Source organism: Mobula hypostoma, chromosome 2, assembly GCF_963921235.1.
Source record: "Mobula hypostoma chromosome 2, sMobHyp1.1, whole genome shotgun sequence".
In the NCBI taxonomy this organism is placed as follows: Eukaryota; Metazoa; Chordata; class Chondrichthyes; order Myliobatiformes; family Myliobatidae; genus Mobula; species Mobula hypostoma.
The window spans coordinates 29,309,025-29,446,117 of record NC_086098.1 but is presented as its reverse complement, the minus strand read 5'-3'; the positions used below and the strand labels follow the sequence as shown (position 1 = coordinate 29,446,117).

General features: G+C 42.1%; 1 protein-coding gene across 2 annotated transcripts; it reads right to left on the bottom strand.

The window, feature by feature from the left end:
• Positions 1-20,941: 20,941 nt before the first annotated feature.
• Positions 20,942-127,014, bottom strand: moxd1 (monooxygenase, DBH-like 1). Of its 2 annotated transcripts, none has more exons than XM_063070721.1 (12): positions 126,251-127,014; positions 112,601-112,750; positions 78,354-78,521; positions 78,136-78,219; positions 59,867-60,046; positions 52,806-52,908; positions 38,006-38,172; positions 35,589-35,780; positions 34,183-34,242; positions 28,507-28,649; positions 27,124-27,292; positions 20,942-21,211 (listed from the first exon to the last, which is right to left on the bottom strand). In XM_063070721.1, exons 1-12 carry the CDS (start codon positions 126,545-126,547, stop codon positions 21,059-21,061), a joined length of 1,866 nt encoding a protein of 621 aa, XP_062926791.1. In that variant the 5' UTR covers positions 126,548-127,014; the 3' UTR covers positions 20,942-21,058. The 2 variants fall into 2 exon arrangements, with proteins under 2 accessions (XP_062926791.1, XP_062926800.1); XM_063070730.1 differs by having other exon boundaries at positions 38,087-38,172.
• Between the last annotated feature and the right edge of the window lie 10,079 nt (positions 127,015-137,093).

Sequence of the window (137,093 nt, the reverse complement as noted above, 5' to 3'; positions counted from 1 at the left end):
GCTCTGTCCGGTTTCAGCACATCATGGATTCTAGCATCCAGGAGGCAACACACCATCCTGGTGTCTCTTTTGTGGCCACAGAATCTCCTTTCTGTCTCCCTAACTATTGAGTTCTCTATAACTAATGCACTGCCTGACTCTATCTTTCCCTCTTGAGGCCCAGAGCCAGTCACAGTGCCACCAACCTGGCAGCTGCTGCCATGATCTGATGGGTCATTCCCCCCCACCCCAGCAGTATCCAAAGAGGTATACTTGTTGCTGAGGGGGATGGCCACAGGGAATCCTGCTCTAACTTCTAAATCCCCTTACCTCTCCTGGTAATCACCCATCTACTGTCCAAAGCCTGTACTCTGAGTGTGAGCACCTTTTCAAAAGTCTCGGTTCTAATATCTTCAGCCTCCCTAATCATCCCTAGTACATCCAACACCAGCTCCAATTCCTTGACCGGGTCAGTTGGGTTCACTTCCTGCAGATGTAGTCATCAAGGAAACCGTCAGGTATCCAGAATTCGCACATCTGACGGGAGGAGCATTCCATCCTGACTACACCAAAAAAGAAAAAGGCTTGCCTCTTCTTAACTGTCCCTCTGCCTGTTCACGCCAAAGACTGTTAAGCCAAAGCCTTCACACACTATCACTGGCACACTTAAACAATGGCCGTTCCACTTGAACCTACCATCCTTTTATTTGCAGCTGAGGTTTGGCCTCTGACACTGACACTTTCTGTGCCTCTGCAGTCCAAAAAGACTGGCCTTGCCCAAGTGTGCTCCTTTTATTTTTTCTCCTGACGTCTTCTGACCTGGTACGAACTCCTCCTGCCTGTTTCCTGAGTTTCTGCCTCTCTCCCTTCTTGAAGAGTGGAATGACATTTGCAATTTTCCAGTCCTCCAGAGCCATGCCAGAATCCATTGATTCTTGAAAAATCATTACAAATGCCTTCATAATCTCTTCAGCCTGGGGTTGTATACCATCTGGTCCAGGTGACCATCTGGGATTCCCCCTCCACCTTTCTTTCTCTCTAGCCCTCCCATCCCATGATCCTCTCATATCCCTTTTGCCAATCAACTTCCCAGCTCTTAGCTCCATCCCTTCCCCTCCTGTCTTCTCCTATCATTTTGGATCTCCCCCTCCCCCTCCCACTTTCAAATCTCTTACTAGCTCTTCTTTCAGTTAGTCCTGACGAAGGGTCTCGGCCCGAAACGTCGACTGTGCCTCTTCCTATAGATGCTGCCTGGCCTGCTGCGTTCACCAGCAATTTTTATGTGTGACTCTTTTGAGCTATTGCTGGGGTCTTCCACAGTAAAAACTGATGCAAAATACTTATTCAGTTCATCTGCCATTTCCTTGTCCTTCATTACTACCTCTGTAGCATCATTTTCCAGCAGTTTGATGTCTACTCCCTCCTCTCTTTTACAGTTTATATATCTGAAGAAACTTTTGGTATCCTGTTTAATATTGTTGGTTAGCTCACCTTTATATACTATCTTTTCCTTTTTTTTAATGACTTTTTTTAGTTGCCTTCTGTTGGTATTTAAAACCTCCCAATCCCCTAACTTCTCACCAATTTTTGTTCTATTATGTGTTTATGTTTACTTTGACATCTCTTGTCAGCCATGGTAATGTCACCCTGCCTTTAGAATACTTCTTTGGGATATATCGATACTGTGCCTTACGAATTGCTCCCAGAAATTCCAGCCATTGCTGCTTTGCTATCATCTCTGCTGGTGTTCCTTTTCAATCAATTTTGGCCATCTCCTCTGTAATTCCCCTTACTCCACTGTAATACTGATATATCTGACTTTAGCTTCTCATTCTCAAATGCAGGGTGAATTCCATCATTTTATGACCACTGATCCCTAATCATCTAATCAACTCTGGTTCATTACATAACACCCAATTCAGAATAGCTGATCCCTTCCTGGGCTCAACCACAAACTGCTCTAAAAGGCCATCTCATTGGCATTCTATAAATTACCCTCTTGGGATCCAGCACCAACCTAATTTTCCCAATCTACTTGCATATTGAAATCCCCCCCCCCCCCATTACTATCATAACATTGTCCTTTTGACATGTGTTTTCTATCTCCCACTAATTTGTAGTCCACATCTTGGCTACTGTTTGAAGGACTGTATATAATTCCCAGCAGGGTCTTTTTGTCCTTGCAGTATCTTAACTCTACCCACAACGATTCTAAACCTTTTGATTGTATGTCACCTCTTCCTAATGATTTGATTTCATTTTTTACCCAAAGAGCCATTCCACCCCCTCGACCTACCTGCCTGTGCTTCTAATACAATGTGCATCCTTGGATGTTAAGCTCCCAGCTTAACTCTTTTTTCAGATACAATTCAGTGATGCCCACAGTGTCATACACACCAATCTATAATTGTGCTACAAGTTCATTTACCTTATTCCGTATTAGATTTGACCTCGCCCAGGCATTAGGAAAGGGTTGGGGTGCAGAGTAGCGACAACTGAGGGAAGTCTAACAAGCAGGAGAGCAGGTAAAGTAAATTGGCAATGTCACTTATCAAGTAAATCCACATTTGATATGTGGGAATTGATTATCAATTCCAGCTCATCAAAATGCATACACATGAAGAAGAAAGGTAGGAGAGGTCCAAGAATTAGAATGATAAGTGATGTTCAAATTTAGTCAAAAGAAAAAGTGGATGTAAGGTTTAAGAAGCCAAAATTGGATAAGGAATATAAAACAAACAGTAAAAGATTTGTCTACATCAAGAGGGCTAACAGAGGCCATGAAAGATATTTGAGTAGGATTAAGGAAAACTGTAAGCTGTTTTATGTATACATTAAAAGCATGAGGATAACCAGGGAAAGTGTTGGTCCACTTGAGGACAAAGGTACAAATTTATGCCTTTAGTCAAAGGTGGATGAAGTTCTAAATGAGTACTTTGCATCAGCATTCACCAGGGACAAAGACATGGAGGAGAGCAAGATTAGGGAAGGATATACTGATATTCTAGTGAATATTGATATCAAGGAAGAAGTGATATTGTGTTTCTTGAAGAACGTTAAGATGGCTTAGTCCCTAGAGTCTAAGAGAGGAGATTGCTGGAGCCTTAATAGGCCAGGTTCTAGGTGTAACCCTCAGGTTTGGTTAGTGGCATCAATCTATGGGAAGACAGTCTCTGGCCTCGCCAAACTTGTGAAATCTCGTTTGTGTGGATGCTGCCTGATATGTTACCCTGTACAAATCAGTACCATGAAATATCAGACAGTACATCATAGGCAATTAAACAGCTGAGGTTTATAATACTTAATTTGACTATAGGGTTAGTAAAGAAAACAAAAAAAAGGTCCCATTTTAATGAAACAGTCTAATGTGCACATTGGAGCTCACAGTTTTCCTGTCCAAAAGTTCTCCATTGATTTCCTCCAAGCGTCATTGACTCCCGGCCCCATTCCAAGTCTGCTCTGTCCTGCAGTCTATGACCTCTGTGTTCTGGCAGCTTCTCTCTCCATCTACTGCCGAACAAAAGACCTCGAATAACTCGCTCTGAGGCACACAACAAGAAAAAAAACACTCCCTTCTTTGGACGGCGGAACGTTCCAAAGCCCCAATTATCTCTAGTCATAACCCAAACATTGCTACTGTAACAACTATTGCATTAGCAGTGAAACCTTTCCCAGGGCGTTACATAGGAAACTGGTTCATTTGTTTCAGAGGAATAGGGCCAAAGCAGAAAATTATGGGCCAGTGACCCTTAGATCAGTACCAAAGAAATTAATGGAGGAGAATATTTGGTATAGAATCTACTTGCTTCTGGAAAAGAATAGACTTCTTAGGGAGAGTTAATGTGGCTTTGTGTAAAGGAGATCAATTTGATTGAGTGTTTTTGAGATTACAAATGACTGATGAGGATTGCTTGCTTGCTTGTGCCCTTAACTCCTAGTGGAGTCGTTGGGGCACCGTTATGACAAGCTTTACATCGCTCTGTTCCATCTATCGCGGTTGTGTGCCAGAGCCTGGGTCACCGCAAATGTTTTCCCTGTATATTCTTTAATGTTGTCCGTCCATCTTTTCCTCTGTCTACCTCTCCTTTTCCCCTCCACAGTTCCTTGTAGAACAGTCTTTGCAAGGCCACTGGATCTTGATATGTGGCCATACCATCCCAGCTTTCTTCTCTTCACTGTTGTGAGAAGGTCTTCATGGGGGACAATGTGGTGCTGGATGGTCTTGCAGACCTGCTCATTTGTGATGTGGTCCAAGTATGAGATGCCCAAGATGTTGTGATAGCACCTCATTTCCAATGCCTGTATCTTCCTCTGTAGCTCTGCTGTGAGGGTCAATGTCTCACATGCGTACAGGAAGATGGAGAATACCAATGCATGTAGGAGTCTGATCTTGTACTCAATGGTAATGTTGCTGTCCCTCCATATTGTCTTGAGTTTGGATAGTGCAGTCATTGTCTGTGCAGTTCTTGCCAGGACTTCTGCTCTTGATCCTTCACCACTGATGATTGCCCCCAGGTATTTGAACTACTGCACTGTCTCAAGTTTTTGACCATGGACTGAGATGTCTGTTGTGATGGCACTGTTGGCATTCACCCTGAGCTTGGTTTTCTTGGCACTTATTTCCATTCCGAACTTTGTGGAGGCTCTGTCAAGATGGCTGACCAGGTTGGCCAGTCCGTCCTCTTTTCCTGCAAGTCCATCAATGTTCTCAGTAAATCTTAGGTTTGTGATGTTCCTCCCTCCGATGCTGACTGTGCCCACATGATCTTCAAGGGCAACACTCATGATTCGTTCCAGGAAGACGTTGAAGAGAGTGGGGGAGAGGAGGCAGCCCTGACGGACTCCTACAGAGGTATGGAACCACTCCCCGATGGGGCCTTGAGCGAGTACTGCACAGGTTCCCTGGCATAAAGCTGATGGATTGTATGAATCAGCTTCTGCCCCATGTTGAATTTCTTCATGGTGGCCCATAAGTTATCATGCCAGACCCTGTCAAACGCTTTCTTGAAGTCTATGAAGATGTGGCCGAACTCTCTCTGGTGCTGAAGGTGTTTCTCACAGAGGTTGAAAATCTGCTCAGTGGTGCTTCTGTCTTTATGGAAGCCTGCTTGTTCCTCGGCAATGATGTCTTCTGCCTGAGGCCTCAGTCTGTTCAAGATGATTCTGAGCATTACCTTGCTTACATGGCTGATCAAACTGATGGTACAATAATTCTGGAAAAGTTGGAGATTGCCTTTCTTGGGAAGCACAATGATCAGCAACTGAGTCCAAAATGTCGGCCATTCACCTGTCTGCCAGATCTTATTGCAGATGGTGGTAAGCATGTCTATTGTGGCCTCTCCTCCATGCTTCAGCAGCTCAGCAAGGATGTTGTCAACTCCTGCTGACTTCCCGCACTTCAGTGATCGTATTGCAGCTTCAACTTCTTCACACATGATTGGGTAGTCATCCTCATTGGAAGATTCCTGCACATTCAGTGCGCTTGGATCCCCTTTGCTCTGGTAGTTGTACAGTTCTGAACAGTACTCTGTCCACCTTTCCATTATTTCCTTTCCTCCTGTGAGACTTTTGCCATCTTTGTCTTGGATGGTGTTCACTTTGGCTTGTTTTTCTTTGGTAAGATCTTTCGCCAGTTGGAATGCCTTCTTTGTATTGCTGTTGGAGAGGCTGTCTTCAATGTCTGCACATTGTTCGGCTATTCATCTTTGCTTTGCTTCCTTCATTTCCCTCCTGATTTCCTTGTTGATTTTCCTGTATCCTGTTCTGCTGTGTTTTTATCTTTCTTTAATTTCCTTCTTGTGTCACACATATCCAGTATCCTGTTAGTGACCCATGGTTTAGGCTTGCGGCGGCTTTTCCTCAGAATCTTGCTTGCTGTTTCGGTCATCACTGTGTTAAAATTATTTGTGGTGGTCTCCAGGTCTTCATCAAGGAGAAGTATTGGTACAAACTCCCCCCCCAGTTGCTGCCTGAAATTCTTCAGAGTTGGCCGGGTCTTTCAGTTTTTCAAGGTCGAATCTCAGGGTCGGCTGTTTTTTGGCTTGTTGATTCTCCTCCAGCGCACTCTGATGTTCATCATGACAAGGTCATGGTCACTGCCCACGTCTGCTCCTGGGAATGTTCTGGTCTTCAGTCTGTTCACATCAGTGTTCTGCCGTCTTTACATCAGGATGTAGTCAGTCTGGTGATGTTGACCTCTGGGGGCATACCAGGTCCATCTTCGGGACGTGTTGTGCTCTCCAAGTGTGTTCGACAGCACCATGTTGTTATAACAAGGAGGGAGGAGAAGATGGCAGCGCGCGTGGCCGCTCCAAATTGATATCGTATTTGTAAGTAGGTGCTGTGCACAATCCTGATTTGATGGAGACAGACGTGAGAAGCACAGAGGAACATCTGGAGAAACTTCTGAAATGCCCGCTTCGCTGCCGCTGCTATGGTGCGATTGAGAATCTCCGGAGGGGAAGGCCCCGAATCCTCGGCTTTGTCTATTGCCTATTGCTGGGGCAGGGGTCAAAGCGCTCGGCAGAGATAGTCCTCAGTGTTGGAGGGCTGGTAGGAGGCTCGAAGTTTTCAGACGGACTCAAGAGTCGGCTGTGGTCGGCTGCTTCCAGGGTGCTGCATTGGCAAGTTTGCGGTGCTGGAAGCTCATGGCAGAAGAGTTTTTCTTCCTTCTACCATCTGCATGAGATGATGGAACTTCCGAGAGACTTTGAGACTTTTTTTTACCATGCCCATGGTCTGTTCTTCATCAAATTATGGTATTGCTTTACACTGTTGTAACTGTATGTTATAATTATGTGGTTTTTGTCAGTTTTTCAGTCTTGGTTTGTCTTGTGTTTCTGTGATATAATTCTGGAGGAACATTGTATCATCTCTTAATGCATGCATTACTAAATGACAATAAAAGAGGACTGCGTGTCCTCATAATCTAATAATAATCTAACTGGCAAATTCCAACAGGCGTAGACCCCTCTCATTGAAGGTGTTATTTCATGAGGGGCCGATGAGATCTCCCCAATCATCTTATACATCTCTGCCCACCTTGGCATTCCAGTCACACTGAATGATCAAAATATCTTTTTTGTCCACCTTGTCGATGACATCTTGTAGTTTCTTACGGAATTCTTCAATATGTTCATCGTTGTAGTCTGTTGTTGGGGCGTAGATTTGTGCCACTGTGATGTTGAATGGCTTTACTCGCATGCGGAAGGTCATGCGCCTGCTTGACTCTGGTTGGCATCCTAGGACAGTGTTTTTGATGGATTTGTTGACAAGGAACCCTACACCATTTTCATGTCTGTTCTCTTCTCCGCTGTAATAGAGTATGTATCCTTCCTCAGTATACACTTCTCCAGCGTTCTTCCATCTGGCTTCACAGAGCCCGAGGAGGTGCCACTTGTATCTTTCCATCTCAAGTGCGAGTTCTTTGAATTTCCCTGCTTGGTTCAGCGTTCTTACATTCCATGTCGCGATTGTGATGTTCTCCCTGCCACGGATCTTCTGTGTCGAATCACCAGTAGCACGTTTATCACGTCTGCTCTGGTGTGAGATGGATAGCGCGGTCATTGGTAACCCGGGCTGCGACCGTTCCGGTATGAAGTTGCTTTTTGGTGTGCTCATCATGCGGCGCGTCTTGGGCATCTGAAACCTGGCGCAGCCCATCCCTCTCCAGGTTTGACTACAGCCGATTTCCTCCAGCTAGGTGGCTCGCCTTGAGGATATGTCCTAGGATGGTAGTGGTTGAGAACGGATCCAAGTGCAAGACACACACACTGAAGTACTAGGGACAGGACTAGGATACAGGGCAATGGCAAGGACATGGACAGGAAATCCAGGAACCTGGAACAGGACTGGACAAAAGAGCTAGGAGCCTGGGCTTGGATTCTGAGCCAGAGCCTGGACAAGGACCCAGAACCTGGGTCTTGCCTCTGGCTCGGACCCCAGAGCTAGGCAAGGACAAGGTTTGGCTGGCAGGCAGGACGAGGCTGGAGTCTTAGAGACTTGAGGCGAGGCTTGGCAGGAGGCAGGAAGCTAGAGACTTGAGGCAAGGCTTGGCAGGAGGCAGGAAGCTAGAGACTTGAGGCAAGGCTAGAGGCCAGAGACTTGAGGCGAGGCTTGGCAGGAGGCAGGAGGCTGGAGTCTTCAGGCTTGAGGCTAGAGACTAGAGGCGAGGCTTGGCAGGAGGCAGGAGGCTGGAGCCTTCAGGTTAGAGGCTAGAGGCTGGAGCCTTCAGGTTAGAGGCTAGAGGCTAGGCAGGAGGCTGGAGTCTTCAGGCTAGAGGCTAGCGGCTAGGCAGGAGGCAGGAGGCTGGAGTCTTCAGGCTAGAGGCTAGGCAGGAGGCTGGAGTCTTCAGGATTGAGGCTAGGCAGGCTCCTCCGGGGCAGGGCGCGGATCACCTGGGCAGGGCGCGGTTCACCACCCGATGGAGGCATGGGACAGGAAGGGACAGAACCAAGCACAGGTAACGGCGAGATGGCCTGGCTTACCCGACGGAGGCAAGGGACAGGAAGGGACAGAACCAACCGCAGGTAACAGCAAGACGGCCTGGCTTACCCGACGGAGGCAAGAGACAGGAAGGGACAGAACCAACCGTAGGTAATGGTGAGACGGCCTGGCTTACCCAATGGAGCCAAGGGACAGGAAGGGAGCTAGGTACAGGGTGGCTCCAGGACAAGACTGCAGGCGAGACGAGGCGAGAGTTACCAGCAAGACAAGGCAAGGCTTCAGGCAATGCAAGGTGAGATGAGAACTTCAGGTGAGGCGAGAGTTACTGGCAACACAAGGCAAGGCTTCTGGCAAAGCAAGGTGAGACGAGAATTTCAGGCAAGGAGAGAGTTACCGGCAAGACAAGGCAGGGCGACAGGCCAGGAAACAGAAGGCAGAGGACGGGATACAAGGAGTGAGGACGAGAACAATCCAGCAACCACGCCCTGGTCTCTGGAGGTATTTATGCAGCCAGCCCCAACGAGCATCAGCTGCCTCAATTAGAGCTAAACAAGAACAGAAACAGGGTAAACAGGAAAACCTGGAGCAAGGGTCGATGGACCGGACCATGAACTGGAATACAGATCTCACGGACCAGACCATGACAGGATAGGGGCTTTAAATTGGCATTATGGTTCGAAGGTTGAAGGATCTGTTTTAATACTATATTGTACAAGTCTGTAGAGACTTGTTTTGGATTTAATTTGACTTTGACCAAGTATCAATGTGTGAACTCTTTAATACTTAGTTTTTTAAAATATTTTAATTGTAACTTAGATATATAGTGGTAACATGACAAGAAGGTGATTAGCAATTCCTATCTGCCTTACCTTTGAGGTTTTTGCCAGTGAGTATACTGACGATTGATTACACTTCATCAGCACCACTAAGTTCCTGTTCTTTAGTGCTGAAGGTTATATTATGTCTCAACGTTTAATAGGTCTGACGGTTAGGGGAATTTTGTTCTGTCTAATTTACTGATTTGATAAACCAATTAGAAATGTTGGCTCTGTTATAGGAGTCAAACTATATAGGAGGCTGCAGTAGAACAAAGGACCCTACGGAAAATCCTGGAAATTCTGCACAATGTTCCTCACCCACTGCATGCCACCTTGGCTGAACAGAGGAGCACTTTCAGTAAAGTAAAGGCATCCGTTAGTCTTGCGAGACCATGGATCTGTGCCTGGAAAGTCTTCACTCTCCAGGGCGCAGGCCTGGGCAAGGTTGTATGGAAGACCAGCAGTTGCCCATGCTGCAAGTCTCCTCTCTCCATGACACCAATGTTACCCAAGGGAAGGGCATTAGGACCCATACAGCTTGGTACCGGTGTCGTCGCAGAGCAATGTGCGATTAAGTGCCTTGCTCAAGGATACAACACGTTCCCTCGGCTGGGGCTTGAACTCATGACCTTCAGGTAGCTAGTCCAATGCCTTAACCACTTGGCCATGTGCCCACACATTATAATCTTTATTGCCTCAATTTTCATGTATTTGATTCCTGGAATTTTCCAACCCTCCTTCTCCCTGCTCCGCCTCACCAACCTATCCCTCGATTTATTTTAACTAGTATCGGGGTCTGCTTTGGTTCTTAATCACAGAAATTAAACTGTTAGTTTGGGAACTGAAATATATATAAAAAAACACAGGGGGTTCTGGAAATGATAAGCAGGTCAGGCAGTACCTATGGAAACTGAGCTGATGTTTTGGATCAAACACACAAAATGCTGGAGGAACTCAGCAGGCCAGATGCATCTATGGTAATAGACTAAGAAAATTACACTGCTCCAAAGAGCACTATATGAGGTCATTCTTACCCTCAGCCATTAGATTCTATAGTCAGTCAGCCTTTTGCCGGGAAAGCGATAATCCCCTGCTGCTAGACTGTTATTAGCCTCTGTTTATCTCTGTTTATCACACCCTGCTATCACAGACACTCTGTGTAATACTGTGGAATGCTACCATCACTTCTTATCTGGATAGTGTGAATTTGCACCATTACTGTATAATATTATGGTAATGCTTGCACTACCATCTTATTGGTGTGAACTTGGAAATCCTGTTATTCCAATGTTCTCTGACTTGTAAATCTTGTAAATCTTATTTTTAAGGTAACTTATTTTTTTATTCTTTCTTACTTCTCTTCTAATATTTGTATGTATGTTGACTTGTAATGTTACTGTGACACTGTAGTTTCCTTTGGGTTTGCATTTTTAAAGACTTGAATTCTCAGGAGTTATCCAACAAAATATTCCCTTGCTGCTGAACAAATAATGCCAGATATTTAATGAATCAGAAAAGAATGCCACAAGCAGGACTTCCTGGTGGCCAAATATTTTAATTCCAATTCCCATTCCCATTCCCATTCCAGCATGTCGATCCCTGGCCTCCTCTTGCGCCAAGATGGAGGAGCAACACCTTATATTCCATCTCAGTAGCCTGCAACCTGATAGCAAGAATATCAATTTCTCCTTCTGGTAAACAAATCCACCAATCCCCCCACCCCCCCAATCTTCATTTCTGTGCTCTTTACTTCTTCTCCCCTGGGCCTCCTCCTCCTTCCCTTTCTCCTCTGGTCCATGCAGCTCTCCTATCAGATTCCTTCTTCTCCAGCCCTTCACCTTTCCCACCCAATAGACAATAGACAATAGGTGGAGTAGGCCATTCGGCCCTTCGAGCCAGCACCACCTTTCACTGTGATCATGGCTGATCATCCACAATCAGTATCCAATTCCTGCCTTAACCCTATAACCTTTGATTCCACTATTTTTACCTGACTTCACCTGTCACCTTCCAGTTGGTGTCTTTCTCCTACCCCTACCTTTTTATTTTGACATCTTCCCCTTCCTTCTCAGTCCTGAAGAAGGGTCTCAGCCCAAAACATCGACTGTTTATTATATTTCATAGATGCTGCCTGAACTACTGAGTTCCTCCAGCATTTTATGTATTGCTTTGGATTTCCAACATCTGTAGACCTTCTTGTGTTTATGGTTATGGATTGATGTGATAGATATTTATTCACTAATTTCATAACCAGGTTATTGTCACTGACATATGTTGAAAAATTAGTTGTCTTCAAACAGTAGCGCAATGCAATATATAAGAACATAGAACATAGAAATCTACAACACATTACAGCCCTTTCACTGACAGTGTTGTGCTGAGCACGTGACCTACTCTAGAAACTGCCTAGAATTTCCCTACTGCATAGCCCTGTATTTTTGTAAGTTCCATGTACCTACCTAAGAATCTCTTAAAAGACTCTATTGTATCCGCCTCCACCACCATTGCTGGCAGTGCATTCCATGCACCCACCACGCTCTATGCGGAAAAACTTACCTCTGACATCCCCCCTGTACCTACTTCAAAGCACCTTAAAACTATGCCCCATCGTGCTAGCCATTTCAGCCCTGGGAAAAAGCCTCTGGCTATCCACACGATCAATGCCTCTCATCATGTTATACACCTCTATCAGGTCACCTCATTCTCTATTGCACCAAGAAGCAATGAGGGGAGTGGGACAAACAGTCCATGAGCAGGGTGGCTGAGGTCCTGCATGGGGAGCAAGGATATGGCAGACCAATTGAATAATTACTTTGGTTCTGTCTTCACTAAGGAGGACATAAATAATCCTCCAGAAATAGTAGGGGACAGAGGGTCCAGTGAGATGGAGGAACTGAGCGAAATACTTGTTAGTAGGGAAGTGGTGTTGGGTAAATTGAAGGGATTAAAGGCAGATAAATCCCCAGGGCCAGATGGTCTGCATCCCAGAGTGCTTAAGGAAGTAGCCCAAGAAATAGTGGATGCATTAGTGATAATTTTTCAAAACTCGTTAGATTCTGGACTAGTTCCTGAGGATTGGAGGGTGGCTAATGTAACCCCACTTTTTAAAAAAGGAGGGAGAGAGAAACCGGGGAATTATAGACCGGTTAGCCTTATGCTGGTGGTGGGGAAACTGCTGGAGTCAGTTATCAAAGATGTGATAACAGCACATTTGGAAAGCGGTGAAATCATCGGACAAAGTCAGCATGGATTTGTGAAAGGAAAATCATGTCTGACGAATCTCATAGAATTTTTTGAGGATGTAACTAGTAGAGTGGATAGGGGAGAATCAGTGGATGTGGTATATTTGGATTTTCAGAAGGCTTTTGACAAGGTCCCACACAGGAGATTAGTGTGCAAACTTAAAGCACACGGTATTGGGGGTAAGGTATTGATGTGGATAGAGAATTGGTTAGCAGACAGGAAGCAAAGAGTGGGAATAAACGGGACCTTTTCAGAATGGCAGGCAATGACTAGTGGGGTACCGCAAGGCTCAGTGCTGGGACCCCAGTTGTTTACAATATATATTAATGACTTGGATGAGGGAATTAAATGCAGCATCTCCAAGTTTGCGGATGACACGAAGCTGGGCGGCAGTGTTAGCTGTGAGGAGGATGCTAAGAGGATGCAGGGTGACTTGGATAGGTTGGGTGAGTGGGCAAATTCATGGCTGATGCAATTTAATGTGGATAAATGTGAAGTTATCCACTTTGGTGGCAAAAATAGGAAAACAGATGGTGACCGATTAGGAAAAGGGGAGGTGCAACGAGACCTGGGTGTCATTATACACCAGTCATTGAAAGTGGGCATGCAGGTACAGCAGGCGGTGAAAAAGGCGAATGGTATGCTGGCATTTATAGCAAGAGGATTCGAGTACAGGAGCAGGGAGGTACTACTGCAGTTGTACTAGGCCTTGGTGAGACCACACCTGGAGTATTGTGTGCAGTTTTGGTCCCCTAATCTGAGGAAAGACATCCTTGCCATAGAGGGAGTACAAAGAAGGTTCACCAGATTGATTCCTGGGATTGCAGGACTTTCATATGAAGAAAGACTGGATGAACTGGGCTTGTACTCGTTGGAATTTAGAAGATTGAGGGGGGATCTGATTGAAACGTATAAAATCCTAAAGGGATTGGACAGGCTAGACGCAGGAAGATTGTTCCCGATGTTGGGGAAGTCCAGAACGAGGGGTCACAGTTTGAGGATAAAGGGGAAGCCTTTTAGGACCGAGATGAGGAAAAACTTCTTCACACAGAGAGTGGTGAATCTGTGGAATTCTCTGCCACAGGAAACTGTTGAGGCCAGTTCATTGGTTATATTTAAGAGCGAGTTAGATATGGCCCTTGTGGCTACGGGGATCAGGGGGTATGGAGGGAAGGCTGGTGCAGGGTTCTGAGTTGGATGATCAGCCATGATCATAATAAATAGCGGTGCAGGCTCGAAGGGCTGAATGGCCTACTCCTGCACCTATTTTCTATGTTTCTATGATCTTACTAGCCCTTTTTCAGTATCTTTCTGGATATACGTCCTTGAGGGCAGGTAGGCTGGTGCCAGTGATAAGTTGGGCAGTTTTGACTACCTGTTGTAGGGCCTTCCTGTCGGCCATAAATTAGAATATAGAATTTATTTAAATCTTACATCCATGCAATCCCCTGTGTGTCTGTAGAATCAATTGAGTATAGATGGGCATAGTCCAGGTCTCTTTAGCCTTGGAAAGCAAGAGGCTTTCCGGATTGTGTACAATGTGTTCTAGGACTGTGAGAGGTTGTCCAAGATGTTTGAAACTGCTGTCAGTTTCCACTGCTCTGATGCCAATGCAAAGAGGGGTGTGAGTTCTCCTGAAGTCGATAACCATCTCCTTTGTCTTGTTGGCATAGAGGAAAAGGTTATTTGCCTGGCACCAGGACTCGAGCTCTTCCACCTCCTCGCTGTAGGCCATCTCATCATTATTGGTGAGTGAAGGGAGATTTGACAGAGGTATACAAAATTATAAGGGTATGGATAGGATAAATGCATGCAGGCTTTTTCCACTGAGGTCGGGTGGGACTATGACTAGAGGTCATGGGTTAAGGGTGAAAGGTGAAAAGTTTAAGGGGAACATGGGAAACTTCTTCACTCAGAGGGTCATGAGAGTGTGAAATGACCTACCAGTGCAAGTGGTGCATGCAGAGTTAGATTTCAATGTTTAAGAGAAGTTTGGATAAGTTCATGGATGGTAGGGTTACAGAGGGCTATGGTTCCAGTGCAGGTTAATGGGAGTAGTCAGATCAAGTAATTTAGCAGAGACTAGATGGGTTGAAGGGCCTGTTTCTATGCTGTACTTCCCTGTGGCTCTATAAGTCTATGCGCCCCACCATTGTCGTCTCATCGGCGAAAAGGACAATGCAATGACTTAATTCCTCAGCAATCTATTCTCTTTCACGTTCGCTCCAAGTTCACCCTTATTCTCTTAGCATCCATAACAGAAGGGGTAATTTATTAAAGATAAATGATGTACCATCCAGCACATGTCAGGGCATAGAGGAAACTGGAGCGACTGGGGAAAACCCACAGGGTCACAAGTTCAAGATCAAACCCAAGTTGCTGGTGCTGTGAGGCAACAGCTCCACCTGCTGAGCCAATGTGTCAACCAAACACTCTCAGTCAGCTCAGGGCAACCTGCTGAGCCAGTGTGTCAACCAAACACTCTCAGTCAGCTCAGGGCAATCTTGCACTTGTGTTCGCCTACCAGCCCCGACTAGGAGTTGAGGATGCCATCGTCTACCTGCTGAACCGTGTCTACGCCCACCTGGACAAGCCAGCGAGCACTGTGAGGGTCATGTTTTTTGACTTCTCCAGTGCGTTCAACACCATCCGCCCTGCTCTGGTGGGGGAGAAGCTGACAGCGATGCAGGTGGATGCTCCCCTGGTGTCATGGATTCTTGATTACCTGACTGGCAGACCACAGTACGTGTGCTTGCAACACTGTGTGTCCGACAGAGTGATCAGCAGCACTGGGGCTCCACAGGGGACTGTCTTGTCTCCCTTTCTCTTCAACATTTACACCTCGGACTTCAACTACTGCACAGAGTCTTGTCATCTTCAGAAGTTTTCTGATGACTCTGCCATAGTTGGATGCATCAGCAAGGGAGATGAGGTCGAGTACAGGGCTACTGTAGGAAACTTTGTCAAATGGTGTAAGCTGAATTATCTGCAGCTTAATCTGAAAAAGACTAAGGAGCTGGTGGTAGACCTGAGGAGAGCTAAGGCACCGGTGACCCATGTTTCCATCCGGGGGTCAGTGTGGACATGGTGGAGGATTACAAATACCTGGGGATACGTATTGACAATAAACTGGACTGGTTAAAGAACACTGAGGCTGTCTGCAAGAAGAGTCAGAGCCGTCTCTATTTCCTGAGGAGACTGAGGTCCTTTAACATTTGCCAGACAATGCTGAGGATGTTCTACGAGTCTGTGGTAGCCAGTGCTATCATGTTTGCTCTTGTGTGCTGGGGCAGCAGGCTGAGGGTAGCAGACACCAACAGAATTTAACAAACTTATTCGTAAGGCCAGTGATGCTGTGGGGATGGAACTGGACTCTCTGACGGTGGTGTCTGAAAAGAGGATGCTGTCTAAGTTGCATGCCATCTTGGTCAATGTCTCCCATCCACTACATAATGTACTGGGTGGGCACAGGAGTACATTCAGCCAGAGACTCATTCCTCCAAGATGCAGCACAGAGCGTCATAGGAAGTTATTCCTGCCTGTGGCCATCAAACTTTACAACTCCTCCCTTGGAGGGTCAGACACCCTGTGCCGATAGGCTGGTCCTGGACTTATTTCATAATTTACTGGCATAATTTACATATTACTATTTAACTATTTATGGTCTATTACTATTTCTATTACTATTTATTATTTATGGTGCAACTGTAACGAAAACCAATTTCCCCCTGGGATCAATAAAGTATGACTATGACTATGACTATGACTATGTGTTCAACATTTGTATCCCGATATATTTGTATGATGCTTTCCTCAATTATAAGAGGGGCTTGGCTGTCCTATGTTTTACAAACAGTCTAAAAGCTAGTTATTTTACATGTGGATTTCCGAAGCGTTTATAGAAATTTATCTTTCTCCCATGTGACACAGATAGAAAAAGATTAGCTTTATTTATCACATGCACATTGAAACATACAGTGAAGTGCATTGTTTGGTCAAATCAAATCAACAAGGATTGAGCAGGAGTTATCTTACAAGTGACCAAAAGACAATAATAGACAGAAGCAGAATTAGGTCTTTCGGCCCATCCGGTCTTCTCCGCCATTTCATCATGGCTGATCTATTTTCCTTCTCAACCCCATTCCCCTGCCTTCTTCCCATAATCTTTCATGCCCTGACTAATCAATATCGATCTCTGTCTTAACTAAACCCAGTGACCTGGCCTCCAAAGCCACATGTGGCAACAAATTCCACAGGTTCATCATTTCCATTCTAAATGGATGTCACTATATTCTGTCGCTATGCATCTGGTCCTAGACTCCCTACTATAGAAAACATCGTTTCTACATTCACTCTATCTAGACATTTCAGTATTTGATAGGTTTCAATGAGAACCCCCTCATTCTTCTAAATTCTAGTAAGTACAAGCCCAGAGCCATCAAATGCTCCTATATAATAACCTTTTCATTGCCAGAATCATTCTCATGTTCGTGAATCATTTTCCTCTGAAGTGGCCTCTAACGTCAGCACATCCTTTCTTAGATAAGGGGCCCAAAACTGCTCACAATACTCCAAGTGAGGCCTCACCAATGCCTTATAACTCCTCAACATTACATCCTTGCTTATATATCCTAGTCCTCTCAAAATGAATGTTAACATTGCATTTGCCTTCCTCATCACCAACTTAACCGGCAAGTTAATCTTTAAGGATGCTGCACAAGAACTCCCGAGGCCCTTTGTAGCTTGGATTTCTGGATTTTTTGTGCATTTAGAAAATAATCTATGCTTTTATTTCTTCTGTGAAAGTGAATGGCCATATACTGCCCAACACTGTATTCCATCTGCCACGTCTTTGTCCATTCATCTAATATATCTAAGTCCTTCTGCAGCTGCTCCTCTTCACCTATCACTTATCTTCGTATCATCCACGAATTTGGCCACAAAGCCATGAACTTTGTCATCCAAATTATTGACATATGATGTAAAAGGAAGTGGTCCCGACACTGACCCTTATAGAACACCACTAGTCACTGGCAGACAACCAGAAGAGGCTCTCTTTATTCCCACTCTTTGCCTCCTGCCAATCAGCCAATCCTCTATCCATGCTAGTATCTTCCCTGTAATACCATGGACTTTTAAGCAGCCTCATGTGTGGAACCTTGTCAAAGGCCTTCTGGAAATCCAAATACACAACATCCACCGATTCTCCTTTGTTTATCCTGCTTGTTATTTCCTCAAGGGATTCCACCAGCTTTGCCAGGCAAGATTTTCCTCGCTGATTTTGGCCTATTTTTATTGTGTTCCTCAAAGTACACTGAGATCTCATCCTTAACAATCAGCTCCAACTTCTTCCCATCCATGGAGGTCAGGCTATCTGACCTACACTTTTTTTTTCTTTTTCCTTCCTCCCTTCTTGAAGAGTGGAGCAGCATTTGCAATTTTCCAGTCCCCCAGAACCATGTTAGAATCCAGTGATTCTTGAAAGATCATTACTAATGCCTCCACAATCTCTTCATTTCAGAAGCCAAGGGTGTAGTCTATCTGGTCCAGGTGACTTATCTACCTTCAGATCTTTCAGCTTCCCAAGCTGCTTCTGCTTAGATAGAGCAACTGCACTCACTTCTGCTCCGTGACACTCTCGAATTTCTGGCATACTGCTAGTGTCTTCCACAGTGATGCAAAATACCTATTCAGTTCATCTGCCATTTTCTTGTCCCATATTACTATTTCTCCTGCGTCATTCTCTGGTGATCCGATATTCACTCTCACTTCTCTTTTATTCCTTATATATCTGAAAAAAACTTCTGTTATCCCCTTTGGTATTATTAGCTAGCTTACCTACAGATATAATCTTTACCATCCTTGTGGCTTTTTTTATTTGACTTCTGTTCCTTTGTAAAAGCTTTCCAACTCTCTTACTCACCACTAATTTTTATTTCTATTATATGCCCTCTCTTTTGCTTTTATGTTGCTTTAGACTTCCCTTGTCAGCTACAGTTGCATCATCCTGCCTTTAGAATACTTTTTTTTCTTTGGGATGTATAGATCCTGTACCTTTTGAATTTCACCCAGAAACCCCAGCCATTAGTGTTCTACCATCATCCCAGCTAGTGTTCCCTTCCAATCAACTTTGGCAGGCTTCTCTCTCATGTCTCGATAATTCCCTTTACTGTTACATGTGACTTTAGCTACTCCCTCTCACATTGCAGGTGAAGTCTATCATATTATGATCACTGTCTCCTAAGGATTCCCTTAGCTTAAACTCCCTACTCAAATACAGTTTATTACACAGCAACCAATGCAGAATAGCTTTTCCCATACTAGGCTCAATCACAAGCTGCTCTAAGAAGCCATCCTCTAGGCATTTTACAAATTCTCTCTTTTGGGATCCAGCACCAACCTGATTTTCCCCAATCTACCTGCATATTGAAATCCCCCATGACTATCATAACATTGCCTTTTTGACATCCATTTTCTATCTTCCATGGTAATTTATAGTCCACATCCTAGCTACTGTTTGGAGGACTGTATGTAATTCCCATCAGAGTCTTTTTGCTCTTGCAGTATCTTGACTCTACCCATAATGATTCTACACCTTCCGATTGTATGTCACCTCTTTCTAATGATTTGATTTCATTTTTTCGTCATGTTTCCATGCCAACATAGCATGCCTACAACTCACTAACCCTAACTGTACATCTTTAGAATATGGGTGGAAGCTGGAACACCTGGAGGAAACCTATCTGGTCACCTACAGCAAGTATAAATTCCTTAATTGAATCCCAATTGGTGATCACTGGCATTGTAAAGTGATGTGCTAACTTCTACATTACTATTCCACCTTATAAGCAAATATCATCAAGTAAACAAATGTTATCAGAAGTTACGTTGTGAGCAAGGACATACACACAGTGAGAGTTTATTTCTTTGTTAATGCTGATCCCTTTTGATGTGCTTCTAGAATTATTTTTAAAGATTGTGTCCAAAATTCTTACGATTGAATCTTCTTAGTTCACATGGCTTAGCTTTTCACTGCCAGAGCCAGTTGTGCATTAAAAATTCTGTCTAGTCTGGTTTCCGTGAAGCTTTTTATCAATACAGAAAAGAAAAAGGAAAAGGTAGTCATAGCAAGGATCTTGCTTCTCTTTCCAACGCTGACAGAAAACTAAGTGCTTTTAGAATAGTTAGGACAATTAACTTTGAAAGAGCTTTTGAATCTAATCATAATTTTCAAGTTAGGGCTAAGAGGGGGAGAAAATTACTTGTTTCCATTTCATTTCTCCATCCCGTTTGCTTTCTGAGTTTCAGATAATTTTAGCTTTTTGTTATGCCTCCTGGTTGTCTGTCATTTCTATTTGTTCATCCATGGTTTCTTTAAATATCCCACTACCATCTTTGTTAAAGTACAAACCGTACTGCTTTGTACTTTAATGCCTTTGTCTTTTAACCTCTCTCCTCAGAGAATCAGCCAGTCCTGTGAATGGCTCAGGGAAGGCCACAGCATTGATAGGTTGAGATTTGTCCTTCCTGTTTCTGGTGCTTTGGAGACAGACAGAGGTCACAGCCATAAAAGAGTGTTTGTTAAAAGTATCCTATCAAAAAATGCTGTTCAACAATACAGTTTGAACTTTGCCAGGATGTCGATCAGACATGGAGTTTGGAGCTCCGTTCTAGACATGAAGTGAGAGCGAGCGGGGAAATACTCTAATGGGTAGAGTGGCACCTTGTAAAAAAGAGGTCAATCTTTCCAACCTCAGGTTTTTCTGGCAGGAGTTCTTTTAGTCATCGATACAGCTAACTTCAACTGCTTCATTGATGACAATTATAAGGCTAGGGGTAAGAATGCTTTGAACTGACATTAATATTCAATTCCAGTTGCAACATCCAGCTATTGATGCAGCTCAACAGAGACGAAATTCAGTCATGAGCTGAGGAGTGATATTTGACACTTGTGCCAGGTAATGACCATAAAGTCCAGCAAGGTTAACTGCCTATCCTTGACATTCAAAGGCATACCCATTGATGAAGCCTCATTCTGAAAGCCTCCACTGATGAGAAGCCCAACTTCACCAGCCACACAAATACCATGGCTGCTAAAGTAGGTCAGAGGTTGGGTATATGGTGGTGTATAGCTTGCCTCTTAACACCATAAAACCATCCCAGCATCTGCAGAGCACCAATCAGGAATGTAAATTTGACTGTTCTCTGCTTGTCTGGATGAGTACAGTAGGCAGGATGAAAGGAACTCAATAGAATTGTATTCCATTAGGTATCTAAAACAAGCGTTCCTTCCATCAAGCTGTAGTGTGTACAGTCTACCAAATACCCTGTAATTATTTGTCCTGGCTACTCTCAGAGCCTCCCAGCACCCCAAAACTCCACCTGCAAGGAGAACAATGAGCAACAAATGTGTGCAACGCCACCAGTTACACACGCTGGAACTGAGTTCTCAAGAGTATAAATGTCTTTATTGAAAAGAATTATCTTGCAAGGTGATAGTGCAAATTCATTCTCAGCATAAAAAGCATTTAAATATGAAAATATCCAATGCATTTTAAGTTTTCACAAATGAATTACATTCCTGTAGTAAGAACAGCACACAAGGTGAGTGACAGAAGTATAGGAAGTGGATGATAGCATTGACACGTTGTCCGACAGGGCAACAGTTGCTCCATTTTTGGCTCCCAAGGCTTTATTGCTGGTGGTAATATTGGTATGCCATTTACCTGTTAAAAGAGGAAATTTTTTCAGATCTATTATGCTCATCTTAATAGGAATATATGGAGCACAAAGAAGGTGTAATTGTTACTGAAAGATCCACATGGAAGTTGCAACAATACTTTAGATCAATGCTATTCATTACTAGTTTGTAAATTATGATGACAAGATTAAAGTGGATTCAATTACAGGTTGTGACAGGGTTCTCTTTCTGAAAACTATTCATAACCGAACTGATTGCAGGCCAGAAATGAACAAAAACAATACTTGGGAGAGGATCACAGAAATGACTGTGATGAGATGGCAAGCAGATGTGGGAAGATTGGCTGCCAGTCAGCTTCACTGACTCAGTGAGAGATCGAGTCTGCTCAATGCTCCCAGCTCTGCTCAGACAGGACCAACCCCGATTATTGTGTCTCAGGGGCACATATGGCAAGGGAAGGCACGCAGAGATGCCCTGTTTACATCTGGCAGAAGATTGCTGCAGCTGGCAAATCCATCCCCATCTGTGCAATATTCATTTGTATGTGTGGAGTGTCTATAACTTGGGTGTTTGTAATCTGGGGAGGACCTGTAATCACCTTCCAGGTCCTTGCACCAAGGGCAGGAAGTGCTTAAGACAGGCAAACAAACAACTTGTATGATCATTTCCAGGCAAATTGTTTTTGGTTAAAGATAGTAATCTTCACTCATACTCTTATTTCGTCACAGAGATTCTACTGCTCTCACATCTACACAAAACGTTGTTGCAGGGAAGTAGCATCCATTGTCAGGGGCCCCCACCTGGCAGGACATGCTCGCTTCTCACTGCTGCCATCATGAAGGTGGTACAGGAGCCTCAGGACTCACACCACCAGGGTCAGGAACAGTTATTGCCCTTCAACTATTAGGCTCTTGAATCAAAGGGGATAACTTCACTCAGCTCCCTTTCAAAAACTCATCTCGTGTTCTGAATATTTATTGCTTATTTATTTATTTATTATAGTTTCTTTCTTTTAGTATTTGCACAGTTTGTGGCTTTTGCACTCCGGTTGAACAACCAAGTTAGTGCTTTCTTTCATTGTTTTGAGGACTAGAATATAAAAGCAAGGATGTAATGTTGAGACTTTATAAAGGCCTCATTTGGAAAATTGTGAGAAGGTTTGGGCCCCTTATCTTAGAAAGGATGTGCTGAAATTGGAGAGGGTTCAAAGGAGGTTCATGGAAATGATTCCAGGATTAAATGGCCTGTCTTATGAAGAGCATTTGATGGTTCTGGGCCTGTATTCACTGGAATTCAGAAGACTGAGGGGTAACCCAACTGAAACCTATTGAATGGTGAAAGGCCTTGATAAAATGGATGTAGAGAGCATGTTTCCTATGGTGGGGAAGTCAGAGGACTCAAAACAGAGTGGTGTCATTTTAGAACAGAGATAAGGAGGAGCTTCTTTAGCTAGAGAATAGTCAATCTGTGGAATTCGTTGCCACAGGTAGCTGTGGAAGCCAAATCTTTATGTATATTTAAGGCAGAGGTTGATAGATCCTTGATTGGTCAGGGCATATAGGGGGAAGGCAGGAGACTGGGGCTGAGAGGAGAAATGGATCAGCCATGTTGAAATGATGGAGCAGACTCAATGGGCCAATTAGCCTAATTCTACTCCTGTATCTTATGGTTGTGGTTCTGTTATGGTTATTATTCTATTATGGATTTATTGAGTATGCCCACAGGAAAATGAATCTGAGTGTTGTATATGGTGACTGTGGTGATATCATGTGCGTTGCTGTGCCAGTACATGATCGGACAGAGCACTAAGCATGCGCAGGATTGCCAGAATATTCCAGCATGTGGCTGGGTTAAGACGTGTTTGTTTATTACCGTAAATAAAAGTTCTCCAATTCTTCCAGAATACGATTCTTTACTGTTAACCCACGGTACGTTTAAACAGAAGTAACATGACAGTGACGTATATGTACTTTGATAATAATTTTACTTTGAACTTTAGTAGAATACTCTATGCCCACTCCAGTTACAGTTTTTTTTCCAATTTAGAATAAATGGATAAATGGGACTAAAAGTGATCAGCTTCAAAGCCTATTAATAAACAAACTGATTTGTTAGGTTTGATTTGAATGTGACCTGGCAGTCTGTGTAAGACGAGCATTCACTTTGTATTCTTTGTTGCAATCAAACACAAAGTAAACAGGCTTAATGATTCTGCATTCTGCCTAAACTGCAAACTCTACAGAGGACATGTAAAAAACTTGTATGTTCTTCTTGTTCATATTGCTTAAATTTGCATTTTCATACACGGGAGTGGAGGATCAACCAGATTTTAATGGAAGCATATTTTTGCTTGACAGTTGTATCCTTACAGTGCTACATTATTGGTGATAATTTGATTCTGAATGTGGGATTCCAGAATACAGAAACAGCATTTTATGAGCAAATCAGGATAGTATCTGCTCTTGAACAAAACCAGGTACGTTGACAGTGGAGAACTGCTGTCATCAGAACAGACTGACCACTTCACCCCAACCTGCTGAATCTCCCTGTCTAATTACATGTTTTGCATATTTGCTCTATGAGCTAAATCAATTTCTGCTGACTACTACAGTGTCATCCCATATCCGGCAAATCTGCTGGGAGTTTATGGCTACTGTAAATTAGTTTATTGAAAACAATTGGCAAAAGAATCAAACGGGTCAATAAGGAAGTGAGAGAAGTTGTTGCAAGAGAATGGGGAAAACAAGAATTGAAAGAATTGATGATAGGATTGCTTTACAAAAACCGTAAGTACATCTTGTATTGCAATAAATAAGAGACGTTCCCATTGAAATGTATTAAATTCTTTTGGGACTTGATATGGTAAATAGAAATTTGATTTGTTTCCTTGGCTGGGGTATGAAACCAGAAGTCTACTACAGAGTTTGGCCAGACATCTGAGGTGAGCAAAAATGTCTCCATCCAGAGGTTGGTGGGAAAATCTTTATAAGTCATTATCCAAGAAGGTTAAGTCACCAGGAATACTCAAGACAGTCTGCTGTATTTTTTCAATGTATTAAGGAAATAAAGTGGCATAGAGTTAGTGCAGAAAAATGATGCTAATGTAAAAGATCAGTCTGATCTTGTGGAATGGTGGAGTAGGGACGGGAGCTGAATAGTCAACACATAGGATTAGGATTTAGTCATTCAGCCTTCCAGCCTCTATTCCGGAATTTTTGCCCTTTCAGTTGACCTGCCCACTCATTTTATTATTTACTCCTGCTTCTGTGCCTTAAGATTTTATAGGTTTAAATCTATATTTGTCTCTCATTCTTTTCCAGTCCTATGGAAATTAGCCTGATCTGGATCCCTGCTTATCCCCAAACTTAAATTCATGCAGGTAAAAGCTGCAATAGTTGTAGGTTCTGTAATTCCCAACTGCCTCTGCCTCCTTCATGTACTTGCCTCTTTAGCCAAGGTGGTTATTTTCTGCAAGTCTCACTTCCATATCTAATGTATTAAGGCAGGTTAACAAATATTCACTTTTAAAACCATAAATTTGTAATACAAATTAGACTATCAATTACCTACTGCAATTGGCCAGAAAACACTGAAGCATTCATCACAATTTTGCCAAGTTACTGCAATAAACATTAAAGGAAAGACTTTCAAAATGCTAAACCACAGACAGATGTTTTGTAAGTGAAGCAAGAACCTCTTAAACTGTTCTGCACTATGATTCTGTGAGCTGCCCACAGAACGTTGCTGGCTATTGTCTTCATTTGTTCCCTTGAACATTGCTGGCTATTATATTTATTTTTTCCCTTCCCTCTATATTTCCCTCTTGAATGGCTGCAAGAAAATGAATGCCAAGGTGGTATATGGTAACATATATGCACTTTGATATTAAAATTTCTTTGAATGTATAAATCTCTTTTGACTTGTGTGTTAACAACTTACAGATTATGGCCCTTCCTGTGCTTAAACAGATACTTCAAACATGGTAAGTTTTCTACCTCCATTAATGAATTCCAAGTTCTCAACACTTTGGTGAAATATTTTTCTCTCAATGCTCCTCTATTCCCTCCATTAATTAACTTTAAATCTATGCCACCTGATTACTGGCCCCTCTGCTCAGTGAAATAAGATTTTACTCTTTCTAGGCTTCTAAAATTGTTAAACTTAATTAATTCTTTCTCATCCCTGTCATTCTTTTATTCTTGGCAATGTCCTCATACATCTCCTTTATGCCTTCTCTGCTGTCATCATATCTTTCCTGTGGACTGATAGCGAGAACTCAATTCAGTACTTGAGCATGCAAGTACAGCAGGCAGTGAAGAAAGCTAATGGCATGCTGGCATTCATAACAAGGGGAATTGAGTATAAGAGCAAAGAGGTCCTTCTGCAGCTGTACAGGGCCCTGGTGAGACCACACCTGGAGTACTGTGTGCAGTTTTGGTCTCCAAATTTGAGGAAGGACATTCTTGCTATTGAGGGAGTGCAGCGTAGGTTCACAAGGTTAATTCCCGGGATGGTGGGACTGTCATATGTCGAAAGATTGGAGCGACTGGGCTTGTATACTCTGGAATTTAGAAGGCTGAGAGGGAATCTTACTGAAACATATAAGATTATTAAGGGATTAGACACGCTGGAGGCAGGAAGCATGTTCCCGCTGATGGGTGAGTCCAGAACCAGAGGCCACAGTTTAAGAATAAGGGGTAGGCCATTTAGAACGGAGTTGAGGAAAAACTTTTTCACCCAGAGAGTGGTGGATGTATGGAATGCTCTGCCCCAGAAGGCTGTGGAGGCCAAGTCTCGGGATGCTTTCAAAAAAGAGATGGATAGAGTTCTCAAAGATAGCGGAATCAACGGTTATGGGGATAAGGCAGGAACTGGATACTGATTGTGGATGATCAGCCATGATCACAGTGAATGGCGGTGCTGGCTCGAAGGGCAGAATGGCCTACTCCCGCACCTATTGTCTATTGCAGCCTAATCCTTAATACAGTTCTAGTATAAACTTACAGCTTCTAAACTCATTGCTTCAGAAAGCATCTCATGTATGCCTTCTTAATTACCCGATCTACTGCCTGAAATTTAAAAAATAAACTGCAGATGCTCCAAAGAAACACAAGAAACAATTCTCAGAATTGAGAATGAAAGAAAACAAGTTGATATTGGACTGCTGAGGTATGGTAGCAGGAGGAATGGAAATGACATAGTAGGGCAAGCATTACCTTGGATATAACGCCTTCTGTTCAATAGAATAATAAGACAGTTAGGAAGGAAGAACGTAGTCCTTTGATATCTCCACATTAGCACAATCTGCAGCTTGCACTTATATTCCCATCTGTATTTAACTCATTTTTCGTAGCTTTTAGGATCAGAGATGGATGTCCAGGACCATTCTAATACAGACATATTGATATAGATAATATTGATCTACTGCCTACTGCCTTCAAAGAGTTGTGGACAAACACACTTCAAAATCCTCCTATTCCTTCATACTTAAAATAATACCATTTATCGTATATTCTTCTTCCCTGTTTCCCCTCCCCAGATGCTTTAACCCATATTTCTTTGGAGAGATTAGGCATGCCAATTCATCTACTTTTAAAAATGTTTGACTCCTTAATATTTCCTCTCCCTTTAAGTTTATCATTTCAAATACTTTTACTTCACTATGGAACAGATTAAGTTTTACTTTAATTTCATCTGTCAGTTTATTTTGCAGTTAATGTACTTTTAAGATCTCATCTCTGCATCAGTTATACTTCAAACTTTCAGCTCTATTGTCATAAGCTTCTGTGTTCATCTGGCTCATATGTCTCACATACATGGAGTCTCAAAAGAGAGCTTCCATTTTGACACTGATCAACCTGCTCCTGTCCATCTTTACTCAAGTACTGTATAACCTCAGTTAAAGTGATAGTCAAACGTCAGTAATTGCATACTCACCTGCCATTCCCTTTGATCGTGTTTAGCACACCGAACGTTCATCTCAATTCTATTCACAAGGTTGTTAAACTCCCTTCCTTTCTTTCCAGACCATCTAAATTTATTCATGGCTTCAGTGAAGGAAAGATCTTTGTACTTCTTAGGGCTTTTTATGATAAATGGCCAAGTCCTTGATACAAGAAAAGGTGTACATAACCATAAAGGGCAGTGTTTCCTTTGTTTCTCTATTCACTTACAACATCATTCATTTGGATACATGGTTACTGCAGAGCATGCTCATGTTATAGCATGGCAATCAATTTTATTAATTTTAATATAAAACTACTTTCAAAACATCTTCTATGAAATGATACAAATTGCCCAGTGAAAGACGATTGCAAACACCACAGCTAGACACTTGTGTTGAGTATCTTCATCAATAGAGTTTTAGGAGGAATAATACACTTTCAGCAGCAAGTGAACTAACTAAGGTTGTCAGTGGTGTGGTGAGTTAGGATGTGGGAAAAAGGGGAAGTGTTATCATTGCCGCTGTCATTGCTCACATAATATTACAAACTTTGTTGTTGTTTCAACTAAAATCCAACTGGACAATTGTTTCAGTTTATTTTCTGTAAGTTTTACCATCCCTAATTTACTTTAAGATCAAATACACAGAATATCCTTACAAAGTATAAACTAAGTAATGCATCTCTTTATAAAAGAATTATTGATACTGTTGCATTTATTTCCCATATATCCATTCAGTATATAAGTTCTCTTCAGTTTTTAAATAGGTGATCATGAACTTCTCCTTCAAGCTAAAAATCACTAACATTAATATGTCTCTTTTTCAACTTTTGCAACAACTATCAGGCACCAATGTACACTAATCCCCTTTTTAAAATTGTCTTTGCATTCCCATTAACTCTTCTCAGCTTCTAGCACTCACCTACTGTACATGTTAGGGGAAATTTATAGTGGTCAGTTTGTCTACCAACCTGCACATCTTTTAGACATGGGAAGCAATCACACAGGGGCGACATGCAAACTCTAGGTACATGGTACTTGAGGTGAGGTTCAATGTGATTTCCAATGGAACTTCTGCATCTAATGGAAAAAGCTTTCTGAAGTTCCAAGTTAAATTGTTCTTGAATTAGTCGAGGAAGTTTATCAGGCAGTATCTTTACCTTCTAACTCTATTGTCTGTTTTTATTTTAGCTTTTACTGTGTGTACATTTCTTCAGATTATTCCTCAAAATATTGTTTTTTATTTTAAATTAATAATATTATTTCTATGCTGTTTGTTATCAAACATATTTAATCAGTAGAAAACAATTTGCCACAATTAGCTATTAATATTGAGATACATACTTATGCACTATAGAGTAATATAAATATATTTACATGACTGGTTGATAAATTTCTTTCACGCCAATAAACTTCAACTGTGGAGCTATTTCTGGAAGGCTTTCACATCTGGAAAGATCTATTTTTGGGTAGTAGAGCAAGTAAGACAAACACATTTCATCCCTTGTACTTAGGCCACCCTGTAAAAGAACAAGAACACTTAATTGCTTCTTCACCATATTTTAGAATGCATATGATAGATAATCTCATATTGGAATTTCTAAATTCCATTAATTAGCCAATACTGCGGTAGAAACAAGATACAACTTGCATTACTCTACATTTCACATAAGCAATATGTAACATCATGATTTTAATCAACGGTACAATATTGCTGTTGTAGAAATAATTACCTTATTAATTAAGTGGTTAAATACAATAATAGAGTAGGTATTGAATTCAGCGCCATTAATTGAAATGCTTATTTAAAAAGTACACAGGCAATCTCAAAAAGCATGGACAAGATGGGAAAACTCAAGTCTGTGGTCTCCTATCTAAAACACATGTAAGGATGTCAGATGAAGTGATTTGCAAGCTGCTCTGGATGTTTTGAAGTCCAATGCTGACAACTAACTTCACTTGTAGTGGAATCTTTTGCTTGTGGACTTCTCAAAGAATCCTCTGAGACAGTGCAGGCTTCTGAGTATGGAGCTTAATTAAAATCTTAATCAAGCTTAATTAAAATCTTAATCAAGATTAATTAAAATCTTAATCAAGATTAATTAAAATCTTAATCAAGCTTAATTAAAATCATAGATCAATAGCACAGAACAGTACAGGCCCTTCAGACAATGACGTGCCGACTGTTTATTCTAATCCAAAATCAAACAAACCCTTCCCTTCCACCTAGCCCTCCATTTTTCTTTCATCCATATCCCTAGTCTGAGTCTCTTAAGTATCCTTGATGTATCTGCCTCTACCACCATCCCCGATAGTGCTTTCCATGCACTCACTACACTCTCTGTGTATAAATCCTACCTCTGACATCCCCCTGATACTTTTCTCCGACCACCTTAACCTCAACCCTCTTGTTGAAGCTAAATCAAAGGTGATGACGAATAAACATACAGGAGGGAGACTGAAGATCTAGCTGAGTAGGGTCATAACAACAACCTCTTACTCAAAGTCAACAAGACTAAGAAACTGATTATTGACTTCAAGGGGAGGAAACCAGAGGTCCACGAGCCAGTCCTCACTGGGAGATCAGAGGCGGAGAAAGGCAGCAACTTTAAATTCCCCGGTGTTATCATTTCAGGGGAATTGACTGTGCCCAGCACGCAAGTGCAATTACGAGAAAAAAACATGACAGGACCTCTAATTCCATAGAAGTTTTTGAAGATTCCGGATGACATCTAAAACTTTCACAAATTTCTGTAGATGCGTGATGAAGAGTGGTGCATCACAGCCTGGTATGGAAACACCAATGTCCCTGAATGAAAAATCCTACAGAAAGTAGTGGATACGGCCCTGCCCGTCACAGGTAAGGCCCTCCCCACCAAAGAGCACATCTACATGGAACGTTGTCGCAGGAAAGCAACATCCATCATCACGGACCCCCACCAATGAGGTCATGCCCTTTTCTCACTTATGCCATCAGAAAGAAGGTGCAGGAGCCTCAAGATTCACACCACTGATTTTCCACCATGTAGGTGCAGTCTTTCATTGATTCTATTATGATTATTGGATCTATTGAGTATGCCCCTAAGCAAATGTATTTCAGGGTTGTTTATGGTGGCATATACGTAGTTTGATAATAAATTAACTTTGAACTTTGTATTAGTCATTGGAACATTGGGGAGAAGGTCCTGACTATCTACTAGCTCTGCCTCTTGTCATCTTGTACAACTCTGTCAAGTCACTTCTCATCCTCCTTCACTCCAAAGAAAACAGTCGTAGCTCACTCAACCTTTTCAACCTTTTGAGGCATTGATCATATGAAGAGTCAGAGGCATTTTCCCAGGGCTGAAATGGCTAGCAGAAGAGGGCACTGTTTTAAAGTGCTTGGAAGTTGGTACAGAGGAGATGTCAGGGGTAAGCATTTTATGCAGAGAGTGGTGAGTGTGTGGAATGGGCTGCCGGTGACGGTGGTGGAGACGAATACAATAGGGTCTTTTAAGAAGCTCCTGGATAGGTACATGGAGTTTAGAAAAATAGAGGGCTATGGGTAACCCTAGGTCATTTCTAAGGTAAGGCCATGTTCAGCACAGCTTTGTGGGCTGAAAGGACCTGTATTGTGCTGTAGGTTTTCTGTGTTCTATGTTCTATAAGAGATGTACTCTAATCCAGGCAGCATCCTGGTAAGTCTCCTAAAACTTCCACATTCAGAATTGATCACAATATTCCAATACTAATCAATGAGAAAAAGGGCTGACAATATTTTAATTCAATTTAATTTAGCTGGATCAATTCTACATAATTAATGTTAACCCGGCTGCTGCCCCAGTAATCAATTCAGACAGCATAGTGGCTCAGCTAGTGGAGGTGTTGACCACTGCTTCAGCAACGTGGGATCACTCCTGACCTCTGCTCTCTGTGTCGGGATTTCAGACTCTGGCTGTGACCACATGGGCTTCTTCCACATACCCTCATTTTCGCCCTAATGTGGATTACCTAGGTTACTTGGCAATTCTAAATTGCCCCCTTTGTGTGCAGGTGAATGGTAGGTAGAATCTGGGGGTTGATGGCAGTTTGGGGAGGATTAGAAAAAATGATCGCAGGATTAGAGAAGATGCTTGATGAATGGCAGGGTCTCTTGGACTGAAGAGTTTATTTCTGTGCTCTATGACTCTGATACGTTTACCTGAGCAACACACACGAAATGCTGGAGGAACTCAGCAGGTCATGCAGCATCTATGGAAATGAGTAAACATCAGCATTTTGGGCTGAAGATCTTTCTTTAGGAAGGGGGAAGATGCCAGAATAAAAACTTGGGGGGGGGTAGGGAAGGAGGCTCGCCGGAAGGTGGTGAGTGAAACCAGGTGGGTGGGAAAGGTCAAGTGCTGGAGAGGAAGGAATTTGATAGGAGAGGAGAGTGAATCATAGTTGAAAGGGAAGGAGGAGAGGACCCGGGGGAAGTAATACGCAGGTGAGAAGAGGTAAGAGGCCAGAGTGGGGAAAAGAGGAGGGGGCGGGATGAAATTTGTTTACAGGAAGGAGAAATTGATATTCATGACATCAGGTTGGACACTACTCAGATGGAATATAAGGTGTTGCTTCTCCACCATGAAGGTGGCCTCATCTTGGCACGTCATGGACCGACATGTCGGAATGGGAAGGGGAATGGGAGTTAAAATATTTAGCCTCTGGGAGGTTCTGCCTATGGCGACTGGAGCTCAGGTGCTTGACGAAGCGTTTCCTCCAATTTACGATGATTCTCACCAGTGTAGAAGAGGCCACATCAAGAGCTCTGGTGTTTCTAAGTTTGTCTGTATATTTTGGAGGGGCACTGGAATTTAGATGGATTCTTCAGTGGAAGTACTAATGTACAGGTTTTGTGGGGGCTTACGTTACCTTTGTTCCCCATTACCCGTGCAGTACAGGCAGACTCTTCACAGAGTCACAAACCACTGAAATAAATCCTTTGGTTCACCGTGCCAGTGTCGTTGATCACATTAATAGCTCTTTTACTCCATTTCTACAATAATCCCACATTCTCATCAACTCCCCTGGAATCCACCACTCTGCTCCACACAAAGGGCAATTCTCATCTCAGCACTCAGGCTGGGCAACTTGCCTTAAGTCAAACCTGGTGCAAGTACAGCAGCCTCATTCAGGAGAATGACGGAAATTCCAGGTCTGATAGGTCTACATTAACATGCAAAATTATCTCCAATATTAACTTTAAGGTGCGGCATTGTAGCATAGCAGTTAGCACAATATGCCTGGAATTTTTCAATTTTGCGCTTTATATTCTGTGTTTTTCGATCATTTTTTTTTTGGTTGCTGTTTCCGCAATTTGTAATTCTTTACGTGTGGTGGAGTTGGGGGCGGGGGTGGTGGGGTTAAGTTTGATGCTTTTCTTTTATGGGTTCCATGGTTTTTCTTTGCTTTCTGGCTGTCAGTGGGGAAAGGCAAATCACAGGGTTGTATACTGCACACATAGTTTGATAGTGAATGTATTTTGAATCACTTTGTTGTGTTAGCAATCACCGATTGCGGTCTGATTCCCGCTGCTGTCTGTAAGGATTTTGTATGTTCTCACCACGGCCGCGTGGGTTTCCTTCGGGTGCACAGCTTTCCTCCCACATTGCAAAGATACAAGGTTAGTCTTACTGAGTTGTGAGCATGCTGGGTTGGTGCCGGAAGCATGGCAACACTTGCTGGCTGCCCCCAGCACGTCTTTGGACTGTGTTGACCATCGACACAGAACGACATGTTCCATCGTACTTTCTACTGTACAGTGCATGCAACAAATTAAGCTAAACTTCTGTTGTTCATGGGGAGCAAAGCAGCAAGGAATGTAAACAAAGGCAGGAAATAGTAAGAAACAAGGATTTTGTTGTTTGTGATGAATACTGTACATATTTGTTACACTTTGCATTAAAGTTTGAGCTTTTGATCTGGCAGTTCCTCTCAGATAAGTATTGAAATTGAGCAAAACATTGAGGAAATTGAATGTGATTGCACTAAATTAAAAACAGAAAATGCTGGAAAAACTCAGGTCAGGTAACCTCTTTGGCTAGGGAAACTGAGTGAACATTTGTCCCAAAAGGTTAGTCACCCAAACTCTCTACATGGATACTCTTTGACTCATTTCCAGCATTCAATTTGATTTTCAATGCCTAGAGACTGCAGCTTTTAGCAGCTCCCCTGACCCATGACGATTTTAGTTTTGTTAACAAGCAGCTTAGAGTCAGAGTCACTGAATGTCAGAGTGAACATTGCACGTAATATCAATCATTAATATCTGGGTCAAATGTCAACTTCTAATACAAATATACAGTAAATACTGATATCACATTTGAAGGTCTTGAGAGATAAAGGCTGAAGGTAAGTATCTGGAATTAGCCACTGTCTTCTTGAATGGTTGAAGGCATGTTATGAGTTAGATATTCTTAAGTTTCCATAGTGAAAATTTGAAAAAAATGTAAAAAAGAAAAAAAATGGAGAATTGTGGAAAATAGACAGCCAGAAATGGAAAACTGGCCAACAGAAGGTATGAAACAATGTTGAACGTTTCTTTAAGAAGGGCTGCAAGAACAGGCCAGGGAAATGCAGACCAGTAAGGCATACATCAGTAGTGGGCAAGTTATTAGAGATGTCAGGATCTACAAGCATCTGGAAAGGTGGTGACTGATTAGGGATAGTTAACATATGCATGGGATATCATGACTCATAAATATAATTTTTTTTTCTGAAGAGGTGATGAAGTGGATTGACAGGGGCAAAATTTCCTTGTCTTAGTGTTACTGGAAACAATGTCTATACAGTGAAAGCTTTTAAAAAAAACCCTTTATCACCAGCCTTATATTGACAGAATAATATTTTAGATTATGAGTTATTGTTTGGTTGTAAGTCTGACTGTCTCACTTACTAATTCACAAACACACATAAAGATAACATTATTTTCTTGTGAAATATTAGTAAGTAATCATCAATTTTAAACCAAAGAACAAAAATTACTTCCTGAGGTATCAGAGGATTGTATTGTCATAAAATTAATTATTTTCCTACCCAGGTCATATTCTTGCGGGATTTTGTGTTATATTGGCATTCTGTCACCAAGCTGTCACCCTGCAAGACATTTTAAATGCTCATGGTTAAGAGTTATAACAGATTAAAATGAACATTCAGAATGTACATTTGATGCAACACCATTCTTCAATGTAAGATAGGTATGTATTTAAAGTAAACTTTTAAGTAACCTGAAGTAACATTAAAAGCAAGGTTATCCAGGGGTTGAGCTATATATTCCCTTTGTATGAGCTATACTGTTTCTTGAAGAATTATGAAAGAGAGATATTAGATATGCTACATGTATATTCATCAGTAAGGTTAGCTGGAATATCTACACTACCTCATGACTCTGAACTTACCTGAAGGTAAATAGTGAATCGAGTAATTACTACAAACTTGTCTGCACCAGTTGGCCAGTTTATCTTGCTGTGTACATGCTAGTTAGTAAATAGAAGCTTTGAAAAAAAATCTCATTCCTCATTGATATATTTTGGACTTTCAGATTTATTCACAGTCAATTAGATGGGTAAAGGGTAATGTATCATTCTGTGTACATACATCTATTGATGCTTCTGGACACATCTTCAGTGATGTTTCTGGAATCGTTGGGTGTTTCGGGTCTTTCAACATCATACAACCTCCTCCAGGTGACCCAGCCGGGGCTGATCAGACCCCAGCTTGTGTCCAGATGGCTAGCTACTTATGACTCCATGGCTCCCCTCTTTTGAGCCACAGCCATCTTGAGGCCCTCTCTGCCGCATCGGTGGTACTGCGGATGGCTCTCCTCTTCCTCTCTCCCTCGATGCCCAAAATGCTGATGGCTCTAACTAAAGAATTGGCTACGAATCCCCTACAACCAACCTCCACTGGGAGACACCTCGCTCTCCATCCAGCCTGCTGACAGTTGCTGACCAGTCCTGCGTACTTGGAGAGCTTCCTTTCAAAGGCTTCTTCCAAGCTATCTTCCCATGGGACTGTCAGCTCCAGCAGCACCACTTGCTTAGTAGACTCAGACACTAGGACAATGTCTGGTTGCAGGGTGGTGGCTGCGATATGCAAGTACTTATTTCTGAGAGTCACTAATCTCTGTCGATAGGTATGTAATATTATGGTTTTAGTTATGCTCTCTGATGTAATGCCAGAGTATCAGGTGTGAACTGGACCCAATGCCTTTCTCTCTAAACACTAAACAAAACATATTTTGCATTACCCCCTAAATCACTAATAACACCAGCTCCTAAGGCAAGTATTTTAGATAAGAGACTCTTTGTTCAATCATTCAAATTGATTCACCTGAATTACTTCTCTATAGGTAATAAATGTTTGGAGAATATTCCTTTCATGTTATTGTATATGACGCAATTCCTATACAATGAAAGCTTTCAAAACAAGTACTCACGTACCGGCAGAAGAACTCTCTCCTCTTTCAGGTAGCGAAATTCTTGAAAATTGAAGTCGAACTCATTATCATATGCAAGGAGAGGTTGCTCTACACTATTTCTGAAATGGCGTATTCTCAGGGCTCGTCCTGCAAGATGTGAATGGAGAAGAACAGCAAATACATGGATCCCAGATGCCTTTTCCTGAGACAAAGCCTGTGATTAAAAAACACTTTTTCATTTAATAGGCAATGCACCAACACTGAAGATAAATGAGATTACTTCTTCAGAATTCAAGACAAATTGTGGATTTTGCAGCTCTTGAAACAGCCCTTCCTTTCACCTTTTAATACTGGCTATCACCCTCTGTCCTTTAGTCCTTGTAGGAGCCATGCATCTCTTTTTTATCTGTGTTACCATTTATTATGGTAGTCACGTGAGCGGGGTCATAGTAAAAGCAAAGAGAATAAGTTACGTTAGTGTGCTTTGTTCTGTGTAGTTTGGTCTGGGGCCTGCTGGGTGTCATATCTTTTGTTGACTGCTTAATTTATACTTTATACTCTATTGTCACCAAACAATTGATACTAGAACGTACAATCATCACAGCGATATTTGATTTTGTGCTTCCTGCTCCCTGGATTACAAATATTAAATATTAAAAACATTAAAAATTAGTAAATATTAAAAAATTAAATTATAAATCATAAATAGAAAATAGAAAAATGGAAAGTGAGGTAGTGCAAGAAAACCGAGAGGCAGGTCCTGATATTTGGAGAGTATGGCCCAGATCTGGGTCAGGATCCGTTCAGCAGTCTTATCACAGTTGGAAAGAAGCTGTTCCCAAATCTGGCCGTACGAGTCTTCAAGCTCCTGAGCCTTCTCCCGGAGGGAAGAGGGACGAAAAGTGTGTTGGCTGGATGGGTTGTGTCCTTGATTATCCTGGCAGCACTGCTCTGACAGCGTGCGGTGTAAAGTGAGTCCACGGGCGGAAGATTGGTTTGTGTGATGTGCTGCGCTGTGTTCACGATCTTCTGCAGCTTGTTTTGGTCTTGGACAGGATAACTTCCATACCAGGTTGTGATGCACCCTAGAAGAATGCTTTCTACGGTGCATCTATAAAAATTAGTGAGGGTTTTAGGGGACAGGCCAAATTGCTTTAGTTTTCTCAGGAAGTAAAGGTGCTGGTGGGCCTTCTTGTCAGTGAACTCTGCTTGGTTGGACCAAGTCAGGTCATTTGTGATATTGACCCCGAGGAACTTAAAGCTTTTGACCTGTTCCACTTGTGCACCACTGATGTAAATTGGGTCGTGCGGTCCGCTACTCCTTCTGAAGTCAACAACCAATTCCTTCGTCTTGCTGACGTTGAGGGATAGGTTATTGTCTTCGCACCATGCCACCAGGTTCTTAATTTCCTCTCTGTACTCAAACTCATCATTACCCGAGATACGGCCTACAATTTACACTTAATTATGCTTAATTGCATCGCTTCAAGATTCTATGTTTTGCTAGTTGCTAATAAAGGACCGAATGCATTTCTTCAACTTTATGGAACATCATTACTGGAGTGATTGGAGCTTGCATCACACAAGGATAACAACACGTGCCGGGTTAACAGAAGTGGCAATTGGTTTGTTGAATTGGCCGCTACAGTCCTGATGAAAGGTCTCAACCTGAAATACTTACTGTTCATTTGCCTCCACTGATTGTTACCTGACCTGCTGTGTTCCTCCAGCACTGTGTGTTTTGCTCAATTAAGGTTAAGAGATGGGAGGAATTTCTACCTTGAGAGAGTCAAATTCTTGGAACTCTCTACCTCAGAGTGCTGTGGAGGCAAGGCCAGTGAATATATGCAAGGCCAAGATGGACAGAAGCAAATGTTCTTATTAGCAACTGATATTTGGTCAAGACAGAGGTTGTGGATTATGAGGAATAATCAGGAGGTGGCGCTGAGGCCAAGAGCAGATCCAGCAAGATCTATTTGAATTTGGAGCAGATGTGAGGAACTGCTAGATCTACTCCTGCTCCCATTTCTCACTTTGTCTAAATACATTCTTATTTTAAATATTAGTGATATTTTATAAATTTTGTAATATTTTAATATTAGTAATTTTAAAAAGGAAAAAAATTGTAGTTATAAATTCAATTGTACAAACATGGGAAATCAATGCATAATAAAATTCCAAAACAAGTATGATATAAAATAAATACATAAATGTGGTACTAATTTAGTTTCATAAACATCGCACTGGCACAATAAGATAAAAAGTCATTGTTACGCAGTTATTTAGTTAGAAAGGCTGCAACTCATAACTTAGCAACACATCTGTTTGTTCTCCATTGCTACAAGAAGTGCAGCTGCATCATACAAAGATAGCAAGAGGTCTGTTTGACTCAGGAACAGTTCACAATGAAAGAACTTACAAGAAAATATGCAAGCTTACTTCGTGTAGGCATTCTATGCTGCAGTGACCTTGTGAAAGATAGCTTGACATAGCAGGTGGTATCATATGGTAAAGACTAACCCAGACACCAGTTTCAATAACTCCAGCATCATTCTTCCTCAACACAGGTGTGTAGATCAGTTTCAAACCAGAGCTGTCCACGTATCCTGCAGAAGTAAGGAATAGTTAATCTAAGACTAAAGTCTGACAATCAATTTTATCTTACTAAAGAAATTCATTGGAATGATTTTATTTTGTTTCACAGTTGTTCATTAAGTAACCACACTATCTAAGTATATTTCATAGACAGATTGTTGTCCTACAAAGTTAATGATATGAGACTTCTTAGTGAGTCCCTTAGGGAAGAGGATGATTTCAGATGAAGTATTAAGTGTAAAAGATGCCACTATATGAATTCTTTTTACTGTGGGGTGGTCATGGTGCTCCAACCATCATCAGAGTTGACAGGGTGAGCTTTCATTCTAATGGCAAGGATGTTTGATATAATTGAGCATTAAACACAGACACATGATCTTGTTCATACCATTTTCCTCAAATATTGTTGCTCAAGCTGATCCTCTTCTGCTTTCATTCTCCTGCTTCCCTCAGTCTTAACTCTCTTCCCCTTCACTCACTACTTTCCCTTTTGGTTCCCCCACTGACCATCTACCAGTGGCTCCAACACTGAGGCAATCTTCTTTACAGCTAGTTCAAGTTCAAGTTTAGTTGTCATTCAGCCACGTATATGAATACAGCCAAACAAAACAGCATTCCTCTGGGGCCACGGTGCAAAACACAGTCCCAACAGCATACAGCACAAAGCATATATAGTTATGATAGCAGAAAAAGTCACAAAAAATAATATAGCTCATCCCTGAGTGCCATAGCCTGTAGATTGATTGTGTATTCGACGTTGTTGTGGTTTAGCTTGTCTTCCACTGAGAGAACACAGCAGAGCAGTACCAATGGGAGTGGCCAACCCCCTATCCAGTTCAGATTCCAGTGCCCACAGAGGCTTCTGCTGTCTCCCACATTGCCTCTGCATTTCCTCTCCATGGCGGCTGCAACAGGCATCACTACAGCACGAGCATCTGGTCCGAGCAACAACCAAGACCATTCAGTTCACCCACCGTCAGACTTGCCAATGAACCAGTGAAATGGACTTGCAGTACTTTATATTACCAATGACCAACAGGGTCTTGCAATCACAATAAAAATGTCCAAGACAACCATTTGCACCAGTTGTTGGACCACGCATTGCCTTTGTAAAACAGTATGCAATAAGGCCAGCTCTATCACCATTGAACAACTCGTTGATGGGGTAGACCTACAGAACTGGTGTTCAGCAGTGTCTTGCAATAAAAAAAGACATAAAGGATGACCTTTACGCCTTTGGTTGGACCAGGAGAGGCCACTGTGACTGTGTATGCTGCCACCTTACAAGAATCTACTAGCTACTATCCACCTCACTACTCTGCTGCCTGAAGGCTGGGATTTAGCACAGAACAATAGACAATAGACAATAGGTGCAGGAGTAGGCCATTCCGCCCTTCAAGCCAGCACCACCGTTCACTGTGATCATGGCTGATCATCCACAACCAGTATCCAGTTCCTGCCTTATCCCCATAACCTTTGATTCTGCTATCTTTAAGAGCTCTATCCATCTCTTTCTTGAAAGCATCCAGAGACTTGACCTCCACAGCCTTCTGGGGCAGAGCATTCCATATATCCACCACTCTCTGGGTGAAAAAGTTTTTCCTCAACTCCATTCTAAATGGCCTACCCCTTATTCTTAAACTGTGGCCTCTGGTTCTGGACTCACCCATCAGCGGGAACATGCTTCCTGCCTCCAGCGTGTCCAATCCCTTAATAATCTTAAATGTTTCAATATGACCCCCTCTCAGCCTTCTAAATTCCAGAGTATACAAGCCCAGTCGCTCCAATCTTTTGACATATGACAGTCCTGCCATTCCGGGAATTAACCTTGTGAACCCACGCTGCACTCCCTCAAGAGCAAGAATGTCCTTCCTCAAATTTGGAGACCAAAACTGCACACAGTGCTCCAGGTGTGGTCTCACCAGTGCCCTGTACAGCTGTAGAAGGACCTCTTTGCTCTTATACTCAATTCCCCTTGTTATGAAGGCCAGCATGCCATTAGCTTTCTTCACTGCCTGCTGTACTTGCATGCTTGCTTTCAGTGACCGATGTACAAGAACACCTAGATCTCGTTGTGCTTCCCCTTTTCCTAACCTGACTCCATTTAGATAATTATCTGCCTTCCCGTTCTTACCACCTCTTTGGAATGAACTGATCCTGCACCTTCAGCATTATTCCCAGAAACACTTGCCATTGCTGGTCCACTGTCATCCCTGCTAGGGTATTATTCTATTGAACTTTGGCCAGCTCCTCCCTCATAGCACCATAGTTCCCTTTGTTCAACTGTAATACTGACACTTCCGAGTTTCCCTTCTCCCTCTCAAATTGTAGATTAAAACTTATCATATTATGGTCACTACCTCCTAATGGCTCCTTTACCTCGAGTTCTCTGATCAAATCCGGTTCATTGCACAATACTAAATCTAGAATTGCATTCTCTCTGGTAGGCTCCAGTACAAGCTGTTCTAAGAATCCATCTCGGAGGGACTCCACAAACTCCCTTTCTTGGGGTCCAGCACCAAGCTGATTCCTCCAGTCTACCTGCATGTTGAAATCTCCCATAACAACTGTAGCATTACCTTTGCAACATGCCAATTTTAACTCTTGATTCAACTTACACCCTACATCCAGACTACTGTTTGGGGGTCTGTAGATAACTCCCATTAGGGTTTTTCTACCCTTAGAATTTCTCAGTTCTATCCATACTGACTCTACGTCTCCTGATTCTATGTCCCCCCTCGCAAGGGACTGAATATCATTCCTCACCAACAGAACCACCCCACCCCCTCTGCCCATCAGTCTGTCCTTTCGATAGGACGTATACCCTTGAATATTCATTTCCCAGGCCCTGTCCACTTGAAGCCATGTCTCTGTTATTCCCACAACATCATACTTACCAATTTCCTACTGTGCTTCAAGCTCATCTACTTTATTTCTTATACTCCATGCATTCATATATAATACTTTTAATTCATTACTCCCCTCACCTCCCATATCAATTCCTATTTCACTTGGCCATACTGTACTAGCCCTTCCTGAGCTTTCTGCTCTGTTGATTCTGCTGTCTTTCTTAACTTTTCTTATTCTCACTTTCCCTTTATCTCCATCCTTATGTTTCCAGTTCGTCCCCTCCCCCTCACTACTTAGTTTAAACACACCCGTGTTGCAGAGGCAAACCTGCCTGCCAGAATGCTGGTGCCCCGCTTATTAAGGTGCAACCCGTCCCTTTTACCCATATCATATCTACTCTTGACCTGATTATTTCCTCTTCTTCCCCACGTCATTTGTGCTGACATGCACCACCACTTCCGGATGTTCACCTTCACTCTTGAGAACCTTACAGTTTGTGCCATAATTTCCAGCCACCTGCCGTTGGAGTTTTTTATTTCCAGTAATGTTTCCTATTCTCATAAATGCTTTCTTTCCATCATTTTCTGACATGTTCTACCAGATCAAAGGTGATCTAGTAGAACAATCAAATCTAGGTCAATCAACAATATTTCTAGAGCTGAAAGAAGAGCAGCTTTTAACACAAAGTATCTCCTTAACCAAGTGTACTAATGGAGCATTGAAAATCGACATGAAGATTTCCCATTATGATACTTTCTGTATATAGAACTGCTTTCAGCAACTGAAAACACCTTATATAGCTGTAATTATTCAAAGAATTGCTTCTTTATAAGGGTCAGTGTGATTCCAGTAAGAGCCATACATTTGATTGTAATCTATGTTCAATGCAATTAACATTTTAACTATGCAAATTCCATTGCCTTTCAGAAGAAATGTGTCCAAATTTAAGAAGATCTAAATACCGATTAGAATCTTGCCTCAAGACACTGTCAATAAATATTCAATTACATTATTTTTCTGAAACTATTAAAATGCTATTTAAGTAATATAAATATTATTTTTTAAATGTTTTTGAAGTGATAAAGTGCACATATGCATCCCAGATGCATGATCATTCAAATAAGATTTCTAAACTGCAATTTCTTTTCAGAATGTGTCATCAGTGTGAAAACTTTGGACGCCAAAATTAGGTCCTTGTGAAGAATGAAGTATTTTGATTCCAAAGTACTGTACTGATCAATTATCCTTGAAATAATCTGTCAATCAGCAATGAAATTATCCACAAACTCATTCACAATTCACTAAATGCAAGCCTATCAACACAGGCCATGCACACATGCATTTAGGTTGGAGTTATCTCCTGACAGAATAACTCTGTTCAGAAGCTAGGAGGAAATTCACAGACCAGTTGGAAAAGCTAATCTGCGTGTGATAGGAATCATACTCATTATAATTTGAGACATTTTAAGAATGTGATTACAAATGATAAAAGCAAATCATTTTGTTTGCATATTCACTAATACCCAAGGATATCTCCAATGGTATTTTGTAATCAGACAAACTATTTACAGTTGTAAAGAAGATGGATGAGCCCTAAGTGAAATGTAGTGTATAAAAGGTACAGGTGGTGAGTATATGTACCATGTGGTTGCTTTTAGCACCAAGTCCAGACCATGTATGTTCCAGCTTCATTTAAACTGTATCGGAGGAACAAAGTATTATACAAATCTTTCTGCTAACTTGAGACAGCACAAGGTCCTTATGATGCTTAAATCTGGATTGAATTTCTCTCCCAGTGATACCTCTCCCTTCCCTTTTTGCTCATTCCCTTCTTCGTCCTTCCTTTCTAGTCCTTATGAAGGGTCTCGGCCTGAAAAGTTACCTATATGTTCCTCTTCATAGATGCTGTCTGACCTGCTGAGTTAGAACATGAAATATAGAAAACCTACAGCACAATACAGGCTTTTCAGCCCACAAAGCTGTGCCGAACATGTCCTTACCTTAGAAATTAGCTAGGGTTACCCATAGTCCTCTATTTTTCTAAGCTCTGTGTACCTATCCAGGAGTCTCTTAAAAGACCCTATCGTATCCACCTCCACCATCTTCGCTGGAAGCCCATTTAACACATTCACCACTCTCTGCGTAAAAAACTTACTCCTGACATCTCTGTAACTACTTCAAGCACCTTAAAACTGTGCCCTCTCCTGCTAGCCATTTCAGCCCTGGGGAAAAAGCCTCTGACTGTCCACATAATCAATGCCTCTCATCATCTTATACACCTCTATCAGGTCATCTCTCATCCTCCATCACTCCAAGAAGAAAAGGCCGAGTTCACTCAACCTATTCTCATAAGGCATGCTCCCCAATCCAGGCAAGATCCTTGTGAATATCCTCTGCACCCTTTCTATGGTTTCCACATCCCTCCTGTAGTGAGGTGACCAGAACTGAGCACAGTACTCCAAGTGGGGTCTGACCAGGGTCCTATAGAGCTGCAACATTACCTCTCGGCTCCTAAACTCAGTCTCACGATTGATGAAGGCCAATGCACTGCATGCTTTCTTAACCACAGAGTCAACCTGCGTAGTAGCAGCTTTGAGTGTCCTATGGCCTTGGATCCCAAGATCCCTCTGACCATCCACACCGCCAAGAGTCTTACCATACTATATTCTACCATCATATTTGACCTACCAAAATGAACCACCTCACACTTATCTGGGTTGAACTCCATCTTCCACTTCTCATCCTAGTTTTGCATCCTATCGATGTCCTGCTGTGACCTCTGACAGCCCTCCACATTATCCACCACACCCCCAAACTTTGTGCCATCAGCAAATTTACTAACCCATCCCTCCACTTCCTCATCCAGGGCACTTATAAAAATCACGAAGAGTAGGGGTCCCAGAATACCACTAGTCACCAACCTCCATGCAGAATATGACCCGTCTACAACTGCTCTTTGTCTTCTGTGGGCAAGCCAGTTCTGGATCCACAAAGCAATATACCCTTGGATCCCATGCCTCCTTACTTTTTCAATAAGCCTTGCATGGGGTACCTTATAGCATTTTGTATCTAGATCTAGATTTCCAGAATCTGCAGAATTTCTTGTGTTTAGGAATAAACAAATGTTTTATTTTCTAAATACAGGCTGGGAAAAGTAGGGTACCATTGGGTTCAATACAGTGGCCCCAACAATTTTTAATATACTTATTTGATTTGGATGAGGAAATTGAAATGTAATATCTTCTGGGTTCACAGATCATACAAGGCTATAGAAACCATAGAAACTACAGCACAGAAAAAGGCCTTTTGGCCCTTCTTGGCTGTGCTGATCCATTTTCTGCCTAGTCCCACTGACCTGCACACGGACCATATCCCTCCATACACCTCCCATCCATGTATCTGTCCAATTTATTCTTAAATGTTAAAAAACAACCCGCATGTACCACCTCATCTGGTAGCTCATTCCATACTCCCACCACTCTCTGTGTGAAGAAGCCCCCCTAATGTTCCCTTTAAACTTTTCCCCCCTCACCCTTAACCCATGCCCTCTGGTTTTTTTTCTCCCCTTGCCTCAGTGGAAAAAGCCTGCTTGCATTAACTCTATCTATACCCATCATAATTTTATATACCTCTATCAAATCTCCTCTCATTCTTCTACGCTCCAGGGTATAAAGTCCTAACATCTTCAACCTTTCTCTGTAACTGAGTTTCTCAAATCCTGGCAACATCCTTGTAAACCTTCTCTGCACTCTTTCAACCTTATTTATATCCTTCCTGTAATTTGGTGACCAAAACTGAACACAATACTCCAGATTCGGCCTCACCAATGCCTTATACAACCTCATCATAACATTCCAGCTCTTATACTCAATACTTTGATTAATAAAGGCCAATGTACCAAAAGCTCTCTTTACGACCCTATCTACCTGTGACGCCACTTTTAGGGAATTTTGTATCTGTATTCCCAGATCCCTCTGTTCTACTGCACTCCTCAGTGCCTTACCATTAACCCTGTATGTTCTACCTTGGTTTGTCCTTCCAACGTGCAATACCTCACACTTGTCTGTATTAAACTCCATCTGCCATTTTTCAGCCCATTTTACCAGCTGGTCCAAGTCTCTCTGCAGGCTCTGAAAACCTTCCTCACTGTCTACTACACCTCCAATCTTTGTATCATCAGCAAATTTGCTGATCCAATTTACCACATTATCATCCAGATCATAGAAACATAGAAACATAGAAAATAGGTGCAGGAGTAGGCCATTCGGCCCTTCGAGCCTGCACCGCCATTTATTATGATCATGGCTGATCCTCCAACTCAGAACCCCGCCCCAGCCTTCCCTCCATACCCCCTGACCCCCGTAGCCACAAGGGCCATATCTAACTCCCTCTTAAATATAGCCAATGAACTGGCCTCAACAGTTTCCTGTGGCAGAGAATTCCACAGATTCACCACTCTCTGTGTGAAGAAGTTTTTCCTAATCTCGGTCCTAAAAGGCTTCCCCTCTATCCTCAAACTGTGGCCCCTCGTTCTGGACTTCCCCAACATCGGGAACAATCTTCCTGCATCTAGCCTGTCCAATCCCTTTAGGATCATTGATATAGATGACAAATAACAATGGACCCAGCAATGATCCCTGTGGCACACCACTAGTCACAGGCCTCCACTCACAGAAGCAATTCTCTACCACCACTCTTTGACTTCTTCCATTGAGCCAATGTCTAATCCAATTTACCACCTCTCCATGTATACCTAGCGACTGAATTTTCCTAACTAACCTCCCATGCGGGACCTTGTCAAAGGCCTTACTGAAATCCATGTAGACAATATCCACTGCCTTCCCTTCATCCACTTTCCTGGTAACCTCCTCGAAAAACTCCAATGGATTGGTCAAACATGACCTACCACGCACAAAGCCATGTTGACTCTCCCTAATAAGTCCCTGTCTATCCAAATGCTTGTAGATTCTGTTTCTTAGTACTCCCTCCAATAACTTACCTACTACTGACGTTAAACTCACCGGCCTATAATTTCCTGGATTACTTTTTGATCCTTTTTTAAGCAACAGAACAATATGTGCCACTCTCCAATCCTCAGGGACCTCACCCATAGACAGCAACATTTTAAATATTTCTGCCAGGGCCCCCGCAATTTCAACACTAGTCTCCTTCAAGGTCCGAGGGAACACCCTGTCAGGTCCCGGGGATTTATCCACTTTAATTTTCCTCAAGACAGCAAGCACCTCCTCCTTTTCAATCTGTACTGTTTCCATGATCTCACTACTTGATTCCCTCAATTCCATAGACTTCATGCAGTTTCCTTAGTAAATACAGCCACAAAAAACCTATTTAAGATCTCCCCCATTTCCTTTGGTTCTGCACATAGCCGACCACTCTGATCTTCAAGAGGACCAATTTTATCCCTTACAATCCTTTTTCTCTTAATATACCTGTAAAAGCTCTTTGGATTATCCTTCACCTTGACTGCCAAGGCAACCTCATGTCTTCTTTTAGCCCTCCTGATTACTTTTTTAAGTATTTTCTTGCACTTCTTATACTCCTCAAGCACCTGATTTACTCCTTGTTTCCTATACATTTCATACAACTCCCTCTTCTTCTTTATCAAAGTTGCAATATCCCTTGAGAACCAAGGTTCCTTATTCCTATTCAATTTGCCTTTAATCCTGACAGGAACATACAAACTCTGCCCTCTCAAAGTTTCCCCTTTGAAGGCTTCCCACCTACCAATCACATCTTTGCCAGAGAACAACCTGTCCCAATCCACGATTTTTAGATCCTTCTAGATAGAAGAGTGAACTAAGCTCTTCCAGCATTTGTGTGTTATGCTGGATTTCTAGCTTCTGCAGAATCTCTTGTGTTTATCACCTGACATCTGCCAGCTTTACTCCTTCCCCACCTTCCACCTTCTTATTCTGATATTCCACCCTTCTTTTCCATTACTGATTAAGGGCATCAGCCTGAACTGTCAACTGTTTATGTTCCAGAGATGTTGCCTGACCTGTTGAGTTCCTCCAGAATTTTGTGTCCGTGTGCCTATGCATCTGTGCATCTGTTACTTTGGACTGAACGTCTTGAATTACAGGAGTTTGTAGCTAACCTCAACACCTCTGTGAGCAATGGTATCCAGCAACCTCAGCTTTCATGGCTGATATCTGAGGTTAGGTCTGCTGGTTGGATCCAGAGTAACATACACAAGATGCTAAAGGAACTCAGCAGGTCAGGTGGCATCTACGGAGAGGAATAAACGGTTAATATTTTGGGATGAGAACAAACAGAAGCTGAAATGTCAAATATTAGAGGCTGCATCATGGATGGGCAAGTGTTGACATGTAACTGGTTGATACCACCATGTATAAAAGATGTGTTCCTTTCACTGCAACACTTATGCCTGGTTGCACACACTCAATATCCTCATTTTGTGCATACTATCAGAACAAAGCTACAAACTACATGATCTGAACAGCCCCACGCTTTATAACACAACCAAAGAATCCCATGCCCTCATATGAACATTTCTTCTCAGCCTTCTCATCTTTAATCAGGTTTCTAATGTTTTATTAATAGACTCCCACACCCTTGTCTTGTTTTTCAAGTTCACTATTCATATGGACGTCATCAAGCAATACTGAGTCAAAAATCTCTATTTTCACCTGGTTCACATTGCCCATCTCCATTACCGTTAAGCTCTGCTGACCTTGTTTTTCACAGAGAATTGGATTTAAGATTTTTATCAGCTTCAAAGATTATTTTGGCTGCTGCAAAGTTAGTATCTGAGAGGCACCAATAGATTTCTGAAGGTAAAACCGTATCTGATAATTAACAATTTAAGAAGGTCACAAGGATAGTGGATGGGATGAAACTACAGAGGTATACTAGGAAGTTACTTGACAAAGTTCATACAAGAAAAAAAAGTGATAATTTAACCATGCTAATCTTCTGCCACATTGATAATTGTTTGGAAGTCAGAAGAAAAATAGCTGAGAAACAAGGAATGTACTATGAACATAGAATGCGACAAGTGGTGATCTCCAAATAGCTCTATTGAGTCTTCAGTTTTGCTGCACATAGAAGCCAAGCTAACATAGAAATGCCACTTTATATTAATATCCTAGAAAACAGATAATTTAAATGAAACAGATTACTGGATGTGGATTTTAATCTCGATGAAACATGGGCTGTAAATTCCTATATGTCTTGCAAATTTAAGGAGTTAGGAGGCACAGCAGAGTATGTAGGAAGTTACACAGACAGAGTAAAAGAGATGGAAAAACCATGGTAAATAGAGTCCAGCTTGGAAAATACAGGGTAGGTTTTAACAGGGTGGAGATTCCTCTTGTAGGTGAACCTAGAACAGGGAGTCATTGTTTAAAAACGATAATTTCGGAGGTGACTTTTTTCCTCCCTCAGAGGGCCATAAGTTTCTGGAATGCTCTTCCACAATAAGTGACAGAAGCAGAGTTGTTGAACATTAACAACAGGAATTCTGCAGATGATGTTGAGCATCTCTAGGAAGAAGCTGATATATTCTTGATGAGCTAGGAGGTAAAAGATTACTATCGGTAGTTAGGATGTAGAGCTGAGATTACAACCAAACCAGTCAAGTTTTTGATGGAAAGTTGGTGCAGACCTGTTGAGCCTGTGGCCAGTTAGACAAAAACATAAAACATCGACTAGTACAACAAAGGAATGGGCTCTTTGCCCCACAATGTCTTGCCAAACCAACTCCAGCTTTTATTCATGAGCATATTCTTCAAGTCTGGATCTAGAAAAACAAATCCTGTTTCCACGGTATGTGCACTGATCGGTTTTCATGTGCTCGCACAAAAATACCACTAAATCCTAGGCCACATTCAAAAAGTAAAATCAACATCAAAAACATTTTTGCGTGCCAGTGAGGCTCAGAAATAATTTTATCAAAGAACTGAAAGGGAGGCCCAAATATAATTGGAACAAAATGCTCACTACTTCTTTTGCCCAAAACAAGGAGAGATGACATAAGAAGAATCAAAATTTACAAATGACTAGTGAGCTGCTTATTTAATCATTGATTAGTGACGAATTATGTTTTTTACATTAACAAGAACTACCTGAAAGTCTTAAAATAATCCGTAACCAAACCCACAAACTGATGATAATGAAGGTATTAGAATTGTTTTATGCAGTTTAAACACTACAATTTCCTCTTGGGTAATAAATCCCACAACAAAACTTTGAATTCACTTTGCCCAAACAAATGAATGAAGGCGGCCTGGCCAAGTTATGAGTCATTAAGGTTTATATAAACTGTAGACATTGTTCCTCTAATTTAGAGCATATGCTGCCCAGGCTGAGGAATTACCAAGGAAACACAAGGTGCACAGTGGGAGAGGAAAGCAGCATTAAAACAAAGAGTTGTTTAAAACAGTGGGATCCAATAGGCAGACTATCATAGGTATAAAGCGTCCGTGCATTTGAGCAGGATAAATTAAGTTAGAATCAGAGTCACAGCACAGAAAAGGCCCTTCAGCATATCTAGTCCATGCCAAGCCATTAACATGCCCAGTCTTGTCGACCTGCACCCAGACAATAGCCCTCCCATCCACGTACATATCCAAATTCCTCTTAAATGTTGAAATCGAACCCACACCCAGCACTTGCACTGGCAGCTCGTTCCATAGTCCCACCACTCTCTGAGTGAAGAAGATCCCCCTCCTGTTCCCCTTAAACGTTTCACCTTTCATACTTAACCCATGACCCCTAATTGTAGTCTCACCCAACCTCTGTGGCAAAAGCTGCTTACATTTACACTACCCAATCCCCTCATAATTTTGTATAACTCTATCAAACTTCCCTTCAATTTTCATACGTTCCAAGGAATAAAATCCTCATCTATTCAACTTTTCTCTATAACTCAGGTCCTTAAAAGTTCTGGAAATGTCCTTGTAAATTTCCTCTGCACTCTTTCAATCTTACTTACATCTTTCCTGTAAGTAGGTGACCAAAACCGCACACAATGCTCCTAGTTACACTTCGCCAACATTTTATACAATTTCAACATAACATCGCAACCCATGTAGTCAATACACTGATTTAAGAAGGATAATGTGCCAACGGATAATATATGACTCTATCTACCTGTGATAAACTTTCAATGAATTATAGATCTGTATTTCCAGATCCCTTTGTAATAACACACACCTCAGTGCCCACTATTCATTGTGTAAGAATTGCCCTGGTTGGTCGCCCCAAAGTGCAACACCTTAAATTTGTCTGCATTAAATTCCATTTGCCATTTATCAGTCCATTTTTGCAGCTGGTCTAGATCTCGCTGAAAGTTTTAATAGTCTTCCTCGCTGTCCTCTACACCCTCAGTTTTGATGTCATCACAAATTTGCTCATCCAATTTACCACATTTTCATAAAGGTTGTTGATATACTTAGATGGCAAATAACAATAGACCCAGTATCGATCTCTGCGGCACACTACTAGTCACAGGCCTCCAGTCAGACAGACAACTATCTACTACCACTCTCTGGCTTCTCCCACAAAGCCAATGTCTAACCCAATTTCCTGGCTTATTCTTAGAGCCTTTCTAAAACAATGGAACAATAGTAGCTTTCCTCCAATCTGACACCTCAACCTCTTTGTTAGGATCTCTGCTATTTCTGCACTTGCCTCCGACAGGGTTCAAGGGAACACCTTGTCAGGCCCTGGGGATTCATCTACCTTAATGTTACCCCTCCTCTGTAATCTGTATACGTCCATGACTTTGCTACTGTTTTGCCTCACTTCTATAGACTTCGTCTCCTGAGTAAACACAGATGTAAAAAGTCCATTTGAGATCTCCCCCCATCTCTCTCAGCTCCATGCGTAGACTACCAGTCTGATCTTCCAGAAGTATTAGACTGCCAAAATTCTGTCACTTGAAGTAAGCAGCAGTTTAACTGTTTGCGACTCAAGGACTACAAATGTGAGATTTAATGAGAAGTGGTTTCTTTATATTTGATATTCATATTACTGTTTTAAGAGTAGAAAGATATTTGATATGAACATTGTTTATGGGTAGAAATATGGATTTGGCAAGTTTTTAAACATTCAGAATTTTTGATAATTGATTAAACTCTTCTTGAGCTTCCAGCTGGGTATGGGTGTCAATTTTAACCAACATTTCGATGACAAACTCTGCCATCTTCTTCAGGGATGGTATCTAGGCACGTCAGGTCTGGTGGTATATCTAACCCCATTGTCTATCCCTCCTGATCAGTTAGTCCTCATTGTTAGGTTTCCTGGATTTTCCTCGGCCCTTCTGAGTTTGTTTAGTTCTTAGATTGTTGGAGTGCCTGCAGCACCCCAAATGCTTCTTTAGGTATTTCAATGACACCTTCATTGTGTGGCCTCATGGACTCCAGGTATACCAACAGTTCCACAACCATCTGACCAGCATACATCTAAACATTCAATTTATGGTGGAGGTGGAGAAGAATGATTGGCTCCCACTCTTGGACATTCTAATACAATGGAAACCAGATGGTAGTCTCTGGCATGGCATCTATCGAAAGCCCACTCATAGGGACTTACATCTCAACAATAACAGTCACCATCATGCCTTCCAACATAGAGTAGTTCTTTCCACTTTGGTTAACTGTGTGAAAACTATTTCAGACCTGGACAGTCTCCATGAGGAAATGTTGATTAAGAACGATGTTCCTACAAAATGGCTACAAGGTGAAGGAGATTAATTGGGCCCTGAAAATGGTCGATGGAAAAACTAGGAAAACTCACATTGGGGAGGAACCCATCGCTGCCTCCTGCCTTCCCTATATTTCCACTGTTTCTGGAAGGATTGCCAGGATCCTGAAGAAATACTTGACTAATCCATCTAACCTGTAAGCAAGCTCAAATCCCAGTTTATGCAGGTCAATGACAACGTGGAAGCCGAGAAGAGTTTATTCGTCACATACGTCCAGAAAGCACTAGATCCTTTTTCACTTTTTACTTGATTAATTTAATTGAGTTTCCCTTCATTGCACTCAGTGATGAAGATTGTTTTGCAGGTATTGAAAACTATTTCATACTCTGAAGCTAAGAGCTAACCCAGAGGCATCCAATTTCTGATTGTTATAGCAAATTATGATCTCAGTCTTCTGGACAGATTGCTCACATAACTTTCCAATTGTATTGGCATACAATATATTGGATTACTTAGTATATACTTGCATATTTGTTGTTGAAATGTGGTGAGATGTGACAGATGGTGTTTGTGGTGTATGCGCAGACCAGCTTCAAGTTTCTGAAACAGAATCAAACTTATTATACATGTATTTGGACTGAAGTGAAACTAATTTTTGCTTTGTGATAAGGAAAGGTGTTAAGGAGGGGTTGAACTCTTTGTAGTTCTGGTGTTGTTACTTAGTATTCTAAATTAGGTAAGATTGCACTCAGCATTGTTTATCATGTTATAATCTTAACTTTGATTAACCTTTTTAAGAATAGTATGAATATTTACATTTTTTTACCTGGAAATACTGTAAATGAAAATAATTAACACCTCTAGTAACTGTAAATTTAACTGTAAATCAGAATACTATTGTAATAGTTGAAATCTGTTTTAGTCTAGAGACACATATACAGTAAGGTTCCTAAGTCTTTAAAATGGTTTCATTTTGTAACTACTGAAAATCGGAACACATGGAGGAGTAAAACATTTTTTGTAACATTCAGTGTTTAATTCAGACAGACATTCACTCAGATAGACATTTAATTCAGATAGACACTAAACAGCAAATGCTCATACCTTCCTGAAAGCTCGGGTTATCATAATGCACTTCCATCATCACATATGTGGGGTCGCCTGGTGTTCCAAGTGAAAGTCCAACATTAGGGGGGAAGGAAAATCCCTGTAGTCATTGGACAAAAAGAAAATCTAAAACTTATGGTTCCTTTGTGTTTTGACAGTATGATTGTATGCAGGCGTAAAAATACAAATTTCTGGAACTCAGTTTTCATCATGCTAAAACAACTTACAATTTATTGAGAAGGATTGAGAGAACGTTTCAGAACAACAGGATAATAACTTGTTCCAAGCACTGTAAAATTGCCAACATAAAATGTAACATACTACCCCATGACAAAATGTGCATATAATTCTTAAATTATTTGGGAAGTACAGCAAGGTATTGTGATATCGGAATCTATCCCTGTACATTTTAGTACTCTTTTATATAAAGAGTACTAAAGTAAAGAAGGAATAGATTGCACTTCATTGAATGCACTGCTTTTGTGTATTCCACTGAAAACTTTACAAATCTACAATATCTTTGATTATATGCAAGGTTTATCCAACATCTTAGACATAAGCTACATATATGTTTCTTCCTTGGTAGACTAACAGGATACTGCAAATTAGCTGTACTGTACGTACGTAGTAGTAGGAGAATCTAGACAGAGTTGAACACATCACTTCCCTGTAGCCTATGGGAAAAGGGATTGATGGGATTGCCCTGAGAGTTGACATAGACTTTATGGACAACTTGGTCTTCTACTAGTCAGAAATATAATTCAGGATCTGGAAAAAGGTCATAGAGTCATAGAAAAGTACAGTACAGAAACAGCCTTTCAGCCCATCTAGTGCATGCTGAACCATTTGAACTGCCTACTCTAATCGACCTGCATTGGAACCATAGCCCTCCGTACCCCACCATCCATGTATCTATCGAAACTTCTCTTAAACATTGAAATCGAGCTCGTATGCACCACTTGTGCTGGCAGCTTGTTCCACACTCTCACAACCCTCTGAGTGAAGAAGTTTTCCTTCATGTTCCCCTTAAACTTCTATTAGTTGACTAAAGAATAAATAATTTCTTACTTGAAATGCTATTACCATGGTACTGTTGGATTTGGCTGTGGAATTGTTATTTTTCTTTTAGTTTAGTTTTCCTATGTTTGCTTATATTTAATATAATTACCCATACACATGTAATTTTCAGTAATTATGTTACAGATGTTTCTGTAGGTTTCTAGAAACTTCTTTGTTTTCAGTAGCAGATGTCACGCCACTTGGATCTGGCTATTTTATACATTGGTTTGCTAACATTAGGATTTTTATTATCTCTAGTCTGAGTCTGAGAGAACCACTACTACTCTTTTGTTTTTTTTTTGGTTTTTTTCTCTCTCCTGTCCTTTTTCTTATTTGCTTTTTGTAACACTTAATAAAATGATCCTAAATAATTTGCTTTTTGTAACACTTAATAAAATGATCCTAAATAATTTGCTTTTTGTAACACTTAATAAAATGATCCTAAATAATAAGTTCTATGCCTCATTCTTAACTTCCAAAGGACCTTTTGATCACAAAAGTATCAGGATCCAACAGTTTTACTATTAGCACTATAAGTGTGCAAGATGGAAAGACGACTGAGTTTTTGGGGATTGCATGTTATGGTTTATCAATTATTTTCTAAAATAGCAAACAAGACGAGTAAAAGCATCTAGGACCAGCTTTCTATGAAACCGGAAGTAACTATTGTTCGAATCTGTTTTATTAGACTTCCTAATCAAAATATACTCTTCTGTAAGATATCTATTTAAAGTTGATCACAAACTGAGCATAACAAGTGTTGTATCAAATCAAAATATTTATGGATGTTGATTCAGCTGTAACAATAGTTTGTAGGTAAGATGTTTTCTGTTCATTTGTAACACAAAACAATCATTATATCGATGTTTGGTCGGAGACATATCAGTTCATTTCTGGACACCATTTGATGTGCCTTGACAGAAGGAGATGGTTCTAGACTTTAGTAGAAGAGAGAAGTACAGATTCTTCAGAGCTGTTCTAAATTGAGATTCTAAATTGGAGAAAAGTCAATGATGATGGTATCAGAAATGATCTGGCAAGTGTGGATTGGGACAGCTTGTTCTCTGGCAAAGGCGTACTTGGAAAGTGAGAGGCCTTCCAAAATGAAAGCTTGCATGTACCTATCAGAATAAGAGGTGAAGGTAAGCAGTGTTGGTTTTCAAGAGATATTGAGACCCTGGTTAGGAGTAAAAAAGGAGGTGCATATGGTGTACATGAAATGCAAGAGAACTTTCAGAAAGAAATCAGGAAGGCTAAAAGATGGCATGACGTTACTCTAGCAGACAAGGTGAAGGAGAATATTAAGGGATTCTACAGGTATGTTAAGCAAATGGATTCCTAGGGACAAAAATGTTCCTCTGGAAGACCAGAATGGTAATCTATGTGTGGAGCCAAAACAGATAGAGGAGATCTTGTGCATTCTTTGCATCTGTCTTTACTTGGGAGATGGACACAGAGTCTATAGAAGTGAGGCAAAAAGATATCAACTTTATGGACCCTGTAGAGATTACAGAGGAGGAGGTATTTGCTACCCTGAGGAAAATCAGGGTAGATACTCCCCAGGGCCTGACAAGGTGTTCCCACGGACCCTATAGGAGGCAAGTGCAGAAATTGCCACACCCTAGCAGAAATATGTAAATCATCCTTAGCAACAGGAGAGGTACCAGAGGATTGGGGATACCCAATGTTGTTCCGTTCTTTAAAAAAGACTCTAAACAGAAACCAGGAAATTATAGGATGGTGGGTCTGACATCTGTTGTGGGAAAGTTATTGCAAGGTATTCCAAGGGACTGGATATATTATTTGTGTGTGGTAGGTCATGTCTAACCAATCTTATAGAGTTTTTGGATGAAGTGACCAGGAAAGTAGATAAAGGCAAGGCAGTGGATGTTGTCTACATAGACTTTAGTAAGGCATTTGACAAGGTCCCAAATGGGAGGCTAGTCAAGAAGGTTGTGTCGCTCGGCATTTAGGGTGAGGTAGTAAGTAGGATTAGACATTGGCTTTATGGGAGAAGCCAGAGGATGGTAGTTGAGGGTTGCCTTACTGGCTGGAGTCCTGCGACTAGTGATGTGCCGCAGGGATCAGTGCTGGGTCTTTTGTTGTTTGTCATCTATTTCAATAATCTAGATGATAATGTAGCGAACTGGATAAGCAAATTTGCAGATGACACCAAAATTGGGGGTGTAGTGGACAGTGAGGAAGGCTATCATGGCTTGCAGTGGGATCTGCATCAGCTGGAAAAATGGGATGACAAATGTCAGGCGGAACTTAATGCAGATGTGTGAGGTTTTGCACTTCAGTTGGACCAACCAGGGTAAGTCTTACATGGTGAACAGTAGGGTACTGAGGAGTGTTATAGAACAAAGGGATCTGGGAATACAGGTCTGTAATTAGTTGAAAGTGGTGTCACAGGTAGATAGGGTTGTAAAGAAAGCTTTTGGCACATTGGCCTTCATAAATCAATGTCTTGCGTACGGAAGATGGGATGTTATGTTGAAGTTGTATAAGATGTTTGTGAGGACGTATTTGGAGTATTGTGTGCAGTTTTGGTTACTTACATACACAAAAGATGTAAACAAGGTTGAAAGAGTGCAGAGAAAATTTACATGGATGTTGCAGGTCTGGAGGACCTGAGCTATTAGTAAAGATTGAACAGGTTAGAACTGTATTCTTTAGAATGTAGAAAATTGAGAGGAGATTTGATAGAGGTATATAAAATTATGAAGGGTATAGAGAGGATAAATGCAAGCAGACTTTTTCTTCTGAGGTTAGAGGGACTACAACAAGAGCTCATGGCTTAAGGGTGAAAGGTGAGAAGCTTAAGGGAACAGGAGGGGCAACGTCTTCACTCAGAGGGTCCTGAGAGTGTGGAACGAGCTGCCAGCACATGCGGTGCATGCAAAATTGATTTCAACATGCAAGGGAAGTTTGGATAGGTACATGGATGGTAGGGATATGGACGGCTATGGTCCTGGTGTAGGTCAATGGGAGTAGGCAGTTCAACTGGTTTCAGCATGGACTAGATGGGCCGAAGAGCTTTTTTCTGTGCTGTATTTCTCTATGAGTCTATGACTAAAGGAGAGAAAAAAACACTTCTACTATTCACAGGAATGAACGTATGTATGTTTCTTCTATAGATGTACCGGGGAGAGCATTCTGACAGGCTGCATCACTGTCAGGTATTGGGGCGGGGCTACTGCACGGCACCAAAAGAAGCTGCAGAGGGTCGTGAATTTAGCTGGCTCCATCTTGGGTACCAGCCTACAAAGTACCCAGGACGTCTTCAAGGAGCGGTGTCTCAGAATGGCAGCATCCATTACTAAGGACCTCCAGCATCCAGGACGTGCTCTTTTCTCACTGTTACCATCTGGGTGATTCAGGAACAGCTTCTTCCCCTCTGCCATCCGATTCCCAAATGGACATCGAACTCATGAACACTACCTCACTTTTTTAATGTATATTATTCCTGTGTGTGCACGAGTTTTAATCTATTCAATATACATATACTGTAGTTAATTTACTATTTATTTATTTATTTATTTATTTATTTTCTCTTCTTCCGTGCATTGCATTGAACTGCTGCTGCTAAGTTAACAAATTTCATGACATATGCTGGTGATAATAAACCTGATTCTGATTCTGAACTTAATAATGTTATAGGAACACGTTCATATGTAGGGTTCAAAGGTCAGGCATTCTTGACTCAGAGATGGCTTGTATATTCCATTCATCAGAATGTATCCCTGACAAATTTAGTGTTCGCTTAGCAGTGGTCTCACTCATGTTAAAGTTGAAGTTTTTCAAACTTATATTACGTGTTCAAGAACCATTGTTTATATTAACAATGGGTTGGACTACAACCAGAGGTCTTGGGTTGAGGGTGAAAGGTGAGAGGCTTAAAGGGAACAGAAGGGGCAACTTTTTTACTCAGAGGGTCGTGAAAGTGTGGAACGATCTGCCAGCACAAGTGGTCCATGCCAACTCAATTTCAGTGTTTATAAGAAGTTTGGACAGGTATATGGATGATAGGGATATGGAGGGCTATGGACCCAATGCAGGTCGTTGGCAGTAGGCAGTTTAAACAGTTTCAGCATGGACTTGATGGGCTGGAGGGCCTGTTTCAGTATTGCACTTCTCTATGACAGAAAGGGAAATGGCTCTAGACTTTAGCAGATGAGAGAAGTAGGGGTTCTTCAGATTTATTGGCAATATTTGGGAAAGCAGTACACAAGCCAGTCAGAGGTTATGTATAAAGGATACGCATGATTGCCTTAGTCTTAGATGAAAGCAGGCAGTACAATTTTATGTGTAAAAGTGGTAGTTTCTGCATTTACAATGTTTAAGTACAGATCTTGTATTTGCATAATAAATATAAGTCTGAACCATGAGGAATCACTTAAGTAACTTTAAAGGGAATTCTTAAGGGCATTCATGGTTAACTTGACTAAGTGGAATAAATACTTCAGGGCACGAGACCAAGAAAAATTAAGAGCAGCTCCTAAATGGTATTCTATGTCAAGGAAAACAGGAACCCACCAGGGTTTGAGTGCAAAGAAGGTGAAGTCTGAGATGTCAGGGGTAAGTTTTTTAACTCAGAGAGTGGTGGGTGCGTGGAATGGGCTGCCGGCAACGGTGGTGGAGGCGGATATGATAGGGTCTTTTAGGAGACTTTTGTATAGGTACATGGAGCTTAAATAAATAGAGCGCTATGGGAAAGCCTAGTAATTTCTAAGGTAGGGACAAAGAAACATAGAAAACCTATGGCATAATACAGGCCCTTTGGCCCACAAAGTTGTGCCTAACGTGTCCCTACCTCCATGGCCTCCACCTTTTCTGCAGCAGTGACATTATCTCTGATCAACAGTGCCACACCCCCACCTCTTTTGCCTCCCTCCCTGTCCTTTCTGAAACATCTAAAACCCGGCACTTGAAGAAACCATTCCTGTCCCTGAGCCATCCAAGTCTCTGTAATGGCCACCACATCATATCTCTAAGTACTGATCCACGCTCTAAGCTTATCCACTTTGTTCACAACGCTCCTCGCGTTAAAATACACGCATGTCAAACCTTCGGTCTGAGCGCGTCCCTTCTCTATCACTTGCCTATCCTCCCTCTCGCACTGTCTACAAGCTTTCTCTATTTGTGAGCCAACCTCCTCTTCCCCAGTCTCTTCAGTTCAGTTCCCACCCCCCAACAATTCTAGTTTAAACTCTCCCCAATAGCCTTAGCAAACCTCCCCTCCAGGATATTGGTCCCCCTGGGATTCAAGTGCAACCCATCCTTTTTGTACATGTCATACCTGCCCCAAAAGAGGTCCCAATAATCCAGAAATCTGAACCCCTGCGCCCTGCTCCAATCCCTCAGCCACGCATTTATCCTCCACCTCACTCTATTCCTATACTCACTGTCACGTGGCACAGGCAGTAATCCCGCGATTACTACCTTTGTGGTCCTGTTTCTCAACTTCCTTCCTAACCCCCTTTACTCTTTTTTCAGGACCTCTTCCCTTTTCTACATGTTCGGCACAATTTTGTGGGCCGAAGGGCCTGTATTGTGCTGTAGGTTTTCTATGTTTCTAAGTCTCTTTGGGCGGGCAAACCTGTCCATGAGACAGACAATATATTGCCATAGCAACAGTGCCAGAAAAACTTGGTCAACAAGTGTGAAGATGGAAGGCTTCATTGCTCCTTTCTGGATTGAAAAAAAATGTTGCTAATAAACCTAGGATATCTTTATGCAGTAAAGTTTGTGGCATAAAATAAAGTAGTGTCATATGTGTGTGTTCTTACATGAAACTACAAAAATAAACAATGTCAGATGAGCCACTATTACTCAGTTGTTATATCTTTCATCTCTAGACACATGAAAATTTATGAACTGAAATATTATAGTCATAAAGAGCAAACAGTTTTAAATACAGTAAATATAAAGCTTTGGTTTTACATCTGAAGAATTGCTTCTACATAAATGAACAGATTACAAGAATAATGACCTACCTTTCCTCCAATTGCCCATGCTACAATGATACTTTCACAACGTAAAAAATCATCTGGCATATTGGAATGGTAGCATTCATGCCCAATGTCAAGGGCACTATCATTTAAGCTGCTGTGGCACTGATAAAGGAGAATATGATGTACCAAATGTTCATGTCCTTTCTGAATAATGGGTTCAACCTGTGAATAAAAGCATTAAAAAGGAGGCAGTAAATAATCTTGTAGCGATGCAAAATGCATCTTCTTTTCTCATAAGACATATTTTAAGAACTGTGATTACTTTTGGCACAGCGCTGGTGGCATTTTTACATTGCTGTCTGACCCTAAAAAATTAAGTGTGAGAGTTTGACTCAGATGTGTATATGTTGTTTCCCAGTAATCTATGAAAAACACCAAATCTGTAAACACTAACAAAGATAATATCAAATGGACAAAAGCACAAAGAGCCCATTGGCACCATTGGATGTTCCAGAACCAGCAGTACTTTCATACCCCTATTCCAGGTTAGAGGTCCATTTAAATAAATCACATTGTTTATAACTGCATCACCACTGTAAAAGCCCATATCTTATGATCTCAGTCTGAGATCCCCAATCATTTGAGCTCTGACCATCACAAGAGAGTTTTTCTTCCCATTCCTTTTTTTTCATTTCTTCCCATTTCTTCCTCAGTGGTATTAATGTTTGTTTATTATTGACACATGTACCAAGATACAGTGGAAAGTTTGTCTTGCATACTAGAAATATGAGAAATTCTGCAGATGCTGGAGATCCAAAGTAACACACAAAAAATGCTGAAGGAACTCAGCAGGTCAGGCAGCATTTCTGGAAGTGTTGCTTTATCTTGCATATTGTTTATTCAAATTAAAATAATTACACAGTGGGTATTATTCTAGCTCATTACACATTGAACTAGAATCAGGTAAAACAATAACAATGCAGCGTAAAGTGTAAAAGCTACTAAAAAGAGCAGTGCAAGTAAACAAGCAGTCTCTGGATAGCCATCACTTCCAGGTTACCCAATCACGTTCATCCCAATTCTCAGACCTTTGAACTGACCACCTCTTCAGAACCTAACATACTCATCATCCCTCTTTTCTCACCTTCTGCTTTTCCAGTCACCTGCTCCTGCTCTCTGTCATGCTGTACCCAAGTTCTGAACCAGCTGGTTTTATTTTAAAAAGGCTATGAAATTAAACAAACATCTTCCACATTCCTTTCTGCGCACTTCAAAACAAACCCCTCTAGAATCGCAGCAGCAGCCAATGGAAATCAATCACCAAGAAACCTCCAAGAAATTGTCATTTTATTTTTTGAGTTTTGGAATCTGGCTTCAATAGCAAGAGAACGATTTATTACTATTCCCCTAAATTAGTGGCGAGCCATCTCTAGAATTGCCCCAGTTCTGAGAAATGTACAAACATACTTCCACAAAACTGTTGTGTGAAGATTTCCAGGATTTAGACCTCAATGAGTTCCATATACTAAGAATCTGTTGTATTGCAACATTTTGTGATATCAATCAAATCTAATAATAATTTGCTTTTTAATTTTTCCTTCCAAAATTGATAGCTCAATAGATAATTGATAACACACATTAAAGTCGACCGCCAACATCTTGCACTTCACTTGGGCTATCTCTATCTCTTTGCAGGTTTGTTATCTCTTCCTTGCCTCTTGCAGATGGACCTGTCTTTATTTCATGAGTAACCTTGACTGAAATACACTCTGTCCCTTCATCTTGATTTTAAGTTATCAGGCTCCAGCAGTGACCCCTGTGATATTCTACTAGTTACTGACTACCAAGTTGAAAATTACACACTTATCCCAACTCTGTTTTGTTACTTGCCAATCCACCTTCCATGCCAACACATTACCCCCAAAGAAGTCCTTTTACTTTGTGCTGCAACCTTTTATGCAGCGCTCTACCAAATACTTTCTGGATTGATGTGTGGAAGATGGTGAATCAAATTGGCAAACACCTTATCAAAGGCTAGAAAGCCAAGAGAAAACACTGTGCGTAAGTAAAACTTGAATTCATTATATCACTCTCTCTGATCTTTCTGTCTGTGACCTCTTGCCCTGTCAAAAAAGGCCAATGAAAGTTTGAAAAAACAACTTTCATCTTTCATCTGGAAACATTGTATCCTGCCGAATTTAGTACCAAGCTCTCTAATTTCAGACAATTCAATCTTTTCAGCCTTTCATTTTATGCACATTCTAACAAAGTGCTCAAAATTCCACCCAGTGTGACTCACAACACAACATGCTCTGTCTCCCAAATAAACAAACAAAAAGCTACAGAATTGAACATCTGACCCACAGTTCTCTCTCCATTTAGAAGACTCCTGGCAACAATGACAATGGATTCTTCCATTTTAATTATGATTATACACACAAACAGATTTTTGATGTGGTTAAACTTACTTTCCAGAATGAACGTTATGAAGACAAGTGTGGGGTGTTGTCCTTTAGGAGGTCAAACCAAGGTAAGACTTATACAGTGAATGGTAAGGGTCTAAGTTGTGCAGTAGAACAAAGAGACGTTGAGAATACAGACCTATAATTCCTTGGAAGGGCATCACAAGTTGATAGGCTCAGAAAGGGACCCTGAGGCACATAGACTTTCATAAATCAAGATATTGAGTATAGGATAAATGCAAGGAATTCTGCAGATGGTGAAAGTCCACAATTTTCCACCTTCCAGCTTGTGCTCTTCCACTCCCCCACACCCAGCCCCCACCTCCAGAACTTCTTATTCTGGCTTCTTACTCCTCCCTTTCCAGTCCTGTTTAAAAGTCTCTGCCTGAAACACTGACTCTTCATTCCTCTCCATAGATGCTGCCTGACCTGCCGAGGTCCTTTAGTATTTTGTGTGCGTTGCATTGAGTATAGTAGTTGAGATGTTACGCTGAAATTGTATAAGAATGTGGCTGACCTGTTCTGGTTACCTATATACACAGAAATTTACAGCACATTCATTACAGACCCTTTGGCCCACAATGTTGTGCCAACCATGTAACCTACTCTAGACACATTCTAGAATTTCCCTAGCACATAACCTTCTATTTTTCTAAGCTTTGTGTACCTATGGCTCTTAAAAGACCCGATTGTATCCGCTTCCACCACTGCCGCCGGCAGAACATTTCATGCACCCACCACTCTCTGTGTGGAAAAATGTACTCCTGACATCTCCTCAGTACCTATTTCCAAGCACCTTAAAACAATGCCCCCTCGTGTTAGCCACACAGGAAAGATATCTTTAAGCTTAAAAGCATGCAAACAAAATGCACAAGGATGGTGCTGGGACTTGAAGACCTGAGTTATGGGGGAAGGTTGAGTAGGTCAGGACTTCATTCATGCGTTGTTTGCGTTAACAATAGCTCAAGCTGAGGAGCCCATAAATGTTGCTACACATTCGAGTCCCATCACAGCATGGCCAGAATGTTCAGCAGAACAACACAACTCAACAGCAACAAATCGAAACAACACCAAAACCAGCCCCCCCACCCCACCTACCCAAAGCTGTAAAAAAAAATTATACGCGAAAGCAGTACAGCAAGAGAATAAGGCAGCAGGGTAACCAGGAGCCGTGGAACAAGGAAAGAATGGTGAGATGGGGAGAAGAACAACCAGAGGAATGGAATGGAAGACATAAAAAGGAAGAAATAGGTCAGGAAACATAAAAGATAGTTACAATATTTTAAAGTTCAAACAATGCGCCTGAGAGATCATCAAGATATCTATCAAAGCTATTGGATGTGTGTCCAGCATACATTTACTACAAGCTGATTTTGGGGCCTTGAAAGGGAACTACGACTTATTAAAATGCATTAAAATAGCTTCAAAGGAATGGCTTGACACAATAAAAAAAACAAGTCCTCTGTCTGGAGCCTTAGCCCAGCAGGATAAGAACTAAAGATAGAGGCAGATCTACACATTAGTATTTCCAGTGACAGCAGAAGCTTAGCTATAAATAAAAGGCAGAAGATACAGTTGTTTTCAGTTTGTGAACAGGAGTGACAAATAACGGTGAATGCAGAAGAGCACCTCAGATAGCATCAATGATTTAATACATCGAGGAATGCCATCAAGGAAGTGACAAGAAAGAACTGTCTGATGGAGAAAAGACAAGAATATCTCAAAGGGCATGGAAACCAATTTCAAGATATAAGATCTAATATAAAACTCTGAGTTTTATATTCTCTAAAGAGAGGCATTTATTTTAAAGTTAAAATATTTAATGGCTAATAAAGTTTGTAAGTGATTAAAAAGAAATTGTGGCGAGCTGGAGCAGGAAATCGCTGAAATACTGCTGAAATGAAACCAACTCCTAAACCCACACCAAAGAGCAGAAGTAAAATAAAATCTAATTAAAACATGTTTATTTGCTTAAACCAAAATTTAAAAATGATTAAAGATCAACTGGTTTCTCACCAAAAACAACCCCATTAAATAACAGTGGCAATTAGTGTGAAGGCGGCACGAACTGTTCATAGAAACATAGAAACATAGAAAATAGGTGCAGGAGTAGGCCATTCGGCCCTTCGAGCCTGCACCGCCATTTATTATGATCATGGCTGATCATCCAACTCAGAACCCAGCCTTCCCTCCATACCCCCTGACCCCTGTAGCCACAAGGGCCATATCTAACTTCCTTTTAAACATAGCTAATGAACTGGCCTCAACAGTTTGCTGTGGCAGAGAATTCCACAGATTCACCACTCTCTGTGTGAAGAAGTTTTTCCTAACCTCGGTCCTAAAAGGCTTCCCCTCTATCCTCAAACTGTGACCCCTCGTTCTAGACCTCCCCAACATCGGGAACAATCTTCCTGCATCTAGCCTGTCCAATCCCTTTAGGATCTTATACGTTTCAATCAGATCCCCCCTCAATCTTCTAAATTCCAACGAGTACAAGCCCAGTTCATCCAGTCTTTCTTCATATGAAAGACCTGCCATCCCAGGAATCAATCTGGTGAACCTTCTTTGTACTCCCTCTATGGCAAAGATGTCTTTCCTCAGATTAGGGGACCAAAACTGCACACAATACTCCAGGTGTGGTCTCACCAAGGCCTTGTACAACTGCAGTAGTACCTCCCTGCTCCTGTACTCGAATCCTCTCGCTATAAATGCCAGCATACCGTTCGCCTTTTTCACCGCCTGCTGTACCTGCATGCCCACTTTCAATGACTGGTGTATAATGACACCCAGGTCTCGTTGCACCTCCCCTTTTCCTAATCGGCCACCATTCAGATAAGAATCTGTTTTCCTATTTTTGCCACCAAAGTGGATAACTTCACATTTATCCACATTAAATTGCATCTGCCATGAGTTTGCCCACTCACCCAACCTATCCAAGTCACCCTGCATCCTCTTAGCATCCTCCTCACTGCTAACACTGCCACCCAGCTTCGTGTCATCCGCAAACTTGGAGATGCTGCATTTAATTCCCTCATCTAAGTCATTAATATATATTGTAAACAACTGGGGTCCCAGCACTGAGCCTTGCGGTACCCCACTAGTCACCGCCTGCCATTCTGAAAAGGTCCCGTTTATTCCCACTCTTTGCTTCCTGTCTGCTAACCAATTCTCCACCCACACCAATACCTTACCCCCAATACCGTGTGCTTTAAGTTTGCACACTAATCTCCTATGTGGGACCTTGTCAAAAGCCTTTTGAAAATCCAAATATACCACATCCACTGGTTCTCCCCTATCCACTCTACTAGTTACATCCTCAAAAAATTCTATGAGATTCGTCAGACATGATTTTCCTTTCACAAATCCATGCTGACTTTGTCCGATCATTTCACCGCTTTCCAAATGTGCTGTTATCACATCCTTGATAACTGACTCCAGCAGTTTCCCCACCACCGACGTTAGGCTAACCGGCCTATAATTCCCCGGTTTCTCTCTCCCTCCTTTTTTAAAAAGTGGGGTTACATTAGCCACCCTCCAATCCTCAGGAACTAGTCCAGAATCTAACGAGTTTTGAAAAATTATCACTAATGCATCCACTATTTCTTGGGCCACTTCCTTAAGCACTCTGGGATGCAGACCATCTGGCCCTGGGGATTTATCTGCCTTCAATCCCTTCAATTTACCTAACACCACTTCCCTACTAACATGTATTTCGCTCAGTTCCTCCATCTCACTGGACCCTCTGTCCCTTACTATTTCTGGAAGATTATTTATCTTGGAATTTCTCCATAGGTCAAGCCTGTAACTACCTGTAGACTGAAAAAATTTTTCTCATAGCAACACTATAATTCACTGTGTTTGCTCAATCCTGATATTGAGCTGTAATATCCTGAATATTGGCTGACACAAGGGCAGGAATGGCTGCTGGATGCTCCGGGGTTTAGGTGTTTCAGAAGGGACAGAGAGGGAGGTAAAAGAGATAGGGGAGTGGTTATCAGGGATAGGATCACAGCTCTAGATAGGAATGTTATCCCAGATGTCCTGGAGAGATCAATTTCTGAGTCAGTATGAGTGGGAATCAGAAACAGGAACTGGGTCTTAAATCAGCGGTGGGCAAACTAGCGGAAAAGATTCTTAAAGTCAGGATTTATGAGCACTTGGAGAGATTAGGGATAATTAGCATGCCTCTGTGAGGGGCAGGTCATACCTCATAAGCCCAGTTGAATTCTTTGAGGTAGTGAGAAAACAAATTGATGAATGTACAGCTGTAGATATGCTGTATATGGAATTAGATAAGGTGTCCAACAAGTAAAGTCAGGGGGCACAGGGACGCAGGGAAACCTGGCTGTGTGCATTCAAAATTGGCTTGCCCACGGAAGGCGAGAGTGATAATAGACGGAGCATATTCTGCCTGGAGGTCGGTGACCAGTAGTCTGGGACCTTTCCTTTGTCATTTTTATAAAGGACATGGCTAGGAAAGTGGGAGATTGGTTAGTAAGTCTGCAGGTGATACAAAGGTTGGTAGATTGTGGATAGTGTAGAAGGTTGTTACAATGGGACATCGATAGGATGCTGAGCTGTGCTAAGAAGTGTCAGCTGAAGTTCAATCCCGAAACATTTTAATGAATATACTTTGGGAGGTTGAAATTGAAAGCCAAGTGCCAGGTTTACGTCAGGATTCTTAGCAGTGTGAAGGAGCAGCAGGATCCTGGTCCACAGATCCATCAAAGTTGTTGTACAAGTTGATAGGGGGGTTTAGAATACATATGGCGTGTCAGCCTTGATTAGTTGGGGGATTGAGTTCAAAAGCTGTGAGGTAATGTTGCAGCTCTATAAAACTCTGCTTCGACCATACTTGGAGTATTGTGTTCAATTCTGGTCACCTCGTTATAGGAAGGATATAGAAGCTTTAGAGAGTCAGAGGAGATTTACCAGGATGCTGCCTGGAATAGAGAGAATATCCTTGGAGGAAAAGTTGAGCGAGTTAAGGCCTTTCCATTTGGATTGAAGGAGGTTCAAAGGTGATTTGATAGACATTTATGAGATAAGAGGGACGGATAGAGTGGACAGCAATACCTTTTCTCAGACAGACATGACTAATACGAGCAGGTATAATCTTAAGGTGATTGCAGGAAAGTATAGGAGAGGGAGTTGTTCTATTTTTAAAAACACAGAGTAGTAGGTGCGTGGAAAGCGCAGCCAATGGTGGTGGTAGAGGCGGATACACTAGGAACACTTAAGAGAATCATGGATGAAAGAAATATGGAGAACTATATTAGTGAGAAGTGTTAGATTGATCTTTGAGTAGTTGAAAAGATCGGCACAACATTGTGAGCAGAAGATCGATACTGTACTGCACTGTTCTATGTTCTATGATCTCAGGCTGATCATCCCCTCCACCTTCTGTGAGACATCCTTAGCCCAGCCACTTGGGAGGCATGCACTATCCTGAAGTCTTAGCTAAAGCCACAGAAACATCCATTTAAGTTGGAGGGTTACTTTGTGAATTTCTAAGAGCTGCTCAATTTATTACGCTTGATGTTTCAAGGCAGTGCAACACTTAAATGCGTGGTTGAAAAGGTAATACACAGATGCTCCCATCTGCCTTCTCAGATCATTAAAGATCCCACTACATTTTCAAAGAGAAATAGTGAAACTATTTGAATAAGTGACTCACTGCTGAAAAATCCAAATCTTAATCACAGAAGCGAAAAACACAATTTCAGCACAAGAATTGCTGTTATTTGGTGAATCTTATCACAACAAGTGGGCTAAGTGCTACACCTGCCCATACACTTACCCAGAAAGCAGTTATAGTGCTACATCTGCCCATACACCTCCTCCCTCACCTCTATTAAGGGCTTCAGTCTCTTCAGGTGAGGCAATACTTCACCTGCAAATCTGCTGGCATCACCCATTGTGTCCGGTGCTCCTAAAACAGCCTACATTGGTGAGACCCATCGTAAATTGGAGGACTGCTTCGTCGAGCACCTCCATACCATCTGCCACTGGGACTTCCCAGTGGCTAAACATTTTAATTCCCATTCCCATTTTCATTTCGACATGTTGATCCATGGCCTCCTCTTGTACCAAGATGAGGCCACCCTCAGGGTGGGGGATATTCCGTCTAGGTACCCTCCAACTTGATGGAATGAATATTGATTTCTCCTCCCGGTGAACAAATTCCACCACCGCACCCCTCCTCTCTTCCCCACTCTGATCTTACATTTCTTCTCACCTGCCGATTGCTTCTCTCTGGGTCCCCACCCCTCCACCTCCTTCCCTTTCTCTTATGGTCCACTCTCCTCTCCTATCAGATTCTTTCTTCTCCAGTCCTTGACCTTTCCCATCACCACCACCATCTCCCACCTATTTTTTTTATTCTGGCATCTTCCCCCTTCCTTCTCAGTCCTGAAGAAGGTTCTCGGCTTGAAACATCGACTGTTTACTCTTTTGCATAGATGTAGCCTGACCTACTAGGTTCCTCCAGGTTTCGTGTGTGTTGATTTGGTGAATCATGTTTGTTTTGCCCCTTCATGCTGTGAAGACCACCGGGATGCTTACATCTATCATCTGGGCTCTTGGTCTGTAACTCAAGCAATCATTGTTTGGATCCAGCTAATCTCTCGTTTTTCTAGCAATCACACAAAATCATATATATCAGGGTAAAGTTTTAATCTAATCACGGTAATAGTCAACCTAGCACAAAGTCCGTAAGTTATCAACAGTTTTGTTATACATTGTTTCACAGAAACATAGAAACATAGAAAATAGGTGCAGGAGTAGGCCATTCGGCCCTTTGAGCCTGCAACACCATTTATTATGATCATGGCTGATCATCCGACTCAGAACCCCGCCCTAGCCTTCCCTCCATACCCCCTGACCCCCGTAGCCACAAGGGCCATATCTAACTCCCTCTTAAATATAGCTAATGAACTAGCCTCAACAGTTTCCTGTGGTAGAGAATTCCACAGATTCACCACTCTCTGTGTGAAGAAGTTTTTCCTAATCTCGGTCCTAAAAGGCTTCCCCGCTATCCTCAAACTGTGACCCCTCGTTCTGGACTTCCCCAACATCGGGAACAATCTTCCTGCATCTAGCCTGTCCAATCCCTTTAGGATCTTATACGTTTCAATCAGATCCCCCCTCAATCTTCTAAATCCCAACGAGTACAAGCCCAGTTCATCCAGTCTTTCTTCATATGAAAGACCTGCCATCCCAGGAATCAATCTGGTGAACCTTCTTTGTACTCCCTCTATGGCAAAGATGTCTTTCCTCAGATTAGGGGACCAAAACTGCACACAATACTCCAGGTGTGGTCTCACCAAGGCCTTGTACAACTGCAGTAGTACGTCCCTGCTCCTGTACTCGAATCCTCTCTCTATAAATGCCAGCATACCATTCGCCTTTTTGACCGCCTGCTGTACCTGCATGCCCACTTTCAATGACTGGTGTATAATGACACCCAGGTCTTGTTGCACCTCCCCTTTTCCTAATCGGCCACCATTCAGATAAGAATCTGTTTTCCTATTTTTGCCACCAAAGTGGATAACTTCACATTTATCCACATTAAATTGCATCAGCCATGAATTTGCCCACTCACCCAACCTATCCAAGTCACCCTGCATCCTCTCAGCATCCTCCTCACTGCTAACACTGCCACCCAGCTTCGTGTCATCCGCAAACTTGGAGATGCTGCATTTAATTCCCTCATCCAAGTCATTAACATATATTGTAAACAACTGGGGTCCCAGCACTGAGCCTTGCGGTACCCCACTAGTCACCGCCTGCCATTCTGAAAAGGTCCCGTTTATTCCCACTCTTTGCTTCCTGTCTGCTAACCAATTCTCCACCCACACCAATACCTTACCCCCAATACCGTGTGCTTTAAGTTTGCACACTAATCTCCTGTGTGGGACCTTGTCAAAAGCCTTTTGAAAATCCAAATATACCACATCCACTGGTTCTCCCCTATCCACTCTACTAGTTACATCCTCAAAAAATTCTATGAGATTCGTCAGACATGATTTTCCTTTCACAAATCCATGCTGACTTTGTCCGATCATTTCACCGCTTTCCAAATGTGCTGTTATCACATCCTTGATAACTGACTCCAGCAGTTTCCCCACCACCGACGTTAGGCTAACCGGTCTATAATTCCCCGGTTTCTCTCTCCCTCCTTTTTTAAAAAGTGGGGTTACATTAGCTGCCCTCCAATCCTCAGGAACTAGTCCAGAATCTAACGAGGTTTGAAAAATTATCACTAATGCATCCACTATTTCTTGGGCTACTTCTTTAAGCACTCTAGGATGCAGAACATCTGGCCCTGGGGATTTATCTGCCTTCAATCCCTTCAATTTACCCAACACCACTTCCCTACTAACATGTATTTCGCTCAGTTCCTCCATCCCACTGGACCCTCTGTCCCTTACTATTTCTGGAAGATTATTTATGTCCTCCTTAGTGAAGACAGAACCAAAGTAATTATTCAATTGGTCTGCCATGTCCTTGCTCCCCATAATCAATTCACCTGTTTCTGTCTGCAGGGGACCTACATTTGTCTTTGCCAGTCTTTTCCTTTTTACATATCTATAAAAGCTTTTACAGTCCGTTTTTATGTTCCCTGCCAGTTTTCTCTCATAATCTTTTTTCCCCTTCCTAATTAAGCCCTTTGTCCTCCTCTGCTGAACTCTGAATTTCTCCCAGTCCTCAGGTGAGCCACTTTCTCTGGCTAATTTGTATGCTACTTCTTTGGAATTGATACTATCCCTAATTTCTCTTGTCAGCCACGGGTGCACTACCTTCCTTGATTTATTCTTTTGCCAAACTGGGATGAACAATTGTTGTAGTTCATCCATGCAACCTTTAAATGCTTGCCATTGCATATCCACCGTCAATCCTTTAAGTGTCATTTGCCAGTCTATCTTAGCTAATTCACGTCTCATACCTTCAAAGTTACCCGTCTTTAAGTTCAGAACCTTTGTTTCTGAATTAACTATGATCACTATTAACTATGTTTCATGCACAATGATCTTTTATACATAATATCCTCCCCAAATTATGCTCTGAAAGAGCAAAAGAAGAAATAAACTATAATTTTTATAAGTGGTACTCAAACAACAATCCAAGGAAACTATTTGGCATAAAAGGCAAGCATGAACTTTTTGAATGATTATTCGTTTCTGAAATGGTCATAAGTCACAACTGGGAGAAGGTATCCTCCCATTCTGAAACAATGTGGAATTATTAAACTAAACACTATTATTTGCAGTAGGTATAATCACGGAGAGGGTAATCTTACATGATTAATCTGTTATTCTCTTATAAACTTGCCAATAATGCAAGCACTGTCTTTGAAGGGTGCTGTCTCAAAACTTCTTAGACTGAGGCTCTTTGTATTCTTCTGCTAGATTTTTGAAAAAAAATCTAACGCCGGAAACATTCAATGGTCTAATGGTTGAGTTGCCACTAGCAACCAAATATGTGAGTTTTAATCCAGTACTGTGTGGTCAAATTAGAGCTGTTAACGGCATGCAATTGGAACTTCAATCTGGCTTTCACTCTGCTTTTGTTATCCGAGACTGTCAGATTTAAGGACAACCATATACCTCTTCCGACTCTGCCACCAAAGTTACAGAGAATGATATACCCTCACCCATATCTCCTCCATTTCCCAAACATTCGCCCTCACCCCATCTTTCCACCGCCTGAACTGTGAAAGAGTTTCCCTTGTCTGAACCGACCACCCCATGAACCTAGCATCCAGCAGCCCTCACCTGCATCTCCTCCATTTCCCAGGCATCAGCCATCAACTTCCATATCAGGAATAGAGATCCCCTTGTCCTTATCTATCACCCCATGAGATTCCAAATCCAGCACCTCATTCTCCATAATTTCTATGATCTTCAACAGGATCATACTACTCAACATATCTTTACCTCTCCCACACTCTTTGCTTTCCACTGGGATCACTCTCTCTGTTCGTCCCTCCCCACTGATCTCCCTCCTGGCACCGATCCTTGCCTTGGTGCAAGTGCTACACCTGCCCATTCACCTCCTCCCTCACCAACACTCAGGGCCCCAAACAATCCTTCCAGGTGAGGCAACACGTCACTGGCAAGTCCTGCAGGGTTTTTTAGTGTATCTGGGTGCTCCATCCACAACAAGCAGCATTTCCTGGTGGCCAACCATTTTAAATCCACTCCCTGATCCCATTCTGATAGGTCAGGCCATGACCTTCTCTACTGCTATGACGAAGCCACTCTCAGGTTGGTGGAGAAGCACCTCAGGGCAGCCACCAACCTACTGTGATGAACATCGATTTCTCCAGCTTCCAGTAATTTCACTCTCCTTTCCCCTTCTCCCTTTTTCCATTCTCAATTCAGGCTTCTGTCTTATCCAGTCTCTTCTCTTTACCTGCCAATTATTTTCTTCCGGTGCCCCTCCTCCTTCCCTTTCTCCTGTGGTCCACTCTCTTCTCTTGGCAGATTCGTTCTTCTTCAATGTTCAATCTTTTTCGCCTATCACCTCCCAGATTCTCACTTTATCTCCCCTCCCCAACCAACTTACCTTCCCCCTCACCTACCTTCACCAATCATCTTCCCCACCCCCAATTTCTTAACCTAGCTTCTTCCCCCTTCCTTTCCAGTCCTGATGAATGGTCCCAGCCCGAAACAATCAACTGTTTATTCCTCTCTGTGAGTTCCTCCAACATTTTGTGTGTGTTGCTAAAGATTGGTTCTGTCTTCCTGTGGCCAGATTTCCTCCAACACTGGCTGATGTGTGCTGTTGCATCTCATGACATCAGTGTATGTTGTACACTGTCACCCATTGCCTTGATGACTACCAGAGCCAGGCACTTCACAACTGGTGTCTTCCTCTGAGGCTGACCTAGCATTCTCCAGGGAATGTTGAGCAGCCATTCTTGCAGCAGTGTCACAGCTCCCACTGCAGAACTCTGATGCATGCTGTCTCAGCTCTCCTAGTACAGGAAAACTACTCCCTGCCAAGCTGAGCTAAGAGTTGCCAGCTTGTTTATTTTGCTGTTTATCTTCATCCTTCCTGAACAGCAGACTCACATCCCACCTGTGTCCATTTTTTTTCCTTTATTCTTTACAGCATTCTCCCTTCTCACCTCTCTCATCAGTCAGGGGTATAAAAACACATGCTTCAAGACTCAGGGACAACATTTACCCCACTGTCATTAGACTCTTTAATGGAATCTTTAATACACTATAGATTAACGTTTGATTTCCCAATTTACTTTGTCATGTGCCATGCATTTCATTTGTTTACCTGTACTGAACTTCTCCTGTAACTATATTCAACATAAACACAAGAGGTTCTGCAGATGCTAGAAATCCAAAGCACCACACAAAATGCTGGAGAAATTCAGCAAGTTAGGCAGCATTTATGGAAATGAATAAACGGTTAACATTTCAGGTTGAGACCCTTCTTCGGGAGGGAAGGGAAGGGAAGGGGGAAGATGGCAGAATAAAAAGGTGGTGCGAGGGTAAGGAGGACTAGCTAAAAGGCGATAGGTGAAGTCAGTTGGGTGTGAAATACAACATACTATTTTTCTGGTAATATACATAGAACATACCACACTTGTCTCGTGATGTTGTGCCAATCTTGATACCAATTTATACTAAATGTCTTTTTCCTTTGTTCTATCCATATCCCTCCATTCTTTTCATTTTCACTTGTTTCCTAAACCCCACTATACTGTTTGATTCCACTACTACCCCAATAACCTATTCCAGGCACCTATTGTTCTCTGCATAAAAAAAGAAACCCTGCCCCTCACATTGCCTTTAAACTTTCCCTTCCAACCTTAAAAGCATGTTCTCCTCCTCCTCTGAGGTCTCAAACTGCAACACCTTACACTTGCCCAGACTAAACTCCATCTGCCAGTTCTCTGCCCATATCTGCAACTGATCTATATCTTAAACAACAGGAATTCTGCAGATGCTGGAAATTCAAGCAACATACATCAAAGTTGCTGGTGAACGCAGCAGGCCAAGCAGCATCTATAGCAGCATCAGTCCTGACGAAGGGTCTCGGCCTGAAACGTCAACTGCGCCTCTTCCTATAGATGCTGCTTGGCCTGCTGCGTTCACCAGCAACTTTGATGTATGTTGATCTATATCTTATTGTATTCTTTGATTGTTCTTTACACTGTCCATAGCTCTACCAGTCTTGGTATCATCCACAAACTTGTTTACATTTTTATCCAAATAATTGATATAGTATCACAAAAAACACAGGTCCCAGCACCAATCCTTGCAGAACACCGCTGGGTGGCAGTGTTAGCTGTGAGGAGGATGCTAAGAGGATGCAGGGTGACTTGGATAGGTTGGGTGAGTGGGCAAATTCATGGCAGATGCAATTTAATATGGATAAATGTGAAGTTATCCACTTTGGTGGCAAAAATAGGAAAACAGATTCTTATCTGAATGGTGGCCGATTAGGAAAAGGGGAGGTGCAACGAGACCTGGGTGTCATTATACACCAGTCATTGAAAGTGGGCATGCAGGTACAGCAGGCGGTGAAAAAGGCGAATGGTATGCTGGCATTTATAGCGAGAGGATTCGAGTACAGGAGCAGGGAGGTACTACTGCAGTTGTACAAGGCCTTGGTGAGACCACACCTGGAGTATTGTGTGCAGTTTTGGTCCCCTAATCTGAGGAAAGACATCCTTGCCATAGAGGGAGTACAAAGAAGGTTCACCAGATTGATTCCTGGGATGGCAGGACTTTCATATGAAGAAAGACTGGATGAACTGGACGTACTCGTTGGAATTTAGAAGATTGAGGGGGGATCTGATTGAGACGTATAAGATCCTAAAGGGATTGGACAGGCTAGATGCAGGAAGATTGTTCCCGATGTTGGGGAAGTCCAGAACGAGGGGCCACAGTTTGAGGATAGAGGGGAAGCCTTTTAGGACCGAGATTAGGAAAAACTTCTTCACACAGAGAGTGGTGAATCTGTGGAATTCTCTGCCACAGGAAACTGTTGAGGCCAGTTCATTGGCTATATTTAAGAGGGAGTTAGATATGGCCCTTGTGGCTACGGGGGTCAGGGGGTATGGAGGGAAGGCTGGGGCGGGGTTCTGAGTTGGAGGATCAGCCATGATCATAATAAATGGCGGTGCAGGCTCGAAGGGCCGAATGGCCTACTCCTGCACCTATTTTCTATGTTTCCGTGTTTCTATGTAACACCACTGGTCATGGACTTCCAGCCAGAAAAACAGCCTTCCACCCCTCTCCTCTTCTATAAGTTCTAACTTGCAATTCACCCTAGAACTCATGAATTTTGATCTTCTGAATCAACCTACCATGAAGGACCTTATAAAATATCTTACTATGGTCCATGTAGATAACATTCATTGCCTTATCCACATCAAGCCCTTTTATCAATTTCCCTGCACAAATCCATCTGACCGTCCTAAAGCAGGTCATGCACACAAGTCCTATTTCTCAAAATCCTCTTCAATAGCTTCTCTAACACTGATGTAAGGCTCACAGACCTGTAATTACTTGGATTATCCCTACTTGTTTTCTTGAACAAAGGTACATATGCTACACTCCAGTCCTCATTTGTTGCACATTTGTTATTCTCTAGTCCTCATTCGGTGCTAGTGAGGGCAGAAGCATCTTTTTCAAAGCTTCAGTAATCTCCTCACTTGCTTCCTTCAATATTCTGGGGCATGTGTCATCAGGCCTTGGAGTCTTATCCCAGCACTGCTTTCTCATTAATCTCTGCCTTCACTATTCTCCAAATCTTTCTCCTCGGTAAATAGCAACATAAATGCCCCTTGAACAGGAAATCCCACAAAAAGTAGTAGATCCAGCCCAGTCCATCACAGGTACCACTGAGCACATTGACAAGGAGCCCGATCGCAGGAAGGCAGCATCCACCATCTAGGACCCCCAGCATCCAGGCCATGCTCTCTTCTTGCTGCTGCCATTAGGAAGGGGGTATAGGAGCCTCAGGACCCACACTATCAGGTTCAGGAACAGTTATTACCTCTCAAGCCACAGGCTCTTCAACAGGAGGAGATAACTTCACTCACCCAAAGTTGTACTGCTCCCAAAATCTATCGACTCAATTTCAATGACTCTTCACCTCAGGTTCTCAATATTTATTGCTTATTTATTTATTATTTGCCACCGGCAGCTGTAGAGACCAAGTCTTTATGTATATTTAAGGCAGAGGCTGATAGATTATTGATTGGTCGGGGCAAGAAGGGATGCGGGGAGAAGGCAGGAGAGGAAATTTGGATTAACCATGATGAAATGGCAGAGTAGACTCGATGGTTGTATAACCTGCTCCTATAGTCTTATTATTATTATTATGTTTGTTTGTTTTATTTCTTCTTATATATGAAGTTTGTTGTCTTTGGCACATTGGTTGTTTGTCTATCGTGTGTATGGGTTTTCACTGATACGATTGTGTTTCCTTGCATTTACTGTGAATGCCAGCAAGAAAATGAATCTCAGGTTTGTATATGGTGACAAATATGTACTTTGATAATAAACTTATTTTGAACTTTGAACTTGTTTAATACCTCAGCCACTTGGTCTGACACCAAGCATATATTCCCTCCTTTATCCTTGAGTGGAGCTATCACTGGAAAATACAGATTAAGAAAGTCATTTGGTGAAAGTATTTTTAAGGAATCAGTTTGAATCCTACCTTCCCAAGATTAATGTACGATGGTTAGACATATCCAGATATAACCAAAGAATTCATCTGTTGTAAATATAACTGTTCTTTTTAGTTGTAGGAAAGGTACTTTCCACAGCCATTTTCAGAAGTCAACGTCCATTCATTAATAACACTAGGACACTGAACTTGCTCAGATAACTACAAACTGAACACATGCATAAAGATGACAAGATAGAGATTGAATCATAAGTTCAGTTACGTTCCATTTATTTTAATGTTCCCTTGTTGAAAAATTAAAAAGGAAAAATAATGTCTTCATTTACAAAGTGCTTAGCAGATAGAGAAGCACTTTTTGATACATAGGCATTCTACAATATAGAAAACAGCAGACAATTTGCCATAGCACAGTCCCATAAAAACAATGTTAATAACTATATCATCTGCTTCAATACTGGTGGTTGAAGAGTAGATATTATCATGAAATTCATCTGTGAAATAATAACGTAGAATCTTTTACATTAACTGAGAGATATTAGTTTTAATGTTTAAAATCTCAAGCTAAAGATGTTGCCTTTGAAAATATAGCACTCTCTCTGTTGGACTGGAACATTCCTCTAACCTAAATTAGTCTTCACTATTGTACAGTGCTAGCCAAGGATTCGACAGAATTTATGCTTTGTGAAAAAGTATCTAGTGCCTTATAACCAATGTTTCGATGACAAACTCTGCCATCTCCATAAGATGGCAGAGTTTGTCATCGAAACGTCAGTTATAATCAATGCCTGCACCCAGCTGGAAACCCGATAAGAGTTTATTCGTTATGCATTGTGATTTGCAACATATTTGAACGTGCAGAACTCATTTTTAATTTTGCTCCCAGCTGCAAAGGATCGCCAGCCAATAGGTCAATTCTTCAGAAAGCCACATGCATATTCCATGCAGTATTGCAGTATCCTGCAAGTGCAAACAATTAATTTGGTCACAGCTACACAAAAGACTCAAACATTAACTTATTGAAGTCAGGTGTCAAGAAATAAAGATATTAACAGATTAAAACAACAGTCTAGGATTCAGCCTCGATTGCCCTGTAGTACAGACTTATGGCAAGTTGCTAAAACTGTTGTTCCTTATTTTAATATGCTGGGAATATAAAAAAATAATGATAGTTGTGTTACTTACCCTTACTACATGATGCTTTTTGGTTAACTTGGGCAATTTAAAGATTTGGCACCAGTAAGTTGTGTCCTTGTTAGGTATCAAGACCTGTCTTAAACAAAATAAAACAAACTATTAAAAAAATCGTCTATTAATGAGGTATATTTTTTGTAAGGTAGAGAAAGCAGAGAATTAAATAAACTAATATAATAGGTGCTATTAAGTCTATTATATGTACTTACGTTACGATGCCTAATATTGAATATAAGTACGTCACTAGGAATAGAAGAATCCATTTTGGGGTTCAACAGATGAAGACTTTTCCTTCCACGGTTTGATGAGTGATACTGTGGACCATCTTGCCCCACATCATTAGGATGATAGGCCCAAATCACCCTTACGGTGTTATCCTAATCACATGGAATAAACAGAGTCAAGCTATAGATTTTTCAGTGATAAATCATACAATATCATTGAATGTGTTTTGACCAAAGAAAAAGATGGCTTGAGTCGTTTAGCATTAGAGTGCAAAGGTGTCAAAATATCAAACTTACAAGAATTAGTGAAAATAGCAAAAAGAAAACTGCCAATATTTACAAAAATATCTACCAGAAAACACAATTATAACTACATACTATGTCCAGTGTGAACTCCTGGCATGTCAGCCACTGAGAGTAATGCACCCTGCTTTTCTCAACACCAGAACATACCAAATTTAATTACCCACAAAGTTAACATAAGACTACATGTGAATTAGAATATGATGAACCACACAATGTAATTACAATCGAGACTTTCTAAAATCTTTCCTAATGTTGATAGTCATTGTGATAGATGTAAAACTGAGATAGCTACACTGACACATATGTGAGGAGCAAAGGTACTTGAAAGTCCTTGTGTAGGACTCACTAAAGGTTAACTTACAGGTTGAGTTAGTGGTGAGGAAGGCAAATGCAATATTAGCATTAATTTCAAGAGGACTAGAATATAAAGGCAAAGATGTAATGTTGAAACTTCATAAAGCACTGGTGAGACCTCATTTGGAGTATCGTGAGCAGGTTTGGGCCCTTATTTTAGAAAAGGTATGCTGAAACTGGAGAGGGTTTAAAGGTGGTTCACAAAAATGATTCCAGGATTGAATGGCTTGTCATATGAACAGAGTTTGATACCTCTGGGCCTGTACTCACTAGAATTCAGAAGAATGAGGGGTGACCTCATTGAAACTTATGGAGTGGTGAACAGCCTTGATAGAGTGGCTGTGGAAAGGATGTTTGCTATGGTGGGAGAGTCTAAGACCATCGGACACAGCCTCAGAATAGACGGGTGTCCTTTTAGAACAAAAATGAAAAGGAATTTCTTTAGCCAGAGAGTGGTGAATCTGTGGAATTCTTTGCCACAAACAGCTATAGAGGCCAAATTTTTATATATGAAACTCTCTGGGTCCATTGGCTGCGTAAGTCTAGGGAAGAGAATCTCCGGCCCTGCCAAATGTGTGAGATTGAGGTGCAAGCCCAGCCTAAAACCCCATGTGTGTGGATGCTGCGTGATTCGTTACCCTGTTACAAGTAAGTACCACAAAATAACAGACAGCACACCACATACAATTCAAAGATTTTGTTTCCTAATACTTCTAATGCTAATGACTAAAAGGTTAGTAGAGAAAGAACAAAAAAAGGAAAAGGGCCCAATTTAATGAAACAGTCTAATCTGCACAATTTGGAGCTCACCGTTTCCCCTTCACCAATCCTCCTTCAATCTCTCTCCGGGCTTTGTCGAATCACGGCCCCGCTCCGAGTCGAATCCTACAACCACTTCTCTCCAGCATCTTCTCTTTTCATCTCCTTAACAAAAGCCCCCAGGCCCACCCTTGGTGTCCCTCATTAAAGAAATCGCCCCTTAATCCAGCTATCCTAATTCTCCTATCTCTGATCTTCAACAGTAACCTAAACAAGTAGCTTGCCCAAAATGACACAAAAATCAAATAAAGAACAGCATAACAGTAAAAAAAAATGAACCAGGGCAGTACGTATATATTTAAGGCAAAGGTTGATCGATTCTTGATTGGTCAGGATATGAAGGGATATGGGGAGAAGGCAGGAGATTGGGGCTGAGAGGAAATTTGGATCAGCCATAATGAAATGGCAGAGCAGACTTGATGGACCAAATGGCCTAATTCTGCTCCTATATCGTATGGTCTTACATATCATTCAATTCAAACTCTTGCTAAATTTATCACACAGAGATGACTATATCAAAACAATTTAAGCATATAAATAGATGTTAGTGGAAAGAATCTTTACAAAAACTATCAATATGCTTTTCCTCAAAAGCAGGACTCCAGGTCTTAACACATATGAAGTGCCAGCAGCATTTTACTGTTTACCTTTTAACTTTTGTCAGACTACTATTGAAATTTATTTATGTAATAATTATATATAATCCCATTGATGAGTGACAGGATGCTGAGCATTTGTAGATGACTGGCCTTTTCCGGTAACTGCAAAGAAATGATAATTCGTTCTTTACGGCTGGCACCATAAAACTGTTTCTGGATGCAATGATAATTGTATTTGCTGCTGTTGGGTTTATACACTGCAAATGTTAAATTGCTGGCAGCAAAATATCTTTTGCTCGAACAACAATGGACACTTGGATTGTAACGCAAACAACAGGAATTCTGCAGATGCTGGAAATTCAAGCAACATACATCAAAGTTGCTGGTGAACGCAGCAGGCCAAGCAGCATCTATAGGAAGAGGCGCAGTCGACGTTTCAGGCCGAGACCCTTTGTCAGGACTAACTGAAGGAAGAGTGAGTAAGGGATTTGAAAGCTGGAGGGGGAGGGGGAGATGCAAAATGATAGGAGAAGACAGGAGGGGGAGGGATAGAGCCGAGAGCTGGACAGGTGATAGGCAAAAGGGGATACGAGAGGATCATGGGACAGGAGGCCTAGGGAGAAAGACGGGGGGGGGGGTGACCCAGAGGATGGGCAAGAGGTATATTCAGAGGGACAGAGGGAGAAAAAGGAGATTGAGAGAAAGAATGTGTGCATAAAAATGAGTAACAGCTGGGGTACGAGGGGGAGGTGGGGCCTAGCGGAAGTTAGAGAAGTCAATGTTCATGCCATCAGGTTGGAGGCTACCCAGACGGAATATAAGGTGTTGTTCCTCCAACCTGAGTGTGGCTTCATCTTTACAGTAGAGGAGGCCGTGGATAGACATGTCAGAATGGGAATGGGATGTGGAATTAAAATGTGTGGCCACTGGGAGATCCTGCTTTCTCTGGCGGACAGAGCGTAGATGTTCAGCAAAGCGGTCTCCCAGTCTGCGTCGGGTCTCACCAATATATAAAAGGCCACATCGGGAGCACCGGACGCAGTATATCACCCCAGTCGACTTACAGGTGAAGTGATGCCTCACCTGGAAGGACTGTTTGGGGCCCTGAATGGTGGTAAGGGAGGAAGTGTAAGGGCATGTGTAGCACTTGTTCCGCTTACACGGATAAGTGCCAGGAGGGAGATCAGTGGGGAGGGATGGGGGGGACGAATGGACAAGGGAGTTGTGTAGGGAGCGATCCCTGCGGAATGCAGAGGGGGGGGGAGGGAAAGATGTGCTTAGTGGTGGGATCCCGTTGGAGGTGGCGGAAGTTACGGAGAATAATATGTTGGACCCAGAGGCTGGTGGGGTGGTAGGTGAGGACCAGGGGAACCCTATTCCTAGTGGGGTGGTGGGAGGATGGAGTGAGAGCAGATGTACGTGAAATGGAGGAGATGCGTTTTTAAGAGCAGAGTTGATAGTGGAGGAAGGGAAGCCCCTTTCTTTAAAAAATGAAGACATCTCCCTCGTCCTAGAATGAAAAGCCTCATCCTGAGAGCAGATGCGGCGGAGACGGAGGAATTCCGAGAAGGGGATGGCGTTTTTGCAAGAGACAGGGTGAGAAGAGGAATAGTCCAGATAGCTGTGAGAGTCAGTAGGCTTATAGTAGATATGAGTGGATAAGCTGTCTCCAGAGACAGAGACAGAAAGATCTAGAAAGGGGAGGGAGGTGTCGGAAATAGACCAGGTAAACTTGAGGGCAGGGTGAAAGTTTGAGGCAAAGTTAATAAAGTCAACGAGTTCTGCATGCGTGCAGGAAGCAGCGCCAATGCAGTCGTCGATATAGCGAAGGAAAAGTGGGGGACAGATACCAGAATAGGCACGGAACATAGATTGTTCCACAAACCCAACAAAAAGGCAGGCATAGCTAGGACCCATACGGGTGCCCATAGCTACACCTTTAGTTTGGAGGAAATGGGAGGAGCAAAAGGAGAAATTATTAAGAGTAAGGACTAATTCCACTAGACGGAGCAGAGTGGTGGTAGAGGGGAACTGATTAGATCTGGAATCCAAAAAGAAGCGTAGAGCTTTGAGACCTTCCTGATGGGGGATGGAAGTATATAAGGACTGGACATCCATGGTGAAAATAAAGCGGTGGGGGCCAGGGAACTTAAAATCATCGAAAAGTTTAAGAGCGTGAGAAGTGTCACGAACATAGGTCGGAAGGGATTGAACAAGGGGTGATAAAACAGTGTCGAGGTATGCAGAAACGAGTTCGGTGGGGCAGGAGCAAGCTGAGACAATAAGTCGGCCAGGACAGGCAGGTTTGTGGATCTTGGGTAGGAGGTAGAAACGGGAAGTGCGGGGTGTGGGAACTATAAGGTTGGTAGCAGTGGATGGGAGATCCCCTGAGCGGATGAATTCGGTGATGGTGTGGGAGACAATGGCCTGGTGCTCCTTAGTGGGGTCACGATCGAGGGGTAAATAAGAGGAGGTATCCGCGAGTTGTCGCTGTGCCTCGGCAAGGTAGAGGTCAGTACGCCAGACTACAACAGCACCCCCTTTATCAGCGGGTTTAATAATAAGGTTAGGATTAGTGCGGAGGGAGTGGAGAGCAGAGCGTTCCGAAGGAGTGAGGTTGGAATGGGGACAAGGTGCGGTGAAGTCGAGACGGTTGATGTCCCGTCGGCAGTTGGCAATAAAAAGATCCAGAGCAGGCAGAAGACCAGAGCGGGGTGTCCATGAAGAAGAGGAGGGTTGAAGACGGGAGAAGGGGTCATCGGTGGGGGTGGAAGAGTCCTTGCCGAAGAAATAGGCTCGGAGACGGAGACGGCGGAAGAAAAGTTCCGCATCGTGGCGAACACGGAACTCGCTGAGGTGTGGGCGAAGGGGGACAAACGTGAGGCCCTTACTGAGGACAGAGCGTTCTGCCTCCGACAGTTGAAGGTCGGAGGGGATGGTAAAGACCCGGCACGGATGAGAGCTGGGATCAGAGGGGGGAGGGGGGAGGCTGGGGGTGTCAGTGGAGAGGGGAGGGTTGGGGTGAGAGGAAGATGGAGCCTCTGAGGGCCCAGGAGTTGACGGTGGGATCTGAGGAAGACGGGGCTGCGGAGTGGTGGTGGGGGAAGGGGAGACGGGAGTCACAACAGCAGCACATAAAGACCCGGCCTGGAGTTCAAGGCTGGAGTCGCAGTTGGTGGTTGCGTAATCATTTCGAATGTGTCCATGGTCGTTGCTGGAGTCCGGGTTTTGAATATGTCCTGAGGTGTTGGAGCCGGCGAGATCAACGGCAGGCGCCGCAATTGAAAGTTCATGCCTGCTAGCGTCGGGGCCGGCAGGCTCTGGAGTCCGTAGATGTAAGATCTTACGATCTTTGCCTAACATGACAAAGTCAAAAAAACGGCGATTGCAGGCGTGGATCCGACGGAGGATGAAATAGCGGGTAGGACCATTACAGACGGCGAAGAAAGTGTCCCGAAGGTGTGGAAGGGTCTGGGATAGGGACACCAAGTACCTCCTCATGGCGGAGAGCGTCGCCTTCAGAGCTTGACGGGAGAAGCGGCGAGAGGCAGAGTCAATAAAATGTGAGTACCTGGGATCCTCAGAAGGTCCAAATTGAGAGGCTTGGAAACGAATCCTAAAGCCAACTGGAGTAAGTTGGCGACGGAGGCACGTTCCAAGAAAGGATACAACCTCCTGTTTCTACCTCCTACCCAAGATCCACAAACCTGCCTGTCCTGGCCGACCTATTGTCTCAGCTTGCTCCTGCCCCACCGAACTCGTTTCTGCATACCTCGACACTGTTTTATCACCCCTTGTTCAATCCCTTCCGACCTATGTTCGTGACACTTCTCACGCTCTTAAACTTTTCGATGATTTTAAGTTCCCTGGCCCCCACCGCTTTATTTTCACCATGGATGTCCAGTCCTTATATACTTCCATCCCCCATCAGGAAGGTCTCAAAGCTCTACGCTTCTTTTTGGATTCCAGATCTAATCAGTTCCCCTCTACCACCACTCTGCTCCGTCTAGCGGAATTAGTCCTTACTCTTAATAATTTCTCCTTTTGCTCCTCCCATTTCCTCCAAACTAAAGGTGTAGCTATGGGCACCCGTATGGGTCCTAGCTATGCCTGCCTTTTTGTTGGGTTTGTGGAACAATCTATGTTCCGTGCCTATTCTGATATCTGTCCCCCACTTTTCCTTCGCTATATCGACGACTGCATTGGCGCTGCTTCCTGCACGCATGCAGAACTCGTTGACTTTATTAACTTTGCCTCAAACTTTCACCCTGCCCTCAAGTTTACCTGGTCTATTTCCGACAACTCCCTCCCCTTTCCAGATCTTTCTGTCTCTGTCTCTGGAGACAGCTTATCCACTGATATCTACTATAAGCCTACTGACTCTCACAGCTATCTGGACTATTCCTCTTCTCACCCTGTCTCTTGCAAAAACGCCATCCCCTTCTCGCAATTCCTCCGTCTCCGCCGCATCTGCTCTCAGGATGAGGCTTTTCATTCTAGGACGAGGGAGATGTCTTCATTTTTTAAAGAAAGGGGCTTCCCTTCCTCCACTATCAACTCTGCTCTTAAACGCATCTCCTCCATTTCACATACATCTGCTCTCACTCCATCCTCCCACCACCCCACTAGGAATAGGGTTCCCCTGGTCCTCACCTACCACCCCACCAGCCTCCGGGTCCAACATATTATTCTCCGTAACTTCCGCCACCTCCAACAGGATCGCACCACTAAGCACATCTTTCCCTCCCCCCCTCTCTCTGCATTCCGCAGGGATCGCTCCCTACACAACTCCCTTGTCCATTCGTCCCCCCCATCCCTCCCCACTGATCTCCCTCCTGGCACTTATCCGTGTAAGCGGAACAAGTGCTACACATGCCCTTACACTTCCTCCCTTACCACCATTCAGGGCCCCAAACAGTCCTTCCAGGTGAGGCATCACTTCACCTGTAAGTCGACTGGGGTGATATACTGCATCCGGTGCTCCCGATGTGGCCTTTTATATATTGGTGAGACCCGACGCAGACTGGGAGACCGCTTTGCTGAACATCTACGCTCTGTCCGCCAGAGAAAGCAGGATCTCCCAGTGGCCATACATTTTAATTCCACATCCCATTCCCATTCTGACATGTCTATCCACGGCCTCCTCTACTGTAAAGATGAAGCCACACTCAGGTTGGAGGAACAACACCTTATATTCCGTCTGGGTAGCCTCCAACCTGATGGCATGAACATTGACTTCTCTAACTTCCGCTAGGCCCCACCTCCCCCTCGTACCCCAGCTGTTACTCATTTTTATGCACACATTCTTTCTCTCACTCTCCTTTTTCTCCCTCTGTCCCTCTGAATATACCTCTTGCCCATCCTCTGGGTCACCCCCCCCCGTCTTTCTCCCTAGGCCTCCTGTCCCATGATCCTCTCGTATCCCCTTTTGCCTATCACCTGTCCAGCTCTCGGCTCTATCCCTCCCCCTCCTGTCTTCTCCTATCATTTTGCATCTCCCCCTCCCCCTCCAGCTTTCAAATCCCTTACTCACTCTTCCTTCAGTTAGTCCTGACGAAGGGTCTCGGCCTGAAACGTCGACTGCGCCTCTTCCTATAGATGCTGCCTGGCCTGCTGCCTTCACCAGCAACTTTGATGTGTGACACTTGGATTGTGCTGGCTTGATAAAGTATGAGCTATAAGGTATAAGAAGGATGGTTTGGGCCAAGATTGCGAGGGAAATGTTCCCACTGTCTGAAAAATTTCAACATCAAGAAGGTATTTCCATTGAAAAAGTATCCAGTATCTACTCCCATGTGAGATCATTTCCAGTTAAAATGCGCTATCTTGATTTGTAATAGAAAAAGCACAGAGATGTTTTGAGGTTGAAGATTACATACAGGTTACTAATCGACAGTTCAACGTTGTGTGAGCACTTCAGTTTGCAAAATGTGGCTGCCTTGTAACAATACACAATCCGGACATCAGAAGATTGAGAGGAGGGGATTTCACTGCCCAACTAGAAAAAGACAGCAGCAAGAGGGTCATGACAGCATAATAGAGCATCGACCAGCACCCAATATGTGCTTGTGATTGATCAGCAAGAGCAGACTAAAAAAAGGCAGGGGCCCGTGCAGTGGCCAATGTCTGAGAGGACAGAGTCAGAGTGGTGATCTTGAGGATTTAGCTCTTGAAGGCTACAATGAAGAGAGGTTTCAGTCAGAGAAAGCAAAGAAAAGGAAAGCTCTGGGTTAAGTTTTTTTTTTCCTTCCCTTCTTTATATCTGCACAGTTATACAGTAGAGATGTCAGGCAGGATAGTGGAATGCTCCACTTGCGGAATGTGAGAAGGCAGGAAAAACTCTGGTGTCCCTGACGACTACAACTGTGAGAAGTGCATCCAGCTTCTAACAATCCATGTTAAGGAGCTGGAGCTGGAACTGGATGAACTCCAGATTATTCGGGAGGCTGAAGGCGTTATAGATAGGACATAGAGAGAAGTAGTTACACCAAAGGAGCAGGAAACAGGAGACTGGGTGACAGTCAAGCAGGGAAATGGGGTTAAGGAGCCAGTGCAGAGTACCCCTGTGGCCATCCCACTCAACAACAAATGTATCATATTGGATACTGTTCAAGTGGGGGGTTGCCCTAACAGAGGAAAGTCACAGTGGTCAGGTCTTTGGCACTGAGTCTGCCTTTGCGACTCATAAGGGAAGGGGGGCTGTAGTGATAGGAGATTCATTATTTAGGGGAATGGAAAAGAGGTTCTGTGAGCAAGAACGAGATCCCAGATGGTATGTTGCCTCCCTGGGATATCTTGGATCGAGTTCTCGGCATTCTTAAGTGTGAGAAACATAGAAACATAGAAACATAGAAAATAGGTGCAGGAGTAGGCCATTCGGCCCTTCGAGCCTGCACCGCCATTTATTATGATCATGGCTGATCATCCAACTCAGAACCCTGCACCAGCCTTCCCTCCATACCCCCTGATCCCCGTAGCCACAAGGGCCATATCTAACTCCCTCTTAAATATAGCCAATGAACTGGCCTCAACTGTTTCCTGTGGCAGAGAATTCCACAGATTCACCACGCTCTGTGTGAAGAAGTTTTTCCTCATCTCGGTCCTAAAAGGCTTCCCCTTTATCCTCAAACTGTGACCCCTCGTTCTGGACTTCCCCAACATCGGAAACCATCTTCCTGCATCTAGCCTGTCCAATCCCTTTAGGATTTTATACATTTCAATAAGATCCCCTCTCAATCTTCTAAATTCCAACGAGTACAAGCCCAGTTCATCCAGTCTTTCTTCATATGAAAGTCCTGCAATCCCAGGAATCAATCTGGTGAACCTTCTTTGTACTCCCTCTATGGCAAGGATGTCTTTCCTCAGATTAGGGGACCAAAACTGCACACAATACTCCAGGTGTGGTCTCACCAAGGCCTTGTACAACTGCAGTAGTACATCCCTGCTCCTGTACTCGAATCCTCTTGCTATAAATGCCAGCATACAATTCGTCTTTTTCACTGCCTGCTGTACCTGCATGCCCACTTTCAATGACTGGTGTATAATGACACCCAGGTCTCGTTGCACCTCCCCTTTTCCTAATCGGCCACCATTCAGATAAGAATCTGTTTTCCTATTTTTGCCACCAAAGTGGATAATTTCACATTTATCCACATTAAATTGCATCTGCCAAAGGTGAGGGTGAACTGCCAAAGGTCTCGGTTCATGTAGGTACCAATGACATGGGTAGGACGAGTGACAAGGTTCTGCATAGGGAGTTCAGGGGATTGGGTGCTAAGTTAAAGGGCAGGACCTTCAGGGTTGTGATCTCAGGATTGCTACCTGTGCCACGTGCTATTGAGGCCAGAACTGGGAAGATCATACAGTTTAATACCATAAGACCATAAGATATAGGAGCAGAAGTAGGCCATTCGGCCCATCGAGTCTGTTCCGCCATTCAATCATGGGCTGATCCAACTCTTTCAGTCTTCCCCACTCCCCTCCCTTCTCCCCATACCCTATCTATTTCTGCCATAAATGCACCCAATGACTTGGCCTCCAAAGCTGCTTGTGGCAACAACTTCCACAGATTTACCACCCTCTAACTAAAGTAATTTCTCTGCTTCTCTGTTCTAAATGGATGTCCTTCAATGGGAAATAACTTTGCCATATCTAATCTGTTCAGGCCTTTTAACATTCTGAATGTTTCTTTGAGATCCCCCCTCATTCTCCTGAACTCCAGGCAATACAGCTGCCCAAGAGCTGCCAGACGTTCCTCATACGGTAACCCTTTCATTCCTGGATTCATTCTCATGAATCTTCTCTGAACCCTCTCCAATGTCAGTATATTCTTTCTATAATAAGGAGCCCAAAACTGCATATAATACTCCAGGTGTGGTCTCACGAGTTCTTTATTGAGCCTCAACATCGCATCCCTGCTCTTATATTCTATGCCTCTAAAAATGAATGCTAACATTGCATTCGCCTTCTTCACCACCCTGGAGGTTAACTTTTAGGGTATCCTGCACAAAGACTTCAAGTCCCTTTGCATTTCTGGCTTTTGAATTCTCTCCTCATCTGAATAAGAGTCTGCCCATTTATTTCTTCCACCTAAGTGCATGACCGTACATTTTCCAACATTGTATTTCAGTTGTCACTTCTTTGCCCATTCCCCTAAACTCCCTAAGTCTCTCTGCAGACTCTCTGTTTCCTCAACCCACTCCTCCACCTATCTTTGTATCATCGGCAAATTTAGCCACAAATTTATTAATCCCATTGTCCAAATCATTAACGTGCATTGTAAAAAGCAACAGTCCCAACACCGACCCCAGTGGAATTCCATTGGTAACCAGCATCCAGCTGGAATAGGAATCCTTTATCCCCACTGTCTGTTTTCTGCCGATCAGCCAGTGCTCCACCCATGCTAGTCACTCCTCTGTAATTCCATGGGCTCTTACCTTGCAAAGCAGCCTCATGTGCGGCACCTTGTCAAAGGCCTTCTGAAAATCCAAGTACATCACATCTCCTTTGTCTACCCTGCTTGTAATTTCCTCAAAAAATTGCAGTAGGTTAGTCAGGCAGGATTTTCCTTTCAGAAAACCATACTGGCTTTGGCCTATCTTGTCATGTTTCTCCAAGTATTCCGTAATCTCATCCCTAACAATTGATTCCAACAACTTCCCAACCACTGATGGCAGACTAAAAGGTCTATAGTTTCCTTTCTGCTGCCTCCCACCCTTCTTAAATAGCAGAGTAACATTTGCAATTTTCCAGTCATTCGGTACAATGACAGAATCTATCGATTCTTGAAAGATCACTGTTAATGCCTCCGTGATCTCTCCAGCTACTTCCTTCAGAACTTGAGGGTGCGTTCCATCAGGTCCAGGTGATTTATCAACCCTCAGACCATTAAGCTTCCTGAGTACCTTCTTAGTTGTAATTTTCATTACACATACTTCACCTCCCTGACACTCTTGAATGTCCGGTACACTGCAGACATCTTCCACTGCGAAGACTGATGCAAAATACACATTCAGTTCCTCTGCCATCTCTGCGTCTCTCATTACACTATCTCCAGCATCATTTTCTATTGGTCCTATATCTACCCTCAACTCTCTTTTACCCTTTGTATACTTAAAAAAGCTTTCAATACGTGCAAAGGTGTTGGTGTAGGAGGAAAGGCATAAGAATTTTGGATCTTTGGGCTCTCTTCCAGGGAAGGAGGGACCTGTACAGAAGGGACAGATTGGACCTGAACTGGAAAGGGACTAATATCCTAGCAGGACAGTTTATTAATGCTGCATGAGATTTAAACAAGAGTTGCAGGGGGATCAGAACTAGAACGCCAGAACAGTTAGTGAAGAGGTTCTGAAGATGTTGGTAAGATGTCAGACAAAGTTAGGAATCAGAAGATTGAGCATGGTGCGACTAGTGTCCTGAGCTGCCTATATTTCAATGCAAGAAGTATCGTAGGAAAGGTGAATAACGAGGAGGTAGCTAGTTTGTAAACAAAGGCAATAGATAGTGAGGAAAGGCTATTGACAGGGCAAGATTGCAATCAACAGGATGAGTTGTAAAAGGCAGACAAAGGGTGAATACAGGAATGAGGGTGTTATAATTTTTTTAAATATAATTTTTATTGAGTTTTCGAAGTGATTGCATAGAAAGATAATGTCTACCCTCCCCCCCCAACCCTTCCCCCCGATATATACCCCTACCTGAAAAAAAAGAAAAAAAAAAGAAAGAAAGAAGAACTGCCTGGATATTGGAAGGTTTCCACATGCTCCATGGGCTTCAAAATAAATTTAGTATATTTATTTATTACTTTCCCCAAGGGACCAACATCTTTATCATCGGAGCAACTAAATATGCCATTCTATCTTTTGTAAATAAGGGTGCCAAATATTCAAAAATGTATCATATTTATCTCTTAAATTATAAGTAATTTTTTCCAGTGGAACACAACTAGACATTTCATCGTTCCAACGATTCATACTTAAATACGAATCCGATTTCCAAGTAACTGCTATAGCCTTCTTGGCTACTGCCAATGCAATTTTTATGAATTCTTTCTGATATTTATTCAGTTTAAGTTTCGGTTTTATCCCTTCAATATCACCTAATAGAAATAATACAGGGTTATGTGGAAGTTGAAGTTCCAATAATTTGTTCCAATAAGACTCTTAAATTTATCCAAAAAGGTTGAATTTTAGAACAAGACCAAGTAGAATGTAAGAAAGTACCAATTTCTTGATTACACCGAAAGCATTGATCAGATAAGTTTGAATTTAATCTATTTATTTTTTGCGGTGTAATATATAATTGGTGTAAAAAATTATATTGTACTAATCTAAGTCAAACGTTTATTGTATTCGTCATACTGTCAAGACACAGTCTTGACCAATTTGTTTCATCAATATTAATATTCAGATCCGTTTCCCATTTTTGTTTTGACTTGTGAATTCCTTGTTTAATTGTCTGTTTTTGAATCAAATTATATATACAAGAAATAATTTTTTAAGTTTTTCCTTTTTGAATTAAAATTTCATTGGGTTTTGGCAAAAACATTGTTTGACCCAGTTTGCCTTTTAAGTAAGCCCTTAATTGAAGGGAACAAAAGAAAGTGTTATTTGATATTTTATATTTATTCTTTAGTTGTTCAAATGACATCAATGTACCTTGTTCATAACAGTCTCCTATAGATCTAATCCCTTTTTGGTACCAATTATATAAAAGTTGATTATCCATTGTAAAAGGAATAAGCCTGTTTTGGAACAAAGGTCTCCTTGCTAATAAAGATTTCTTTATTTCATTATCAACATTTATCTTATTCCATAGATCAATCAAATGTTTTAATATAGGAGATTCTTTCTTTTCCCGTATCCATTTAGATTCCCATTTATATATAAAATCTTCAGGTGTATTTTCTCCTATCTTATCTAATTCTATTCTAATCCATGCCAGTTTTCGTTCATCAAAGAAAGATGCAATATATCTAAGTTGATTTGCTTTATAATAATTCTTAAAGTTTGGAAGTTGTAACCCTCCTAACTCAAATTTACATGTTAATTTTTCCAATAATATTCTTGACATCTTACCTTTCCAAAGAAATTTTCTCTTACATTTATTTAACTCTTGAAAAGATTTCTGTGGCAATTGTATTGGTAATGTTTGAAACAAATACTGTAATCTAGGAAATATATTCATTTTTACAACGTTGACTCTACCCACTAATGTTATTGGTAGTATCATCCATTTGTCAAAGGGTGTTATAATTGAAGTATACAGAATAATGGAGATGAACCTGTAGTACGGTTATAGATTAGCAGGTATGATGTTGTGGGCAACACTGAATCATGGCTGAAAGAAGATTATAGCTGGGAGATTAATGTCCAAGGATACATATTGTATCAAAAGAACAGGCAGGAAGGCAGAGGGGGCGGTGTTGCTCTGTTGGTAAAAAAATATTAAATCAAATCATTAGAAAGAGATGACATAGGGTCAGAAGGTGTTGGATCATTGGGGATAGAATGAAGGAACTGCAAGGGTAAAATAAAACCTGATGGGAGTTGAATAAGACCCCCAAACAGTAGTAAGGATGTGGTCTACAAATTACAATGGGAGAAGGAAAAAGCATGCCAAAAGGACAATGTGACCATAGTCAAGGGGGATTTCAATATGCAGGTAGATTGGGAAAACCAAGTTGGTGCTGGATTCCAGGAGGGGAAATTTGTAGAGTGCCTACAATATGGCTTTCTAGAGCAGCTCGTGGCTGAGCCCACTTGGGGAAAAGCTGTTCTGTATTGGGTGTTGTGCAATGAACCAGAATTGATTAGAGAGCTTATGGTAAAAGAAGTCGGGGAAAGTGACCATAATATGATCAAATTCACCCTGAAGTTTGAGAAGGAGAAGCTTAAGTCAGAATTACAGAGGCATGAGAGAGGAGTTTACCAGAATTAATTGGAAAAGAACACTGGCAAGGATGACAGCAGAGCAGCAACAGCTGGAATTTCTGAAAGCAATTCGGAACACAGAGTATATACAGTATACATCTCAAAGAGGAAGAAGTATTCTAAAGGCAAGATGACACAGAATAAGGTCATCTATCTTATTTGGTGTCATCTTGCCTTTAGAATAGTTCTTCCTCTTGTGGCTAACAAGAAAAATCAAAGCCAACATAAAAGCCAAAAGAGAGGGCATGTAATAGAGCAAATGTTAGGGAGAAGTTAGCAGATTGGGAAGCTTCTAAAAAACAATAGAAGACAACTAAAAATGTCATCAAGGTAAAGATAGAATATGAAGGTAAGCTAGACAATAATATTAAAGAGGATGCCAAAAGCTTCTTCAGATACATAAAGTGTAAAAGAGAGGCAAGAGTGGATACTGGACTGCTGGAAAACAATGCTGGAGAGGAAATGGCAGATGAAATGAATAAGTATTTTGCATCAGTCTTCACTGCGGAAGACACTAGCAGTATAGTAGAAGTTCCAGGTGTCAGGGGCAATGGGATGTGTAAAGTGATCATTTCTAGAGAGCATTCTTAGACTTAATTCTTAAGAAGCTGAAAGAGCTGAAGGTAGATAAGTCACCTGGACCAGATGGTGTACACCTCAGAGTTAGCTGAAGGCATTAGTAATGATCTTTCAAGAATCCTTAGATTCTGGAATGGTTCCGGAAGACTGGAAAATTGCAAATGTCACTCCACTTCAAGAAGGGAGAGAGGCAGAAGAAAGAAAACTATAGGCTGGTTAGTCTGAACTCAGTGGTTGGGAAGATGCTGGAGTCGATTATTAAGGATAAGGGCTCAGGGTACTTGGAGGCACATGATAAAATAGGCCATAGTCAGCATGGTTTCCTCAAGGGAAAGTTTTCCCTAACAAAATTGTTGGAATTCTTTGAAGAAATAACAAACAGGATAGACAAAGGAGAATTGATTTATGTTGTGTACTTAGATTTTCAGAAGGCCTTTGACAAGGTGCTACACATGAGGTTGTTTAACAAGCTACAAGCCCATGGTATTACATAAAAGATTCTAGCATGGATAAAGCATTCACTGATTGACAGGCGGCAAAGCAGCAAAGAGTGGGAATAAAGGGACCCTTTTCTGACTGTTTCCTGGTGACTAGTGGTGTTCCACAGGTGTCTGTGTTTGGACCGATTCTTTTGAGATGAGTTATTAACTTCAAACTTTCTGCATAATCACTCAAGGAGTTGAACTGCACGTGCATGTAATGAGAGCTGTATAACTCATCTCTTTCTACCTTAAGCCACAAACTTATCAATCACCCCTGCTGTGGACCACTTTCTGGAGGTCCAAGATGCCGACTTCTACAAAGAGGGGATCCGTATGCTCCACAACCGCTGGACTAAGTGTGTAAATGTAGGAGGGGACTATGTTGAAAAATAAATGTGCTAGGTTTTCTAAAATTGACTCCTTCTACCTTAGGCCACAAACTTATCAATCACCCCCCATAGTGTCAGGAAGTGTATGGTCAGGCACTTTGGTAGAAGAAATGAAAGGGTTGACTATTTTCTAAATGGACAGAAAATACAAAAAAAAAAAAATTGGCGGGTCTTGAGGGTCCTTGTGCAGGATTCCCTAAAGGTTAGTTTGCTGGTTCAATCTGTGGTGAAGAAGGCAAATGCGATTTTAGCATTCATTTCAAGAGGACTAGAATATAAACGCAAGGATATAATGTTGAGATTTTATAAAGCACTGGTGAGGCCTCACTTGGAGTATTGTGAGCAAGAAGGATGTGCTGAAACTGGAGAGGGTTCGAAGGAGATTCACGGAAATGATTTCAGGATTGATCAACTTATGATATGAAGAGCATTTGATGGTTCTGGGCCTGTATTCACTAGAATTCAGAAGAGTGAGGGGTCTGTGTCTGTGTGCGACTACATATCAATTAAATAAAAGCATGCACACAGGAGATGGCTTTAACTGCTTAACTGCTGTATTCACATTGCAGCGAGAGAGAGTGAGAGAGAGAGAGAACAATGTGCCTGAGTAGGCAACAGATCAATATGTAGTGCTAAGGATGTGGGTGGCGGGGTCATTGCTTTAAAAGATATAGATCCATATATTACATTTCCACCTCCTCTAGATTCATGCAACATAAAACTGTATATGCACAAAACATTCAATTTCCCTTTCATAAACACACATTCCAAATAAACATGCTTTCAGGATAACTCCTTCACAGTTCTAAAGGTTCAGTCTTTTAGGTGGTGCTCTGTTTCTTTCAGGATAGCGCCTCTGGACCTGTGGAGTGGCATTAGGTTTGGTAGTCTCTTGTCTAAAGCAATGCTCTCGGTTTCCAGTGTCATGTTGCTGTCAGTGACATCATCACTGACAGGCAAGTCCGGTGACTGTAATGTGTCTGTTTTGTTGGATGCAGTCAACTCAGATGTGTTCTTCAGTTGAACATCCAGTATCTGGTCCACATGACATTTTCATGTCTGATCTCCAACATCAACTGTATATATCTGTGATCAAACTCTTGTAGATATCCTACCAGGTGTCCACTTGTCTTCTCAGTAATCACGCACTAGGACGTCCTGTCCAATCTTGAAGCTCCTTGCTGCTTCACTTGGCAACTGGCTGAACTGTTTGTTCTGCACTTCCCTCCGTAGATCTGGTTTCAGGAGGTCTATGCGAGATCTCCGATTTCTGTTCATGACCAGCATTGCAGGTGTTTGATTTGTTATCGCATGAACAGAGTTTGGATACACAAAAAGAAAGTTATCTACCTTGTACTGTAGAGAATTTCCTCCTTGTTCATCACTTTAATGGACTTCTTGAAGATTTGAATAAACCATTTAGCTAACCCATTCGTTGCTGGTTGGTGAGGAGCTGACTTCAAATATTTGATGCCATTTTCCTTCATGAACTGTCGGAATTCTTCTGACATGTGTTGTGGTCCATTGTCACTCACAATTTGTTCCGGTAAGCAGTTTTCTGGCACATGTAGTCTTTAGAGCGGAGACAGTCTTTGCTGAGGTGGTTGACTTCATTGGAGAGACAAGAACAATTGTCGGTATGTCGAAGAATGCTGATGAATGGATCTCATGTTGTGGTTCCCTCTAAACTGTGCACCAGAGTGTTATAGTATCTGCATGAAGGGCACCTGGGTACAGTCAAGATGAAAAGTCTCACCCAGAGCTACATGCAATGGCTGATACACAGATTGGAGACTTGGACAAAAGCTGTGTGGGGTCCTAAAGTGTACCCTGCAGACACTGTTACACCCTTGGGAGTAGCCATCATCACCATGGCAAAGAGTACATATAGATTTTGCTGGGCCATTTATGGGCTCATTCGAAGTGGCTGAAGGTCAACCACCTAGGCAGACTGTCTCCTCTCTGAGGGCTATTTTCACCAAAAATGGCTTATCAGAACAAATAGAAAGAGACAGTAGACCACAATACATGTCAGAAGAATTCCAACAGTTCATGAAGAAAAATGGCATCAAATATTTGAAGTCAGCTCCTCACCACCCAGCAACAAATGAGTTAGCTAAATGGTTTATTCAAACCTTCAAGAAGTCCATTAAAGTGATGAACAAGGAGGAAATTCTCTACAGTACAAGGTAGATAAATTCCTTTTTGTGTATCAGAACTCTGTTCATGTGACAGCAAATCAAACACCTGCAATGCTGGTCACGAACAGGAATCTGAGATGTCGCATAGACCTCCTGAAACTAGATCTACAGAGGGGAGTGCAGAATAAACAGTTCAGCCACTTGCCAAGTGAATCAGCAAGGAGCTTTGAGGTTGAACAGGAAGCCTTAGCGCATGATTACTGAAAAGACAAGTGGGCACCCGGTAGGATAGATACTAGTACTTGATCACAGCTATACACAGTGGATGTTGGAGATCAGACATGGAGACATCATGTGGACCAGATACTAGATGATTAACTGAAGAACACACCTGAGTCTGTTGCATCCAACAAGACAGACAAATTACAGTCACCGGACTTACCTCTGGGTGATGATGTTACTGACAGTAATGTGACGCTGAAAATCGAGAATGTTGTCTTAGACAGTGACCTCTTTGAAATCTATCGAATGGTGAAAGGCCTTGATAGAGTGGATGTGGAGAGGGTATTTCCTATGGTGGGAGAGTTTAATACCAGTGGACACAGCCTCAGAATAGAGGGGATTCCTTTTAGAATGGAGACGAGAAGCAATTTCTTTAGCCAGCGAGTTGGGAATTCTTTGTCACGGGCAACTGTGGAGGCCAAGTCTTTATATATTGGCCTCCACAGTTGCCCGTGACAAAGAATTCCCAACTTGCTGGCTAAAGAAATTGCTTCTTGTCTCCATTCTAAAAGGAATCCCCTTAAATAAATATATTTAAGGCAGAGGTTGATAGGTTCTTGATTGGTCAGGGCATGAAGGTATACAGGGAGAAGGCATGAGACTGGGGCTGAGAGGAAAATTGGATCAGCCATGATGAAATGGTGGAGAAGACTTGATTGGCCAAATGGCCTAATTCTACTCCTGTATCTTATGGTCTTATGGTCTAAAATTTACCTCATTTGATTAAATAAGAAACAATTAAGTGAACCATAAATCCCATTTTAAATCTTGGAAGTATGTACAATTTGCAGTATGGCTTATGAATCTGTGAAAAAGCTTTAAGAATGTTGTTTAAGAGGATGATAGCAGGAACTAAATTTTAAAGATTTAAAAGATACAAGTATTTGTTGGAATTGCTCATCTGCATAATTTACCTGGTAAAAATTCATTTTCAGATTATTTCATGCAAAACAACCTTTATCAAGAACATAAAGTTATGGGAGAAAGCTATCAGCCCTTTGGTTTTGTGCATGTTAGCAATATAATTTTTCTGTGATGCACAGAATTGGCCAGCAAGCACAGTGTTGATGTGTGAAGGAGGTTGGTAAGAAGTAGGATATGGGTAACAGAACTTTAGAAATCAAGGTTATGAAAGACTGGCTGGTATACCTCCATTGTTGTTAAACATGTCCTTCTTTGCTACTTAAATAATAATGCCCTTTTACAAGTGTGCAACTTCAACTGTTGAAAGCAACAAAGATACAGTTCACTTGCGCTTGACTGTCTTCACAACACGTCTTTGAGATGTCATAGTGTAGAAGAATAGGTCCTCCTGTCTCTCTATCATGTTAATGACCTCTGCGTCCTTGCTAATTGAGCAAGCTATTCAGTACTAACAGTGAGCCATTACTGAAAAGAACTGAAGAGTCCACAGCTGGAAGAGTGAAACACTTCTCATTTGTGAAGTTAATGACTCATTAATCGTTGTGAAGTATGAAAGGAGCATTATTGCAACTACATCATGAGTAACAGGATTCTTTCCTTTTAATGAAGGGTGCAGTAAGAGACAAGTGCAAAAGAAATAGTTCCTAACTGATCATAAGCACAACAGACACTCCAGATGTTGGACGTCTTGAGCAACACACACAAAATGCTGGAGGAACTCATCAAGTCAAGCAGCATCAATGGAGGAGAATAAACAGTCGACGTTTTGGGAAGAGACCCTTCATCAGGACTCCCATGTACAGCGTGTCTGTGTGTCTGTCTGACTTTTGCAAATTACTGTATATAATTAAATAAGTCATGCAAAAAGAGAGCAAAATAGATAAAAGTGAGGTAGTGTACATGGGTTTATTGTCCATTCAGAAATCTGATGGTGAAGGGGATGAAGCTGTTCTTAAAATGTCAAATGTGTTTCTTCAGGCTTCTGTACCTCCAACTTGATGGCAGCATTGAGAAGAGGGCATTCGTAGGTGATGGGGTCCTTGATGATGGATGTTGCCCTTTTTGAGGCATCACCATTTGAAGATGTCCTTGCAATTGGGGAGGCTAGCAACCATGATGGAGCTGGATGAGTTACCAACTTCCTGCAGTCTTTTCCAGATCCCATGTAGTGGCCCCTCCATACCAGAGGCTGATGCAATTGGTGAGAATCTTCTCTGCAGTACATCTGTAGATATCTGCGAGAGCCTTTGGTGACAAACCAAGTCTCCTCAAGCTCCTAATAAAATATAGCCACTGCCGCACCTTCTTTATAATTGCAGCAGTACGTTGATAGACATTCAGAGATGTTGACACCCAGGAACTTGAAACTGCTCACCCTTTCATTGGAAAGGCTGATCCCTCAATGAGGACTGGTGTGTGTTCCCTCGACTTCCCCTCATGAAGTCCACAATTTATTCATTGGTCTTACTGACATTGAGTGTTAGAATGTTGTTGCAACACCACTCACCTAGCTGATCTATCTCACTCCTGTACGCCTCTTCCTTACCATCTGAAATTCAGCCTGCAACAGTTGTGTCATCAGAAGATTTATGGATGGTGTTTGAGCTGTGCCTAGCCACACAATTGTGGATGCAGAGTGAGTAGAGCAGTGGGTGAAGTATGCATCCTCAAGGTGTGCCGCTGCTGATTGTCAATGAGAAGATGTTATCTCCAATCCATACTGACTGTGGTATCCCAATGAGGAAGTCAAGGATCCAGTTACAGAGTGATGTTCAGAGGCCCAGGTTTTGGAGCTTACTAATTAGTACTGAGCTGTAATCAATATAAAGCATCCTAATGTAGGTATTGCTATTGTCCAGGTGATCCAAAGACTGAGTGGAGAGCCAGTGAGATTGCAATTGTTGTAGACCTATTGTGGCGAGAGGCAAATTGCAGTGAGTCCGGGTCCTGCTAGGAGGGGATAGCGGATAAAGGTCTGAAGAAAAACTTATTAACTAATATTTTGATATGTACAGGTTTCCCCCGCCATCCGAAGGTAGAGCGTTCCTAAGAAACGGTTCGTAAGCCGGAATGTCATAAAACGAAGAAGCAATTACCATTTATTTATATGGGAAAAATTTGTGAGTGTTCGCAGACCCGAAAATAACCTACCAAATCATGCCAAATAACACATAAAACCTAAAATAACAGTAACATATAGTATAAGCAGGAATGATATGATGAATACACAGCCTATATAAAGTAAAAATACTTTTCCACAATCATTGTTCTCCGTAGCAAAAATCTCACACAAGCGCTCTCGGCAAAAACACGGCACAAGTGCTCTCCAGTAACCTTTAAGCTATGAAGCTGCCAAATCATACCAAATAACATGGAAAAATACACAGCTGATATAAAGTAGAAATAATGTATGTACAGTGTAGTATCATTTAAGGGAATCAGGAAGACACCGAGCATACTGATGATGGTGTGTTAGGCTGAGTCATCAGAGGGTGGGATGGTGCAGTGGCCCCCACCCTCCGGGCAGCGACAGATACCGATCCGTGAAGAATGCAGCGGTAGCCGGGACGCATACAGCATATCTTTAAGAAAAAAGCCGAAAAAAACAAGCTAATTAATTAGGTGCCAGGTGGCACCTAATTAATTAGCTTGTTTATTTTGGCTTTTTTTCTTAAAGATGTGCTGGGTGCCTCCCGGCTGCCGCTGCATTCTCCGCGGATCGATATCTGTCCGCAGCCCAGGGTTTGGGGTGGTGGGACACTGGGGTGTCATCTCGTCGACTGTTTCCATCAGGACAGGCAGGTCATCTTCTTCTATCTTTGCCTGCATCGATGTCGTAAGGTCGAGGTTCGTCGTCTGCTGTGGCTGATGTGGAAGGCTTGCTTGACTGCTTAGCCTCGTGCATTTTTCTAACATACAGTTCTTTGTAAGGACTCAAACCATCTTGCAAATATGCCCTAAACCGACGTACCCTTTCAAAATTAAAGTCGTACTTTTCTACAATCATTGCAGCGAAACTCTCACGCAGTTGCTTCACGTTCAGTTCCTTTCGGTCCGTTCGCTACTGCATTCAGTCTTGATTGTTATCCTTTCCTCTTCCAATTGAATCAGCTCTTCATCTTTCAGTTCTTGGTCATGGGATGCCAAAACCTCTTCAACATCATCTTCGTCAACTTCCACAAGCCAAACTCACTTTGTCCTTATTTCGTTCACCATGATCGAAAGGCTTAATTATGTCTAGTTTTACGCTAAGTGTAACACCCTTCCAAGCTCTTTCAGGCTTTTCCGATACCTTAGAACTCATCTTGCAAACGGCTGCTCACAGACACGTGTTTAAGCAATGCCGGCTAGAATGCCATTCTGAATCCGGGGGAGAGCGGCTGCTCGGGGCGCGCGCTGCCTTTTATTGCGCGCTGCTTTTTTCGTAACAGTGAAAACACCATCTGATAGCAAAAACAGGTAACTAATGTAGGTCTTTTGTAACAGTGAGGTTTTGTAAAGCGAATGTTCGAATAAGAATGTTGTAATAAGAAGATCTGCTAAAACAAGGACTTTTTCCCAACTAGATCATAATACTTCAGATTAATTGTTATCTTTCCTAGATTTTCATTAAAGCTTATGATTAATAACTTAAAGCTTTAAAAGTAATTCTTTAGTTTATTATATTTAAAAGTTTGCTAAGATGCTAATCCCCATCAAACAAGTTAGGTTAGTGATAATGTACATGTATACCATAATATGTCATTAAGGTCCCCAAGAATCTTTACTGCTGTTAATCTGAATTTAATGCTAGCATCTCATCAATAAGACACAGAAACATACAAACATAGAAAATAGGTGCAGGAGTAGGCCATTCGGCCCTTCGAGCCCGCACCACCATTCAGTATGATTATGGCTGATCATCCAACTCAGAACCCTGTACCAGCCTTCCCTCCATACCCCCTGATCCCTTTAGCCACAAGAGCCATATCTAACTCCCTCTTAAATATAGCCAATGAACTGGCCTCAACTGTTTCTTGTGGTAGAGAATTCCACAGATTCACCACTTTCTGTGTGAAGAAGTTTTTCCTCATCTCGTTCCTAAAAGGCTTCCCCTTTATCCTCAAACTGTGACCCCTCGTTCTGGACTTCCCCAACATCGGGAACAATCTTCCTACATCTAGCCTGTCCAATCCCTTTAGAATTTTATACGTTTCAATAAGATCCCCTCTCAATCTTCTAAATTCCAGAGAGTATAAGCCTAGTCGATCCAGTCTTTCATCATATGAAAGTCCTGCCATCCCAGGAATCAATCTGATGAACCTCCTTGTACTCCCTCTATGGCAAGAATGTCTTTTCTCAGATTAGGGGACCAAAACTGCACACAATACTCCAGGTGTGGTCTCACCAATGCCTTGTACAACTGCAGTAGTACCTCCCTGCTCCTGTACTCGAATCCTTTTGCTATGAATGCGAGTATACCATTTGCCTTTTTCACCACCTGCTGTACCTGAATGCCCACTTTCAATGACTGGTGTACAATGACACCCAGGTCTTGTTGCACCTCCCCTTTTCCTAATCGGCCACCATTCAGATAATAATCTGTTTTCCTGTTTTTGCCACCAAAATGGATAACTTCACATTTATCCACATTAAATTGCATCTGCCATGAATTTGCCCACTCACCTAACCTATTCAAGTCACCCTGCATCCTCTTAGCATCCTCCTCACAGCTAACACTGCCGCCCAGCTTCATGTCATCCGCAAACTTGGAGATGCTGCATTTAATTCCCTCGTCTAAGTCATTTATACATATTGTAAATAACTGGGGTCCCAGCACTGAGCCTTGCGGTACCCCACTAGTCACTGCCTGCCATTCTGAAAAGGTCCCGTTTATTCCCACTCTTTGATTCCTGTTTGCCAACCAATTCTCTATCCACATCAATACCATACCCCCAATACCGCGTGCTTTAAGTTTGCACACTAATCTCCTAAGTGGGACCTTGTCAAAAGCCTTTTGAAAATCCATGTACATCACATCCACTGGTTCTCCCCTATCCACTCTACTAGTTACGTCCTCAAAAAATTCTATGAGATTCGTCAGACATGATTTTCCTTTCACAAATCCATGCTAACTTTGTCCGATGATTTCACCGCTTTCCAAATGTGCTGTTACCACATCTTTGATAACTGACTCCAGCATTTTCCCCATCACCAATGTCAGGCTAACCGGTCTATGATTCCCCGGTTTCTCTCTCCCTCCTTTTTTTAAAAAGCGGGGTTACATTAGCCACCATCCAATCCTAATTTACTGAAAATGAGCTGATCAAGTTACCTTTCCCATCACATATTAAGTATTTCCGCTTATGCAAATCTAGGAGAAACCAGATTTTAAATTATTGAATATTTTATAAAAGATCCTTTTACTTGATTCACTGGGTAGACTAGTAGGTTCCTTAAAAATCTGTACCCATTTCATTGTTCTCAGAGCCAACCTGACTACCCAAAAGTTAGTAAAACTTCTAATGATTATTAGTTTGGCTTGATCAGTGGATAGTTATTTGGGTGAAGCCAATACCTAGAATGCCATTTGTGAAAATGGTTCAAGTGGGAAACTGATTATGTAATTTCTGTTTATCTCTGATTGCACCATTTCTAGGAAGTAATGCTGAAAAATAAAGTGAAACTCTATGGGAAAGGTCAGTTTTGAGACCTATTTTTCATTATGTATGTAAATAATTTGGATACAGATATAGATCCTGTCTGCCAACCAAATCCTAAATGTACTCTGCTGCCACTTCTCCATTTCGATGACTGATTCAAAAGTCACCTGAAAGTCAGAGTTTTGTCAGAACTGAATACTTCAACACTAAAAAGCATATACAAATTTTTCCATTTAGGAATGATTTTTCATCATCTCCACATCCAAAAGAAATATGTACCAGGTGACTATGGAGATGCTGTGGTTGTAACCTTCTCTAAGAAAGGAGACACATCTGACTACAGTAACTATAGAGGAGTCTCCCGGCTGTCTTCCATGAGGAAATTCATCAACAGGGTTGTCCATATCCTCCTTTTCCCTGTGAGTGAACAGTTGCTTATCAAATCACTGTGTGAATTACATCTGTCTAGAGGCACAATGAAATTGTGTCAACTTCAAGGCAAATGCAAGGAGCAGTATCAACCACTATACATCACCTCCTTCTACCTTAGGCCACGAATGTATCAATCACCCCTGTTGTGGACCACTTTCTGGAGGTCCAAGACGCCAACTTCTGCAAAGAAAGGATCCGTCTGCTCCACGACCGCTGGACTAAGTGTTTAAATGTAGGAGGGAACTATGTTGAAAAATAAATGTGCTAGGTTTTCTAAAATTTAGACCATAAAACCATAAGACAAAGGAGCAGAAGTCGGCCATTCGACCCATCGAGTCTGCTCCACCATTTTATCATGAGCTGATCCATTCTCCCATTTAGTTCCACTCCCCCGCCTTCTCACCATAACCTTTGATGCCCTAGCTACTCAGACACCTATCAATCTCTGCCTTAAATACACCCAATGACTTGGCTTCCACTGCTGCCTGTGGCAACAAATTCCATAGATTCACCATCCTCTGACTAAAAAAATTTCTTTGCATTTCTGTTCTGAATGGGCGCCCTTCAATCCTTAAGTCATGCCCTCTCGTACTAGACTCCCCCATCATGGGAAACAACTTTGCCACATCCACTCTGTCCATGCCTTTCAACATTCAAAATGTTTCTATGAGGTCTCCCCTCATTCTTCTAAACTCCAAGGAATACAGTCCAAGAACGGACAAACGTTCCTCATATGTTAACCCTCTCATTCCCAGAATCATTATAGTGAATCTTCTCTGTACCCTCTCCAACGTCAACACATCCTTTCTTAAATAAGGAGACCAAAACTACCCACAGTACTCCAAGTGAGGTCTCACCAGTGCCTTATAGAGCCTCAACATCACATCCCTGCTCCTATACTCTATTCCTCTAGAAATAAATGCCAACATTTCATTCGCCTTCTTCACTACTGACTCAGCCTGGAGGTTGACCTTAAGGGTATCCTGTACGAGGACTCCCAAGTCCCGTTGCATCTCAGAACTTTGAATTCTTTCCCCATTTAAATAATAGTCTGCCCGTTTATTTCTTCTGCCAAAGTGCATAACCATACACTTTCCAACATTGTATTTCATTTGCTATTTCTTTGCCCATTCTTCCAATCTATCCAAGTCTCTCTGCAGACTCTCCGTTTCCTCAGCACTACCGGCCCCTCCACCTATCTTCGTATCATCAGCAAACTTAGCCACAAAGCCATCTATTTCATAATCCAAATCGTTGATGTACAATGTAAAAAGAAGCGGCCCCAACACAGACCCCTGTGGAACACCACTGGTAACCAGCAGCCAACCAGAATGGGATCCCTTTATTCCCACTCTCTGTTTCCTGTCAATCAGCCAACGCTCCATCCACGTATGTAACTTTCCCATAATTCCATGGACTCTTATCTTGTTGAGTAGCCTCATGTGTGGCACCTTGTCAAAGGCCTTCTGAAAATCCAAATATATAACATCCACTGCATCTCCCTTGTCTAGCCTACTGGTAATTTCCTCAAAAAATTGTAATAGGTTTGTCAGGCAGGATTTTCCTTTAAGTAATCCACGCTGAGTTCTGCCTACCTTGTCATATGCCTCCAGGTACTCTGTAACCTCATCCTTGACAATCAACTCCAACAACTTCCCAGCCACCGATGTCAAGCTAACAGGTCTATAATTTCCTTTTTGCTTCCTTGCCCCCTTCTTAAATAGCGGAGTGACACTTGCAATCTTCCAGTCCTCCGGAACCATGCCAGAATCTATCGACTTTTGAAAGATCGTCGCTAATGCCTCTGCAATCTCCACGGCTACTTCCTTCAGAACACGTGGGTGCATTCCATCTGGTCTGGGAGATTTATTTACCTTTAGACTATTCAGCTTCCTGAGTACTTTCTCTGTCGTAATTGTGACTGCGCACACTTCTCTTCTACCGTCTACCTTAGGCCATGGACTTATCAATCACCCCTTGTATATTTTAACCTCACAAGAGACTTTTATTCGGTCAATCATTGTGGAACACTCTTCTCAAGTTTAGCCACTCTGAGGAACTGATCTCCATCAAAAGTTGGCCCATTCTCAAGCAAAGGTGTATTATCATCCCAATATCTTTTTCAATTCTTGTTGCAGTGTTGAAGCTTCTCCAACAAGTGGGGTTGGGGTTGGAGTTAATCTGCAAAACACCTGGGAAACTGTTCAACTCAGGTCACTTTCACTTGAAAATCAATCAATCTTAGGCATGAAACAACAGTACACAGACAATGTTGGTATATCTATAATGATCTCTCTCCACATATGCTGCCTGGTCCGCTGTGTATTTCCATCATCTTTATTTCTATTTAAAATTCACAACATCTGTGCCTTTTTTTTTGCTTCTTGTTACTTTTTTCCCACTTATTGGCAAATGTGAATTTAGAACAAGAGTCTAGCATTTAAATAAAGGCAATTATGAGTACATAGTTATAAAGAGATAGCTGGGGAATTAATTGGAAAGTAGATTAAAACGTATGATAGTAGACAAGCAGTATGGACATTTAAAGAAATACAGTGGATTCTAGTTAATCGGTACACACCAATACCAGTATGTTTTAGCCCAATTAAGTGGCTGCCCCAATGAGTTGAAGTTTCATGGAAACAGTCAACATTGCATTTTAAAAAAGTATTTTTTAAGTGAGTAACAAATTATGTATAAAATTGAAATGTATAACATGACAGAACGCTACCAATACAGTACTCTAAAACTGTGTAATAATTAGTTCCTAATGGTTATCGATGGAGGAATTCATCCAGTGTTCAGAGCCGTTTTCTTTTGATTGACAGCAAATGAACAAAATCAGCACAGGTATCAAATGCTGATAATGGACTGCCTTCAAATTCAAATTCTTCATAGGTCCTAACTTGTTGAAGTAGTGAAATCATTTCATTTTCACTCACAGCCGTTTTTGGCATCTCCAAGCTTGAATACTGAAACCAGAGTGAGCAAAACAGTTCTGAATTGTCTTTCTGCTTATTTTTCACCAATGATCAGTGCTGATAAGTCACTTAATTTTGAACACAAACACAGACAACTGACACTATTTAAAGCTGTTCTCTCTAAGCATGGTGTAGAGAACAACCTAACAACCAAAATCATGCGACTGACATTAGTTAGAAACTGTTCAGCAGCAGGCTCGAATCCCAATTAAGCAGTAAGGTGTCCCAAATAAAGGAAGGGAATCCTGGCTCTTCCCTCGATTTGCTTTTATTCTTTAAGGGTTGTCCCAAATAAACAGCTGCCCCGAGTTAACCAATGACCCAATTAACCAGAATCCACTGTAATACATTATTCTTTATGTATAACCTTCCATTGAGAAATAAAGACTCTATGGGAAAAGTGGTCCATCCATGTTGCAACTGGAAATAGAAAAAGCGTGTCAGAAAGAAAATGTCAAGATAACTCTGGGGGATTTTAATATGAAAGTGGATTGGGAAAGTCAGGAAGGTAATGGATCTCAGGAGAGGGAGTTTGTAGAATGCCTATGGGATGGCTTTTTGGAGCAGCTTGTCCAGAAGCCCACCGGGGGACCGGCTATTTTGGATTGGGTGCTGTGTAACAAACCTGAGGCGATTAGGGAGCTGGTGGTAAAGGAACCTCTTGGAAGTAGTGATCATAATATGATTGAGCTCAGTTTCAAATTTGAAAAGGAGAAGCTAATATCAGGTGTATCGATATTTCAGTGGAACAGGGGAAACTACAGTGGTATGAGAGAGGAACAGGCCCAAGTCAATTGGAAAAGTAAGCTAAATGGAGGGACGGCAGAGCAGAATTGGATGAAATTCCTGCAAGAAATAAGGAAAATGCAGGAAAAATATATTCCAAGAAAAAAGAAAATCATGAATGGAAAAATGGCACAAATGTGGCTAACGAGAGAGGTTAAGGCAAAAATAAAAGCAAAAGAAACGGCGTACAAGGAAGCAAAAATTAGTGGGAAAAATGAGGACTGGAAGACTTTTAAAAACTTATAGAAGGAAACTAAGAAAGTCATTAGGAAAGAAAAGTTGAATTATGAAAGGAAGTTGGTGATTAACATAAAAAAGGATACTAAGAGTTTTTTTAAATATATGAAGAGTAAAAGAGTGACAAGGGTAGATACGGGACCGATTGAAAATGATGCTGGAGAATTTATAATGGATAACAAAGAGATGGCAGAGGAACTGAATGAGTATTTTGCATCAGTCTTCACAGTGGAAGACATGAGCAATATACCTGATAGCCAGAGGAATCAGGGAATAGAATTAGGTACAGTCAAGATTACTAGACAGAAAGTGCTTGGGAAGCTAAATGGACTAAGAATAGATAAGTCTCCTGGTCTGGATGAGGTGCACCCAAGGGTTCTGAAGGAGGTGGCTTTGGAGATTGTGGAAGCATTGGAAATGATCTTCCAGGAATCAATAGACTCTGGCATGGTTCTGGAGGACTGGAAGGTCACAAATGTAGTTCCGTTATTTAAGAAAGGAAGGAGGCAGCAAAAAGAAAATTACAGACCTATTAGTCTGACATCGGTAGTTGGAAAGATATTGGAGTCAATCCTCAAGGACGAGGTTATGAAATACCTCGAGGTGCATGACAAAATAGGCCGAAGCCAGCATGGTTTCATGAAGGGAAGATCCTGTCTCACCAACCTATTGGAATTTTTTGAGGTAATCTCGAGTAAGATTGACAAGGGAGAGGCTGTGGATGCTGTGTATTTGGATTTTCAAAAGGCCTTCGATAAGGTGCCGCATACGAGGCTGCTTAATAAGATGAGAGCCCATGGAATTATAGTAAAGATATTGAAATGGGTGGAGCATTGGCTGATAGGCAGAAAGCAAAGGGTGGGAATAAAGGGATCCTATTCTGATTGGTTACCGGTTACTAGTGGTGTTCCGCAGGGGTCGGTGTTGGGGCCGCTTCTTTTTACGATGTATATCGATGATTTGGATTATGGATTAAATGGTTTTGTGGCCAAGTTTGCGGATGACACCAAGATAGGTGGAGGAGCAGGAAATGTTGAAGAAATGGAGAGGTTGCGGAGAGACTTAGTCAGTTTAGGAGAGGGGGCAAAGAAATGGCAGATGAGATACAACGTTGACAAATGTACGGTTGTATATTTTGGAAGAAGAAATAATCGGGCAGATTATTATTTAGATGGGGAGAAAATTCAAAAATCGGAAGTGCAAAGGGACTTGGGGGTCCTCGTGCAGGATACCCTAAAGGTTAACCACCAAGTTGGATCGGCAGTAAGGAAAGCGAATGCTATGTTGGCATTCATTTCAAGAGGAATAGTGTGTTGATGAGGCTCTATGGGGCATTAGTGAGACCTCATTTGGAATACTGTGTGCAGTTTTGGGCCCCCTATCTTAGAAAGGATGTACTGATGTTGGAGAGAGTTCAGAGAAGATTTACTAGGATGATTCCTGGAATGCAGGGGCTAACATATGAGGAGCATTTGTCGGCTCTTGGATTGTATTCATTAGAGATTAGAAGAATGAGAGGGGATCTCATAGAAACATTTCGAATGTTGAAAGGGTTGGACAGAGTAGATGTGGAAAGGTTGTTTCCCTTGGTGGGTGAGTCCAGGACAAGAGGCCATAGTCTTAGAATTAGAGGGTACTCAGTTAAAACAGAGATGAGGAGAAATTTTTTTAGCCAGAGGGTCATGGATTTGTGGAATTCGTTGCTACATACAGCTGTGGAGGCCCGATCATTGAGGGTGTTTAAGGATGAGATTGACGGGTATCTAATTAGTCAGGGTATCAAGGGATATGGGGAAAAAGCCGGAAATTGGAACTAGATGGGTGAATAGTTTAGCTCATGGGGGAGCTGCGGAGCAGACTCGATGGGCCGAATGGCCTACTTCTGCTCCTTTGTCTTGTCTTGTGATGTATAACCAAAGATGGTACAAGTTTAAAAGTAAAGATTATCTATAAAGAAGCATAATAGTCCTGAGAAATTGAAAAATTATTGAAAACAGAAAAGTGTGACTGAAAATAATTAATAAAGAGGGAGGAATCAGAATATGTAGATCAAAAATGCTACAGAAGATGGAAATAATCCGACACACAGGAGGTCATTAGACAGATATAGCTGACCTGCTGAGCATTTCCAGACTTTATCTTTTTTAAATGCCACATGATTCCTAAGAGTCTAAAAGGCATACCAGCTGGAGAGAGCACAATTTACACTGCTATTCAAGAAATGAGAGAGAACACTGGAAGCTGCAGACAATTTACCACAGTTGTTAGAAAAGTATGTGGAAGTTGTGGCAAGGCAAGGGTTAACATAATGTCCAGGCAATGATGAGTTGCAGAGAGAGGTATCAGACAACCCAGGCAAGAAAAGTCTTTGAAGAGCATGGCTTCCTTAAAATAGCAACAAATGGAACTATTTTTGCTAACAGAGATCAGATAAAATTGTTATCAAAATATGCAAGGGATACACACACCAACTAAGGGACAAATACTTTGTTAACTTCAAAGAATTATTGGTTATTAGCTTATAGTTTCTATTGACCTTTACAGCTGTACTGTAAATGATAATTGAACTTGCAAGTAAGGAATTGAAATCCGCATAGTTTACCAAATGGTAAATATTTGTAATTGCTAGTCAATTCTGTATAAAAAATGGTATTTCTCTGTTCAGATCAGAACAGTGTGGTGACAGGGGCCATGCTGTTTTCTTTGTACACCAGTAAATAAAGTGTGATTGAGCAATGAGTGTGAGCTTTCAGAGTGCAGTGAAGACAAATGCTGGAATCTATTATTAAGGAAAGTATAAACACAACAGTTGCCAAGAACAATTATCTTCATGGAAAGACCATGGTTGCCTACATCATACGACAGGGCACATGATGAATGAACAAAATACAACAGAGGTATGGGGGGGGGGGAGAAAGAAGATTTTTTTAAAAAAAATGAAAACTGTATTAAAAAGATTATTGACATTCTTTAAGGAGAAGTGGAGCACAACTTTGTCGTAGGATTTGGAGGCTTGCATGCCTCAATGATCTGGGGAGCTGTGTTGGCTGGAGTCAGGCCTTGTGCTTTGGCTCTTGGTAGGGTCACCTATGCCAAACAAATCAAAGGGTAGAGGCCAGATTAAAAGTGGTGCACTGGTCCTCTAGGTTTGGAGGTTCCATTCAGGGCTACAACCCTGACTAGTCAAAAAAAAGGCTGGTTACAGAAACAGCAATGAAGTTCTAAATGCCAGGGCTGTAACAGGCAGTAACTAACTTAAGGGTGTAACTAGCTGAATATTATGGAGCCTGTGGATACCTTCAGGCATTTGATAGAGGACCACAGAACTAGCAAAAGGCTCCTATGGTTGTAGAGGGAGGATTAATTAATGGTCAGAAAACATTGGATGTGAATAAATGCACCTTTTTCATGTTAGGGTGGAGTGCATCAGGGATCAGTACTGGGGTCTCAGCTATTTACTAGCTATGTTAATAAGTTACATTCATTACAGTCCCTTCATTAAAGCTTCCTGACAAGAAAATGCTAAGTGGGAAAGTGTAGTATGAATTGCATACAATTGCCTAGAAATAGGAGCCCACCATCTTTTGACATGTTCTCTATCAGAGTTATGCCTAACATGATCTTGTAGGTTTTTGCAATTAAAACGACAAACACTGAACACAAAAAGCGTGATAACAGAACTTCTCGCAATACGTCATCACGTCAGATCAGCCTCTTAAAGTGAACCCCAACACACTCTCGATGGTTGTGAATTATGTACATTTACACCAATTACATTATCCTACAATCTTAAAAAATTTTTGCCAATTGGATTTCAAAAAATGGAGGAAAATAGCACATAGCACAAATTCCTGTGCCAAATCAAGGCTTCCTTCATTTGCATTGGAACCTCTACACAGAGTTGGCCATGCAGACTCCCAAGGAAGCAAATCATCACATCACAAACTTTCAAAGCAGCATAGAGGAGAAAATGCTGAACAAGTGAAAGGAGTGTGGAGAACATGGGCTCTTCAATGTCTGCTCACCACCTCTGCCCATGCCAGACTTGCATGATTGACTTCAAGTCATAAGTGGCTCCAGACTGACCTGCTGCCCAATCACTGCTGCATGCAAGTCGCAACTGATTGTTTAAAAGAGAGGCACAATAAGTAAACAATGGTGTAGTAAATATTTTAATAGTGTGCTGACTGAAAAGGCAAGCCTGGGAGATACTTCAGGACACTGATATGACTGTGCGGAAACTGTAACTGATGGCCCATTCCCAAACCCTACACAATGTGTTCCATTTTTGTGAGCGAATAATATTTGCTCCAGCAGCTCTAGTCTCTGCTAGCAGTGGCAAAAATGTGCACTGCAGCATCTGTAATGTCATTAACTGTGCATCTGATGCTAGGCAAACGTCAGCAGCGTTAAAGTGATTGATGTCCTGATGTATGTAGACCAACCTCTCGTCAACTCATAAATGATCATTCATATAAACTAAAATGGGCTAAAAACAAAACTTAAGCACTTTGTGTACTTTAAATCTGAAATGAATGGGTTCAAGTTCTAAGCTAAAGCATTTTATTTTCCCCAGAGCCGAGAATTTCCATCTTAAACCTAATAAGGACTGAGAAATTTATGGGCAAGATTCTCATAAAAATTATGATTATGTAGAGGAAATTTCAAGACATGAAAATAAGGAGGTATGTCAAAATTTGAATTTCTATATTTCAAAATAAAAAATTAAAATTGGTATCCAGTTCAGTAATTCCATGTACAACATTGTTCTATGCTATGATTATAATTTTGTTCACCATTGTAATATCGCATAGAATATTGTTAAAATATAGAAAATGAAATTCTTACCGTTATAATCTTATCTTGATAGTCACAAGTATTCAAATCCCTTGAGAAGGCAATGACTGTGTGTGTACTATTTTCCATGCCATATTCAAGACGATAATCTTGACGGTAATCTTTATTCAGTTTTCCATCAAGGTTCAAAGTATTATAATCCTATCAAAAAAAGATAAACTGCAATATTGTGGTATAATTCTGTAGAATTTTATACTTAGAAATAAAAAAACAGATAATGCTGTGGAACAGCCTACAATTCAAATTAACAAGATAGAAGAATGATCTGATGTTATTACTAAAGAAACATTTGCGTAAGGACTTTTGATGTCCTCTGCACAATTTGCCATTCACTACAATTACTGGACAGAAAGTCATGGGCTGCATATTCCAGAAATGTACTTTCAACATGTGCTGTTGGACCAAAGGATATAAATTGATGTATTGTTGGTGAGTGGAAAAAAATAATTGAAACAATCATAAATTCTATACAAAAACTAATTTTTAAACATTTAAAAAACTAATATTAGCAACTATTAGGAAACTGCTTTTGCTTATTACACCTCTAGGTCACAGTGAATCCAGACTTATTTTTCAATTAATTTCTTCACATTTTTTTATTTACATCTTCACCATCATTTTTACATTGTCCACATCTACTTGTTACTTTCTTTTACAATGAATACCTTCCTTCATCCTTATTGATCTGGTCTTTGCAGCTTCACTTTCAACTGCTTAAACCTCGCGTTCAGTATTTTGCTCTTCTAGAATCAATACCAACTATAATTAAAATAATTCTCTAAATCTTCAGCAAGTATGACCTCTGATTAGTCCATTGTTTGTGGCTTTCAATCATTCATTGTAAAATAAGCCAAAATCCTAATTATTAGTATACCAACTAATGATACATCTTCAAAAAGGATCCAATTTTACCTCAGTTCTACAATGGTTTTGTGCAGGAGTACCTCAGAGGAAATTCATTGTAGGTTGACAGCCTGTCTACGCTACATTTTCCTTGGTCAGGCAAGAAAACAACATTGAAAATATAAATACATTCTGCTTTCTCATTTGCTCCAACTTAACTTTTGATCTGATCAACAAACCACCAAAAATCCACATAACACTACCAAATAATATTAACTACCTCATTTCTAACACAGCAAAGAATGCTATATGACACATTCAACCATTGCAGTTCTTCAAGTTTCTGTACGGCTGTAAGATGACCATACACAAGAGGCATTTAGAAACAATACAACTTAATGTATTTCTAGAGTTGACAGGATGACATAATTCTTAAATAGCTAAAGCTTCAAATAATTCAGAATCAGAATCCGATTTAATATCGCCACATATGTTGTGAAATTTGCTAACTTTGCAGCAGCAATACATGATAATATAAGGAAAAAAGTGAGTTACAGTAAATATATACATAAAGTAGTTAGATTAAATAAGCAGTGTAAAAGAAGCTGTTCCTGAATCACTAAGTGTGTGCCTTCAGGCTTCTGTATTTTGTTCCTGATGGTAACAATGAGAAGAGGGCATGTCCTGGGGGGGTGGAGGTCCTTAATAATGGACGCTGCCATTCTGAGGTACTGCTCCATGAAGTTGTCCTGAATACTACAGAGGCTAGTGCCCATGATGGAGCTGATTAATTTTACAACTCTTTGCAGCTGTCTTCGATCCTGTGCGGTAGCCTGCCACAACCCTCAACCGCCCCCTCCACACCAGACAGTGATACAGCCAGTTAGACTGCTCTCCATGGTACATTTGTAGAAATTTGTGAGTGTTTTAGGTGACACACAAAATCTTCTCAAATGCCTAATGAAATATAACTGCTGTCTTGCCTTCTTTATGGCTGCATAGATACATGGGACCAGGTTGGGTCCTCAAGAGGTATCAACACCCAGGAACCTGAAATTGTTCACCCTCTCCACTTCTGATTCCTGTATGAGCACTGCTGTGTGTTCCCTCATCTTACCCTTTCTGACGTCCACAATCAGCTCTTTGGTCTTACTGACTTTGAGTGCAAAGTTGTTGCAGTCACTCAACTAACTGATCTATATCGCTCCTGTACGCCCTCTCGTCAACATCTGAGATTCTGCCTACAGTAGTTATATAGCCAGCAAATTTATAGATGGTGTTCGAGCTGTGCCTTGCCACACAGTCGTGAGAGAAGAGAGAATAGATCAGTGGGCTAAGCACACATCCCTGAGGTACACTAGTTTTGACTGTCAGTGAGATGGAGATGATATTTCTGATCTGCACAGATTGTGGTCTTACTGTTAAGAAGTCAAGGAACCAGTTGCAGAGGGAGGTACAGAGGCCCAAGTTCTTTATGTTTTTCAATGATGGTGTGAAACACTGAGCTGTAGTCAATAAACAGCATCCTTACATAGATGTTTGTATTGTCCGGGTGATCCTAGGCTGCATGGGAGGTTGTGTCTGCCATAGACCTATTGTGGCAATAGGCAAGTTGCAGTAGCTCCAGGTTCTTGCTGAGGCTGGAGTTCTGGTCATGACTAACCTCTCAAATCACTTCATCACTGTAGATGTGAGCGCTACTGAATGAAAGCCTTTAAGGCAACTCACTCCGCTCTTCTTGGGCACTGGTATAATTGTTGCTCATATTGAAACAGGTGGGAACTTCTGACTGTAGCAATGAGAGATTGAAAATGTCTCTGAACTCCCCCACCAGTAGGTTGGCACAAGTTTTCAGAGCCTTACCAGGTATCTATCCAAGCCTAATTCAAGGTTTATATGTTACTTTTATGCTAGATTATGACATAGCACATTCCATGGCTTCACTCAGCCCTTATGATCTCCTACAACCCTACAATCTTCTCAGATGTCTTAGTACCTGGTTGTAGGATTTTGTGAACAAAACATGCGAGAGTCATTTTATCTGCTTAACAAAAGTCTCAGCCCTTACTTCCATTATGAACAAACCAAAAGCAATCACCTTGCACTCATGTCATTACCTCAGACACTGTCTCTTAAAGTGAACACAACAATATGTGTCACCTGTCACTCATTACTTTACCCTACACCTGGCCCCCCAGAATTCCCCAAAACTGGCACTGAGATTCTGTCTGGAGCTCACATGAGCTGCCTGGCTCACATCCTACGTGCCTTGGTTGAAATAACAGCAGGTGACTCTGACTTACCTAGGGGTGTGCGGACACACATGTGATCAGGTCGTGATGCAGGGAGTATGGTAGTGGAACTGACCAGGTCTTGGTGGGCCAGTTTAAGGTGATCTACCGAAATATATGCAACATACATCAAAGTTGCTGGTGAACGCAGCAGGCCAAGCAGCATCTATAGGAAGAGGCGCAGTCAACGTTTCAGGCCGAGACCCTTCGTCAGGACTAACTGAAGGAAGAGTGAGTAAGGGATTTGAAAGCTGGAGGGGGAGGGGGAGATCCAAAATGATAGGAGAAGACAGGAGGGGGAGGGATAGAGCCGAGAGCTGGACAGGTGATAGGCAAAAGGGGATACGAGAGGATCATGGGACAGGAGGTCCGGGAAGAAAGACAAGGGGGGGGGGTGACCCAGAGGATGGGCAAGAGGTATATTCAGAGGGACAGAGGGAGAAAAAGGAGAGTGAGAGAAAGAATGTGTGCATAAAAATGAGTAACAGATGGGGTACGAGGGGGAGGTGGGGCCTTAGCGGAAGTTAGAGAAGTCGATGTTCATGCCATCAGGTTGGAGGCTACCCAGACAGAATATAAGGTGTTGTTCCTCCAACCTGAGTGCGGCTTCATCTTTACAGTAGAGGAGGCCGTGGATAGACATGTCAGAATGGGAATGGGATGTGGAATTAAAATGTGTGGCCACTGGGAGATCCTGCTTTCTCTGGTGGACAGAGCGTAGATGTTCAGCAAAGCGGTCTCCCAGTCTGCGTCGGGTCTCACCAATATATAAAAGGCCACATCGGGAGCACCGGACGCAGTATATCACCCCACCAGCCTCCGGGTCCAACATATTATTCTCCGTAACTTCCGCCACCTCCAACGGGATCCCACCACTAAGCACATCTTTCCCTCCCCCCCCTTTGCATTCCGCAGGGATCGCTCCCTACACAACTCCCTTGTCGATTCGTTCCCCCCCCATCCCTCCCCACTGATCTCCCTCCTGGCACTTATCCGTGTAAGCGGAACAAGTGCTACACATGCCCTTACACTTCCTCCCTTACCACCATTCAGGGCCCCAAACAGTCCTTCCAGGTGAGACATCACTTCACCTGTGAGTCGACTGGGGTGATATACTGCGTCCGGTGCTCCCGATGTGGCCTTTTATATATTGGTGAGACCCGACGCAGACTGGGAGACCGCTTTGCTGAACATCTACGCTCTGTCCGCCAGAGAAAGCAGGATCTCCCAGTGGCCACACATTTTAATTCCACATCCCATTCCCATTCTGACATGTCTATCCACGGCCTCCTCTATTGTAAAGATGAAGCCACACTCAGGTTGGAGGAACAACACCTTATATTCCGTCTGGGTAGCCTCCAACCTGATGGCATGAACATCGACTTCTCTAACTTCCGCTAAGGCCCCACCTCCCCCTCGTACCCCATCTGTTACTCATTTTTATGCACACATTCTTTCTCTCACTCTCCTTTTTCTCCCTCTGTCCCTCTGAATATACCTCTTGCCCATCCTCTGGGTCACCCCCCCCCTTGTCTTTCTTCCCAGACCTCCTGTCCCATGATCCTCTCGTATCCCCTTTTGCCTATCACCTGTCCAGCTCTCGGCTCTATCCCTCCCCCTCCTGTCTTCTCCTATCATTTTGCATCTCCCCCTCCCCCTCCAGCTTTCAAATCCCTTACTCACTCTTCCTTCAGTTAGTCCTGACGAAGGGTCTCGACCTGAAACGTCGACTGCGCCTCTTCCTATAGATGCTGCTTGGCCTGCTGCGTTCACCAGCAACTTTGATGTATGTTGCTTGAATTTCCAGCATCTGCAGAATTCCTGTTGTTACCGAAATATATTCAGCTTTACACTTCCAAGCTACAATGAAAGAATTTTTGTCCCATTCCAAAACACAGAAAGGGTCCATCGTAAGGAGGCTTAAGGGGGGTATTGATGTGTATCATGGCAAACAAAACTGAACAAAGTACAACATAGGTCAACTGGAACCCAAGAGTGCTGTACACCATGATGAGAGGTAGGAATAGGTGGAAAGGAATTGAGTTTACCGAGGAGGATGGAATGCCGCTGAGATACCAACCAGGCAGTTGTGGCATCAGGAATAAAACTACCCGGCACCCGTAGTGGCTGCCCGTACACCAACATGGCCGCAGAGAACTGCAGGTCCTCTTTTGGAGCCGTTCTGAGCCCCAGCAAGACCCGTGGGGGATGATCGTGCCAACACTCATCTGTTAAGGAGGACGTCAGAGTAGCCTTTAAGGAACGGCGAAGGTGCTCACATGGGCCACTGGACTACCCATGATAGCTGTGGATAGGTGCAACTTAACACTGAGGGTCTGTGCCATTGTGGCCCAGAGATCCGTCGTGAGTTGAGGACTGTGTTTGGAAGAAATATCGGATGGGGTGCCGAACCGAGTCATCCAGCTGAGGCACGTCCACAGCCATCTTCGATGCTAGATGGGCCATCCTCTAGACACTTGGTGGCATGGTCCACCATGGTAAGCAAATACATGAAACCTCAGGTGGGGTGGTGAGAGGAGCAGTGGGATAATGGACCAACCAGGTCCACATTGACGTTCCTCAGGGTGCTGTGAAAGGTGCCAAAGATGTCTGAACGTGATGGTTAATTTTTGCCCGCTGACCCACGAGACTCCAGTCTCGTGCATCCTTTCTAAGGCCATGCCACACAAACTTTAAAGCAGACAGTTGCTGTGAAGCCTTCCTGATTGGATGCAAGAGCCAGTGTTAAAAAAACACTACAGCTCTAGTCCGCAGGCACTACAGTGTGAGGGCAACTGGTCGAGAGAAACTCCTGCATTCCCGAACTTGATGTCAGCCAACCACAGACCCGTGACGACTGTTCTGTAAACCTGGATTTCTAGATCGGTAGCTTGGTCAGCTGCCATGGCAGCATTGTCAACCCTGATGTATATGGCATTGATGTGGCCGTGAGAGGCTGTTAGCAAAACTAGCTATCTTGATCAGACAAATAGAGGTGGACTCTGAAAAGACTAGGATCAAACTCACTTTATTTACAAGGCACATCACAGGGAGTCTGCCTCACAATCAGGGCATCCCAGACTCCAAATAATCAGTAGAAAGTTCCTTCTTTTCCACAGGTCAGAAACAAGAAGTTTGTAATTTTAGTCCTAAGCACACAGAGAAACAGGATATCGACCAGTTAGCCAGCACTGATTTTTTGGCTGACCATATGCAAAAAAAATTGTAACTTTAAGGGTCATAATGGAAAAGTACCAGCAACTCTGGTGCCATCAAACAAATAATCCTTTATTCTTCCACAGATGCAATCAGCCACAGCATTATTTTTCCTTTCGATGTGCTGTACGTCAGTTGTGAATTCTGAAATGTAGGCCAGGTGGTGTTGCTGCTGTGCAGATCAAGGGTCTGACACTTAAGGGTTTGTGGTCAACAAACACTAAAATGCTGACCCCTCCCCCCAGTAGAAAATGAAAGTAGTGGATGGCCAGATAGAGGCCTGGAAGTAAATAGTCAAACATACTGTACTTCCTCTCAATGGGGGGTGCGGTGGGGTGCACAGACCTGCCAGCCGAAGGTGGTGTGAGTGGCTGCCACAGGCCTCCAACCAATTGCTCATGCACAGGGCCCACAGCATAGTTTGAAGTGTCAGTAGTGATGGCTATAGATCTGCTGGGAGAAAGTGCGCTAGTAGGGTTGCATTCGAAAGAGCTCATTAGGTGTTGTCAAGTGCTCTCGTCATGCCCGCTGACCACTCAAGCATGCAATTAAGGGCACTGCCTTTAAGGATACTACGCAAGGGGAGCACAAGTTCAGTAGCTTGTGAAATAAAACTGATAGAAATTCAGAGGAGGTGCTGTGGCTCTGAAAGTCAATAGTAGACAAACTGAACCGGCATTTAGCAGGAGTAATAATCAGTCCATGTTGGCTTAAATGCTTGAAAAGTGTGCAGAGATGTGATAAGTTTTTGGTTCTGGACAAGATATTTTCAAGAAAGAAAATCGAAGTCTTTTAACACAGAGTCCATTAGTTCCCGAAAGGTCTGTACTTCAGTTTCTAGCCCAAACAATATGCTCAGAAACTCAACTAGGCCAAATGGAGTTATAACAGCAGTTTTGGGAACATCCTCGGTGCACACAGACACCTGGTGGTAGCCCGGGACAAAGTCTACATTCGGAAAAATTTATCTTTCTGGATAAATGTGCCAAAAAGTCGAGATTGTGGGATCGGGTGACGATTGGGACTGGTGGCCTTGTTAAGGCGGTGATAATTGCCGCATGGATAGCAGTCTCCGTAAGGCTTAGGGACCCATGGAGGGATGAAGCCCAAGGGCTATTTGACCTGTGCACAAATGCCAAACATTTCCATGTTAACAAACTCAGCCTTTGCTCTGGCCAGCTTTTCTGAGTCCAGTTTATGTGCACGGGCGTGCACCGACAGGCCAGTTATGGAAATGTGGTGCTCAATCCCATGCTTTGAGACCGTAGTGGAAAATGTGGGCTTGGTGAGGTTAGGGAATTCGCCCAGCAGGCGAGTGAATTCACATGTGGCAGTGCATGTGCTAGACAGAGTCGTCATGGAGAATTTACTGGGGAATAGAGTGCAATGGCCCAAAGTCCTTTGCGTCCGCAAGCCAAGAGTTCTCAAGATCTACGAACAGTCCTTTAGCACACAGGAGATCTGTGCCGAGCAGAAGTCTCGCAACTTTTGCCAAGACGAAGTCCCATGTGTAGTGTTGTTCACTGAAGCAGAACGTCACCCGTTGTGTCCCATAAGTACAGATCCTGTTGCCATTGGTGGACTCCAGCGAGGGCCCATCACTCTCTGCCTTATAATCAATGGGCGATGCTAGCAGCACTCTCACTTGAGCACCCGTGTCACACAGGAAGAGTCACCCTGAAAGGGTGTCCGTAACGAAGAATAGATGACCCCGGCATATGGAACCCACCGTGTTCACAGATCGTTGATGTCCCAATGCGCTGCTCTGGTGGTGCGCATGGTAAAAACGTAGACCCAGCGTTATCTGGTTCACAGCCACGGGCTGAGTGTGCTAACAGGGATTATTTAGACAGGAAAAAGGAGGAGGAACGACGAATCACTGTCTGGCTGAGTGTACATTATTGGCTATTTTAGCAAGCTCCTATATTCCTTCTTGGCTGTATTAGCAAGGGCTGCGTGAACTTTAACAGGCATTTGTTGCATAAAGAATCCTATAAAAATAAAGCAAGAATGGTGATTGCCCAGGAGGGATAGCATCTGGTTCACTGGTTCTGAAGGCCTAGCATCACCCAGGCCAGGTAAGGGGAACAACTGTTTAGCACACTCAGACTCAGGCAGTCCAAAAGTCTGCAATAGGGGAGTTTTCACGTGCAGGCGGGTCTAGTAGACTCACAACTCTGGATGCAGTGGAGCTACTTAGCAATGCAACAATGTAGTAAAATTTGGTATTGTCTGCTGTGATTTCTTGCTGCATGAACTGGGCAAACCACGCGGTAGTGTGCTGCCCCCAAAACTCCAGCAGCTTCAAAGCAACTGCATTGTCCAACATGTAGTTGAGTAACTCTGGAATCGTCCAAGAGCGTCAGGATCACCGATGTAGGATTTTGTGAATAAAACATGTGAGAGTCATTTTATGTTCTTAACAAAAGCTGCAGCCCTCTATTTCCAACCAAAAGCAGTCGCCTTATACTGACACCATTATGTCAGACACCGCCTCTTAAAGTGAACACAACAACTCAATGACGGTTTTTGTGAATTATGTAGAACAGTTTCTATTATGAACAATATGTGCCATCTGTCACCCATTACTTTATCCTTCCTGGCCAAGTGTGCATCCCAATTTTAATAGTTTCATCATTGATGGCTGTGCATTCACTTGCTTAGGCTCCAAGTTCTGGATCTTCTCCAACACCAATCCCTTAGCCATGCCCAAAAGACCTCTCCATCTCTCAACTTGATTTTCCTCCTTTAAACACTCCATTAAATGAAGAGTTTAGTTAAACTTCCAATTTACACATGGATTCATGTCAAATTTTGTTCAATAAATATATATGAAGGATCTTTGGAAGTTTTACTAAATTAAATGCATATTATTGTTAGGAACAGTGCCTTGATCCATGATTCTTGGATTTTCAGATCATTACAGTTTTTTCTTAAAAGTTTGCAATGCTACTATAAACTTCTCATGGAAGAATTTTCTTGGAATATAATAATTTATCAATGAAAGTTTTATGATACTGTTTTTACTGCTTTTTAAATTCTTCAATGTATGCTAAGGCACAACTCCAGCCTGCAATATTAAGAAGTAATTCATTTTCTCTTATATTCAAACAAGTACTTAACTAGTAGATTATGGCTATTACAGGGTTTATAATTTATTTTAACAATTTATTGCTTTATACTAGACTGATCATTTGAGGTCAAATTTATTTAACAGATAATAAACATGTCATACAATTTCAAAATAGACTTGAAATGAACACCAATCTTTGGAGCAAACTTACAACATATTTTATCAAGAACAATTTTCAAGTATTAATTCCTCACTAAAATACTCCTTGAGTTGAACTATTGCTTTCTATTTGTGCTTTAAATAAATGTTTTAGATCAATATCAGTACTGCTAAATGTCAATATTTCATATATAACAGCTTGTTATTTCTTACTACATAGAGTATTTAAAAATATCTTTAAGAAATACTCTCAGTAGCCAACTCTTATACCTGATAAAGTGTATGTTGATGCGTTTCTGCTGCTGTACTCCATTCAATTCAAGTTTTGACGTGTTGTGCATCCAGAGATGCTCTTCTGTACACCACAGTTGTAACTCATAGTTATGAGTTATTGTCACCTTCCTGTCAGCTTGAGCCAGTCTGGCCATTCCCATTCTCCTCTGTTCTCTCTCATTAACAAGTGTTTTCACCCACAGAAATGCTGCTCACTGGATGTTTTTTAGTTTTTCACACCAATTTCTGTAAACTCTAGATTTTGTGGTGGTGAAAATCCCACTTCATGAGGTACTCAAAACACACTGCCACCAGCCCATCACTCTGCACTCAGAGTTACTTGGATCACATTTCTTCCCCATTCTGATGTTTGGTCTGAACAACATCTGAACCTCTTGACTATGTCTGCATGCTTTTATGCACTGATTCCCTGCTACATGATCGGCTGATTGGATATTTGCATTAACAAGTCCCTAATAGGGTGGACACTGAGGGTATAGTTCAGACTTGGTAAAAAATTACACTGAACCAATACATAAATGCCATTTGATAACGTGGAACTGAACTGGAATAGAGAATTGAGAATGCCATTTATGATAAATGCCAACTTGACTTGCACCAAAAATTCTCAAAAGTCTTCATCAATCATAGAATTTTGTGCAGTGCATTTTTCAAGCTGAATTGCTTAACTATGTTAAAACAAACAGGGCTGTGCAATATATAAAAACATCAAAACTTGTGGTGAAAGTTGAAAGTTTTCTCACAATGTGGTAAGTGTTCTGGGTCAAGGGAAATATCTGAAACTGTAAAGCTTACAGTTGTGGACAGTAAGAAAACAAATCAGTCCAGAACTCCTTGGAAAATTTGAAGGTTTTATCCCAAAACTGAGAAAATTTGTGTGGCAAGGTAAACCAAGTGAAAAGCAGAGAGAGGAAGTACAGGAAAGGGCATCAGAAAACTGAAGACTGAAAAAGAATGATAACCCAGTTAAGATTACAGTGGAGTGGTTAGCATTACTTATATGCAAGTTAAATTTTAAAACTAGAGTCATGGAGTCTTAATGAGAACAGCAATTCACAGCCATAAAAATATTATTTATAAATGTTGAATCAAAACTAAATGCAAAAAAAACATAAGCATAGAGAAAGAAATTCTTTCAGTAAAAGTGGCAGAGTGGAGTTCTCATGAACCTTCTCTGTTAAATTGGAAGGGCCAAAGCACTCCTAAACCTTCTCTAATATATAGGATCAAATGAAGCATTCTGGCCCCTTCACTGACATATCAAATGGGGAAACGCATCTTACATGTAGAAATTTGAGCAGAAATTCTACAGCTCTTCTTATACATTGGAACAGAATTCCTAGGTCACTGATATTATATGGGATAAAAGGAGAACTGCCCAACATCTGCTCAGACACATAGGATAATACGGAGCACTTTTGCACTTCAAGTCATTTTAGGGGCTAGGACAAGCACATCTGATACCCTCCCGTACTCTATATGGAAGTGCTTCCAAAATTCTGAAAAACAGTATTTGTTCATCTTAGCATCTTAGCACAGGTATATGGAGGAATTTAAGGTGGGGGGTTATATAGGAGGCAAGGTTTGAGGGTCGGCACAATATTGTGGGCCAAAGGGCCTGTAACATGCTATACTATTCTATGTTCTATAAAATGAAGTAGCAAGCCATTCAATTCAACATATCTTCTCCACCAAAGTATCAAGGCTAATATTTAACTTCAGTGCCACTTTCCCATTCTAATCCTGTATCTCAAGATATTTACAAATCTATCAATTCCTGCCTTGAATATACTCAATGACAGGGCTTCCAAGCCAGTTAAGTAGAAAATTCCATACTTGTCTTGCTTTAGATCAGGGGTTCCCAATCTTTTCTATGCCATGAACTAATACCATTAAGCAAGGGGTTTGTTGACCCCAGGTTGAGAATCCCTGCTCTACCTGAAGAAATCTTTTCTCATTTTTGTTCTAAATGCCCAAATCCTTCTCCATACATGGCACTATAAACACCATTTCTGCATGTTCATTAGTTAGTGGGACTAGGAGAGACACTTTTGAATTAATATGAATAGGTTAAGCAGATTGGATCCTTGCTCCTTGAAGCTGAGAAGAATGAAAGGGGACTTAATTTGAAACTTATACAGTCTCAACTATATCCAAGGTCTTGTTCTTCCAAACTCTACCTAAGAGCAAATAAACATTTCTTCAACTATCTGTTAGACCATGATTTATATCTTGCAAAGGTGTGCTGCCTGCTTCAGACGTGGCAAATGCATCATGTTATTCCCTCATTCTCAGAATGGTAGGAGCTCTAGGAAAAATGCATGATTCTTGGCCACCATATTAGAAACTCTGTAGACTGGCTGGCAACCCAAAAAATGGCATTGCAGGGTTAAATTTAAAGCTTAGTTCTGCTGGAAATTAAATTGAGAGCTATGGTAAAAAAAAATCATTTTGAGTTTGATTGCAATTGAATTGTGCGCACTTCCAATTTAAAATTGCCAGCCAACATAAGCAGCTTCACATTTTCCTACCATCTCTTTCCTACCCTCTAATAAGCACCATTCACTAGGAAGCTGGTCAGTGTTTCAGTCCCCTCCCCTCCCTTGAGATGCTTCACAGTTTCTGCTCCTATCTGGCTGCATCCTCACTGGAAACCTTCTCTACAACAGCATAATTCACTGCCCAGAATCTCACTCGAGCAGCATTCCAATTATCAGCACCACCCACTCCCTTCCATGATCAATTTTTCCATGGTCTCTATACCAAATATATAATTAGAAACGGATTCATCATTTACAATTTTACTTGCTCAGAAGTAAACCAACCAAGCATCCTACTTGGCAGAGGAACAGGTAGCAACAAATATGTCATCTTCTCCTACAGCCTCGTCTATCTTCATTATTTTCTCTGTTATTCCAGGGCCATCCCATGTTCATTAACACTGCAGGCCTCAAATACATAATTTCCTTTTGATATGTATGCAATTCAGTAGCTGATTGCATAGCTTTGCACAGTATTCAAATTTTGAAGCCCAATCCTTATCAATGATGCAAAGAAATTATTTGGTGAGTCAGGAAAGACAAATTTCTAAGCATCATGAATACTAGTCGAAATTAACCCATGCTTTGAAAAGAGTAAAATTTGATTTACAGTCCAATTATCACAGAATGTGAAGACCAGCTATGCAGAGACGTTCATAGCTGTTTTGGTGGTTCCCCCCGTTATACTGCCTTTATTCTATTCTTGATGACCTATTGGCACTGTTGATTACAAAACTGACAATTCGCACAAACGTGTGAAAATAGCTTAAAAGCTTTATCATTCAGTATTTTGAATGATAAATATTGGCCGGTTCAACAGGGATAACTCCCCCAAAATAATGCCAGATGATTTTTCACATCCACCTTCAGAGTAGAAAAGTCCTCATTTTAACACCTGATCTGAAATCTATCTCCTTCTGTGAAGTTGTATCCCCTACACTGTAGGAACTTTCTGACTCCAAGTGTGCTACCCATTGAGCCGCTATTGATCTATCGTCCCGTTCTGAGCAGCGGGGTCTCACTCAGTCTTATGCTGGTTTTACAGTTTTGCATTAAACAGCGCGATAGGCATTCAAACAAATCCAACAGTTAGGGAGGCAAACCGCTTTAAAGTTCTGGCACAGAAACCCGTGGGAATCCGCCTACACGCAGAATTTATCCACTGTCTGCACCGCGGAAACGTGTCTTCACCTGTCCACGCGGGGGTTGGATCGGCAATCCTTACCTTAAGATACGGGCGTCCATTTGCAACACCTCCAATCACCATGTCCGACTGAGCCATGGACCCCGTCGGGGAGATCCCAAATCCAACGTAGCCCCTGGTTTCCACCTCCACCTCGAAGGTGATGCTGGTGTTGTCGCCTTTCCACCTGAGGTGGTACTTGCCGTTAGCGTCCAGCACGGCGTGGTGGACGAAGGTTCTCCGCGCCCAGGTGCCCGCGGTGGCTGCAGCCGCGCCAGGAAACAACTTCAGTAGAAGCGCAGCCACCAGAACAAGGCACCAGAGACAGCTTGACACCATGCCGCTTGCTCAGCCCTCAAACGCGCTTCTGGAAGTACTGTACCTTCAAGTCAGAGAGAGAGAGAGAGAGATACGCGTTCTCACAACGGTTAGCCCCCCAGCAAAAAGAGCATCCCTTTCCTCCCCTCTCAGCTGGCGTCTAAATCTCCTCGAGCATGTGTGGCTTCTGCGAGCGCAGCACCAAAGGTCCCGCCTGTGGCAAGAGGACGCACGACCGAAGTCCGTCCGCTTCTCGGCGGGGTTTCCAGCCACGGACAGATGGGCGAGCTGATGGAAGTTATCAGAGCTCCCCTGGTTCCCTGCCCCCAGCCAGTGGCCGTGCGTGATAGGAATCTGACAGCAAGTCCGATTCTCTCTGAAAGCCTGTCCCATGCGAAGGAAAATCGGTGTCAGCAAAGGCAGGGCTTACCGCCAATCAATGTGTTGCCGGGCAGATGTGGGCATGCCCACTCTGTGACTCGGTCAAATTCTGCCCTCGTCCCGGCTACTGCGCTTCCTAAGCGTTCGGCTTCAAGTCGTCACATGAAGCTAAATAGGCAGGCTCGCACAAAATAGGTTGAAAACATAACTGCCTGCCCCCAAAGTACAGGTAACCCAGCCCAGATACTGATCTAATATAGAGACAAGTAACATAATCAACATTCAAGTATTCCTGGATTTGTTTATTGCATTGATTTTTAAACTTATTTTAAAGTTATTTTTGTTATTGAATATGGAAATATTGAGTATGATATTACTCTTTCCACATTCAATAACAAAAAAACTTTAAAGTAAGTTTAAAAATCAATGCAATAAACAAATATTGAGTATGACAAATGACAAATATTGAGTATCACATATGACAAAATGGCATACTCAATTTTTTTAAAGGAAGTTGTTTTTGATATTCTTTGCCCTTTGCAATTACAATTTCCCTCCCAGAACTTCCTGCAAACCAACGTCCTGTCTTCAGAATTGCCATTGATATTTGGAATAGCCCCATATCCATCTGCACATAAACAATAACTTCACTGTGCACAGCAGCTGTTAGATGCATAAATGGAGAACCGACTACATGCGACCCATTGTTATCCTTCCCAAGGTTGGTGCTTCACTCATCAGAACAACCCCAGTAAAGTTCTCTTGTACACTAGATAAAGTTTATTTTAATTTAATTATTAAAATATACTCAAACATTTAAGTGTGATTAAATGTTCAAAACTTCAATTTCATTAGATATTTTCACTCCTCATATCCTTAATCTTTTTTTCCCCATTGAGACTTTTCTTCCTGTGATGTCAGGAAGAACTATATCAGTGCAGAAGAGTTCCCACTTTGCTATCTTTCAATGCAGAGAGAGAAAAGATACATATTAAATTATATATATTAAATAGTTAAATTAAATAAGTAGTGCAAAACATTAAAAAAAGAAATTAAAAAGTAGTGAGATAGGTTCAGAGGTTCAATGTCCAATCAGAAATTGGATGGCAGAGGGGAAGAAGCTGTTCCTGAATCAATGAGTATGCACCTTCAGGATTCTGTACCTCCTTCCCGATGGTAGCAATGAGAAGAGGGCATATCCTGGGTGGTGGGGTGGTGGGGTGGTGGGGTGGGGGTGGGGTCCTTAGTGATGGATTCTGCCTTTCTGAGGCATTGCTTGTGATATGTAGAAATTTGCAAGTTGTAATGAATTCACCAGATCAATACAGGCATTAAATAATTAAATTAGGAAAGCACTCTCTAAGATTAATTGATGATCTAACTGAAGTGTTGACAATAGAGTAGATAAAAATTGCTTCCTCTAGTGGAAGAATTCAAAATTAGGGGCAAAACAATACAATTAGAATTTGGCCATTTAGAGTTGATATTAGGGAAAATCAGGTAGTTAAAAAATAAAATTCACAACCATACTCACTAAAATGAAAGCTAAAAAAAAGATTGACAGATTTATTAGAATTGTGCATCTAAACTGATTGATGAAGTTCTGTCACATCAATTTTAATTCCAGAGCAGTTTCGAGGAGATGAATGACCTAATTTGATTGCTGTTATGGAGAGCACAGCAAATGGTTGAAAAGCCTGGAATGAATTGCAATGTGTAGTTCATCTTTGTGGACAGTGGAAAGTATTTTCTCATGAAGGCAAGCTTTTCAGGAGGGGTGATGGCCAGGGTTGATGTTGTTCCAAAACAGAGGGCAATTGTCTTATATTGACACAGAAAGAGGCTGTTTGGTCCTTTCAATCTATATGAGTTCCCAGGGAAGCAATTCCTTTGATCTCTATTTCCTATTTTTGATCTGAAAATTATTACCTTTTATGAATGCCTACTAAGTCCACTTTGGATGTTCAGAAGCAAAATCAGGTTTATTATCAGTGGCATATGTCATGAAATGTGTTGTTTTGTGGTGGCGGTACAGAGTGAGACATAAAACATTACTACAAGTTACAATAAATAAACAGTGCTAAAGCAAAATGGCCAAATAGCCTTCATGAGTTCTTGAAGCATTTAGAACTATGATTGTTAGAGGGAAAGAAGCTGCTCTTATAATGCTGATTGTGTTTCTTCAGGGTCCTGTACCTCTGCCCTAATGGTAATAACAAGAACAGGGCTTGTCCCAGATCCTTAATGATGATTGCTGCCTTCCTACGGTGTTTTTGAAGATGTCTTTGAAGGTGGGGAGGCTTGTGTCTGTGATGGAGCTGGGTGAGTCTACAGCTCTCTGCAGCCTCTTGGAATCCTGTGCATTGCAGCCTTTGTAGCAGTCAGTGATGCAACCAGTCAGAATCTCTCCATCGTTAATCTGTGGAAATTTGCAAGCCCGTGGTGTCATACTACATCTCCTCAATCTCCCAATGAAGTACAGAGGCTGGCATGGTTTCTTCATGATTGCATCAATATGTCAGGCCCAGGATAGTTTCTTAGATGTTGATACCAAGGTACTTGAAGCTGCTCACCCTTTCCATCCTGAATGAACACTGATGTGTATTCCCCAGACTTCCCCTTCCTTAAGTCCACGATCAATGTCTTGGTCTTGCTCCCTTCCTAGCATGTCATATCAGACGGTCAGCCATTCTTGTCTGGCGCGTGGTGTCAGGATTGGTCTCCTGTCGGATTAACTGGCTCACGATATGAACATTCCTGACTCGACCCTTGTTTTTTTTTACGAGGCCGAGTGGCTAGCTCGACGCTCAACCCGGCATGGATGGAAAACATGCTCGGGGGGCGGCCCGACTTGGATTCAAACTCGGGAGCCTTCGCTCTGGAGTCTGGTGCTGATGCCACTGTGCCACCAGCCTGCCGTTGGTCTTGCTGATGTTGAATGTAAGGTTGTTGTTGTGACACCACTTAACCAGTTGATCTATCTTACTCTTGTATGCCTTCTATTGACCTACACAACTACAAAAGTCAATACCATAATAGCATTCTTTGGAATGTGGGTGGAAGCTGGAATACCTGTAGGAAATCAACACAATCAAGGGGAGTATGAGCAAACCCTTGCATGGACAGCAAGTGAGGTCAGAATTGAACCCAGATCCTTGGGGCTAGGAGGAAGCACTACTACAAGACCTTTCATTTTCAAGTTCAAGTTTAATTGTTATTCAACCATACATAAATATCCATGTGCAGTCAACCACAGTATTGCTTGTCTTCTGCTGAGCAAACATCGGGAGATAGCACTGATTCCAGCTTGAATGCCACACTACACCACCTCTGACGCCTCTCTCCCGGGCGGTTGTGAACAGGTCACACTGCAGCTTAGTCCTCACTACAACCGAGGCCCCGCAGTTCCCCAGCCGTCCGCCAATAAATCAATGAATTGGACTTGCAGCATTCCACATTAGCAATGTCCAACAGGGTCTTGTGATCACTAAAAAAGCGACTAAGACGATCAGTCTCTGTTAATCTACACTCTTCCTTCAGTCACCGACCCCTCTGATGTCTCTCTGGCATAGGCAGCAGCATGATCCACACCGTCCAGCTCCTTCAGTTTCTCCACCAAAGAGCAACTCGCTGATGGGGTAGACCTACAGTACTTTAAGTTCTTAATGTCTTGCAATCATAAAAAACATAATCACAACAAATAAAAAAACAATAAGTACTTTATTGATCCCGAGTGGGAAATTCTTTTGTTACTGTAGAAACATTTAAAAACACACTTAGCAGATTGCAGACTTAACTAATAATAAAGTACAGAATAACAATATACACAATAATAATTTACCAATGTGCAATATAATGTACAAAATGATAAAACAGAGACTATTGTTCTATGATGTGTGTTCTCCTGTCACACAGAGATGAACTCTTGTATATGCTTATTGCATTTGGTGGGAAAGATTTCTGTACCAATCCTTGTGACAGCAGTGTTGAGTGAGTTTTTTCGAAAAGGTGCTCCACTGCTTATTCAGTAGGTCATGGAGAGTATGACCTACTCTCCACCTACTCCTACCTACTTGTCCATAATGGATAACAGTTTATTTCCGCCCCTAACGCTAAAGAGTCCGGGTTGTAGCCAAGGACAGGTCCAGCCTTTTTGCTGAGTTGCTCCAGCATTTTGTATGTGTTGTTTTAACCTGTGTTCTACTTTACTGGAAAGCAGGTCTCTCAGTTTAAGTATGATTTTGGGGTGAACCTGATAAAACTACAGCAACTGTAAGTGCAACCAACTAGGAGAGCATTGAAAAAGCTAAGAGACCTCTTTCAAGTAGAATTAACTGGTACAGTGTTAAATGTTATCCAGTCTCATGAAGTTGCAATTGAGTGTGTATTGGACCTGTGCTTTGAATAGTTTACTAGGCCAAGAGCTGACCCACCAGCAGCTCATTCAGAATGCCCACCATTTTGCAACACAACTGAGCGAAATTGGAGAAGCAGCCACTTTCCTTATTGGAAGATGGGTTACAACATAAAAACAAAGTTTAATGTTTGGCCAGGATATGAAATACAACTCCAGTTTCCTGCACCATGCAACTCCCTTCAGTCCAATTCCCAAGTGAAACAAAGAATAATACTTTCCACAGGAAGTGCTCACCCTTCTCAACTTTAATGATGTTCTTATTGCTTATGTTAAAGTGGAAAATAAGGGCAAAAACTGAAGAGAATGCCATGACAGCAAACCGTGAAGATCCTTCTTTCTAAGATGAGATGGCATGCAGTGTATTTCCAAGATCCAAAATGTGTGATGCAAGAGTATGAAGGAGGCTAAGTAGTGGCTTACTCTCAACAGGGGCAAGATAACACACACCCATTTCTCTCTCCCAGGGCTGCTATGTCCAGAATTTAATTCCAGTAAAGTGTAAAAAAGGATAATATCAGGATATCCAGTTGCTGATGCATATGGGTCTCAAGCAGATTGCCTGCTCGTCTGACTAGGCAAACTACAGCTGTCAATGTTCAATTCTGAAGTCAGCCCTTACAGATAATCAACCTTTTTGTTCATATTACAACTGGTTAGTTCCTCCAAAAGGTCATCAACTGGCAACATAGACTCAAGATCTTCTTTTCCCAGAGGTACTGGCTGATGTACTAGAGATTTTATTTCAAATTTTCACTCCCCACAATATTCTGTGTCTCAGGTTCCAGCACTACCTTTTTTAAAGCCCCCGCTCTCATCAGTCTTCATTCATCTGCTTCAACTTGCACTTCCTCTAATGCTGAGATGCATCCTAGGATACGCTGGGACACATCATCAGTGATGTAACCTTGGGCCATCAGGTATTCAGGTCTTTCAACATCAGACACTCTCGCCCAGGCAATCCAGCCAAGGTTGATCAGACCCTGGCTTGTGTCCCACCAGCAGCGGTCGATGAGTCACACCTCTTGATCCAGAACCATCTGGTGGCTCGCTCAGCAGCTTCTGTGACGGTCCAGATGGCTCTTTTCTTTGCAGCCCCTCTAACGCCAAGGAGAGAGTAGGTTCTGCACAGTGAGCAGTCAGCGACACCTTTACACCCCACCTCTGCAGGCTCACTTTATGGCCTCATTTCTGTCTCTGACACAGCCCTACCAACTTCCAGTATTTGGCTTTCTTACATTGAAACGGCTCCCCAGACGGTCAGTTCTTCCAAGACCACCTGCTTCGAGTTTTCTGATAGAGTGACTATGTCAGGTGATGGTGCGACGAAGTCAGAGAAGTTTAATTGCTTGCCAAGACTAATAGATCATCAGCAATTACTCTCCTCCTTCAGCTCGTCCCATCATGACTGGTATCAAATCTCTCTTGGTCTCCAACCCCTCCATGAATATCTTCTTCATTCTGTCCATGTCTTCCCCTTCTCTGCAGGTTAAAATCTGCTCACTTTCGGTCATTTTGAAATGTTGATTCAGTATGTACAGTATGTTCATCTCTCTGAAATTTGGATTCAGCATATATGTCCATAAAAACTATTGAACATTTGCAGCACTTTCTGATTTCTGTTTTAGATTTTCAGCTGAAAGCTGCAGGTTTTTTTTTGCTTTTAGAATCTCATTTTATAATTAACTACCCCACCCTACACACACACACACACACACACACACACACACACACACTCACTCACCTGTCCCTCTGTCTCTCTCACACTCACAGACACACACACACACACACACACACACACACACATACACACACACACTCACTCACTCGTCCCTCTGTCTCTCTCACACTCACACTTGTGCCTCTTTCTCTCTCTCACAGACACACACACACACATACACACACTTACTTCCAGGCCCATCAGGCTGGTGCTTATGCCGGTTACATCATACGTAGTAGAATGTAAATGGACTATAAATGTACAGTACTACTTGCATTACTCCTTTTGCATATGTACTGCATTTATCTCCCAGACTAATGCAGAATATTTGCAAGTGGAGTCATGTAAGGCTCTTATTTTGGAACACAGGAAGCTTAGAAGCTCACAGTGATATCTTCTGCGCTGCATACATTGTCATTTATGATTGACTTCATACCACAGGTTAACATGCTGTCACTATCAAGTAATTCACAGCACAGAAACATTTTGCGAGCAGTAATTCCTCAGGAGTATCAAAAGGATTTGTTTTCGAGCCAGCATTGCTCTGTTAGTTTGCTGACATTTCTGTACAGACTGACTTGGTGAGAATATGTATGAAAAGCAGTGTGCACCACGGCAGTGATGTTGTTCAGCAGCAGCTGGTTATTATTATTATTTTGAAGGTTGTCTGCCATAAACCAGCCTGTCACTTGACCAAAGATGGAATGAATGAGTCACAATGAGGCTGCCTGCTTGTTTGAATCAGCATCAGAGATCATGGAAACAGATCGCTCATTCTACAAAGTCTGCGTTCACTTTCAAGCACCCGTCCTGCTTTGATCTCATTTTATTTTAACCACACTCCCATTAACTCATTCCAACTTCTGTCTCTGCCGCCACAACTCACACTCATCTACTGACAGTGGCTATTAGCTACCCACCCAGGCATCCTTTCCATGTAGGAGGAAACTGCGTATGTGGAGGAAACACACACGATTGCACAGAGAACGTGCAAGCTCCACGCGGACAGCATCCAAGGCCAGGATTGAAACTGGGTCACCACTGTGACACTCCAAGCAATCTTGATGAACTGAAACAAAAACAGAAAATCCTGAAAACACTCGGCCAATGAGATAGTACTTTTGTAAAGAGAAACAGAATTAACATTTCTGGGGTTGGCCAGGGCATGAAAGAATATGAGGAGAAGGAGGAGGTTGGGGCTGAGAGGAAAATTGGATTAACCATGATGAAATGGCGGAGCAGACTCAATGGGCCAAATGGTCCAATTCTGCTCCTCTATCTTATGGTTACAGAGATAATTAAGAGTGATATAATTCCTCTTGTCCTTATCTGCCACCCCATGAGCCTTTGCATCCAACATGAGAAATGAGAGTGGATGTAGGACCACGAGAAAATGATGCAGAAGAAATAATAACGGGGGACAAGGAGATGGCTGATGAACTAAGTGAGTATTTTGCATCATTCTTCACTGTGGAAGACACTAGCAGTGCGCCAGATGTTGTAGTGTGTGAAGGAAGAGAAGTGGGTGCAGTTACTGTTACAAGAGAGAAGGTGCTCAAAAAGCTGAAAGATCTAAAGGTACATAAATCACCCGGACCAGAGGAACTGCACCCTAGGGTTCTGAAAGAGGTAGCGTTAGAGATTGTGGTGGCATTAGAAATCTTTCAAAAATCATTGGACTCTGGCATAGTGCCAGAGGACTGGAAAACTGCAGATGTTACTCCACCCTTTAAGAAAGGAGGAAGGCAGCAGAAAGGAAATTATAGACCAGTTAGCCTGACCTCAGTGGTTGTGAAGATGTTCCAGTCAATTGTTAAGGATGAGGTGATGGAGTACTTGGTGACACAGCACAAGATAGTACAACGTCAGCCTGGTTTCCTTCAGGGAAAATCCTGCCTGACAAACCTGGTGGAATTCTTTGAGGAGATTACATGTAGGATAAATAAAGGGGATGCAGTGGATGTTGTATATTTGGACTTTCAGAAGGCCTTTGACAAGGTGCCACACATGAGGCTGCTCACCAAGTTAAGAGCCCATGGTATTACAGGAAAGTTATGTACATGGTTAGAACATTGGCTGATTGGTAGGAGGCAGTGAGTGAGAATAAAAGGATCCCTTTCTGGTTGGCTGCCAGTGACTAGTGGTGTTCCGCAGGTGTCGGTGTTGGGACCACTTCTTTTAATACTGCGTATAAATGATTTAGATGATGGAATATATGGCGTTGTTGCGAGGTTTGCAGATGATATGAAGATTGGTGGAAAGGCAGGTAGTGTTGAGGAAACAGGTAGGATGCAGAAGGACTTAAACAGATTAGGAGAATGGGCAAGAAAGTGGCAAATGAAATACAATGTTGGAAAATGCATGGTCATGCACTTTGGTAGTAGAAATAAACTTGCAGACTATTTTCTAAATGGGGAGAAAATCCAGGAATCTGAGATGCAGAGGAACTTGAGAGTCCTTGTGCAGAACACCCTTAAGATTAACTTGCAGCTTGTGTTGGTGGTGAGGAAGGCAAATGCCACGTTAGCATTCATAGAACCATAGGACCATAGAAACTACAGCACAGAAACAGGCCCTTTGGCCCTTCTTGGCTGTGCTGAATCATTTTCTGCCTAGTCCCACTGACCTGCACACGGACCATATCCCTCCATACACCTCCCATCCATGTATCTATCCAATTTATTCTTAAAAGTTAAAAAAGAACCAGCATTTACCACCTCATCTGGCAGCTCATTCCATACTTCCACCACTCTCTGTGTGAAGAAGCCACCCTAATGTTCCCTTTAAACTTTTCCCCCCTCACCCTTAACCCATGTCCTCTGTTTTTTTTCTCCCCTTGCCTCAGTGGAAAAAGCCTGCTTGCATTCATTCTATCTATACCCATCATAATTTTAAATACCTCTATCAAATCTCCCCTCATTCTTCTACGCTCCAGGGAATAAAGTCCTAACCTATTCAACCTTCCTCTGTAACTGAGTTTCTCAAGTCCCGGCAACATCCTTGTAAACCTTCTCTGCACTCTTTCAACCTTATTTATATCCTTCCTGTAATTTGGTGACCAAAACTGAACACAATACTCCAGATTCAGCCTCACCAATGCCTTATACAACCTCATCATAACATTCCAGCTCTTATACTCAATACTTTGATTAATAAAGGCCAATGTACCAAAAGCTCTCTTTACGACCCTATCTACTTGTGACGCCACTTTTAGGGAATTTTGTATCTGTATTCCCAGATCCCTCTGTTCTACTGCACTCCTCAGTGCCTTACCATTAACCCTGTATGTTCTACATTGGTTTGACCTTCCAATATGCAATACCTCACACTTGTCTGTATTAAACTCCATCTGCCATTTTTCAGCCCATTTTTCCAGCTGGTCCAAGTCCCTCTGCAGGCTCTGAAAACCTTCCTCACTGTCAACTACTCCTCCAATCTTTGTATCATCAGCAAATTTGCTGATCCAATTTACCACATTATCATCCAGATCATTGATACAGATGACAAATAACAATGGACCCAGCACTGATCCCTGTGGCACACCACTAGTCACAGGCCTCCACTCAGAGAAGCAATTCTCTACCACCACTCTTTGGCTTCTTCCATTGAGTCAATGTCTAATCCAATTTACCACCTCTCCATGTATACCTAGCGACTGAATTTTCCTAACTAACCTCCCATGCGGGACCTTGTCAAAGGCCTTACTGAAATCCATATAGACAATATCCACTGCCTTCCCTTCATCCACTTTCCTGGTAACCTCCTCGAAAAACTCCAATAGATTGGTCAAACATGACCTACCATGCACAAAGCCGTGTTGACTCTCCCTAATAAGTCCCTGTCTATCCAAATGCTTGTAGATTCTATCTCTTAGTACTCCCTCCAATAACTTACCGACTACCGACGTTAAACTCACCGGCCTATAATTTCCCGGATTACTTTTCGATCCCTTTTTAAACAACGGAACAACATGAGCCACTCTCCAATCCTCCGGCACCTCACCCGTAGACAGCGACATTTTAAATATCTCTGCCAGGGCCCCCGCAATTTCA

Excerpts from the sequence above, each read along its gene's own strand:
- moxd1 (XM_063070721.1), bottom strand. The coding sequence starts at position 126,547 with ATGGTGTCAAGCTGTCTCTGGTGCCTTGTTCTGGTGGCTGCGCTTCTA. Across the intron at positions 112,751-126,250 it reads ATGGACGCCCGTATCTTAAG|GATTATAATACTTTGAACCT; the intron begins GTAAGGATTGCC and ends TTTTTTTGATAG. Across the intron at positions 35,781-38,005 it reads GCATAGAATGCCTACACGAA|GCTTTGTCTCAGGAAAAGGC; the intron begins GTAAGCTTGCAT and ends TTTTAATCACAG.